The 144,179-nt window shown below is 43.4% G+C and overlaps 3 protein-coding genes across 8 annotated transcripts in view; 2 read left to right on the top strand and 1 right to left on the bottom strand.

Annotated features, from left to right (window-relative positions):
• The window catches only part of LOC144605441 (uncharacterized), a 21,245-nt gene extending 3,926 nt beyond the window's left edge, over positions 1 to 17,319 (top strand). Inside the window, exons 3-9 of one of the 2 annotated variants that reach the window (XM_078420706.1) lie at positions 4,884 to 4,959; positions 5,775 to 5,851; positions 6,632 to 6,711; positions 9,190 to 9,335; positions 10,703 to 10,804; positions 11,767 to 11,869; positions 15,455 to 17,319. In XM_078420706.1, the coding sequence (XP_078276832.1) occupies positions 4,884 to 4,959; positions 5,775 to 5,851; positions 6,632 to 6,711; positions 9,190 to 9,335; positions 10,703 to 10,804; positions 11,767 to 11,869; positions 15,455 to 15,602 (732 nt within the window). In that variant the 3' untranslated portion in view covers positions 15,603 to 17,319. Of the gene's footprint in view, positions 1 to 4,883; positions 4,960 to 5,774; positions 5,852 to 6,631; positions 6,712 to 9,189; positions 9,336 to 10,702; positions 10,805 to 11,653; positions 11,870 to 15,454 lie in introns of those variants that run through there. The other variant, XM_078420707.1, reaches the window with a different exon arrangement.
• Positions 17,320 to 39,005: 21,686 nt separating this feature from the next.
• LOC144605439 (uncharacterized) lies at positions 39,006 to 93,162 on the top strand. 2 transcript variants are annotated; one of them, XM_078420701.1, is made up of 6 exons: positions 39,006 to 39,514; positions 39,697 to 39,808; positions 44,222 to 44,305; positions 52,829 to 52,882; positions 61,268 to 61,318; positions 92,739 to 93,162. In XM_078420701.1, the coding sequence occupies exons 2-6, from the start codon at positions 39,707 to 39,709 to the stop codon at positions 92,784 to 92,786; spliced, it is 339 nt and encodes a 112-aa protein (XP_078276827.1). In that variant the 5' UTR covers positions 39,006 to 39,514; positions 39,697 to 39,706; the 3' UTR covers positions 92,787 to 93,162. The 2 variants fall into 2 exon arrangements, with proteins under 2 accessions (XP_078276827.1, XP_078276826.1); XM_078420700.1 differs by lacking the exon at positions 92,739 to 93,162 and adding an exon at positions 76,772 to 82,871 and having other exon boundaries at positions 39,007 to 39,514.
• Positions 93,038 to 120,762, bottom strand: smim29 (small integral membrane protein 29). Of its 4 annotated transcripts, none has more exons than XM_078420705.1 (5): positions 120,664 to 120,762; positions 105,888 to 106,187; positions 103,508 to 103,533; positions 95,178 to 95,283; positions 93,038 to 94,008 (listed from the first exon to the last, which is right to left on the bottom strand). In XM_078420705.1, the coding sequence occupies exons 2-5, from the start codon at positions 105,996 to 105,998 to the stop codon at positions 93,940 to 93,942; spliced, it is 312 nt and encodes a 103-aa protein (XP_078276831.1). In that variant the 5' UTR covers positions 105,999 to 106,187; positions 120,664 to 120,762; the 3' UTR covers positions 93,038 to 93,939. The 4 variants fall into 4 exon arrangements, with proteins under 4 accessions (XP_078276831.1, XP_078276828.1, XP_078276830.1 ...); XM_078420702.1 differs by lacking the exon at positions 120,664 to 120,762 and adding an exon at positions 110,320 to 110,416; XM_078420704.1 differs by lacking the exon at positions 120,664 to 120,762 and adding an exon at positions 107,033 to 107,101.
• Positions 120,763 to 144,179: the final 23,417 nt, after the last annotated feature.

Raw genomic sequence — 144,179 nt, 5'->3', positions numbered from 1 at the left:
CCTCCACTGCCTTCTGAGGCAGAGAATTCCACACCTTCACCACCCTCTGACTGAAAAAGTTCTTCCTCATCTCCGTTCTAAATGGCCTACCCCTTATTCTCAAACTGTGGCCCCTTGTTCTGGACTCCCCCAACATTGGGAACATGTTCTCTGCCTCTAATGTGTCCAATCCCCTAATTATCTTATATGTTTCAATAAGATCCCCCCTCATCCTTCTAAATTCCAGTGTATACAAGCCCAATCGCTCCAGCCTTTCAACATACGACAGTCCCGCCATTCCGGGAATTAACCTAGTGAACCTACGCTGCACGCCCTCCATAGCAAGAATATCCTTCCTCAAATTTGGAGACCAAAACTGCACACAGTACTCCAGGTGCGGTCTCACCAGGGCCCGGTACAACTGTAGAAGGACCTCTTTGCTCCTATACTCAACTCCTCTTGTTACGAAGGCCAACATTCCATTGGCTTTCTTCACTGCCTGCTGAACCTGCATGCTTCCTTTCATTGACTGATGCACTAGGACACCCAGATCTCGTTGAACTCCCCCTCCTCCTAACTTGACACCATTCAGATAATAATCTGCCTTTCTATTCTTACTTCCAAAGTGAATAACCTCACACTTATCTACATTAAACTGCATCTGCCATGTATCCGCCCACTCACACAACCTGTCCAAGTCACCCTGCAGCCTTATTGCATCTTCCTCACAATTCACACTACCCCCCAACTTAGTATCATCTGCAAATTTGCTAATGGTACTTTTAATCCCTTCGTCTAAGTCATTAATGTATATCGTGAATAGCTGGGGTCCCAGCACCGAACCTTGCGGTACCCCACTGGTCACTGCCTGCCATTCCGAAAGGGACCCATTTATCCCCACTCTTTGCTTTCTGTCTGTCAACCAATTTTCTATCCATGTCAGTACCCTACCCCCAATACCATGTGCCCTAATTTTGCCCACTAATCTCCTATGTGGGACCTTGTCGAAGGCTTTCTGAAAGTCGAGGTACACCACATCCACTGACTCTCCCTTGTCAATTTTCCTAGTTACATCCTCAAAAAATTCCAGTAGATTTGTCAAGCATGATTTCCCCTTCGTAAATCCATGCTGACTCGGAATGATCCCGTTACTGCTATCCAAATGCTCAGCAATTTCGTCTTTTATAATTGACTCCAGCATCTTCCCCACCACTGATGTCAGACTAACTGGTCTATAATTACCCGTTTTCTCTCTCCCTCCTTTCTTAAAAAGTGGGATAACATTTGCTATCCTCCAATCCACAGGAACTGATCCTGAATCTATAGAACATTGAAAAATGATCTCCAATGCTTCCACTATTTCTAGAGCCACCTCCTTAAGTACTCTGGGATGCAGACCATCAGGCCCTGGGGATTTATCAGCCTTCAGTCCCATCAGTCTACCCAACACCATTTCCTGCCTAATGTGGATTTCCTTCAGTTCCTCCATCACCCTAGGTTCTCCGGCCCCTAGAACATTTGGGAGATTGTGTGTATCTTCCTCAGTGAAGACAGATCCAAAGTAACGGTTTAACTCGTCTGCCATTTCTTTGTTCCCCATAATAAATTCCCCTGCTTCTGTCTTCAAGGGACCCACATTTGCCTTGACTATTTTTTTCCTCTTCACGTACCTAAAAAAACTTTTGCTATCCTCCTTTATATTATTGGCTAGTTTACCCTCGTACCTCATCTTTTCTCCCCGTATTGCCTTTTTAGTTAACTTTTGTTGCTCTTTAAAAGAGTCCCAATCCTCTGTCTTCCCACTCTTCTTTGCTATGTTATACTTCCTCTCCTTAATTTTTATGCTGTTCCCTGACTTCCCTTGTCAGCCACAGGTGTCTCTTACTCCCCTTAGAGTCTTTCCACCTCTTTGGAATAAATTGATCCTGCAACCTCTGCATTATTCCCAGGAATACCTGCCATTGCTGTTCTACCGTCTTCCCTGCTAGGGCCTCATTCCAATCAATTTTGGCCAGCTCCTGCCTCATGCCTCTGTAATCCCCTTTGCTATACTGTAATACCGACACTTCCGATTTTCCCTTCTGCCTTTCCATTTGCAGAGTAAAACTTATCATGTTGTGATCACTGCCTCCTAATGGTTCTTTTACCTCTAGTCCCCTTATCAGATCAGGATCATTACACAACACTAAATCCAGAATTGCCTTCTCCCTGGTAGGCTCCAGTACAAGCTGTTCTAAGAATCCATCTCGAAGGCACTCTACAAACTCTCTTTCCTGGGGTCCATTTCCAACCTGATTTTCCCAGTCTACCTGCATGTTGAAATCTCCCATAACCACTGTAGCATTACATTTTTGACACGCCAATTTTATCTCCTGATTCAACTTGCACCCTATGTCGAGGCTACTGTTTGGGGGCCTATAGATAACTCCCATTAGGGTCTTTTTACCCTTACAATTTCTCATTTCTATCCATACTGATTCAACATCTCCTGATTCTATGTCACCCCTTGCAAGGGAATGAATATCATTCCTTACCATCAGAGCAACCCCCCCCCCCTCTGCCCACCTGTCTGTCTTTTCTATACGTTGTATACCCCTGAATATTCAGTTCCCAGCCCTGGTCCTCTTGTAGCCATGTCTCAGTGATCCCTACAACATCATACTTGCCCATGACTAACTGAGCCTCAAGCTCATCCACTTTATTTTTTATACTACGCGCATTTAAGTACAACACTTTAACTTCTGTATTTACCTCGCCTCTCACATCGTTCACAATTGGCCCTGCCCTTAATTTCTTTTCCCCTCTAGAACTTCTGTTCCCATTCTTCCGAGAGTCTTTTGCAATATCTCCTGTATTCCCTTTTACCTCATCTTCATATTCACAATTTGTTAACCCCTCCCCCCCACTCCTTAGTTTAAAGCCACAGGTGTCACACTAGCAAACCTGCCTGCCAGAATGTTTGTCCCCCTGCTGTTAAGATGCAACCCGTCCCTTTTGTACAAGTCACCCCTAGCCCAGAAGAGATCCCAGTGGTCCAGAAATCTAAATCCCTGCTCTCTGCACCAGCCCCTCAGCCATAAATTCATACCCTCTATCTCTCTGTTCCTGGCCTCACCAGCACGAGGTACCGGTAGCAGTCCAGAGATAACTACCTTCGACGTCCTACTTCTCAGTGCTTTCCCCAACTCTCTAAACTCCCGCTGTAGCACCTCCTTCCTCTTCCGCCCGACGTCATTCGTGCCCACGTGCACAACGACTTCAGGTTGATCGCCTTCCCTCACTAGGATTTTCTGAAGCCGGTCTGTGATGTGTTGAACCCTGGCACCAGGGAGGCAACAGACCATCCTCAAGTCCCTCCTGCTGCCACAGAATCTTCTGTCCGTCCCTCGGACTATGGAGTCACCGACCACTACGGCTCTTCCAGACTTCGGTCTCCCTTGTCGAGTATCCTTGCCAACAGGTCCGCCACTCGGACTGGAAACGTCTTCTGCCCCGACAGTTCCCAAGAGGGTATACCTATTTGCAATAGGCACAGCCACTGGGGTCTCCTGTAGTCCACGTCCACGTCCACTCCCCCCTGAAACAGTCTCCCACCTTCGCTCGACCTGGACCCTTGGCGTGACAGCCTCACAATAGGTCCTGTCGAGGAAACTCTCGCATTCTCGGATGGCCCTGAGGTCATCCAACTGCCTCTCCAACTCCACCACACGTCCCTTCAGGAGCTGCACCTGGACACAGTTCTTGCAGGTGTAGCTCCCAGAAGCTCCAGCGACGTCCCTGTCTTCCCACATCCTGCAGGAAACACACCGCACCAACTTTTCCGCCATCACCTTGTGCCTATAACCAGCTCTGGCTTAAAACAATCGTATCCTCCTCACCTCAGCCTCCTCGCCGAAGACTCGCAGCCAAAGACTCGCACTTTTCTCACTGGTCACTCGCAGCCAAAGACTCGCACTTTTCTCACTGGTCACTCGCAGCCAAAGACTCGCACTTCCCTCACTGGTCACTTCCCTCACTGGTCACTTCCCTCACTGGTCACTTCCCTCACTGGTCACTTCCCTCACTGGTCACTTCCCTCACTGGTCACTTCCCTCACTGGTCACTTCCCTCACTGGTCACTTCCCTCACTGGTCACTTCCCTCACTGGTCACTTCCCTCACTGGGCTGCACCTGAACAGGGCTGCACCCTTTTGCAAGTATTACTTATATCACCAATTAAATTGCCTGATTGTCCAATTTACCTGACTTCTCACTTAAACTAGCACTTACTTTACTGCTCAGCCAACGGGCGTCCTTGCTCTGCTCCCGGACTTTTCAAATGACGAATGTATTTTATCTTTTTGAATAAGGAGACCAATCGCTGAAGCAAAGAAGTCTTGCAGAATTTTGCTATCTCGTGTAATTTTTGTAATTTTCTCAGAATTGATTTCATGAAGCAAATAGTAGTTTTACTACATTACGTTAGAATTCTGATTTCACTAAGGTTGGAAATTTACAATATTTCATGTTCATTCATATCATCAATCTAATTCTAAGATTAATCATGTTACTTGTGTCTTTTGGACCTGTGATACTGCATTGTTTAACATTGATGTGTACATATTTGTACTTTATGTTCATTGTTCAAAAGTTTAGAATCTCCAAACAAATGCTGGCTGTGCATGAATGGCCCACTAGAGGTCGCTGTTCTATACTAGATGAGCACGTATTTAAAGTGAAGAATAACAAAATTAGTGAGCACTTTATTACTTACTGAATAAAGGATGCATTACATGACTTATTGGATCTATTTATACATGTTTAAACCCAAACATTATGCAGTACTCTTTCATCTGTAGATCCATGTTAAATTTCATGCAATGAATTTTTTTATTTTTTTATTTATTGCGTTTATCTTTTTCTAGTTCTGCAGAGCTGAAGAGCACAAAATGTTAATGAAGATATTGACTGAAATATATGAGTATTTGGCAGAAGTAGCAGGTAAATTTCCGAAGCTTCCAGCACTGTCTGGCAGTTTCCAGGCTTCAAAGATGAGTTTCTTGACCATAAAGTGTTTGTTTTTCCTTTTTTTGGGGAATATTTGTGTTCATTATTTAAAAAAATTGGCGATGGGGTAGTTATATTGTATATTACTAACCTGAAAAATATTTTTGTCTTCAACTGATTTTAAAATAGTTGAGGTTTGCATCAGAATGTGCTATAGATTCAGATATTCTCAATAGAATTGCCCATAAATATCCCATCTAGGATGGGCAATCTAGCTTCAGTCTCCTATACATTTGAAATATTTCACCCTGGGAATGTGGCTGTTTAATAACCTATGCACCCATTCCTTTCCCTGGACAGCCTTCCCAATGAGTGATGCTCAAAAAACAGGGTGACACAGTAGCACAGCAGTAGGGTGGCTGTTTTACAGTGCTTGAGACCCAGGTTCGATCCTGACTACGGGTGCTGTCCGTATGGAATTTGTATGTTCTCCCTGTGACTGCATGGGTTTTCTCTGGGTGCCCCAGTTTCCTCCCCCATTCCAAAAACATTCAGGTTTGTAGTTAATTGGCCTGGGTAAAAAAAAATTAAATTGTCGGTTGTGAGTAGGATAATGCTGGTTGCTGGTCGGTACGGACTCAGGAGGACAAAAGGGCCTATTTCCACGCTGAATCTCTAATGTCCATAGTAAATAATTTGGTGACATTTGGCCTTTTGTTGAAGCTAAGGATCTCTCAATCCAATCTTCAGTTCAATTGTAGAATGTATAATAATTGTATTTAGGGAGAATTGTATTTCTATCCTTGCAGGTAATTTCGAATGTGACTCTAAATCAACTCTGACAAGTAAATGTGTGCCTCTGATTGATGTAAAGGCACACTTAACAGTAAGTAATTCATTTTAAGTTAAAACTTTTTTTCAAATAATGAAAAACGCTTGAAGTTTATTTGCAGCCTTTAGAGTTGGAAGGATCATGGTGAAGAACAAACCATTAAAAATCAAAGTTATGGATAAAATATAGTTGTGCAATGTTACCATTTAAATATTCAAAGAATTATATGGAATTACTTAATTCTCAACAGAAATGTATCACAGTAATGAATTTTCTTTTGAACAGGCCACCTTGGAATTAATGGATCTCGCGTTATTGTCCTTGCATTATAATTCAACAAATCTTCTGTTCTGAATTGATAAATTAATTTTTGCAAGTTTATTTGGTCACATTACGCTAAGCTAGTGCTTAATAGTTATTTAATAGAAATATAATAAAAATTGTCATAGATCATTGTCGGATATGTAATCGAAATCATCATAGTTACTCTTTAACATAATTGCCGTAAAGATTTAAAAGAAAACATTTGCCTCCCGCACCAGTCATATAGCTAAATTGCGAGATATAGTCCCTATCTGCAGCAGAGATTTAAAGCTTTGTTGATAAATAAGCAGACAAGCCGCACAATCAGGTCATGTAATTGGATTAATACTATTGGTCCAAAATGTCTGCGCGAGCTGAAGACTTTGACTTGTAAATGCTGCCTGAAATACCCTCAAAGTGATGGATTTTTCTTATTAAAAAAATAGATTTTTGCAGAAACATTCATAAGAGCTTAAGTTTAAAAAAAAACTATTCATTATTTGTTATTTACATATTGTATTGTTTTCCCAGCTTTTAAAAGTTCCTAATGTAAAAAAAATTAATGAGGCGCTTAAGTGGATTATGCTGAGTTCACGGGACCTTGGAATTAGGTGAGTTAAGTTTTTTTTCTCCGGTTACAGCAGCTTATCAACACTATTTAAATTACTAAGAGTTTTGAAATCCATAACAAATACTATGTACCTATGCCATATGTTTACATAATGGTTGTCACCAACTTTTTCAATATTTAGGTTATGTAGTACATCCAAAGTAAAGAATGGGAAAAGACACAGATTACATTTGAAATCATTTTTACCCTGAATTGATGACTTACTTACTATCTAAATGGAGAAGGACTGTGGATGAACAAAGTAGAAAGGGGTAGAGGTTTACAAAAAAGGACACAAAGTGCTGGCGTAACTCAGCAGAATAGGCAGCACCTTGAAGGATAAAGATGGGTGACGCTTCAGGTGCCTTGACCTAAAACATCACCTATCCATGTTCTCCAGAGATGCTGCTTTATCTGCCAAGTTAATCCAGCATTTTGTGTCCTTTAGTGTTTTAACCAGTATCTGGACTACTTTGTTTCTACAAGGAGTGTTGATATTCTTGTACACATTCTAAAAAAAATAGCAGACAGTTCCAGTAAATGGTTAGGAAAGGGAATGCCACATTGGCCTTTATTGCCAGAGCTTTGGAGTTTAAAAACAGCGAAGATATTGTTTTAAGGGTTCTAATAAGGCCGAACCTAGAGTACTGTGTAGAATTTTGGTCCCCATATTTAAGAGGGGATTAACTGTCTTTGACAGCAGTCTAAAAGATTACAAGGCTAACCCCTGGAATGAGGGTTATACCACCACAAGTTGTGGAAGGAATTGGATCTATATTCCTTGGAGTATAGAAGAATGAGGGATGCTTTTGCTAACAAGGGGTGCAAGGTTAGAAGAATGGAGGCCGGTCATGTAAAACAGGCATGGAAAGGAACTCCTACTCATCGAGGTTTGTGAATCTCTGGAATTCGATACCACATAATTGTGTGGGTAATTAAAGAGGAAAACCGATAAATATTTGATTGTTCAGAAATTGAGGGCGGTGGGGAACGGGGCAGAAAAGATGATCGTATTGAATGGCGGGGGAGACTAAAGGGGTTGAGTGACTTTTTCCTATTTCATTTCATGAAAGAATTAGATTGACAATCACTTCTTTCATATACAATCCTTGCCAGAGAAATGTTACCTTAACACAGTCAGCAAAATAGAAAAGCTAGTTTTTATTACTATATTTAGAAAACATTATTTTTCATCATTAGTGCAGACAAATAAAACAAAATTAAAAGATTTTTGTGAATCTATTTTGGCAGTTTAGTAATTTAGTTCATAATTTGATTAGTACTTGATTATCCCACATCTTCAAATAGTTTTGTAAACATGATAAAATGTATCATCACCTTTGGTAACATTTACTAAAGATAATTGAATTTATCATCTTTATTAAAATAATTAAGTGAGAAGCATTAATATTAATGTTATGTTTCCACATGAACATAATGGATCACTGGTTGGACCCGTCTCGATTCCTTATTTTGTTAAGCCTTTCAAACGTCTTAATTGCGAATATCAATCAATGGAGTTGAACTTTATATTTTATGGTCTTGCTCCTAAAGTTTCCAGGCATGTGAATTTTCCGCGGATTTCCGCATTTTTAAAATCCATTTCCCGCGCTTTTTGCATGATTTCCGCATTTTGCACTTTGCCAAATAAACGGAGAAATCGGATCGAAAAAAAGAAAGCAAAAAAAAGATGTATAGACGTAATGAACACTAGGTTCCGTTAGAGGTCGCTAGGGGTTCCGCGAGAAATCCCCCCGCGCGTCCTGGAAGTCTCCCCGGAAATGTGGCACCTAGGCTGGGCAAGGCAGTCAATCTCACCCTCATCGGGACTTCCATGGCCGATCGGTGGGTTGAATTTGCAACCTGAGTCCGGGGCTCTGGAACTCCAGCCAGCTGGAGCCAGCAAATCTATCCCCATAGCCGACTTCCTTGGCCTGCTGGATAAACCAGCAAAGGTCTGGAACCAAGAGTGCCAGAAAATCAGTGGTGGAACTGTAATGAGTAAATATTCAATTTAAGTGCAAGATTATATAAATAAGACAGGGTTAAAATATAAAATGCAACAGAAAAGTCAATTACCACCTTTTTGGGCTGATTATCAATTAATGTGCGAATGTACTTAAATGTTATTAGTGTACAATGACATATTCATATTATTTTGTAATGTCTGTTTTTACTTTGAAATGCACTAAAAGAGGCTTGAAACTGGTAATTTTGTGTGTAAAATTTGTGTAAATTTTCCAAATAAAATTGACCCCCGTTTGCAAGCCCTCGGCTCTTTTCCTTTTTTTTTTGACCTCACTCACATGCCTGGTTTCTTTTGTGGAAAAAGAATGGAAAATATTATTTAAACATTTTACTAGTAACTTTATCTATCACTTTTCCTCGTCATTTTTAAAGCAAATATTAACATTTACAGATGTGCCCTTGAAGAAAGCACTTTTTTAAAAAAAAATGCATATTTTTAATCTGTACACAGATTAGTTGGTGAAGACTCTGAGGAAGAAATAACTTCAGTAGGTCAGGTGGTTTGTCTTGAGTCTACTCGTCCACAGATGAATTGGTATTGTCGCCTGCAGCGTGCATTTTTTATCATTCTTAGCAGAATGCTGACTTTTATTTTGGGTAAGTCTTAGGAATTATTATTTAGATGTCATTTTTGGATTTTAAAATAAAGTCCTGCAGTAATTGAAGGTTTCAGTGGAGTTTAAATAATTCTTGGATTGGTGATTACTAAATTAAAGGTTACTGGATCGATATTTTCAGAAGATTCATTTATGTTCAATACTACACTGCTCTCTTTATCCTGAGAATAAAAACAGATATTATAGACAATAGGTGCAGGAGTAGGCCATTCGGCCGTTCGAGCCAGCACCGCCATTCAATGTGATCATGGCTGATCATTGTCAATCAGTACCCAGTTCCTGCCTTCTCCCCATACCCCCTGACTCCGCTATCCTTAAGAGCTCTATCTAGCTCTCTCTTGAATGCATTCAGAGAATTGGCCTCCACTGCCTTCTGAGGCAGAGAATTCCACAGATTCACAACTCTCTGACTGAAAAAGTTTTTCCTCATCTCCGTTCTAAATGGCCTACCCCTTATTCTTAAACTGTGGCCCCTTGTTCTGGACTCCCGCATATTCTGACATAATTGGTTGAATGTTTAGTTTAACGTCATCTTGTGTTTATCATATGAATATTTTGTCAAAATAGTCCATTCAAAATTGTGGAATTTGCAGTATGTTTTTGAATTTAACAGAGATGGTCCTGGGTGCCCTAAATAAAACTAAAATCAAAATGCAAGCAACACATTCTCTTTGTAAAAGAGTGAAGTGTTGAAGAAAGGAAATCTTGCTACGACTACATAATACTGTATGTAGAGATGCATATGGCCTTGTTCCTTGTTATGGAGGGATATACCTGCCAGAAGAGCAATTTGGAGAAAGATTATTACTGGGAATGAAGGAACTGTCTCATGAGGAGGGGTGAAGAAATTGGGCCCAGAACTCATTGGATTTTAGAATGAGAGGTGATCGTATTGAAATGTTATGAAGTTCTGAGGAGGAAAAACAGGAAAGATGATTACTGTTTTTTCTCATAGGTGAAAGCTTGAATTAGTTGGTATAGCTTTAGAAAAATAGGCTGGTCATTTAAGGAGAAATTTTCTCTGACGGTCATGAATCTTTGGAATTCTCTACCCCAGAGTGACACTGTGTTGAATTATTTTTGTGGTTGAGATGGGCAAGTGCAAATTCATAGTGGGGGTCAAGTGTTAGGTGGAGAATAAGCAAGAAAATGAAGCTGAGTCTAAATCGGTCCAACGTGATCTTATTGTGTAATGGGAGCAGCCCTGAAGGTTCACTTGGCCTATTATGAAAAGCTGGAATCGGAGCTTCTAAATTCATTCTTGTACTGTATATGAAGTTTAACTAATGTATTGCCACAAAGCATGAAACAAAAAAGTAAACCAATTTTTTTCTGCATTTTATATAGTTTTGAGTCTTTTATGGATTGCATTGCTACTATTGAAATACTATTCTAGGAGAATGGAAGAACAACGACAAGCTACGTATGAAATGGTGAATAAGATAATAGGTAGTGTATAATTCCTATGTTCCATCTAATTATTTGTGTGTGTGTGTGTATTATCTATGAGATATTGCTAAACTTGACCATGTTTGCCAACAAGGGTTATTGGTTCTACGTGCATGTGTTTAAATAATGCTGTGCAATATTCGGGCAGTTTAATTTATCACAGACACTATTTGCCTACTCCTTATGCTCTGTCTGCTTCTCTCTGCCTATTTCTCCAGCCCAACAAAACAATTCCAGCAGTAACATTCCCCCTTATTTCCCTAAAGCCTTGCAGTTTATTCTCTCTCATGCCGATCAACTCCATTCATTTTTCCTTTAGTAACAAATTAAACTATCAGCATCTTTTTGGGATGTGATAAAAAAAACAATCACCAGTCAGGGGACTCCCCATTAAACTGCAAACCGCATCTCAAAAGACTCTAATCCTTGACTGACAACCACTGCGGATTACTGGGCCATTATTGATGGCAAGTGCAATTAGCCTTATTTGTGCTAAGTTGACATCTCTGGGAACCTGTAAGCCTTGGCCCCTTCGCCCCACCCTCGCAGACTGAAATAACTTTAGAAGCACTGACCCACCTAGCTGCCATGTGTGAAACATACAAGTCAAGTTCAATGCTCTTAAATGTAAGTGCACCACAATAGCAATCTCATTAAGCAAGTGTGTCGTAATTTCATGCTTTGTTTTTAATGAGCCTTTGTTTGGTGTTCTATATGGTGCATTGATTTGACACAAGCAATATGGGTCTTTGATTTAATTAGCCTTTGATTCTGTATTCTGTATGTATACATTGATTTGACACACACAATAAATCTAAAGTCTAATTTCTAGCCAATTGTGTTTTTCAGCTAATAAAGCAGGGTGGAATGTAGAGAGCTCTTTAATATAAGTACATATAAATCTCAGCCTGAGGTTGCCGGATTAAGATCACAAAGATCACTATTCGTTTTTGTTAAAACAGCTGTCATTCGTGCTCACAATCAAGACTGGGAAAAGGATTTGGAACTTGTCCCTTATGTACCTATCCCCCATGTCCGAGACACACTAATTCAACCCAAAGACAGGTACGTTGTCAATGTTTGCCAAAAATAATACTGTATGATTGACAATGTATTGTTTTGAAGGCCTGCACACAAAACAGCTATGCATATTTCTGTAGTTCCAACTTGTTCTATTACACATAGAAACTTGTTAACCTTGTTAAAATAACACGATTGTTATGTGTATGTTTCACTGCTTCTAGTTGTTACCGTCAGCAGCATAGAAACATTGAAAATAGTTGTAGGGGGAGGCCATTTGGCCCTTCGAGCCAGCACCGCCATTCATTGTGATCATGGCTGATCATCCACAATGAGTAACCCGTGCCTGCCTTCTCCCCATATCCCTTGATTCCGCTAGCCCCTAGAGCTCTATCTAACTCTTTTAAATTCATCCAGTGAATTGGCCTCTACTGCCTTCTGTGGCAGAGAATTCCACAAATTCACAACTCTCTGGGTGAAAAAGTTTTTTCTCGTCCCAGTTTTAAATGGCCTCCCCTTTATTCTTAGACTGTTGCCCCTAGGTCTGGACTTCCTCAACATTGGGAACTAGTCCTTTTACAATTTTATACGTTTCTATAAAATCCCCTCCTATCCTTCTAAATTCCAGTGAATACAAACCCAGTCTTTCCAATCTTTCCTCGCCATCCCGGGGATTAACCTTATGAACCTATGCTGCACTGCCTCAATAGACGCGGCGGTGCCAAAATGGCAGCGCTGCCCTAGCAGCTGTGGCTTACCTGCGGTCCGTTTGTCTTTGTATTTTTGTTGTTTTTCTGGTCTTAATTGTAGATGTGATGTTGTGTTTTTATGGTTGTGTACTATGTGTGTGTGTGGGGGGAGGGGGAACTGTAAAATTGTAGATTTGTCCCTTCCGAACGGAGACCCGACCTTTGTTTTCTGGGTCGGGTTTCCGTTCCTGCTGCGGCCTACCATCGGCCCAATTCCTGGAGCTGGCAGCCTCCAGGGCTCTGGTTTGCAGAGCCCGCGGACCGGACTCACTATCAGTGGAGCCGGCCGTCCTCGAAGGCTGCGGGAGAGGCTGCGACTCGCCTTAGGCTCGGGCCGCGTGGATGCCGACATCGGAGCTGCGGCAGTGTGTTCGCCCGCCCCGGATCGCGGGGCTTGGGTCGGCCCGCCGCGGACATTTCACTGTCCGGCGGGGCCTGAAATAGGCCGCGGGGTTTTTCTCTGCTCGGCGGGGGCTTCAATGTCGGGAGCCATGACCGCCCCGACGTGCAGCAGCAGTGGCAGCGTGTTCACCCACCCCGGATCGCGGGGCTTGGGTCGGCCCGCCGCGGACTTTTCACCATCCGGCGCGGCCTGGAACGTGGCAACGACACCAGCCTGACCGCGGGAGAAGACGGCAGGGGAAGAGAAAAGACATTCTGGCCCTCCATCACAGTGAGGAGGGGACTGGAGGAGACTCACTGTGATGGATGTTTCTTTTTTTGTGTTGGTTGGGGTTGTGTAATTTGCTTATTTTACTGCTTTTATTGTTGGACTGTGGGTGACTAAATTTCGTCCAAAAAACTTGTTTTTTGGATGACAAATAAAGATATCCTGAATAGCAAGAATGTCCTTCCTCAAATTGTGAGATCAAAACTCCACATAATGCTCCAGATGTGGTCTCACCAGGGCCCTGTACAACTGCAGAAGGACCTCTTTACTCCTATACTCAAATCCTCTCGTTATGAAGACCAACATGCCATTAGCTTTCTTCACTGTCTGCTGTACCTGCATGTTTACCTTCAGTGACTGGTGCAAGGACACCCAGGTCTCATTGCATTTTCCTTTTTCCTAATCTGACACCATTGAGATAATAATCTCTCTCCTTGTTCTTGCCGCCAAAGTGGATAACCTCACATTCCTCTACATTATACTGCATCTGCCCACTTACGCAACCTGTCCAAGTCACCCTGCAACCTCCTAGCATCCTCTTCGCATTTCACACTGCCACCCAGCTTTGTGTAATCTGCAAATTTGCTAGTGCTACTTTTAATTCCATCATCTAAATCATTAATATATATTGTAAATAGCTGCGGCCCCAGCACCGAGCCTTGCGGCACTCCACTCGCCACTGCCTGCCATTCTGACAGGGACCCGTTTATTCCTACTCTTTGTTTCCTGTCTGCCAACCAATTCTCTATCCATGTCCAGACCCTACCCCCAACACCATGTGCTCTAATTTTGCCCACTAATCTCCTGTGTGGGACCTAATCAAAGGCTTTCTGAATGTCTAGATGCACTACATCCACTGGCTCTCCTTCATCTATTTTACTTGTCACATCCTCAAAAAAAACAGGAGATTAGTCAAGCAGGATTTTCCCTTCATCAATCCATGCTAACTTGGACCAATCCTTTTGCTATCCAAATGCGTTGTTATTACCTATTTAATAATTGACTCCAGCGTCTTCCCCACTACTGATGTCAGGCTAACTGGGTCTATAAATCCCCATTTTTCCTCTCCCTCCTTTTTTTGAAAAGTGGGATAACATTAGCTACCCTCCAATTCACAGGAACTGATCCTGAATCTGTAGAACATTGGAAAATGATCACCAATGCATCCACAATTTCTAGAGCCACCTCCTTGAGTACCCTGGGATGCCGATCATCCCAGGATTTATTTTAGGGATTTATCTTGGGGATTTACCAGCCTTCAATCTACCCAATACAATTTCTTGCCTAATGCAAATTTCTTTCAGTTCCTCTGTCTCCCTAGATCCTCTGTCCTCTAGTACATCTGGGAGATTGTTTGTGTCTTCCTTAGTGAAGACAGAACCTGTACCTGTACCAGTACCTGTTCAACTCTTCTGCCATTTCCTTGTTACCCATAATACTTTCACCTGTTTCTGCCTTCAAGGGACCCACATTTGTCTTTACTAATCTTTTTCTCTTAACATACCTAAAGAAGCTTTTACTATCCTTCTTTATATTCTTGGTCAGCTTACCTTCGCACTTCATCTTTTCACCCCGTATTGCCCTTTTTGTTACCTTCTGTTGTCCTTTGAAAGTTTCCCAATCCTCTGGCTTCCTGCTACTCTTTGCTATGTTATACACCTTTTCTTTTAGTTTTATTCCATCCCTAACTTCCTTTGTCAGTCACGGTTGCCTCTTACTCCTTAGAATCTTTCTTCCTCTTTGGAATGAAATGATTCTGCATCTTCTGGATTTTGCAGTCGACCTTGGCTAGCTCCCCTCTCACGCCTTCATAGGTCGCTTTGTTCATCTGCAACACTGACACTTCTGATTTAACATTCTCCCTCTCAAATTGCAAATTAAAACTTATCATATTATGATCACTACCTCCTAGCGGTTTCCTTTACCTCAAGTTCTTTTTTATTAAATCTGGTTCATTAGACAACACTAAATCCGGAATTGCCTTCTCTCTGGTGGGCTCCAATACAAGCTGCTCTAAGAATCCATCTCGGAGGCACTCTACAAGAGAAAAAATAAATCATCTTTGAAATGGTTCATTGAAATCGCTATCTAAGAGTGGAGAATATGTTCATTTTGCTGCACGATAATCGTTTTATTCTAGATGAGTTAATTTGAAGCAAAGCACATTTTATTATAGGGTGTTTAAAACTTTTTTATATGCTTTTGTATCAGGAAGAAGATGATGAAGATCTGGTTGAAAGCCGTGCAGTTTCTTGAAGCAAGTGAGTCCCGGATTCGCACGGAGAAATGCAGAATAAATGGACAGGATTTCTTGGTTTGGAGATGGACGCAGCCTTCATCCCTCTGTGACTCATTGTGATAAATATCTAGAAAACATGCAAAGCTAAAGGCAAGTTAGCAGTTAATAACAATCCCTCAAGCACAATTTGGAGATGTCTGCACTATATGTTGCATTAATAAATGCTTGTCTGTTGTTCTCCTTGCAGCAGCATGAGTAAATGCAGCTGTAACTGGTCAGTATGAGCTCCAGTGAAAAGCACTGCCTCATAAAAAGCAAGAAAAAAATTAGTGTATATGCCAGGGGAACCATATAATGCCACTTTACAGATGTTAAATTATTATTATTTATTGATGTGATTTGGAAAGTTCTAACAAGACGAACAATTTTTACGCATCCGTACTAAAACTGTGTGTAATAAAACAATGTTAGGCCAAGCTTTTCTTGCCTAATCATGAATGTCAACCCAATAATACTTCAATTAAAACTAAATTGGGAATGGACGTATCTAGTGATCTAATGATTAGATGTTTTCGAAAGATAGAAGCACAAAACCTGCCTCTTCGCGATCAGAATATTTTTAGAATTGAGAATTTCATGAATAGCTGAAAGAGCTAGGGGATGAATATTTGAAATCTAACATTAATTAAAAATAGCACTACTTCAACTTGTTTTTCAAGTTAAATGTTTTTTAAATACCACTGCCAAATTTTTAAAACACCTTTTCCACACTAAGTGTCATATTGAATTGTTGCTTTATTTTATAACTGACATTTTATCAAATATCTGGTCAGCAGCTTTGCTTTTTGTATATTTGCTTATGGGAATACACATTTGGGGTAAAGTAACTTATATGTCATGTAACAAAGCTTTTTGTAATCAGATTCATAATTTCAATATACCAAAGAGAATCGTTTCCACGTTATTTTTTACAATGTTTGAGTTCCATTGAAATTGCTGAAATGCTGTTGCTTCTCATCTGGCCCAGGCATATGTTGAGTTCTATAAATCTCCTTGTCAAGCTTTCCCATTGTGACAATCTGCTTTTGAGTTATCGGCTGAATTATATAAAGTATATGTGTTAATGAACTAGACTAGAATACTTGCAAACGTATTTCCTTCCACAACACTGCATTTGTTTGGCTTAATATAAAATGCAGTTCATTCTTTCTTGTAATTTTTTGTTTTGACGAATACTTACTAACCATTTAACTTGTGTAACTTTAATGTATTACGTTAAGGGTTATTTGGAAGCAGTTTTAAGAAAACAAGCAGGGAGTGAAAATTGCAATGGCCATCAGGTTTCAGAGCATCGTAATGTCATTCCTGCTTTGAACATTTGGTTAATTTTTATAAAACTATATTTTGCAGTGGAAAACAGTATTCACTGTACACTTCATGAAATGAGAGTGCATAAAGAAAAAGGATTCATTGAAGAAAAATATTTTGTGACATTTTCATTGCATTGGTAAACAAATATTTTTATTTTAAATTCTGTGCACATTATGTTCAAAATTATACACTGATGCTATGACAGGAAAATTACCACTAACGATTGAAAATGGTAAAGTGAATCTATAAATTTAAGGTATACGTGTTTTTTACAGGCCAATTTACCACTACTGGCATTGTCAATACCAGTTGGAAAACATTGGAAGAACTAGCCATTCTAATTGCTTCCAAATATTAATATTTTAAATAGGAAATAACTTTGATAAATACTCAATGTTTTCTTTATCAGTATAAGCACTTGATGTTTGATATCTTCAAAAAAAAGTTTAATAAACTATTAAAATTATTCTTGTGGGTTTATTGATAATATGAATGTGATTCACAATGTTAAATGAATAATAATAGAAAGTCGTTAGACACATGGTTTACAGTCAGAATGCAAATGATATGCATATCTACAATTCAGTGTTGGGCATTGATTTTTAACATCCACCAAATAATTTTATTTGATAACAAAAACTTTCATCTTTAATTTCAAGTCCTTTTATAATTTTAACCCACCCTCATACTCTATAACTTTTTATTTGACCTCTTGATTGTCCTCAAATTTAATTATTCCATTGTTATCTTCAATGCCTTAAGCTTTCTAAATCTTGCATCTGGAATTCCCTTCCTATGTTTCTCAGACTATCCAATTCTCCTGCCTTTAAGGAGATAGGACTGCTTCCTTGATCATCATTACTTTTTTGAATATTTCATTCATTTGTTCTATATCACTGTCTATATCTCTCGTTTCCCTTTCCCCTGACACTCAGTCTGAAGAAGAGTCTCAACCCGAAACATCACCTGTTCCTTTTCTCCAGAGATTCTGCCTGACCCGCTGAGTTACTCCAGCTTTTTGTGTATCGTCAGTTTAAACCAGCATCTGCAGTTCCTTCCTACACTCTTCTGCCTTTAGGTTGCTCTTTAAAATCCAATCTTATGACAATGCTTTTAGTTGGCTGCTTTAATATCACCTTAATTGGAGTGGATTTTTATTTTGATAATGCTAATGTGAGGCATTTTGGAATGTGCAAAGTAGGAGCAAGGATAGGGACAAGCATCTGCAGTTCCTTGTTTCCACTCTCTAAATCTTGACAAGTTCCCCTGATATCCTGCTGGTGGCAGTAAGGAGTCAGAGGTACTTTGCTGAAGTGCTGCAGTGACTCAGCGGGTCAGGCAGCATATCTGAAGAACATGGATAGGTGACGTTTTGAGTCGAGATCCTTCAGACTGATTATAGAGAAGAAAGCTGGAAAAATGGAGAGGCATGACAAAGTGTGGCAGGTAATAGGTCGTTATAGCCGGGACTGAGGGGGGGGGGGGGGGTGGAGGGGGTGGAGGGGTTTGATAGTCAGATGATTGGAACAAACACCAGAGATAAGGAAGGAAGGTGTGAGGCAGGTTTGAAGAGTTGTGGATTGTAAAGGCAGAAGGAGGAAATTGGCTGGGATGAGGGGAGAAATAGATGAGAGTCTGGGAGGCAAGGAAGGGGAGGGGGGTGAGAGATTTCCTAAAATTGGTGTTTGTGAGGTTACCTAAAATTGGAGAGTTCAATGTTCATACCATTGGTTTGTAAGCAAACTGTGGAATATGTGCACTATGGTCCACGATTTGGAGCAAGAAATCTGCTGCTGCAAAAATAATGCATGATATCCAAGGATGTCACCAAAAGGGGCGTGGGTGGAAACAAATCAATTCACTGCTGGAAGCACCATACCAGATCAAAAAGATTCATGTTTTTAACACACTGCTGATAGTTACATGCCTCATCCTTCCTGCACAGTGGCACCAGCAGTAGAGTCACTGCCTCACAGCTCCAGAGGGTTAAATCCTAACTGCAGGTGCTGTCTGGGTGGAATTTGTATGTTCTCCTTGTGATCACATGGATTTCCTCCTACGTTCCAATGACGTACAGGGTTGGCCTCTGTAAATTGTCCTGGTGTGTAGGATGGAACTAGTGTACGGGTGATCGCTAGTCAACATGGACTCGGTGGGCCGAAGGGCCTGATTTCAAGCTTCATCTCCTAAAAGCTAAAACTTCCCAGTGAAGTTCAAAGGTTTCAAAGGTCTTATTGTCACATGTACCAATTAAGGTACAGTGATATGTAAATTACCATACAGCCATACGAAAAAAAAGCAACGAGGCACACTTACATAAAAGTTAACGTAACCATCCACCACAGTGGATTCCCCACATTCCTCACTGTGATGGAAAGCAAACAAGTCCAATCTTCGTCCTCTTTATTCTCCCGCGGTCAGGGCAGTCGAACCATCTGTCGGGGCGAATGAAGCTCCCATTACTAGTGGTCGAAGCCCCCACGTCCAAAGCCCCCATGTTGGGGCGGTCGAAGCCCCCGTGACGGGGCGGTTGAAACTCCCACGGCTTGGAGATCCCAAAGTCTCTGACCAGAGACCACGGGCTCTGTGATGTTAAGTCAGTAATCATCCACGGTTGGCGCTCCGTCGACCCCTGGCAAAGGGATCGCAAGCTCTGCGATGGTAAGTCCCCCACCCCCCACATAAAACAAGCTAAAGAACACTAAAAACATAATTAAAACACAAAGAAGGAAAGGACGGAAAGGCTCATGGAGAGGCAGCCATTGCTGGCGCCACCCGGTAGTCTGGCATCATGCAACTTCTCGCTCTTTGGCATCATGCAACTTGCAATCATGCACTCCAGTTGCTGTCAGCATTCTCATCTATTTGCCACTTTCCACCTCCTGTGATTTCCTGTCTTTTCGATAGTCACTGTCACTTAATCGCATCAGTGAGTGAACAAAATGCTGGAGTAACTCAGCGGGTCAGGCAGCATCTCGATGGAAAAGGGAATAGGTGATGTTTTGGGTCACAACCCTGAAACTAGGTTTCAGGAGTCGGAAGAAGGTTTTCGACCCAAAAATGTCACCAATTCCTCCAGAAATGCTGCTTCATGATTGTATCATGTATGATTTCATTTCAAAGGCCTACCTCACTTTAAGATATTGAATAGTGGATTTATTCAATTCTGGCATCAGCCACTAATTCATTTCTTGTTTGGAAAATAGGAAATGTGTAATGTTGTTGTAGAAGTCTCATGCTCAGCTAAAAAATACTGTCCTATCCTGTTCAGAAAGGAAGTGGTACGTATGGAGAAATGTCATGATCTTTTTGACGGATCGATTTAATGAAATAACAAAACTATTGACTGTTTTTATTAGAATTTGATCCAGATGAATCCCGAAAAACAAAGGGAATTTGGTGTTAAATTTGCTTTTAATTTAATCTCAGGCTGTATTTTTAGTTTCAGAGATATAGTGTGTGTAAACAGGCCCTTCAGCCCACCAAATGTATGCCGACCATCAATCACCCGTTCACATTACTTCTGTATTATCACATTTTCTCATCCGCTCCTACACATTGGGGACCAATTTTACAGAAGCCAATTAACGTACAAACGTGCACGTCTTTGGAATGTGGGAGGAAGCCGGAGCACCCAGAGTAAAACCCATGCGGTCACAGGGAGAACGTACAAAGTCCATACAGACAGCACCGGTACTGGGGCTTGAACCTGGGTCTCTGGTGTTGTAAGGCAGCAACTCTATTGCTGCGCCACTGTACTGTGTATTTTTACACTGAAGAGAGGTCCCCGCCGAGTTACTCCAGCGCTGTCTTTTTAAGTAAAGCAGCATCTGCAATTCCTTGTTTCTACATTTTACTGTTCCACTGCAAAATATTCTCAAGATACGTTTACTTTGGAAAAAGTTCTCAGTCTAAAGAAGGGTCCCATCCCAGAACATTACCTATCTATGTTTTCTCCAGAGGTGCTGCCTGACCTGCTGAGTTACTCCAGCACTTTGTGTTTTTTTCCTTCGGTAGTAAAATAAAATATTAGCTTTTTTGTTAGCAACATACCTCTATCATTAACACATAAATAAATCATCATGTTGTACAATGTTTTCCATTGTTTGGATTGTCGCTAAGGAAGAAAAAAAAGATATTTAAAATCTACAGTTTAAAAATCTGGAACTTCAATTAGAAAATGTTTGATAATCATACTATTATGAAAATTCCGTAGCTCTGGACAATGTTTGCCCTGTATTTGTTTATATTTTGGTAGGCCATAAATTTCCCTTTAGGTGGTTGAATGAGTCACGTGTTAATCATGACTTGTGAATCAGTGGAGGCAGCTGCTTTTTTCATTCCGGGCTCCCTAAAGTTTCCTGTCAGAGGATGTGGACTACAAGAAGCTAATCATAACTTGACAGTCAGATATGCAGGAGGGATTACTGAGTCAGACCTTGGAAGACATAACAAGAATGGTATGCTCAGTACAAGATCTTTTCTTTCAGCCTTTTGAACTGGATCATTGCCAGAAAATATGAAGGCGTCTCCATATAAGTAATAAAATGGTAGCATTCCAGCCTTCAATCATAAAGTGTGAAAGCAATTGTGTTAGAATTACCTCAAGGAAATTTATCTACATTGATTTTCTCAACTGAGTAAAGAAGAGCTACTTTTAAGTAAAAATGATGAGGATTTACGCTATTTCAATATCGAGTACATGGTCAAAACGCCCGAGTATATCAGTGAGATCAAACGTAGACTCGGTGACCATTTTGCAGTACTCTTACTGTTGGTCCACCAAGACCTACTGGATCTCCCAGTTGCGAACCATTTTAACTCCCTTTTCCAATCCCATACTGACCTTTCTGTCCTGTCACCCTTCCATGTTCTCCATAGATACTGACCCACAGACTTCGGCATTTTGAACCCTTAAGTGACAATTGCTGTATTATTTATAATGTAATTTGATTCTAGGTGTTTAATTTGTCTCTTTGAATAACGGTCATCATCTCCTGATTCATTTTGCTCACAGTTCGTTTTGTGGAAGTCTCTGATTACGAACTATCTTGTTGCAAATAATATGTTTCCTTAAGTAAAGGAAACATATTATTTGCAACAAGATAGTGTTCCTAGTTAACAAAGACTGTTGAATACATGGCAAGTGAGTCGGGGCATCATTTGGTTAAATTGTTTAAATAGCTAAACAGATAATACAAGTAAAGTATTTACATCCCTTGTACATGTATCTGCAGGTTCTGTTTTAAGTGGTAACTTGGAGATTTAGTTTAAAATACCATAGTTGAAACCGCGTTGGAATGAGGTCAGATTCCTGCACAAGCTAGCCCACATTTTCCATGCAATAGTCACAGAAGAACATGTGGCAATGCTTCCAGTCTAATACTTGGAAAGAGCATTGAAAAATAAAGCACCCACACTGTTCTGGATTAACATACATTAGGACAATCCAAGAATAATATGCAGAGTACAAAATGGAATTCATCGTAAGGTTTGGATCAATATGACTGAAGTAGTTTCTTTTCTGTGATGAACATATGTCAAAAAGGGACTGGGAGGGAAGGGCAGGGTGCAATTGAGCAGGCAATAATTATTTTAGTTTAGTTTAGTTTAGAGATACAGCGCGGAAACAGTCCTTTCGGCCCACCAAGTCCACGCCGACCAACGATTCTCGCACACTAACACTATCGTACACACACCAGGGACAATTTACAATTTTACCATGCCAATTAGCCGACAAACCCGTACATCCTTGGAGTGTGGGAGGAAACTGGAGCTCCCAGAGAAAACCCACGCAGGTCGCCAGGAGAACGTACAAACTCCTCACAGAGAATCATCCGTGGTCAGGATCAAACCCGGGTCTCAATAGACAATGGACAATAGATGCAGGAGGAGGCCATTCGGCCCTTCGAGCCAGCACCGCCATTCAATGTGATCATGGCTGATCATTCTCAATCAGTCTCTGTCGCTGAAAGGCAGCAACTCTACCATTGTACCACCATGCCGCCCTTAATTGTTGAAGCATTTAGTGAAACCTTGTCTTCGCAACCATCTTTGCTCCTCCGATACAAAAACAATAGTTTGAAAATGTGTGTTTAGTAGAAAAAAAAGTTATTTATCACATAATTTGATTCTATATGTATAATTTGTTCTTTAAATAGCCATCATCATCTTCTGATTCATTTTGCTCACGGTTTACTTTGTGGAAGTCTCTCATTAGGAACAATCTTGTCACAAATCAAGTGTTCCTAGTTACCAAAGACTGTTGAATGCATAGGAAGTGAGTCAGTGCCTGAGTAAATGTTTCCATTAGCAGGGAACCCAATAACTAGTACATACTCTATCATGGAGTATCACAACAACAAATGGAGGTGATGAAAAATTAAACCGTGGACTGTGAAGTGATGCCATTAATGGTTTTTAGATCACAAAGATGGTAAGATTATTTCAGAGACTTGGGATCAGGGAAATACTTTTCATGATGGAGTTGGTGGAAGGTGAGGGGGAACTTTGTCAGCTGTGAACCGCCCGCGAACTCACTGAATGCCCACCTTACAGTGTCCCATTTGGGACAATATCAGCTCTGTCTATTTTACAGACAGTTTGATATATAGTTTGGCAGCTTTTGTAGTCTATCTAGATAGCATCTTGGAATGCTGAGGACAGCAGGACCACAAGGTGAATCTAGAATCAGGGCCATAGTTTAGAGATGCAGCGTGGAAACAGGCCCTTCAGCCCAACTTGCTCCCACCGACCAACATGTCTCATCGACACTAGTCCCACCTGCCGGCATTTGGCCCCCTATCCCTCTAAACCTATCCTATCCATGTATCTGTCTAAATGCTTCTTGAATGTTGCGATAGTAGCCACAATGTTTAAGCATCCTGTTAGAACCACCAAAATTAGTTGCTTCTTGATACCTTCCACTTTGAACAAATCATTGGTCTAATATCTCTGAAGAAGAGTCTCGACCTGAGATGTCACCCATTCCCTCTCTCCTAGATGCTGCCTGACCTGCTGAGTTACTCCAGCATTTTGTGATGCCCTAATACCTCTATGCATGTCTGGGTGGCAACATATTATTTGACAAAACAGCCTGGAAACAAGCCCTTCGGCCCACCAATTCCACGCCGACCAACGATCACACGTTCACACTAGTTCTGTGTTATGCCACTTTTTCATCCACTTCGTTCACACACGAGGCCAATTAACCTATTACCCCGCATGTATTTGGAATGTGGGAGGAAACTGGAGCAACCTGAGAAAACCCAGATGGGCACATGGAGAACGTGCAAACTCCACACAAACAGCTCCCAAGATCAGAATTGAACATGGGACCCTGTGGCTCTACCGCTGTGCCACAGTGTGCCGACCCAAAGTTGGGTCCAAGGAAAAGGATTGTTGCCGAGGCCAATGACAACATCATCAACCTTTGCTCATTGAGTCCAATATGTCAGGTAAGTGGCCTGAATTTTTAAATTAAATCATTGGAGAGGTCAGGTGAGATGCTGGTGAGTTAAAGTTGGGTGTGGTCAGCTTACACGAGAAGCTAACACCATGGTTTGGAAGATGTTGGTGAGGGACAGTGTGTGGATGGGGAACCGATGCAGTTCAAGGGCAGATCGCCGATGATTCACCCAGCGGAAAAGGTCAGAATATTAGTATCATAGTCATACAGTGTGGAAACAGGCCCTTTGGCCCAACTTGCCCACACCGACCAGCATGTCCCATTTACACTAGTCCCACCTGCCTGCGTTTGACCCATATCCCTCCAAACCTGTCCTATCTATGTACCTGTCTAATTGTTTCTTAAATGTTGCAATAGTCCCTGCCTCAACTACCTCCCCTGGCAGTTCGTTCCACCATCCTTTGTGTGAAAAAGTTGCTCTTCAGATTCCTATTAAATCTTTTCCCCTTCACCTTAAGCCTATGTCCTCTGGTCCCCGATCCCTCTGCTCTGGGTAAGAGACTCTGTGCATCTACCCGATCTATTCCAATCATGATTTTATACACCTCTATAAGATCACCCCTCATCCTCCTGTGCTCCAAGGAAAAGAGTCCCAACCTGCTCAACCTCTCCCAATAGCTCAGACTCTCAAGTCTTGGCAACATCCTCCTAAATCTTGCACAAGCCAACCATTTTGCACATCTACACTAGTCCCACCTGCCAACATTTGGCCCATATCCCTCTAAGTCTGTCCTATCCATGTACCTGTCCAAATCTTTTAATCACCAAACATTAATAATCTTAAATGAATAAAAAAACTCGAAATATACATGGTTCAAATATATGGTCAGAAGGGACCACACCCGGAACCTTGCCTATCCATATTGAGTCTGAAAAAGGGTCCTGACGTGAAACGTAGCTTATCCTTGGCATCCAGAGATCCTTGCTGACCCATGGGCGACACAGTAGCGCAGTGGTGGAAGTGCTGCCTGACAGTGCGGGAGACCTGGGTTCAATCCTAATCATGGGTGCTGTGTTTTTTTTACCGTGTTTGCACATTCTCCCAGTGGCTGGATGTTTTTTCTCTGGGTGCTCCGGTTTCCTCCCACACGTCAAAGATGTATAGGTTTGTAGGTTAATTGGCTTTGGAAAAAAAAATTGTACATTGTTCTCAGTGTGTAGGATGGTACTAGTGTACAGGCTGAATGCTGGTTAGCACGGAGTTGGTGGGCCGAAGAATCTTTTTTTTGATTTTTTTTTTAGATTTAGAGATACAGCGCAGAAACAGGCCCTTCGGCCCACCGGGTTCGCGCCGCCCAGCGATCCCCGCACACTAACACTATCCTACACCCACTAGGAACATTTTAAAAAAAAACATTTGCTCAGCCAAATAACCTACATACCTGTACGTCTTTGGAGTGTGGGAGGAAACCAAAGATCTTGGAGAAAACCCACGCAGGTCATGGGGAGAACGTACAGACGACGCCCGTAGTCAGGATCGAACCTGAGTCTCCGGCGCTGCATTCGCTGTAAGGCAGTAACTCTACCGCTGCGCCACCGTGCCGTATTTTTCTGCGCTGTATCTCTGAAGTCTAAATTCAATGAGTTACTCCAGCACTTTGTGTTCTTCACAAGATTCCAGCATCTGCGGTTCCTTGAGTCTGCATAGTTCCAACATCCATTGATGTTCCAGACAGCATGAGGTGTACCAATACTCATCAAAACTAGGGCAAGTTGTCTATCTGAATGCAGAGGTTATAGGGTATCGGGTAAAATTTCCAAGCCAGTTGTCTGAGGAATACTTAGTAGAAACAATGGATTACAGATGCTGGTTAATACACAAAAGGACGTTTTGGACTTTAGAGGTACAGTGTGGACGCGTCTCTTTGGCCCACCGAGTCCATGACGATCAGCGATCACCCCATACACTAACACTATACTACACACCCGGGACAATTTTACAACTTACCAAAGCCAATTAACAAACCTGCACGTCTTTGGAGTATGGGAGGAAACTGGAGCACCCGGAGAAAACCCACGCGGTCGCAGGGAGAATGTACAAACTCCGTACACACAGCACCCGTAGTCAGGATCGAACCCAGGGCTCTGGCACTGTAAGGCAGCAACTTTACCGCTGAGCCACTGTGCTGACATAAAGTGCTGGAGTAACTCTGGAAAACATGGATAACATCGAGTGTGGAACTTTCTTGATCCGAACCGCTGAGTTACTGCAGCATTTTGTAATTTTTTTTTTAACCTTTGATCTCACTAGGAATAATTCCTGAAAGATGTACAGCGAAATGCGCTCATATAATGGAATGTTTGAGGTTATAATTTTGAAATGAAAGGGAGAACCAGGGCCACAGACCTCCAATAAAGAACCACATAAACGGATGCCTATTGAAAATTACATTCAGTGTGAAATTAGACCAATAACATTAGCTCATTAGAGTTTGCAGGAATAGCTGTGAAGCATTTTATTTTCATTTGTTAAGTTTTCAGATCAAGTATTACCAGCATCTTATCCAAAATGTGCATTTTAAAGTATCTACAATCTGAATTCATACTTAAAGGTTAAAATGGCTCTGCAGTGTATTTATTTTAAGAGGCTTGTTGATTTTACGTTAGTCATTGTAAATAAGTTTGACCAGCTTTTGATTCAATCTGTCCATTGATGGAAGATAATGCAAACTTTGAAATATTTTCTTCAAATCTCTTAGTGAGGCGGCACAATGACACAGCGGGAGAGTTGCTGCTTTTACAGTGCCAGAGATTTGGGTTCAGTCCTGACTATGGATGCTGTCTGTACATAGTTTGTACATTCTCCCCGTTACCGCGTAAGGTTTCTCCCAGTTCTCCGGGTTCCTCCCACACTCTAAGACATGCAGGTTTGTGTGTAATTGGCTTCTGCAAATTGTCCCTAGTGTGTAGCATAGAACTAGGGAATGGGTGATCGCTGGTCTGCATGGACCATTGGTGGGCCGAAAGACCTGTTTCCACTCGGTATCTCTAAACAAAACTAAACTAACTTTTAAGAAAAAAAGGGAAAAACTGGAATAGACTTCTAAATGAGAAGAACAGCATAAAAACAGATCCACATTTTCCACTTGGGTAGTTTAAAACATTGAATTCTCTAACTTTCGGTAATCTCTACAAACACAACACCATCCCACTTCCTTTTCTCCTCCATAAACCGTCCCTCCCCACCCTCTGAGCCCTGGCCGACCTTGCACCTATCTCTCTCTTCCCTTCCCTTCCCCTCCACCTACATTCCTTAACAATTCGCATCTCATCAATCCTCTAGCATCACAATTCGCACCTCACTAATCATTTTGTTTCACACCTTGTGTGTGTTCAAGTCTGGCCTTTGTCCAACCATCTGCTTATCAACCCCCACCCTCCTCACCTGTGTTGACCTGCGACGTGCCATGCTTTGTCCTGCCCGTCTACTCTTCCAGCTTTCTTTCCTCTCACCCCACCCCCACCTCAGCAATCTGTCTGAAGAAGGGTCCTGACCTAAAATGTCACCCCTTCATGTTCTCCAGGGATGCTGCCCGACCCGCTGAGTTACTCCAGCACTTTGTGTTTAACATAGAAACAGATCTTTTTTTCCTATGAGGGGTCAGTAAAACTTGAAAGTATATTTATTTATGCTGGCTTACCAAGGGTCAATTGTAAATACAATAACTTTTGCCCAGAGTAGGGGAATCGAGAACCACAGGACGTAGGTTTAAGGTGAGGGGGGGGGGAATTTAATAGGAACCTGAGCGGTAACTTTTTACACAAAGGGTGGTGGATGGATGGAACGAGCTGCCGGAGGAGGAAGTTGTGGCAGGTAAGATCGCAACGTTTAAGAAACACTTAGACAGGCACAGGGTAATTCGTCATGTACGTGGATAGGGCAGGTTTAGAGGGATTATGGGCCAAATGCAGGCAGGTGGGACAAGTGTAGATGAGGCCTGTTTCATTGTTTTATCTGGGACATATGACAATAAAACAGTCTTGACTCTTGATGTTGGCTGCTGTGGGTAAGTCAGGTCGAAGGTCTGTTTCCACACTGTATGACTATGACTCTAAAATCTTGGCCCAGTTATCAGGACTCTTTCCTCTAAGTTTGAGGTCCCACCTATCAATAGGCATAACGTTATCATTGAGACAGACACCGATTCCATCTACATAGTAAAGAATTCTGCAACATCTAGTAGCCGAATGATGTGATGGAGAGTGTAGAGAAAACAGAACATAAAGATCACTCTGAAGAAGCGTCCTGACCCCAAACGTCACCTATCCATGTTCTCCAGAGATTCTGCCGAACCTGCTGAGTTACTCCAGCACTTGGTGCTTTTTAATGGTAAACCAGCATCTGCAGTTCCTTTTTAGTTTTAGTTTAGTCTATTACTGTCACCTGCACTGAGATACATAGAAACATAGAAAATATGTGCAGGAGTAGGCCATTCGGCCCTTCGAGCCAGCACCGCCATTCAATATGATCAAGGCTGACCATCTAAAATCAGTACCCCGTTCCTGCTTTTTCCCCATATCCCCTGATTCCTTTAGCCCTAAGAGCTAAATCTAACTCTTGAAACTCTTGAAAACATCCAGTGAATTGGCCTCCACTGCCTTCTGTGGCAGAGAATTCCACAGATTCACAACTCTCTGGGTGAAAAAAGTTCTTCCTCATCTCACCTCTAAATGGCCTACTGTGGCGGATCGGGCCACTCCTTGGGTCAGCCCCCTCGTTACGTGACGGACAGGGAGAGGGGTTAAAAGCCAGACCAAGGGAAGGCGTAGCTATTCCCTAGGAGAACTACGCTGTGGGCAGGAGCTCACAGCCTAATAAAGAATCTCACAAAACACTGCCTGGCGTCTTGCCTTTCTCTGGCCTCCGCCAGGCCACTACATTGCCAGGCCACTACACTACCCTTTATTCTTAAAAACTGTGACGTCTGGTTCTGGACTCCCCCAACATCGGGAACATTTTTCCTGCATCTAGCCTTTCCAATCCTTTAAGAATTTTATGTTTCAATAAGATCCCTCCGATCCTTCTAAATTCCAGTGAAAAGCTTTTTTGTTGCGCGCTATCCAGTCAGCGAACAGACTATACACGATTACAATCAAGCCGTCCACAGTGTGTAGATACAGCTCACAACATAAAGCTTTTCACTGTACCACACGACAATAATAAACTGAACTAAACAGCGTAGAAACAAAAAACTGCAGATGCTGATTTATACCAAAGATATACACAAAGTGCTGCAGTAACTCAGCTAGTCAGGCAGCATTTCTGGAGAAAAAGTTCATAAGTTCTAGGAGCAGAATTAAGCCATTCAGCCCATCAGGTCTACTCTGCCATTCAATCATGGCTGATCTATCTTTCCCTCTCAATCCTGTTCTCCTGCCTTCTCCCCGTAACCCCCGACACCCTTACTGAGCAGGAATCTGTCAATCCCCGCCTCAAAAATATGCGTAATGTGTAAGAAGGAACTGCAGATGCTGGTTTAAACCGAAGATAGACACAAAAAGCTGGAGTTACTCAGCGGGACAGGCAGCATCTCTGGAGAGAAGGAATGGATGACGTTTCGGGTCGAGACCCTTCTTCAGACTTGTTAAGGATAAGGGAAACGAGAGATATAGACAATGATGTGGAGAGATAGAGGACAATGAATGAAAGATATGCATAAAGGGTAACGATGATAAAGGAAACAGGCCATTGTAGGCTGTTTGTAGGGTGAAAATGAGAAGCTAGTGCGACTTGGGTGGGGGAGGGATAGAGAGAGAGGGAATGTCGGGGCTACCTGAAGTGAGAGACATCAATATTCGTACCACTGGGCTGTAAGCTGCCCAAGCAAAATATGAGATGCTGTTTCTCCAATTTACGTTTAGCGTCACTCTGACAATGGAGGAGATCGAGGACAGAAAGGTCTGTGTAGGAATGGGAAGGAGAATTAAAGTGTCCAGCAACCGGGAGATCAGGTTGGTTCACGTGGGCTCAGCGAAGGTGTTCCGCGAAACGATCGCCCGGTCTGCGTTTGGTCTCGCCGATGTATAACAGTCCACATCTTGAACAACAGATACAGTAGATGAGGTTGGAGGAGGTGCAAGTGAACCTCTGCCTAACCTGAAAGGATGGTCGGGTCCCTGGACAGAGTCGAGGGAAGAGGTATAGCGACAGGTGTTCCATCTTCTGCGGTTGCTGGGGAAGGTACCTGGGGAGGGGGTGGTTTCGGTGAGAAGGGATGAGTTAACCAGGGAGTTGCAGAGGGAACGGTCTCTGCAGAAGGCAGAATGGGGTGGAGATGGGAATCCTTGGGACAGGAGCAGGCAGAAACAATGGGTCTGCCAGGGCAGTTGTGTTTGTGGATTTTGGGGAGAAGGTAAAAACGGGCTGTGCGGGGCTGGAAAACGATAAGGTTGGAGGCTGTGGAAAGCAGACAGCCAGAAGTGATGAAATTAGTAATGGTGTTTGAGGTTAAGGCCTGGTGCTCATCTGTGGGATCATGGTCCAAGGATAAGTAGGAGGAGGTGTCTGAGAGTTGTCGCCTGGCCTCAGCCCGGTAGAGGTCAGCGCGGCAGACTACTATGAGACCTCACTGGTCAGCAGGTTTGATTATAGTGTCAGGGTTGCTGCAGAGTGAGCAGAGAGGGCTGTACGGTGAGGTTGGAGTAGGTAAGGAAGTGGAAAAATTGAGACGGTTGATGTCACACCGGCAGTTAGAAATAAAGAGGTCTAGAGAGGGTAGAAGGCCGTTCTGGGGAGTGCAAGAGGAGGGGGACCAGTGGAGACGGGAGAAGGGGTCATCACTGGGTGGTGAGGACTCCTTCCCATAGTAAAGGGCGCGGAGGCGACGGAAGAAAAGCTCTATGTCGTGCGGACCCGGAACTCGTTGAAGTAGGGACGGAGGGGGGTGAAAGTGAGGCCTACTACATCTTCAGACTTCTTCAGCATATATGGCATCTTGGTTAGTATGGATGAGTTGGGCCAAAAGGCGTTTCCATGCTGTATGGCTCTACGACTCTAAGAGGGACTAGTGACTTGGTGAAAGACGTGCTGGTTGGTAAATGTGTACAGATCCACTGAAAAAAAACCTGAGGCTTTAAAATAAAGCAGTAAAATCAAACGGTGGAAGCTTCCAACAGCACAAAACATGTATCAACTTTGATAAACGTAATTTACCCTTTATGTCCGACACCTTTATTATGGACAGGATCATTCATGTTTTTTTAAATGAGATTTTCATTGACTTGCCCAATTCTTGTATGGAATGTTATATTTGATTGTGATATCTCGTCCCTGTAGGCTGTCGAATCCATTGATTTTTCAGACAGTAAGATCAAATAAATGTCTCTAAATTATGTTCCAGTGTGAAAATTTTCCATTTCCCTCTTATTTTAATCAAATGCTTTCTTTATAATGATTTGATCCATTCTAACCCATCTGATTTTCATCTAAAGATCAATTTTAAATGAAAACCTCTTCCCTGGGACATTCCATTCCATTTCCAGTGTAGTTACAATTATATTGCTGGAAATTATAACACTGAATTTATACATAAGGGCACAGAGGATTAAGGAGTAAAATGATTAAATACCAATAGTATAATAGTATATGGGATGATTTTTTAAACCAATATGTAGGAGAACCAACTCGAGGACAGGCCATCCTAGACTGGGTATTGTGTAATGAGGAAGGATTAGTTAGCGATCTTGTTGTGCAAAGCCTCTTGGGCAACAGTGACCATAATATGGTGGAATTCTGCATTAGGATGGAAAGTGACATGGTTAATTCAGAGACTAGGGTCCTGAACTTAAAGAAAGGAGACTTTGAAGGTATGAGATGGAAATTGGCCAGGATAGATTGGCAAATTATACTTAAAGGGTTGACGGTGGAGATGCAATGGCAAAGATTTAAAGATCGCATGGATGAACTCCAAAAATTGTTCATCCCCATCTGGCGAAAAAATAAAACGGGATAGGCGGCTCAACCGTGGCTAACGAGGGAAATTAAGGATTGTGTTAAATTCATGGAAAAAGCATATAAATTGGCCAGAGGAAGCAGCAAACTGGAGGACTTTAGAACTCAACGGGAGAAATTCAACAGAGGAGGACAAAGGGGTTAATTAAGAGGGGGGGGGAAAAGAGCATGGAAGAAAGCTTGCGGGAAATATAAAAACTGACTCAAAAAGCTTTTTTAAATATGTAAAAAGGAAAAGATTAGTGAAGACAAATGTGGGTCCCTTACAATCAGACACACGTAAGTTTATAATGGGAAACAAAGAGATGGCAGAACAGTTAAACGAGTACTTTGGTTCTGTCTTCACTTAGGAAGACACAAACAATCTCCCAGAAATACTAGGGGACCAAGGTTCTAGTGGGAGGGAGGAACTGAAGGGAATCCACATTATTCAGGAAATGATGTTAGGTAAACTGTTGGGACTGAAGGCAGATAAATCCCCATGGCCTGATGGTCTGCATCCCAGCGTACTCAAGGAGGTGGCCCTAGAAATCGTGGATGCATTGGTGACCATTTTCCAATGTTCTATAGACTATGGACCAGTTCCTGTGGACTGGATGGTAGCCAATGTAACCCCTCTTTTTAAGAGAGAAGGGAGAGAGAAAAAGGGGAATTATAGACCAGTTCGCCTTACATCGGTAGTGGGGAAGATGCTGGAGTAGATTGTTAAAGATGTTATAGCAGCGCATTTGGAAAGCAGTGACAGGATCGGTCAAAGTCAGCATGGATTTATGAAGGGGAAATCATGCTTGGCTAATCTTCCCATTCATCCATCCATTGAACCAGGGTCGGGATTGAACCAGGGTCTCTAGTGCTGTGAGGCAGCAGCTCTACCAAATATAACATACCGCAGTATAAAAAGCATATGATTTCCCCCAGGCTGAATACAAAGACTGATAACGACTTCTGCATTACGACTCCTTTAGTTTTAATTCCTTACAAATGTTCAGCTGTCTGCTGTGGTTTGAATGCCTTTTGCATAGTTACATTTACAGAACCATTTAATGCTGTGAAGTAGTTTCCTGTTCTCTCTACATGCCTGTAACATGGTACTCAATGTTCTTGCCAATTCCCCTCCGTCGCCAAATATTTTACATTATTTGAAAATAAAGACATTTGGCAGAACAGTTTTGTGACAGGACATGCTAGATTGTCCTTAATTAACTTTTTAAAAAATCATATCAGAATTTTAAATTCTTATGCTTTTAATTTAGTATAGGGACATTACCAGTAGAGGTATGACCCAATTGCCTAACCACCTTTCCTGTATAAACAAGACAGCAGATTAGGAAGTAGAGTCTAAACAGAAAAGTACAGAACAGTTTGCATGAAGTGTGTTGTATAATAGTTGTTGTTTTATTTGAAAGGATGGCACGGTGGTGCATAGGTAGAGTTGCTGCCGTACAGCACCAGAGACCCAGGTTTGATCCTGACTATGGGTGTTGTCTGCACTGAGTTTGCACGTTCTTGCCGTGACCTGCGTGGGTTTTCTCCAGGTGTTCTGGTTTCCTCCCACTCTTCAAAGACGTAGAGGCTTGTTGGTCAATTGGTTTGATAAAAATTGTAAATTGGCCCCAGTACGTGTAGGATAGTGCTAGTGTACATGAATTGCTGGTCGAAGCTGGCTAGGTGGGCTGAGGAGCCTGTTTCCACAGTGTATCTCAAAGCTAAACTAAGCTAAGCAAAGAAAGAATTGAGTGGTTTGTTTAGCTACAGCAATACTCCACAGAAATCATTCACAGCTGAACTCGACTGGCTGGAACACTGCCAGTCAGCATGCATTCTCAGAGGAAGATAACTTTTACTTGTCTCTTTTCGTCTTGAGTGTTTAAAATAGGTGGCATTAATACCACCATGGACAGCAGCTTTCTGCAATAGTAAACTTCTCTGAAACCTTTTAACTATTTCATGCTAAGAACAGTTTAATCCGGAGTCTATCTTAACAAGGGGATTCTAGCACGGAGAAAAAAAAATAAAAAAAAAAATATATATATATAATATATATAATAATATAATACTTTGGACTGTGTTTTTCCCCTTATAAACGGCACCAAAATATGGCGAATGTGCATTTGTGGTTGTGCAAAAGAATTACACTATGCTGTGCATACATGACAATAAAGAACCATTGAACTATTTAAGACTGCCTGAATTTGAGGTGTGTTTTTGGGCTGATATGGAAGAAAGTTGAGTATATTAGATGCTGTTTGTATTGAACTGTTCTGCCTTCAGTTTCATGAAAATGGCGCAGTTGTAGAGCTGCTACCTCACTGCGCCAGAGACCCGGATTTGATCCTGACCTCGTCTGCTGTCAGTGTGGAGTTTGCTCTTTCTCCCTGTGACCACATGGGTTTCCTCGAGGTGCTTGGGTTTCTTCCCACATCCCAAAGATTTGCAGGTTTGCGGGTTAATTGGCCTTTGTAAATTGCCCCTAGTGTGTAGGGAGTGGATGAGAAAGTGGATAACATAGAACCAGTGTACGTGTGATCGCTGGTCAGCGTGGACCGAAAGGCCTATTTCCATGCTGTATCTCTAAACTAAACTAAACTAAACTGGTATTTTGCTACCTACCTAACCAGTAAGAACTATTAAATTATGTGAAAGCTGTAGAAGGCTAAACAGGTCTGAAGAAGGGTCCCAGCCCAAAACGTCACCCCCCCCCCCCCCCCAGATGCTACCAGCTCTGCTGAGTTCCTCCAACACTTTGTCTATTTTTCTTCCAACACTTTGTTTTTTTGCTCATGTTTCTAGGATCTGCAGTTTCCTGTGTCGCCTTGTCATTACAAGTCCTAGTTACCCTTTTCACATCTATTAACTGATGGTTATTTCAATTGTTAGTGCAACTGCTTAATGGAAGGAGTCTCATCCTCCAGGTATTGATTGGCATTGGTCATTTTAAAAATGTTGAAGTTATTTTTGCCTTTTCTTTCTATCATTTTTCTCGCCTTGGATGGACACAAAGTGCTGGGGGTAACTCAGAGGGTCAGGCAGCATCTCTGGAGATAAGGAATAGGTGATGTTTTGGGTCGGAACTTTTCTTCAGACTGGAAGAAGGAAGGCGATGGCTGGAGGCCCTGCAGCAGCCTAGGGCTCGCCTGGAACGGGCACCGCTCATAACAACTAGAGTGCGGACTGGACTTTGAAAATGGCACCAAAATTGGCTCCTCTTGCATGCGGGCTCAGTAGATTATTTCTGTACAATTGCTAATCGGGGATGTGCTTGGATATGGCAATACAGTATTGGACTGTTTGTAAGAAAATAATTTCACTGTGCATTTGCTCGGAATAGTTCCATTGTGTGTCTTGCCTGTGATGCCAAGAACCTCTGAACTGTAAAAGAAACTACTACAAACTATTACAGTTAAAAGACGTTTGGGCAGATATATGGATAGGAAGGGTTATCATATCATATACAGCCGGAAACAGGCCTTTTCGGCCCTCCAAGTCCGTGCCGCCCAGTGATCCCCGCACGTTAACACTATCCTACACCCACTAGGGACAATTTTTACATTTACCCAGCCAATTAACCTACATACCTGTACGTCTTGAGCCAAATGCAGGCAAATGAGGCTAGCCCAAGATGCCAACTTGTTTTTTTGTGGTTCTGATGGTACCTGTAGGAACCTAAATGTCTGAGGAATAACTAAAAGTCTGAGGAAGCGTCCCAATCCAAAACATCACCTATTCATGTTCTCCACAGATGCTACCTACAATACAATACAATACAATATATCTTTATTGTCATTGTACCCAGGGGTACAACGAGATTGGGAATGCGCCTCCCATACGATGCAATAATTTAATTAATTTAACCAACAACAACCCAACGAAACAATTGTAACAGTTTTAAGACAGAATAAAGTGCAAGTAGATCTGTGCCGGATCACTGTGCGTTGTGACCATCCGGCTCAGCAGGACCGGTTCATAGCAGCTATGGCCCTGGGGATGAAGCTGTTCCTGAGTCTGGAGGTGCGGGCGTAGAAGGCCCTGTATCGTCTGCCCGATGGAAGGAGTTCGAACAGACTGTTGCAGGGGTGTGAAGAGTCTTTGTGGATGCTGGTGGCTTTTCTGAGGCATCGTGTGTTGTAGATGCCCTCCAAGTCTGGTAGCTGTGTTCCGATGGTCCTCTGAGCTCTATGGACTCTATGGACCTGAAAGGGGATGAGGATGAATTTCTTCAGTCAGAGAGTGGTGAATCTGTGGAAATCATTGCCACAGAAGGCTGTGGAGCCCAAGTCAATAGATATTTTTTTAAGGCGGAGATTGATAGATTCTTGATCAGTATGAGGGTCAGGGATTATGGAGAGAAGGCAGGAGAATGGTGTTGAGAGGGAAAGAGAGATCAGCCATGATGGAACGGCAGAGTAGACTTGATGGGCCGAATGGTCGAATTCTGCTCCTATATCTCATGAACTTAAGCCTGATTACTCCAGCACTGCGTCTATCTGTGGCTCTAAAGGGCCTGTTTGCATGCTATCCAGTTCTTAGACTCTGGAATATCTAGTTTGCAAGGCAAGAATAGTCAATATATTGTTTAAAACCATGACTTTCAACATAATATTTTCAATAACAACATCTTAAATAATTCAAGACTGCAGATGCTGTTATCTTGTGCAACACACAAAGTGCTGGAGTAACTCTATGGGTCAGGCAGCATCAATGGTGGGAATGGACAGGTGACGTTTCGGGTCAGGATCCTTCTTCAGACTGACCGTTCCCTCCACAGATGCTGCCTGACCCGCTGAGTTCCTCCAGCACTTTGTGCTTTGTTAAACAATTCAAGCCTTATTTACTGCATCTGCTTGAAGATCCTTGGAAGATCATGTCTTGAGTTTCTCAAAATTAGCCATTTTTATAGCAGAAATCAGTCTGAAGAAGGGTTCTGACCCAAAGCATCACCGATCCATGTTCTCCTGAGATGCTGCCTGACCCGCTGAGTTACTCCAGCACTTTGTATAATTTTTTCTTAGCATTTTTATAAATGCCTTGTGGAATTAATAGTCAGTATCAACAATGTGTAGGCAGGAACTGCAGTTGCTTGTTTAAACCGAAGATAGACACAAAAAGCTGGAGTAACTCAGCTTTCGGGGCAAGATCCTGAAGAAGGGTCTCGACCCAAAACGTCACCCATTCCTTCTCTCCAGGGATGCTGCCTGTCCCGCTGAGTTACTCCAGCTTTCTGTGTCTATCGTCACCATCAACAATATCTGGACTTCAAGAATGGGACATTTCAAATAAAAAGCTTTACATACTAGTTCCAGTAATTTCACGCAAAGTGAAGTCACAATCTTGGCAAGGTGGCACTCATTTAATCAGTGATTGGTCTTCAGTGTAAGTGTAGAAATCAAGAGTAAAGAGAGATAGCGCCCCAAAACGTCACCCATTCCTTCTCTCCAGTTACTCCAGTATTTCCTGTCTATCTTCAGTGTAAACCAGCGTCTGCAGTTCCTTCCTATGAGTTTGTCATATATACTGACAATGGAACAATTATTTTTTTACTTGCAGCAGCATAACTTGCAGCAAATTACACATCGACAATATACAATAAACAAAAAAATCAATACATTAGTAACCCCAATATGAGAGCAAAATCCCTGAAGTCCTTAGTGTAACCAAAGATAGTCCACAGTGCATCAGTTAGTGTTGTGTCGTGTTCAAAAGCCAAATGGTTATTGGGAAGAAGCTATTCTTGAACCTGGATGTCATGGATTTCAGACTCCTGTACCTTCTTCCCGATGGCAGGAGTGAAATGAGAGTGTGGCCAGGGTGGTGTAAGAAGAGGGTGGTGTGGCCAGGGTGGTGTGGCTCCTTGAAGATGCTGATTTTTGAGGCAGCGACTCCAGTAGATCCCTTCAATGGGGGATATTAGAACTCTTTGAACTCTGGATTCTCTGTGAGGGAGGGCGGGGTGCAGTGAGGAAGAGGGGGGAGGAGAGGAGCGGAGCGAGAAAGAGCAGAGAGTGAGGGAGAGCGGAGAGGAGTGAGGGAGAGCGAGGAGCAGTGGGGGAGAGCGGGAGGCAGTGAGGAACAGGGGAGCAGTGAGGAGGAGCAGGGAGCAGTGGGGAAGAGCTGTGAGGAGCGGGGAAGAGCGGGAAGCAGTGAGGAAGAGTGGTGAGGAGTGGGGAAGAGCGGGGAATGGGGAAGAGCGGGGAGGAATGGGGAAGAGCGGGAAGCAGTGAGGAAGAGCGAGTGCAGAGAGGAGTGGGGAAGAGCAGGAAGAGCGGGGAGCAGTGGGGAAGAGCGGGGAGCAGAGAGGAGTGGGGAAGAGTGGGAAGGAGTGGGGAAGAGCGGGGAGCAGTGGGGAAGAGCGGGGAGCAGAGAGGAGTGGGGAAGACGGGGAGGAGTGGGGAAGACGGGGAGGAGTGGGGAAGATGGGGAGGAGTGTGGAAGAGTGGAGAGGAGTGGGGAAGAGCGGGGAGCAGTGGGGAAGAGCGGGGAGCAGTGGGGAAGACGGGGAGGAGTGGGGACGAGCGGGGAGGGAGCGCAGGAAGCAGCCGGGGTGTGCAGGGAAGGAAAGCAGGGAGCAGTAAGGGAGCGCAGAGAGTAGCGAGGGAGCACGAGGAGGATGCAACCAGAGAGGTAGAGCAGGGAGAACAGTGAGGGTTCGACTGTGATGAGAAGCTGGGCGGTCGCGGGGAGGTTGCAGAACCACCAGTCTAGTCCCTCGCCATGTGTGCGGGTGCAAACCTCTGAGCGTCGGCGCGGCTCAGGGACCGCTGCAGGATGTTTGTACATATTGATAATTCGTGCAAAAACAAAAGATCCCCCAATTGCAACCAAGAATATTTGAGCGGGTAGATCATGCCGTAGGAGGATTCTGTTTATTAACCTGCTGGGTCAGACCCAATCAGGACTTGCTTTGCTGCTACGCAACTCAATCCAAGCTGTGCAAACTGCTTTGATATTGCAATAGGTTCTATTTAAATTATTATTTTTTTAACATAAAAATACTATCACTGTGCAAAGCATTGCCCGCTTTTGGATCTGAGCCAAGAGTGTGTGTGTTTTTTTTTCATTTTCATTTTCATTCTGTTTCCTTTCACTCGCCGTATTAGACGAGCGTGATCATCATTCAGGGAACGAACAGAGACCGAGAACAGGCCTACTGTGTGTTATATGTGGGCTCTGTATCTGTACCAGCTTTGCTTTATTTTGATCAAGGAGGAGCAGAGATTACCATTGCACGTTGAACGTTGCATACCCGTGAGTGTTTTCTTATTGCAATCTGCCTTTTTTTTTAAAAGCACAGCAATGCAAGCCTTAATTTGCAACGGTTGTACCGAAATGTTTATTGTGGGAAGTTTCAATTTCTCTTTGCTGCATCGAAGCAGTTTTTGATTTGGCTCTGGTCATTTTGTTTTTAAACGTGTTACTTTTTTTTTCAGGAAAATAACTATGAGTGACACAGGTGCAAAATCCAGCCAGCCTTTAGCAGTAAAACAAGAGAAGGATGTAACGCCAAAGAGGGGACGCGGTAGACCAAGGAAACAACCACAAGTATGAAATGTATATTCTTCAAATTCGTTTTACATAGAACAGAATTTTGCGTATTCTCTTTACATTTTGGCCGGGCGAGTAAACACAAGTGTAAATGCATTTTAGGTGAACATTTTTCATATTTGCATTATTCTTACTTTTATTTCTTACCGGCCATAGAACGCTTTTTGCTTCCAAAATAGAATTTCAATGCAAGTTATTTTTGAAAATTATTTTTTTGTTGCAATATTGCAAATAGTATCTCCGGATTGCTTGCACACCCGTTGCAGTTTTAAATCTCTTTTCAGTGCAAAATGCAGCAGCCGGTTTTTGGAGTAATGCAAATCGATTTGAAAAACTAGTGCGAATTACGCAGCTGTAAACAAGCTGTTGTGCTTTTCCCCTCTGGTGGATTTTATTCGCACGACCTTCGAGGTATATTTGAGGGAATGCAAGGGAATTGCGGTGGATTTATTATTTTGCAGCAGGTTGCGTTGGCCGTGAGCTGGCTTTCTACCTCGGGGTTTTGCTTGCTGCAACGCTGCTTTCAGCACCGGCGCTGACTGCAGCCCTTTAAACCAGCCTGGAGCTGCGGCCACGCCCCCTTCCACATGTCCCGCCCCTTTCCCCGTACGCTGACGTAGGTCACCGGCCCGCTAGTGGCTGGCTGCGTTGCCAATCATCCAGGCCGCCTGCAATGGCTCGCTGGCGTTGCGATGACGTCGAGTTGCTCATGGCTACCGGCCAAACAGGGACTTGACTTGGTGGATGTTGGCAGCCAACGGGCCAAGAGGGCCTCTGCTTCAATGGAGATCGCTTTTACCCCCTCCCTAATGTTCATTGACTACTTTTCGAACATAGAACACGCCTGTGCTGAACGTAGAGTCGCAGGCCCTTCGGCCCATCTTATCCATTCCGGCGAAGATGCAATTGATGAGTACGGGTGTCAGGGGTTATGGGGGAAAGGCAGGAGATTGAGGAGGGTTGAGAGGAAAAGATGGATCGGCCATAATTGAATGACGGACTTGATGGGCCGAATGGCCTAATTCTGCTCCTATCACTGATGAACTTAACTTATGCCCCATCTACACTAGTCCCACCTGCCCATGTTTGGCCCATATGCCTCAAAACCTTTCCTATCCATGCACCTGCCCAAATGTAGTTTAAATGTGGGGCGGAGCTATAGCGCAGCAGTAGAGTTGCCGCCTTACAGCGCCAGAGACTCGGGTTCGATCCTGACTATGGGCGCAGTCTGTGTGGAGTTTTTACATTTTCCCTGTAACTGCGTGGGTTTTCTCCGGGTCATCTGGTTTCCTCCCACACTTCAATGACGAAGAGGTTTGTAGCTTCAGTAAAATTGTAAATTGCTCCTTGTAGTAGGATAGTGTAGTAGGATAGTGTAGTAGGATATGGGGTGATCGCTGGTCGGCACGGACTCAGTGGCCTGTTTTCACACTGCATCTCTAAAGTCTAAATGTTGGATCAAGGGACCGGTAATTCAGCATGTCAGGCAGCATCTCTGGAGAACGTGGATAGGTGACGTTTCGGGTTGGGTCCAATCTTCCAGGCATGTGAATTTTCCGCGTTTTCTAAATCAATTTTCCGCGCTTTTTGCATGATTTCCACGTTTTCACTTTGCTAAAATCGCTTTTACCAACGGAAAATCGGATCGAAAAAGAAAGAAAATAAACGATGTATAGCAGCGTTTCTCAACCGGGGTTCCCGGAACACCAGGGTTCCGCTGGAGATCGCTAAGGGTTCCGCAAGAAATAGCCGCTAATCATTGAAATCCAGACAAAATTACGAGAGCCCACTTGAAATCCCCCCTCCCTGAAAGTCTCCCTGAAAATGTGGCACCTACGCTGGGCAAGGCAGCCAATCTTGACCTCATCGGGACTTTCCACGGCGGATCGGTGGGTTGAATTTGCAACCTGCCGCCGGGGCTCTGGAACTCCAGCCCAGCTGGAGCCAGCACATCTATCCCCATAGATGTCCCGTTGGCTGGCTGGATAAATCAGCGAAGCTCTGGGACCAACAGTGCCAGAAAATCAGTGGTGGAACTGTAATGAGTAAATATTAAATTTAAGTGCAAGATTATATAACTAAATTAATTAAAATAATAAAAATGTTATTAGTATACAGTGACATATTCACATTATTTTGTAATGTCTGTTTTTACTTTGAAATGCACTAAAAGAGGCTTGAAACTGCTCATTTTGGGTGTAAATGTTCAAAAATGTACCAATGTTTTGACCCCCGCTGTGCGCCTTGCGCAAACGCTCGGCTCTTTTCCTCTTTTTTTACCTCCCTCACATGCCTGATCTTCAGACTGAATGTGTCGTGGTGAGAGCTGATAGAAGTTGGGTTTATATTGGTGGTTGGAGCTTACAAGGGTTCATGATCCGGTGAGATTATTTTATAAAATTAAATGCATTGATTGTCGTATGACAGCCACAGCAAAGTCAGGCTGATACAGGGTCGTGGAGGTGTTGCCCAGTTCTAGATAACTGTTCCCAGTTATTTTCTGTAATGCAAATCCTATTTTAGGTTTAGGTTCATTATTGTCATGTGTGCCAAGGCATGGTGAAAAGCTTTGTTTTGCATGCTATCCAATCAGATAACACTATACATAAATCCAATCAAGTTGAACTCAAGTACAATAGGCTGGCACGGTGCAGCACAGTGCCGGAGACCCGGGTTCGATCCTGACTAAGGGTGTGGCCTGTACAGAGTTTGGATGTTCTCCCTGTGACCATGTACGTTTTTCCCTGTTGCTCCAGTTTCCTCCCACACTCCAAAGCCATACAGATTTGTAGGTTAATTGGCTTTGGTAAAAATTGTAAATTGTCGCTAGTGTGTAGTATTGGGCTAGTGTACAGGGATCATTGGTCGGCGCAGACTCGGTGGGCCGAAGGGCCTGTTTCTGTGCTGTATCCCTAGTCTTAAAAAAAGGTAGAAGAAAGGGGAAGATACAGGGAAAGGGAGCAGAATATAGTTCTCAGCATTGTAGTGCGCCAGTACCAGAAACAAAGTCCAATGTCCACAATGGAGTAGAAGTGAATTAGACAGTACCCTACCAATGGAAGGACCATTCAGAAGCCTGCTGACAGAGGGGAAGAAGCTGTTCCTGTCTAGTGGTGTGCGCTTTCAAGCTTCTGTGCATGGAATGATGGAATGACCAGGGTGGAACAAGTCCCCATTGAGTCTCAAGTTGTAAGTGGAGATGCAGTCCCACAGGAAGTTTTTCTCTCTACAGGTTTGTCCCTGTGGGGGAATTCTGATTGTGTTGGCGGCATAAGAGATATTGTTGACACGAGGAACTGCAGATGCTGGAATCTTCAGCAAAACAGAAAGCTGTGGAGAAACCCAGCTGGTCAGGCAGCATTTGTGGAGGGAATGGACAGGTGACATTTTGGGTCAGGACCCTTCTTCAGCTGAATGTAGTAGGGGGAGGGAAGCTGAAACAAAGAGGTGAGAGCATGATAAAGCCTGGAAGATGAAAGGTGGATGCAGGTGAAGGACGTTTGATTGGTAGCTGGGTGGAGTAAATGGCAAAGGCAAGAGATGAAACGGAGACAAAGGGGTATCAGATAAGGGATGAGAGGAGCAAAATGTAAAGCCAGAGGGAAGCAGAGAGAAAACATTGCTATTTTAATGAACTAGAAATGGATGTTACATGGTTTGATAACATATCAACCTTCTATCACAGTGAGGAATGTGGAGGAGTCACTGTGGTGGATGTTCATGTTAAAATGTATTTTGTGTGTCCTGTTGCTTTTTACTGTTATGACTGTGTGGCAAATGAAGTTCCTCGTATGTTGCATAACATACTTGGCTAATAAAGTTTTATTGTGATTGTGATAGAAGATATTGCCTTGTCAGTTTCCAAAGCAAATCCCTTAAGTAGCCCCCTTGTGTGAACTGGCATATTTAATGTTCTTTCGCATACATTCCGTAGCAGTGCATTTTTATTCTCTATCTCAACTTTTTTGGCTGTGATTTGTGAAATTGGCGAAGGTGTATTTTTGTTTGTTTCCATGCCACAAACTGCCATAACGCAGGGGTATGCTGTTCTGGGAAATACCAAAAGTGTGGATGAGCCAAGGATAACTTCTTTTACTTTGCTCAGGATGCAAATGGCAAATAAATTACAGGTACCAACATGAAGCAAATTGTTTGATTTACCTTGATTGTGCCAGTGATTCTTATGACAGTCCTTCGGACTATCCCTGATTGGACTTTGCTGACTTTACCTTGCACTAAACATTTATTCCTGTATCATGTATCTATTGACTAAATGGCTCGATTGCAATCATGTATTGTCTTTCCGCTGACTGTATAGCACACAACAAAAGCTTTTCACTGTACCTCGGTACACGTGAGAATAAACTGAACTAAGGACTAAGTAATTAAAATCCTTTCTTCTTCCTAAAGGAGCCAACAGGTGAGCCTATTCCAAAGCGACCTCGAGGTAGACCAAAAGGAAGTAAAAATAAGGTTTCTTCTAAGTCTGGCAGAGTAAGTACATGTATTTGTAAAGCTATCATGGTCTCATTAAAATGTTCATATTTGCAATTTGATGGCATTTGTAAATCTTTTCTCCTTAGATTTGAGGGGAATTTGGCAGGTTAAACCAATTTTCAATCACTAAGCTTTCATAACAGTCAAATATGCTATAATTTGATCTTTCAGAGATGTTTGAAGGATGTGCACATGTTCCTAATTATTAGGCAGCAGCTCTAGAGGAAAAGGATGGGTAAAGTTTCGGGTCAGGACCCTTCTTCAGATTGAAGAGGGGTGCTGACCTGAAACATCACCCGCCCTTTTTCTCCAGAGATGCTGCCTGACCCATTGACATACTCTAGCACTTTGTGTCTATCTGTAGTATAAACCAGCAGTTCTTTGTTTCTCCATTCTACTCAATTATTATTATTTCGGTTTGGGTTTAGATTTATCATTGTTAAGTGTACTAAAGTACAGTAAACAGCATTGTTTAGTTTATTTTAGTTTCGAGATACAGGGTGGAAACAGGCCCTTTGGCCCACCGAGCCCACGCCAACCATTGCACCTGTACACTAGTTCTATCCTACACATTTGGGGCAATTTACAGAAGCCAGCCAATTAAACTATAGACCTGCATGTCTTTGGAATGTGGGGGAAACCCACCCAGTGAAAACACATGCGGTCACAGGAAGAACGTACTAACTCCGCACAGACAGCACCCGTAGTCAGGATCGAACCCTGGTCTCTGGCGCTGTGAGGCAGCAGCTCTACCAGCTGCACCACTGTGCCACCACACTGATGTTCTGCATGCTTTCCAATCAGATAATACTATGCATAAATACATTTTATAGATATTTTACAATATTATTTATACATAAATGCATTCTGTACGTGTGTATGGTGTATTAATTTCCAGCGGATAACATTGCTGATATTATAAAGATGTACGTGTTCACGTCTTGTTAAGGCGTTTATTGATGCCAAGAGTTAACATGAAGATTTTTATTTGACACTTTGATTAATATCTGAAACAGTTGGTTGTACAGCAGAAGGTCGGGCAGATTGTCTGAACTATTACTTGTTTTTCATTTTGCTGCACTGCCAATCCTCCACTCCCTCGCGGTTGAGTAGAAATTGAACATTTTTGTTGGATTTGTGTGGAAGAGGTGTTCCCTTAAGACCAGAGACAGTGTTATCTAATGCTATGGCCAGTATGCTTCAGTAAACATTTAATACTGTTATTTTGTTTCTGTTATGAAATGCTTTTAATTCATGGAACTTTATGACCTTCCTATAATTACATATTCTTCAGTATTGTTTAAGTCATATTATCCACAGGAGTTACCAGTGTGGAAAAGTGGTGCCTATTACTGTGTTGCAAGCCTAGTTAAAACACAAAGTTCTGGAGGAACTCAGCAAGTTAGGCACCATCTTTAGACTTTAGAGATACCGCATGGTAACAGGCCCTTTGGCCCACCGAGTCTGTACTAACCAGCTATCACCCCGTACACTAGCACTGTGCTACACACTAGTGATAATTTTCAATTTTTATGCAAGCCAATTAACCTACAAACCTGTCCATGTTTGGAGAGTGGGAGGAAACCGGAGCACCCGGAGAAAACCCACGCGGTCACAGGGAGAACATACAAACCACATAGAGACAGCACCCATAGTCAGGATCGAATCCTAGTCTTTGGCGCTGTAAGGCAGCAGTTCTACCCCTGTGCCACTGTGCTGGCCCAATGGATAGGTGACGTTTTGGGTTAGGATCTTCTTCAAAGTCAGAAGAAGGGTCCTGACCCAAAACATCGTCTGCCCATTCCCTCCCCAGATGTCACCTGATCTGCTGAGTTCTTCCGCCATTTTAGTTTTGTTCAAGATTACAGCATCTGCAGATCTATGTGTCTCCATTTTGCAAGCAGAATTGTTTCTTCTGGTCAAGTTGCATCATAGTTATTTATTTTACATTTCTACTTACTGAAGTCTTCGTGACCATGCTTGATGTTCTGATTAAATAAAAAATATATAAATAGAATTTCCTGGCAGTCTTAGACATGTGCTGGATTGAATGTGATAAAGTGGATCATGTGGCAGTCATTGGAAAAATGGATAATTACTGGAAGAAACAAACCTTTAGGGCATTGGAGCAAGAGCTGACTAATGGGGTTATCATAAAATCTAATTTTGCCTGGTACGCCTTTAGTCCCCCCCCGCCCCCCCCCCTCGAGGGCCTGAGGTACAGGTATAAAGATATACAAAATCATGAGAGGAGTAGATTGGGTAAACGCATAGTCTTTTGCCCAGAGTAGGGGAATCCATAACCAGAGAACATAGTTTTAAGCTGAAGGGAAAAAGATTTAAAAGCAACCTGAAGGATAACTATTTCACACAGAGGGTGGTGGGTGTATGGAACTAGATAAGGTAGATAAGGAGGTAGATAAGGTAGGTACTATCGCAACGTTTAAGAAACATTTAGACAGGTGCATAGATAGGATAGGTTTAGGATATGGGGTAAATGCAGGCAGGTGGGATTAGTGTCTATGGGGCATGTTGGTCGGTGAGGGCAAGTTAGGCCGAAAGGCCTGTTTCCTCGCTCTATGACTCTATGATTTGCTTGCAGATGCATCACAGGCACATAGACTTGGACAACATACAAAAACATTGAGTTGGCATTGCATGTCTCTGTACAAATTATAGTAACTGGAATAGAAACCTTCTTAAATATGATTAAACAATGGTTTTTAAACCTATTTGTTTTGACTGTTCATGTTCATGTTCATGTTCAAATTAGTTGTAAGATATTTTGTGCTACTAACACTGAAATATTATGATTATATTAATTATTTGCATCTTGCAATCTAATTTTTTTTCCCATGACTTGAAAGCTTCAAAGGAAAATTAGTTCTCTACCTCCTGTGTAGGAAAAATAGATCGATTTGCCTATTGTCCGATATTACCGAATAAACCAGCTACTCCGGTTTCCTCCCTCATCCCAAAAACATGTGGGCTTGTAGATTTATTGGCATCTAAATTGCAGCTGGTGCAGAGAGTGAATGCAAAAGTGGGATGTCAGAGATCGATGATGATTGATCGATGGGTGATCGATGGTCAGCGTGGACCCGATGGGCCTGTTTCTGTACTGTATCTCTAAACTAAACTAAACTAAAATTAGTTTTAAAAAAATCACCAGAAATTAAACTGGTAAATCCAGTCTCTTTATTTTATATGGAAATCACATTTCCATACAAATGTGAAATTATACATTTCACATTTCAAATGTGACTTCAAATATACTTTTACCTTTAACAATCTTTTTACCTTTAACAATCTTTCCAATCTAATTGTAAGCCAACAGTCATTTCATTTGACATGATGGTCAACATTAGTTGGAATACATGTACCTGCCTGTTTGGTTTTTCCGTTCCCGATGTCTATTTGCAGAATAGTGTATGTATATAATGATTCAAAGGAAGATCTCACTAGAGTGGCTTTAAAGGAGAAATGCCTCTGAGGAAGTAACCATTATTTCGCAGTACCTTGTGTAATGTAAACCACAAAGTGCTGGAGGAACTCAGTTGGTCAGGTAGCACCGGTAGAGGGATAGACATGCGACGTTTCAGGTTTGAAGAAGGGTCCTGACCTGAAACATCGCCTATCTGAAACGAGGAACTGCAGATGCTAATTAATACACAAAAGGACACAAAGTGCTGGCGTAACTCAGCAGGTCAAGTAGCATTTCTGGAGAATTATGGATAGGTGATGTTTCGGGTTGAGACCCTTTCCAGATGTGTAAATGTTTGTTAATTGAGAATCCGCAAATGGTATCTGCAACAACAGCTCTATTCAAGAATAATCACGTTGGTCTTTGATACATTGGGTCAATTTTCTTTCTTCTAGTAGATGACCCCAAGAAATTGGAGTCTTTTACCTTGAAGTGACTGGAGAGCACACTGAACCACTGTATCGACTCATGTTGTACACTCCATACAAATCCCTTTAATATGGACGTACAAGGGAACTGCAGATGCTGGAATCTTGAGCAAAACACCAATTGCTGGAGCAACTCAGCGGGTGAGGCAGCATCTGAGGAAGGAAAGGCAGATGTTTTGGTGGGCATTCTTCATTAGATTTGATAGCCAGCAGGGCAGTGTTAATGATGTCGTTCATTGCCACTTTGTTACCTCCCCAATTGCCTTATAACGTCCTCTGGAGCACTTGAAGACTGAGTCTAAAGAAAGGTCCTAATCCGAAACGTAGCCTGTCCATTACTTCCACAGATGCTGAGTTCCTCCAGCACTTTGTGTTTTACATAATATACCAGTATGTGCAGTCCATTGTGTCTCTACATCATTCATGTTTCCATTCAGAACCTGCAAACATCTCGAACAATACCGATAATCGTGTACACTTTTCCTTGTCTTTTCTCTTACCCCGAAGCCATACATTCATTGGAGCTCAGCACTTGTGCCGAGTCCATGTTGTTCTAGAGTACACTAAACTCTTGCAATACACGTCTATGGCGGGGGAATGATGCCCGTTTTTGCCGATAGTCCGCTATAACCGAGTGAGGGATTCATTCCAACCACCGATCCGTCACTCCGTGAGATAACGAGTGATTGGGGCAGCACAGTGGCGCAGCGGTAGAGTTGCTGCCTTACAGCGCTAGAGACCTGGCTTTGATCCTGACCACGGGCACTGTCCGTACAGAGTTTGTACGTTCTCCCTGTGACCGCGTGGGATTTCTCCGGATGCTCTGGTTTCCTCCCACACTCCAAAGACATGCAGGCTTGTAGGTTAATTGGCTACAGTAAAATTGTAAATTGTCCCTAGTGTGTGGGATAGTGTTCGTGTACGGGGTGAATGCTGATCAGCACGGACCTGGTGGGTCGAAAGACCTGTTTCTGTGCTGTATCTCTAAAGTCTAATATGAGTTGGAATACGTGCACCTGGAATTGTGTCCTGGAATGATTTCTTTTTTGCCCTCTTAACATAATTCGCAAGTTCCTTTACTTGCCTTGTTGCTTTTCCTATAGGGAAGAAGGGTCCTAACCTGAACTGCCACCGATCCATGTCCTCCAGAGATGCTGCCTTACACCGCCGTCATGTTATTCCAGCTCTGTATTTTTTATATTGGAAAAGTTAACTCTTGGTTTTCAGTTCTTCTGCTTATTTGTCACCATCTCTCTTTACCAGCCACTCCTTCGAGGTTAAACAGACTGTTTACAACTGATATTGAATGATGGCACCCACTAGAAGTGCTTGCTGACACCACCCGATATGAACAGAATTGGCTATTGCCCATTCTTTATACAAAGCTGCTTAGGCTATCATTTTCCTTCCTCAGTTTAGTGTATAAACCCCAAATTTAATGTTTTTCATATTATATTTACTATTTCACAGTTCAGAAGCCATTTGTCCTTATTTTAAAATATCTGAACTAGTTTGCCTTGCAGGCAGCATCTCTGTAGAACATGAATAGGTGACGTTTCGGGTCAGGACCACATTCGGGAAGGGTCCCAACCTGAAATGTCACCTATCCATCTTCTCCAGAGAACCTGCCTGACCCGCTGTGTTACTCCAGCACTTTGTGTCTTCTTCGTCTGTAATTAACTGCCTCTCTACTTTTTGTATTAGTAATTAAATTGCTTTTCTGGCCAGTATGATGATATTCTGAGTAGAAACCAAATGGCTGTTCATGCCAAATGTAGTCCCTAAAAAGAGTGGACCAATTAGAGTCATAGAATCATGCAGCATGGAAATATAGATGCCCCATCTATGCTAGTCCCACTTCCACGTGCTTGGTCCATATCCCTCTAAATCTTTCCTGTCCATTTACCTGTCACTATGTGTTTTAAATGTGTTACAGTACCTGCCTCAACTACCTCCTCTGTCAGCTCATTCCATATACTCACCACTCTCCATGTGAAAAAGTTGTCCCTCTGGTTCCTGTTAAATCTTTCCCCTCTCACCTTAAACCTATGCTCTCTGGTTCTTCATTCCCATACTCTTGGTAGGAGACTCTGTGTGATCACTTTGTAAAATTCCCCTCGTGACTTTGTGCACCTCTATACGATCATCCCTCAGCCTTTGGCGCTCCAAGGATTAAAGTCCTAGCTTGCTTGCCCTGTTTTGTTCTGGTCTTTTCTCACCTCAGGTTTATTTCCCCCCCCGCCACCAACCTCTCCTTTCAGTCTGAAGAAGGGTCCTGACCCAAAACGTCACCTACTCCTTTTCTCCAGAGATGCTCCTTGACCTGCTGCTGAGTTACTCCAGAATTTTTGTCTCTACCCTTTAGCTCAGACTCTCGAGTCTTGGCAACATCCTCGTAAATGTCCAAATCATGATTTTCTTTTTTGAGGAACCGCATTTGTGAATGGAGGTTACTAAATATGAACTATTTATTTTGGAAGCTTGCATATATATATATTTTTTTAAATGCTCAGTTTGTTTTTGTTTTGTTAAAGTAAGGGCCAACTGATGCATACCTTTGGAATGTGGTGGCTGCCTGCCCACCCCCTCCAGTTTGATGCCTGGCGGAGTGTGACATTCCAAATCTCTGACCAATAAGTGTGTTTAAGTTCTTTGTTCATTCCTACATCGGGCCAGCACTTCCCCATCCACCACCCCTTACTCTGTTTGCTCACACACGAACCACAGGCCACAGTGGAATCTGTGACCTTGGTGACTAATGCACCGACCGGTTTGGAAAATAAGTTAATTTGGATTTATTTTGTTCCAAGTATGTGAAAGAGTCTGAAAAGCAAAATTGCGAATTGCTAAACTTCTTGCTGACAAAGTTGATTTTTATTTTGAGTAAAACCCTTTATATTAGCACAGCTTAAAAATTGATTGTTTAAATAAATTGCTTAAATTCTTCGTCAGTCAGAGTACTGAGTGTGTCTATCTTCAGTGTAAACCAGCACCTGCAGTTCTTTCCTACACATATTGGACGTAGAAGTTGGGAGGTGTCTGTTATATAAGATGTTGGTGAAGCCTCATTTAGAGTGTTGTGTTCAGTTCTGGGCACCATGTTAGAGGAAAGATGGTGTCAAGCTGGAAAGGGCGCAGAGAAGATTTACGAGGGTGTTGCCAGGACTTGAGGGCCTGAGCTATAGGGAGAGATTGACCAGGCTAGGACTCTATTTATTGGAATGCAGGAGGATGAGGGGTGATCTTACAAAATCATGTACAAAATCATGAGTGGAATAGATTGGATAGACGCACAAAGTCTCTTTCCCAGAATAGGGGAATGAAGAACCAGAGGACATAGGTTTAAGGTGAGGGGGGAAAGATTTAATAGGAACTTGAGGGGCAACATTTTCACACAGAGGGTGTTGGGTGTCTGGAACAAGCTGCCGGAGGAGGTAGTTGAGGTAGCAGGTACTATCGCAACGTTTAAGAGACATTTGGATATATACATGGATAGGACAGGTTTAGAAGAATGTGGGCCAAACACAGGCAGGTGGGGCTAGTATAGACGAGACATGATGGTCAGTGCGATCAGGTTGGGGTGAAGGGCCTGTTTCCATGCTGTATGACTATGACTGTTGGTGAATAGATGAATTAGAGTAAGAAAATAACTGCAGATGCTGGTACAAATCGAAGGTATTTATTCACAAAATGCTGGAGTAACTCAGCAGGTCAGGCAACATCTCAGGAGAGAAGGAATGGGTGATGTTTCGGGTCGAGACCCTTCTTCAGACTGATGAATGAATTAGAGTAGACTGTTGGCGTACATTGACTTGCCAATGTCAATTTGATGTGGAGCTGGTACCATTTACGGCTTTTGGCAATACTTTCCATTAGCCCCAATGCTGCTAATAATTTACTTTGTTGACTCGATAAGACTTCCAAGGTTGTGGACAATTCTAACACTAAAATAGACTCTGAACATAGAGGATTTATACATAGTTAATTTGATTTTTGCATATGATAGGAATGACGAAGATTGCAAAAAGTGGAGAACATTGCCCATTCCATCATGCGTACTGACCTCCCCTCCATCAAAGGGATTTACAGTAGTCACTGCCTCAAAAAGGCAGCCAGCATTATCAGAGGCCCCTACCACCCAGGCCACACTCTCATTTCACTCTTGCCATTGGGAAGAAAGTGTAGGCACCTGAACCCTGTAACGTCCAGGTCCAGGCTCAGGAGCACCACCTCCCTTACAGCCATTAAGGTATTAAACACTACAACCCACAAATAGGCTTCGAACTACATTGACTCGGGCCATTATTTTTGACTTTGCACTATTATTGTTTGTTCTCCTTCTTCTTCTTTCATGTCCATCATCCATGTTTCAAATGTTTATATCTACAGGTCAACAGCCAATTTTCCAGCATCCTTGGTTCCAGAGCCTTCCTGGATTATCCGCTTTGCCAGATCAACAGAGTCCAACGGCACTGGAACTGTCCACCAGGGGGCCGAGATACCGGGCCGCAAAGTCGGCCTCGGAAGTCGGCTATGGGAGCAGAATTTAATTGTTCTTTTTCAGGACATATGACATTAGAACACTCTTGACTCTTGATTCTTTTCCAGAAATCGGGTGGTGCTGCAGGAGGAACGAAGCCCAGAGGTAGACCTAAAAAACAGGTAGGCCAAAGCTTTGAATATTGTACATAGAGCTAGGTTATACCATGACCATGTGTTGGAAGTTGTGCCTTGAGGAGATGGGCAAGGCATCAAGAGATAGATTCCTCTTGAGGAAAAACTACATTGGCATTAATTGTTTCATAACGCATTACATTATTTATTTTTCACTAGAATTATAAATCCATATGTTGTGACATTGAGACTCAAATTTTGAAGGACACAAAGTAACTCAAGAGGTCAGGCAGCAGGTTACGTTTCAGGTTGGGACCCTTCTTCAGACCAATTGTAGGTGGGAAAAGAAAGCTGGAAGAGAGGAGAGGCAGGACGAAGCATGGTAGACACAAGCTAGGAGGAGAGGGAGGGAGGCAAATGGTCAGAACAAAAGGGGCAGAATTTAAAACAGAAGCTGTGAGATAAAAGGATTGAAGAGGTGCAAATTGTGAAGCCAGAAGAAGGACTATAGGTAGAGAGGGAGGAAGACTCATATTTTATTTGGCAAAGAATATAAGTGCAGTTAACTCAACTTGTCTGGCGATTTTTCTTTTCCTTTAATGTATAATAAATTTCAGTGAGATGAACTAGAGGTGATATTTGGAAAAACTAATTGACCTTTTTTTTATTTAGACAAATAAACATTTGCAATTCGTTGAAAATTCTGCGGGAATATTAGATATTTGGGGAATAGTGTAAGCCAAGAACGTGTGTTAAACGTTTACACTCCAGAATCGCCCACATATCTAGAGAAATTCCTGTTTTCCTAAACTAATAGTTATCTTATTTTCAGCCGCAAGGATTCTAATACTGGGAATAGCACCCCAAATTAAAAGTACTGAAGTTCTGTAACATCACAAGCAATTTTTATTATTGTACTTTCAATTGAATGACCTAACACAAATTATTTTTAACACTACTTTCACTTAATCTGGTGTCTTATTCTCTTCTTTAAGTCCTAACTTTTCATTTAAAATGTTATTTCCTTCAAACCTAACCTCTTATACTTTTTTTGTTCAAGAAAGTGCGTTAATTCTTTTAGTTTCTTTCCCCCCACTTCTCCCTCTGCACTTTGTATTTTGTTTCTATTAGCCATTTAAAAAATGGGAGGAAACATTAAGACGTTTCTTTTGCAAATTAAAAAAAAAAAGAAAATGGTTTTCAGTTGATTAAAAATATGAGGAGAGACTGTTTCATTGTATGCAAAACTAGATCTGTCATTCTATTTTTGTATTTAAAAACCTGTCTTTAACCTGTCTTTTTTTTTAATAACGCCTCTGTCTTTAAGGTGTTGACTGTTTGTTGGAAAATGGTACTATGAGCAGTGGTCTTCATTTTTTCAAAATTTTAAAATGTCTTTATTCATGAGAGTGCAGGAAGTAACTGCAGGTGTTGGTGTAAACCGAAGATAGACAAATAAAGATGGAGTAACTCAGCGGGTCAGGCAGCATCTCTGGAGAAAAAGAATAGTGGAAACGTCACCTATTCCTTTTCTCCGGAGGTGTTGCTTGAGCCACCGAGTTGCTCCAGATTTTTGTGTCTTTATTCATGAGAGGTTTGACCGTGACACTTTGTGGATGGACGGGGTGGAGGGTGGGAGTTGGAATTGAACCTTCTTGTTCAGGTGCGCTCATCTACATCAGTCACAAAATAATGACCAAGAGCAGTAATTCTTGTCTCAGAGGCCAGTTGTCTCAGATCTGTCATAACCTGGCTGGAAGTGATCTACGTAAATAATAAAAATCAGACTTTTATGATTTTAGGACTTGGAGAATTCACCGAGCCCCTGCATTAGCCTCTGTGACTCCGACACTTATTTTCAATACAGAGTGTAGGGATGTTGGACAAACATATTTGTGGCGGATTTTGCATGTGGAGATTTACCTGCATTACTAGAAGAATTCAATTTACTTTTAGCGGCTCCGATAGAGATTGTGTCTACAAGGGCAGCACAGTGGAGCAACGGTAGAGTTGCTGCCTTACAGCGCCAGAGACGTGGGTTCGATCATGACTACGGATGCTGTCTGTGTGGTTTGGACGTGTTCCCTGTGAACATGTGGGTTTTCTCCGGGTGCTCCGGTTTCCTCCCACATCCCAAAGATGTACAGGTTTGCGGGTTAATTGGCTTCTGTAAATTGTCCCTTGGTGGGCCAAAGGGCCTGTTTCCATGCTGTAAACTAAACTAAACTAAAACAACGGACATTGTTCTTGGGGAAACAATGTACTGCAGATACCAGTCTACTAAAAAAGGCACAAAGTGCTAGAATGAACTTAGTGGGTCAAGCAGTATCTCTGGGTAACACAGATAGGTCCCGATTTAAAACGTCACCTTTCTTCAGACGTCCCGACCCAAAAGGCACCTACCCAAGTTCTCCAGAGACGCTGCCTGACCCTCTGAGTTACTCCAGCATATTGTGTCTTTGTGTGGTTCTTGGGAATCTCTTGCATCTGAATAGTTTCCATCAATATGCGGTCTTTGAAGAGAATAAAATAAAATTCAAAGAAAGATTTGAATTTATAAAGTGCTTTTCATTGTACATTATAGCAAGGTGCAGTTAAAGTGCATTTAGTGAATAGGCAGGAAATATAACAGCTTTAGTTTAGGTTTATTACTTAATTTACTCACTGCAGCCTTTTACAAACGGAATCGTTGTAATGGCCAGAAAATTTGTTTTTAGTGTTGCTGGAGGGGCCATTATGTTGGCCAGGATTCTGGGATACCTCCAGTGGATGTGTTGCATCAACTCGAGAACAGATTATATCGTGGCCTCACATCTCACTTGGAGAAATCAGAAATCCAAAAGTTCAGTTCCCCTATGGTTTTGTACCCTGAACTCTACAGGGGATTTGGCTTGGAGAGACAAATGTCATCCATTGAAGCCCACATTGAGCAACAGCTTATAGTCACAGATTCATACAGCATGGAAACAGGCCCTTCGGTCCAACTGTCCGCCTTGGTCCATGCTGACCAAGATGCCCCATCTAAGGGTCCCATTTCCCCGAACTTGCAGTAACAAAAATGAACTAAAAACCTATTAAAAAGACCTTTAATTTCTGAAAATTCTGTTGGGGGGGGGGGGGGGGGGGGGTTTGTTACTGTGAGTCTGACACTATAGATCCTTAACCCCCTTTCCCCCATTGACACAATTGTTTTTATTGCACAGTTTTCTGTAATAGGAACACAACTATTGATTTATAACAGAACTAAATTGTAAATTGTCCCGAGTGTGTAGGATTGTGTTGGTGTACAGGGTGATCGCTGGTTGGCACAGACTTGGTGGGCCGAAGGGCCTGTTTCCACATTATTTCTCTAAAGTCTAAAGTCTAAACCAGCCTTTGAGAAGGGAAGCTAGCCATTGAGGATGTGTGACTGGGATAACCAGGAAGAAGAGTTTTTTTTTTTAACCGCTCTCTATTTTTCCATCTGATAGATTCTATGCAGAATGATCGAGTAAACAAAATACCAAAAATCAACTTGCTGAACTAGAAGAATGTTGTTCATGCCCTGTGGACTGGAGTCTTCAAATAGGAGATACACAAAACAAAATAATGTAAAGATTAACACAAAATGCTGGAGCAATTCAGCGGGTCAGGCAGCATCTCTGGAGAAAATAGATAAAGAGCTCAACCCAAAACATCATCTATCAGTGTTGTCCAGAGATGCTGCCTGACCCACTGAGTCAATCCAGCATTTTGTGTCAACCTTTGGAATAAACAAAGGTTACATCACATTTTAAAACAAAATAATGTTTTGCATTGCTTGAGCAGCAAGACCTTAACAAATCCCCTTACCCCATCCCAGGAATTACAATGTCTCGTGGTTTCAGGTTATTACTCAAATCCTTGTTCTGTTATTTGCACAGGTAGCAGGTTGTTTCATTGCATAGGCATGTTTGGTAATTGAGAATCTTAAAATGGTGTCTGCAATATCACAGCTCTACTCAAGAATAACCATAGATGGATACAAAATGCTGGAGTAACTCAGCGGGTCAGGCAGCATCTTTGGAGAAAATGGATAGGTGACATTTAAGGGGGGGGGGGGGGGGGTGAGGGGAAGAGACTGGAAGCAAGAAAAAAACAAGACAAATCAGGGCCAGTGACAGATTACGTCAGGTAGGAAGGTTCCCTAATAGACCAATCTTTCGGGCTGGGATGGTGTTATCCTACGAGGGATATATTGTTGCAAGTTGTGGAGCTGGTTAACAGCTTTTTGGTGGAGAAACGGGTTGGGGGTAGAGAGGGGATGGGGAGGGGAGTGTGTATAGAGGTCCCAACCCAAAACATTCTGTCCATTCCCTCCACATATGTTGCCTGACGTGCAGAGCTCCTCCAGCACTTGTGTCCTCTACAAAGGATATTAGCAGGAAATGCTTCTTCTGAAGATATCCTTAATGAATTCCAAGAGAGGGGCAATGTTCCACCTGTACCTGGCATTCAAAGGATTGAGAGGTACCTTCAAGAGGTCTGGGGGGAAGTCATGAGGGAATTGGAGAGGATACAATGCACCATTTAAGCTCGAGAGGACACTATTAGCATGCCCTACTGGATATCCACCAAGTCTAAAAACCTTGAATAAGATACTGGGAAAGATTGGGAGACATCTTTGAATGCAGGGTAAATGGACCTAGGTCCTTCTGAGAGAGAGAGACACACAACGAACTGTAGCTGCTAGAATCTTGCGTAGAAGTGCTGGAGTAACTCAACGAGTCAAGCAGTATCTCTGGAGAGCATGGATAGGCAATTTTCCGGGTCTGAAAGAGTCCTGACATGAAACATCGCTTATCCATGTTCTCCAGAGATGTTGCCTGATCCGCTGAGTTACACCAGCACTTTGCGTCTTTTTTTTGTAAACCAGTCCCTTGCATCTCTCTTTTGAAAGGGACTGTTTTAATAAAAAGAACAGGAGAGGCACCTTTTAAAAGGCCAGAGATTTTTTTCGTTCGCCCTGTGTGGTGGTGTAATTTAGTAAGGTGCAATTCTTCTCTCGTTTCCCAGAAGCATTCAGCTCTGCCCTTTGCCGATATGAACGGAAAATATTTAGTCTTTTAAAAGAAAGGGTGTGAATATTTTATAAGGTTGTCAGTCGGAAAAGGCACAGCTAGGCTGCGGTCAGTCACAATAAAGATCACATTTCCCACAGCTCCAGTTGATAATGTAGTCATTGACACCTTCACCCTATCAAGCTGACTACGCTGCATCTTTTCCTAAAAATAATCTATGCTTTTCTTGGAGGTGTTCTTTATATCTGGTCTGAAAAATTAAATGAACGTTGAATTTTCTAATTTTAAGTAACTTCTACAAACACTCCTCTCCCCTCCCCCCTTGACCCCCCTTCCTCCACCCAAGTCGTTTAACCAGTCCCACTGTTCACCACATTGTATTGCTTTTGCGATCACACCTTCCCTAGCCAACCATGGGCCCACCAGGCACCACTCTGCCTGAGGTCACCTCTTGCCTGCCCCATTGGTCCTGGTCTTTTCTCACCTCCAGTTCTTCACCCCCCCTCGGGTCTCAGGTGCTGTGAGGCAGCATCTCTACCACTGCGCCACTGTGCTGCCCCATGCTGGTTATGAAATCTATCTAAACTAAACTAAATTAAACTAAAGTAACAACAACAGCAGTGACAAACATATATACTTTAATTTCTGGTATGCATTAGTCTAAGGCAGGCTGCTTTTTAGAAACATAGAGAATAGGTGCAGGAGTAGGCCATTCGCCATTCAATATGATCATGGCTGATCATCCAACTCAGTATCCCGTACCTGCCTTATCTCCATACCCCCTGATCCCTTTAGCCACAAGGGCCACATCTAACTCCCTCTTAAATACAGCCAATGAACTGGCCTCAACTACCTTCTGTGGCAGAGAATTCCACAGATTCACCACTCTCTGTGTGAAAAAAAACGCTCTCATCTCGGTCATAAAAGACTTCCCCCTTATTCTTAAACTATGACCCCTTGTTCTGGACTTCCCCAACATCGGGAACAATCTTCCTGCATCTAGCCTGTCCAACCCCTTAAGAATTTTGTAAGTTTCTATAAGATCCCCCCTCAATCTTCTAAATTCCAGCGAGTACAAGCCGAGTCTATCCACTCTTTCTTCATATGAAAGTCCTGCCATCCCAGGGTCCCCCTTGGTGTGTATACCGAAATGGAGACCTGCAGTGATTCCTTCAAGAGATAAAGGTGCTGCATTTTCCTACTTTCACGATCCATGGGGCTCATTTTGTACTTTGTTCTCTCTCCCACCCTCGTCCTTGCCCAGTTTCTTCTTAAATTTCCTCGGTCAGGAAGAAGCAGCACCCATCACACTTTGAGTACTGTCTGTGTGGAGTTTGCATGTCCTCCCTGGGACTGTGGGTTTCCTCCAGGTGCTTCAGTTTCCTCCACACCCCAAAGATGTGAAGGGTTACAGAGGGCCAATTAACCTACAAACCCACGCAGTCACGGGGAGAATGTGCAAACTCCACATAGACAACACTGCTGGTCAGGATTGAACCCGGGTCTCTGGCAAATGTGTAAAGAGTGGATGCGAAAGTGGGATAACATAGTAACTAGTGCAAATGGGTGATTATTGATGGTCAGCGTGAACTCGATGAGCCGAAGGGCCAATTTCCGTGCTGCAGCTCTAAATTTAACTAAACATCACCGCAGACCACTACTAATTGTCTAATTTAAAGCGTTTAGAAATGTTGGATACTTTGCTACGTCGGAATGTTAAATGTATATCGTTTGAAATTGAGGGTGAGCATTAATGCTACTCATTGGATTTTAAATTATCCATATAATGATTATAATTGAATAGGATAAGGTCTAATAACAGCCACCCCTAACTTCAAAGACGATGAACGCTATTAAATTATAAGTAATTAACTTTTAAGAGATCCACATTGATTGCAAGATAGACTTTATGATCGAGATGTCTGATAATTTTGTTTTTATGCTGGGATATATTGTAGTAATGGCAAATTTGTTATCTTAATCTTACTAGTGACCCAGTTTGATAACCCACAGAAAGCTGCAATATGCTTTGGTTTTCCTGCTTGTGGTTTGCAGTGGGACAAATTTTGTTAATTAGCTTTGATTTTTGTACCACACACATTTAGAATTAAAAGAAGACTTGATCAATGAGGACAAATACAATGTTTGCATTTAAAATTGGTTTGAAATAGTTGTAATTTTTATTGAAATTGGAACTGAGCAACATGGGGGACACAAGGAACTGCAGATGCTGGTTTACAAAAGGACCACAATGTGCTGGAGTAACTCCCAAGTGGCTACCAAGTTTAATTTAGTTTAGCTTGTTGGCATGTGTAGGTACAGTGAAAAGGTTTTGTTGCATGCTAACCAGTGAGCAAAGGGAAAGACAATACAGCCATCCATGGTGTACAGATACATGAAGAAACAACGGTGCGACACAGTGGCGCAGCGGTAGAGTTGCTGCCGTACAGTGCCAGAGACCCGGGTTCGATCCTGACTACTGATGTTGTCTGTACGGAGATTGGATGTTCACCCTGTGGGTTTTCTCTGGTTTCCTCCCACATCCCAAAGATGTGCTGGTTTGTAGGTTAATCGACTTTTGTATTTAGTTTTTAGTTTTGGCGATACAGCACGGAAACATGGCCTTTGGCCCACCGAGTCCGCACCTACAGCGATCCCCGCACATTAACACTATCCGACACACACTAGGGACAATTTACACGTATACCAAGCCAATTAACCTAGAAACCTGTACGTCTTTGGAGTGTGGGAGGAAACCGAAGATCTCCCGAGAAAACCCACGCAGGTCACGGGGAGAACGTGCAAACTCCGTACAGACAGCATCCGTAGTCAGGATCGAACCTGGGTTGCCGGCGCTGCAAGTGCTGTAAGGCAGCAACTCTACTGCTGCATCACCGTGCCGCCTTTTAAACTTCTCTAAATAGTCCCTAGTGTGTAGGATAGTGCTAGCGCATGTTGTGAATGCTGGTCGGTGCGGACTCGGTGGGCCGAAGGGCCTATTTCCACGCTGTATCTCTAAAGTTCAAAGTGAATTCAGTGGATCAGGCAGCATCTCTAGTGGACATGGCCAAGTGATGTTTTGGGTCGCGACCCTTCAGATATATATTCTGAATATATTCAGCACATTTTATGAAGTTAAAGCATTTGGCTACCAGGTAGAGGCATAGGATTCACCATTTGTCAAGACCTTGGCTGAACGGCAGTCTCAACGGAATTTCTCTGCACCATCTCCATATCTACTCGGATTCCCTGAATATCTTGAAATCAATTCATCTCTAGTTTGTAAGTTAGAGCTACCTCAGTCACGGCTTTGTGAAGAATGAATACATTGACAAACATAAGTTACACCTTTATGAGTTTGCATGTTAACTATTTTTTTCCATGGAAATTCCAGAAAGCAGAAACCACAGGAGCAAAAAGGCCTAGAGGGAGACCAAGAAAAAGGGTAAGGAACTCTTCTTTTATACGTAGGTACATTTCCACACTAACAGCATTTTGTTGTGTTTAAAATGTAATTTTAACTCCATTTGGGTATTGTTGGTTTCTCAAAACCATGTAAAATTAATGCTAAACTTCCAAAACTAATTTTCTATTGCATGTAGAATATTGATATACGATATGATACGATACGATAGATGTTTATTTATCCCAGGAGGGAAATTAATTTGCCAACAGTCATAAAAAACATAAAAAACAGAAACATAAATAAAGTGATGAGTGGTAAGGCTTTAGGGATGTGCAAAGATTGAGGAGATGTGGGGGGAGTGGTCAGTCTCAGTCTACCCCACGACAGAAGGGGGAGGAGTTGTAAAGTTTGATAGCCACAGGGAAGAAGGATCTCCTGTAGAGTTCTGTCCTGTATCTTGGTGGAACCAGTCTGTTGCTGAAGGTACTCCTCAGTTTGACCAGTGTGTCATGGAGGGGGGAGCTGTATGGGCCAGGATGCTCCGCAGTCCCCTCCAAGTTGCTGCTTTACAGCGAATGCAGCGCCTGAGACTCAGGTTCGATCCTGACTACGGGTGCTGCACTGTAAGGAGTTTGTACGTTCTCCCCGTGACCTGCGTGGGTTTTCTCCGAGATCTTCGGTTTCCTCCCACACTCCAAAGACGTACAGGTATGTAGGTTAATTGGCTGGGTAAATGTAAAAATTGTCCCTAGTGGGTGTAGGATAGTGTTAATGTACGGGGATCACTGGGCGGCACGGACATGGAGGGCCGAAAAGGCCTGTTTCCGGCTGTATATATATGATATGATATGATATGATATGATATGATAAGACCACCTCCAAAGAATCCAACTCCGCCCCCAGGACGGAGCGAACCTTCCTGACGAGTTGGTTGATCCCCTTGGCATCCACAGCCTTCGCCCTGCTGCCCCAGCACAAGGCAGCGAAGAAGATGGCACTGCTACCACCGATTGGTAGAACATCTGCAGCATCTCTGCAGACGTTGAAGGAGCGGAGCCTTCTCAAAATTTACAAGTGGCTCTGTCCCTTCTGGTACAGCATTCCTGGACCAGTCCAGTTTACTGTCCAGGTACACTCCCAGATATTTGTACTCCCTGATAAACTGCACATTCACACTGTTGATGGAGGCAGGGGACAGAGGTGTTCCTCTCCTCCTAAAGTCTGCCGCCAACTCCTTAGTCTAGTCGGTGTTGAGCTGCAGGTGATTCAGCCCACACCACTCAACAAAGTCGTTAACTATACCTCTGTATTCACCTTCCCTCCCCTCACTGATGCAGCCCACAATTGCAGTCATCTGAAAACTTCTGCAGGTGGCAGGAGGCAGAGTTAGACCGAGGAGTAGATGGTAAACAGGAAAGGAGAGAGGACCGTTCCCTGCGGGGCCCTGTGTTGCTCACCACCATGTCCAAGACACAGTTCTGTAGCCTGACATATTGTGGTCGTCCAGTCAGGTAGTTGGTGATCGAGGACACCATTGGAGCATCCACCCGCATCTTCGTCACTTTGCTCCTTAGCAGTGCAGGCCAGATCGTGTTAAAAGCACTGAAGAAGTCAATAAACATGACTCTCACAATGCTTCTTGGCTTATCCAGGTGAGCATAGGAACGATGGAGCAGGTAGATGATGGCGTCCTCAACCCCTATCTTTGCTTGGCAAGCGAACTGCAGGGGGTCCAGGTGATATTGTATGTAAGCAAAATCTCAATACAATGCCACCTGTTATGCATATGCATTTGATTAGGTTATTTATTACATGTTTAAATCTTAAGGACTCTTCCTTGGAGCGCAGGAGGATGAGGGGTGATCTTATAGAGGTGTATAAAATCATGAGAGGAATAGATCGGATAGATGCACAGAGTCTCTTGTCCATAGTAGGGGAATCGAGGACCAGAGGACATAGGTTTAAAGTGAAGGGGAAAAGTTTTAATAGGAATCTGAGGGCTAACTTTCCCAATGAATAAGAAAACAGTTAGACATGGATACATGGATAGGACAGGTTTGGAAGGATATGGACCAAATGCAGGCAGGTGAGACTAGTGTCATGTTGGCCGGTGTGGACAAGTTGGGCCGAAGGGCCTGTTTCCACGCTGTATCACTCTATGACTATGTTGTGATCTGTCTGCCTGGCTTATCACACATCTGCCATTTACGGAAAATGTAAAAGCTGCTGTAAGATTAATGGAATGGTTAGCTTGATTTAAACAAATGTCACCTCTAGCTGACAATTAATTGAGGTCGACTGATTTAAGTTTGCTTAATTCAATGCTTCTGGATCATTCTGCTTTAAATATGCCTACTAATTAACTTGAATTTTCATTATCTTAAACGAATCCCTGGCTCTGAATATGTTGATTGATTTTTGCACAAAGGAATTGTTAGCTGCAACATTTGGTTCCATTGTAAGTATGATGAGCATCATTTTGGTTCAAAACAGCACCTGATGCACACATACAAAGATGGACAGGATTGTGGTCAGGGACTGGTAAAAGCTACATCCTGCATCTGCAACGTGGAAATCGGAAGAAAAATATGGGGTAAGGGTTAAGTGGGATGGGGAGACAATGGGGATGGAACTGCAGATGCTGGTTTAAACCGAAGATAGACACAAAATGCTGGAGAAACTGCGGGATGGGCAGCATCTCTGGAGAAAAGGAATAGGCCATGTTTGGGGTCGAGACCCTTCTTTAGACTGAGAGTCAGTCAAAAGGGAAAGGGTTATTCACAAAATGCTGGAGTAACTCAGCAGGTCAGGCAGCATCTCAGGAGAGAAGGAATGGGTGACGTTTCGGGTCGAGACCCTTCTTCAGACTGATGTCAGGGGGGCGGGACAAAGGAAGGATGTAGGTGGAGACAGGAAGATAGAGATCTGGGAAGGAGGAGGGGACGGGAGGGACAGAGGAACTATCTAAAGTTGGAGAAGTCGATATTCATACCACTGGGCTGTTAACTGCCCAGGTGAAATATGAGGTGCTGTTCCTCCAATTTCCGGTGGGCCTCACTATGGCACTGGAGGAGGCCCATGACAGAAAGGTCAGACTGGGAATGGGAGGGGGAGTTGGAGTGCTCGGCCACCGGGTGATCAGTTTGGTTAATGCGGACCGAGCGCAGGTGTTGAGCGAAGCGATTGCCGAGCCTGCGCTTGGTTTCGCCGATGTAAATAAGTTGACATCTAGAGCAGCGGATGCAATAGATGAGGTTGGAGGAGGTGCAGGTGAACCTTTGTCTCACCTGGAAAGACTGTTTGGGTCCTTGGATGGAGTTGAGGGGGGAGGTAAAGGGGCAGGTGTTGCATCTCGTGCGGTTGCAGGGGAAAGTGCCCGGGGTTGGGGTGGTTTGGGTAGGAAGGGACGAGTGGACCAGGGAGTTACGGAGGGAACGGTCTCTGCGGAACACAGAGAGGGGAGGGGATGGGAAGATATGGCCAGTGGTGGGGTCCCGTTGTAGGTGACGGAAATGTTGGTGGATGATTTGTTGGATCTGCTGGCTGGTGGGGTGGAAGGTGAGAACGAGGGGGATTCTGTCCTTGTTGCGAGTGGGGGGAGGGGGAGCAAGAGCGGAGCTGCGGGATGTAGAAGGGACCCTAGTGAGAGCCTCATCTATAATGGAGGAGGGGAAGCCCCGTTTCCTAAAAGGGAATTGGAATCTCTCATTTAATAAAGTAAACGGTTAAAGTGATATCATCCAACATCATTGTTAGTGTCAGCTGCATGGTGAAATCATGTAACTGAGGTGGGCACCACAAGTTTGGCTTACCGCCTGCAATGGAACCAAATTACTAAGAACTACGATTCCCTTGCCAATTCATGAATCAATTTTGCCCCCAAACTCATAGATGTGGCATATGTAGGACAATGTTCAAAGTAACAGTTGCAAAAAAATGTTTGTGATCCTCTGCATAATGCATAGTATTATTCTTAACTGTCCTTTACAGCTAGCATTCTTTGTAAATAAAGCAGCTTCAAATTCCTGTTCTGCTACTGTGCTGCTAACTCAAAACACAATGATCTTACTCTCCACTAGCAAGCTAATCAGCAACCACAAAATGGTGAGGAATGTTTTTTAGGAAGTAACTGAATTATAGCCCTCTGGCAAATCGTAGCCTGTGATGATCGTGCTGCACTGTCGGGCAGTCCTCAGAGTTTCAGGATGAGTACATCTGCAGAATAGATTGATTTGATTAGTTTGCTTGTTTGGAGATACAGCACGGAAACAGGCCCTTCGGCCTACCAAGTGCACGCCAACCAATCGATTACCCGTTCACACTAGTTCTATGTTATCCCATTCTCTCATCCACTCCCTACACACTAGGGATAATTTACAGAGGCCAATTTACCTGCATACCCACATGTCTTTGGGTTGTGGGAGGAAACCGGAGAAAACCCACGTGGTCACAGGGAGAATGTGCAAACTCCACAAGACAACACCCAACGTCAGAATCTAACCCGGGTCTCTGGCACTCAGAGGCAGCAGCTCTCCCAGCTGCACCACTGTGCCGTTGAGCCGTAGTTCACAAAACACACTTGGACTCTGAAGTTACCAGGTGTTCCCTGAAGACAAAGGGAAATATTAGCCTGACTCAGCGGCACAGTGGTGCAGCGATAGAGTTGCTGCCTTTCAGCGCCAGAGACACTGGTTCGATCCTGACTACGGGTGCTGTCTGTATGGAGTTTGTACGTTCTCCCTGTGAACACGTGGGTTTTCTCCGGGTGCTCCGGTTTCCTCCCACATTCCAAAGACGTGTGGGTTTGTAGGTTATTTGGCTTCTGTAAATTGCCCCTAGTGTGTAGGATAGAGTTAATGTATGGGTGATCGCTGGTCTATGTGGACTCAAAGGGCCTGTTTCCGCACTGTAACTGTCCAACAGATATATACAGGCTTCTTCTGAGCAATTGTTTAACGTTGCAATTGCATTGAGTAATTTTAATCTCCCACTATTGCTGCAAAAACTAATATACTGTAGTTCAATGAAGAATCATGGAATTTAAAGAATTTTGTAGCACAGAAGACTTGTTCATTATTGCTCTGCTGGTTCACTGACAAAGCAAAGTGTTTGTTCCCATTCCTCTCTCCTTTCTTCAGCTGTTTCTTCCCAGCTGTTATCAGGCAGCTGAACTGTCCTCTCACCAGCTAGAGTGTGGTCCTGACCTTCCATCTACCTCATTGGAGACCTTTGAACTATCTTTAATCGGACTTTATTGTACTTTATTTTCCACAAAATGTTATCCTGTATCAGTAAGCATGTATGGTCTTTTCTTTGACTGCATAGCACGCAATAAAAAGCTTTTCACTGTACCTCAATACACGTGACAATAATAAACTCAACTAAAACTAAACTTTGCGATTAACTTTCCTTTCCCTATTTATCCCTATTCTTAAATTTAAAAGCTCTTTTAAATTCTGCTTCCATGACTGTTCTCTTAACTTGCTCTTCTTGGCTTTGCCGGCGATCTTAGAATTTGTCTTCTGAATACCCTACCAAATATATATTTTTGATTTCCTCTCGTACATACCCTACCAGGTGCATTTTCTCTATTTCCTCATCATTCTGAACATCTCCAGCAGGCTTCCTGACTGAATCTACTCTGATGAAACGAGTTGTGGAGATGAGCTTCGTTACCACTTCCAATGACAGTCTACTTCCATTTACCTATGGTTCATGAAGCATAAATTGAGAGCACATCCAGCTCAGACACTATCAGTGCAAAATTACAGGTCATTTTTGTGTTAATCAATTAAATAAACTAATAATAGATGTGGGGAGGATGTTTCCACAAGTGGGCGGGTCTAGGACCAGCGACTGTAGCCTCAAAATAAAAGGAGATGTGGAAGAATTTATTTAGTCAGATGGTGGTGAACCTGTGGAATTCAGTGCCACAGACGGCTGTGGAGGCCGTCATTGGGTATTTTTAAGGTGCAGATTGACAGATTCTTGAGAGTAAGGGTGTCAGGGGGATATGGCGCGAAGGCAGGAGAATGAGGTTGAAGGGAAAGATAGATCAGCTGTGATTGAATGGTGGAGTGGTGATGGGCCAAATGGCCTAATTCTGCTCCTATAACATAATAACATATAACACAATTCATCAGTCTGAAGAAGGGTCTCGACCCGAAACGTCACAATACAATACAATACAATATATCTTTATTGTCATTGTACAGGGGTACAACGAGATTGTTAATGCGACTTCCATACGATGCAATAAATTAATTAGGTAATCAACAGAAATTTAGACAACCCAGAGAAACAAAATTAGAAACAGTTAAAACAGAATAAAGTGCAAATAGGTCTGTGCTGGGTCGGTGTGCAACGTGAAAATCCGACTCACCCATTCCTTCTCTCCTGAGATGCTGCCTGACCCGCTGTTACTCCAGCATTTTGTGTTTACCTTCAACATAATAAGAATGTTTTTTTTAAAATTAAAAATCAATGCATTTTCATAAAATATATCTGCTAAAGCTTCCATTATGCTGCAGTACAGCAAGGATAGTTTATTTAAAATTTGTTGGTTTAAGACTTGCTCCTTATTCTTTCTCATGGGGGTTGTTGGATTTTTGAGCTGGTGGTCAACATTGTGGTGTGAATCTGATCCCAATCAGAATTTCTTCCTGTTTCCTGTGCGAGTCACCCATTAGTCATAAGGGTTCCCATTTCCTCAAACTCACCACAAAATAAATTGGGTGTCTTACTCACTCTGAACTGTGGGCAGTCATCCAAAAGCACTTTGCTTGCTCTTTATTAGTATTTCCACTTCTTACATTTGGCACAGAATATCTCTCCTTTTTCTACATTGGTTTTGATCAAACTAAAATATTCCTACATGAGACAAAAATGAAATAGCACAAATCATAATTTTTTCTCCTCTTTTGTGTATTTATATGCAGACGGGAAGGATTATGTGAAATAAAAAGTAACAGCTTTTATTATTTGGAAAAAAAAGTTGGAAGGAACTGTCTCTTGCTTTTGTGCCAACCCAGAAAACTCTCAAACTCTGAGTGTTGTGGGACATGAACTCTCTATAACCAAAGCCACATGTGTATCCTATATGGCACCATTTGTATTTTAGATACGGCGTACAAAAGCAAATTTTGCAAAGACTAAACTGAACATTAGCACAGAACATGGTAAGAGAAACCTGGGACATACTGTGGCACTAAATTAACTGAAAACTCTCAAACATTTTATTTAAAGGACCTCGGATTATATAGTAAATGTTTTCAGTAATGGCACTTTGTTTAGTTTAGAGATACAGCACTGAAACAGGCCCTTCAGCCCACCGAGTCCGCACCGACCAGCGATCCCCGCACATTTACACTATCCACACACATTAGGGACAATTTACATATATACCAAGCCAATTAACCTACAATCCTGTACATCTTTGGAGTGTGGGAGGAAACCAAAGATCTCGGAGAAGCTTTCATCAAGTACTCTGATGTTGCATGTTTTGAGACAGGAGACTGTCTGTGCACATGGGAGGAAAATCTGCTTGCATCATGTTTAATTACGACTCTTTTTTAAATAAAATGGGTGCATTGATCCTAGCTTTGGGTTTTACATAACATTGTGGTAAGAAAATATAAATTCACAACAGGTTCGACCAGTGAATAGAATCACACCTTTTACTTTAGTTTTAGAGATACAACATGGAAACAGGCCCTTCGACCCACCAAGTCCGCACCGACCAGCGATCTCCTGTTCACATTGGTTCTATCCTACACACTAGTCACAATTTACATAAGCAAGCGAACCTACAAACCTGCACGTCTTTGGAATGTGGGAGGAAACGCAGAGAAAACACACTCGGTCACGTGGAGAATATGCAAACTCTGTACAGACAGCACACGTTAGAGGCAGGAAACATGTTCCCAATGTTGGGGGAGTCCAGAACAAGGGGCCACAGTTTAAGAATAAGGGGTAGGCCATTTAGAACGGAGATGAGGAAAAACTTTTTCAGTCAGAGAGTTGTGAATCTGTGGAATTCTCTGCCTCAGAAGGCAGTGGAGGCCAATTCTCTGAATGCATTCAAGAGAGAGAGCTAGATAGAGCTCTTAAGGATAGCGGAGTCAGGGGGTATGGGGAGAAGGCAGGAACGGGGTACTGATTGAGAATGATCAGCTATGATCTCATTGAATGGCGGTGCTGGCTCGAAGGGCCGAATGGCCTCCTCCTGCACCTATTGTTTATTGTTGTCAGGATGGAACCCGGGTCTTTGGCGCTGTGCCGCCCTACTAGTGACAGTAAATTGTAGAGAGTAGATTTCCAGGATCGTACATAACCTCCCAGGGAGTCAACAGGGAGTGTCACTTCTATAAAATTATCCTTTTATTAGATGATAAGTCTTTGTTAAACAATGGTGACGGGTTTCTAAATAAAACAAAGGGTATGTATTAAGCAGTAGGATTTTAATTTTACGTTAGTTTCGATATAATTGAATCCCCTGCCAATTATTTTAAATGTGCATCCAATAATTAAGCGTGTGTAACCTGTTCAGAAAAATAGGTAGGTATAAGGCACTCCAAATCCGAGGTACTTTGTCCTTTTGGAACAGCAGAAATATGTAAATACTCAAGTAAATGGCTAATTTTCATATTTCATAAAAAGACAATAGCCACTGTATACATTTTAAAAATTCTATTTACTATAAATTTAAAATTCTATTTACTAATTTGTAAGTATTTGGAGTTCAGTGTTTCAGTTTTGTTGTGATATTTCCTTTGTTGTCAGCATAATACTCTGAAGAAGGATCCCGATCTGAAATACCACCTATCCTTTCCTGCTGCCTGACTCATTACTCCATCGCTTTGTGTCTATCTTTAGACACGTGTTTTACAGTCATGAGATTTTTAAATGATAGGAACATTATATACTTTAGACTTTGCTTTAGACTTTAGAGATACAGTGCGGAAAAAAAGGGCCTTTGGCCCACCGATTCCACGCCGACCAGCGATCACCCTGTACACCAGCACTATCTTACTCAAGGGACAATTTACAATTTGCCAAAGCCATCCACTCCTTACACACCAGGGGCAATGTACACACCAGGGGGCCAATTAACCTACAAACCTACACATCTTTGGGATGTGGGGGAGGAAACAGGAGCACCCAGAGGAAACCCATACGGTCACAGTGAGAACAAGCAAACTCCACACAGACAGCACCTGAGGTCAGGATTCAACTTGGGTCACGAGCAGCGCTACCAGCTGCACCACTGTGCCATCCAGTGCAAACTAAGAAAAGTGTCATTTTTTGGCATTAACACAGTTTAACAGCTGTAGCTCTGCTTTTAAGTCCTGGGTACTTCACTGAGCACTTGACCATTGACCTTACTGTATGTCCTGTTTTCATTCAGTAAACTCTCTGCATCCAATTTCCTGTCACTGTTCCAAGCAGGAAGTGGCAGTGCTGACTCAGAGTCACATTCGACGTTGACTCATCTGTTTTCCACAAAGGTTTACTTTGAATCTGGCACTGCCGTTAAGCATTTCAATGTTTTACTCTAGGAATCTTCTTAATAAATCTTTCTGGCAAAAGAAATGCTGGTTAGAGCCAATGATCACATATTCGTTTCCCTTCAGTGTCAATGTCGTGAACAGAAATCAGGAATTTCTGAAGTGCCTGGATTTTACCATGAGTATAATTTTTTCTTCACCATACTGTTATTGCGAAGAGAGTTTAAATACTGACACACACACTGCGAATCTCAATGGGAACTGCCTGCATTTGTAAACCTGGGCTGTGGTGTGTTTCTTTATCATCAGTTGTTCAATGTGGGTGGGAGATCCCTGCACATGAGTAATGCCGCTCACGATTATATCCTGTCCTGCTGAAAGCTCAAATTAATTATTAAGAGGACTTGAGGGAATGTTGAAAATAGGCTGTCGGCTGATGCTGGATCATACAGCAAAGTAAAACAGCCTCAGTTCACATTGACGGCTTTAGCTTCAGTGATCTGTTTGTGAGGTGCCAATTTGTTTAACTTACCACTTGGGTTGGGGACATGTCAATAGATTAAGGGCGCTGAGTTGTTGTATCTTTAGCTGTTGCAGTCTTTAACATGTGTAGGAAGGAACTGCAGATGCTGGTTTATACCGACGATAGACACAAAGTGCTGGAGTAACTCAACAGGTCAGGCAGCATCTCTGGAGAAAAGGAATAGGTGACGTTTCGGGTCTGTACCCTTCTTCAGACTTCACTCTTTAGAATGTATAGGAAGAAGCTGCAGATGCTGGTTGATACCGATGGTTGACACAAAGTACTGGAGTAACTCAGTGGGTCAGGCAGCATCTCTGGAGAAAAGGAGTAGGTGACGTTTGGTTCGGTATCCTTCTTCAGACTTCAGTCTTTAGCATGTACTGTATAGGAAGGAACTGTACATGCTGGTTTATACCGAAGATAGAGACAAAATGCTGGAGTAATTCAGCGGGTCAGGCTGCATCTCTGGAGAAAAAGGATGGGTGACATTTCTGGTCAGAACCCTTTTTAACTGAAGAAGGGTACCAACCCAAAACGCCACCCATCCTTTTTCTCCCGAGATGCTGCCTGACCTGTTGAGTTACTCCAGCACTTTGTGTCAATCTTCAGTCTTTAACATATTTGTTATTCAAAGTGCAACCCTATTGGCTCGATGCCTGCCCTCCGAGTACAGGGACAGCTTCTTCCCCATTGTGATCGGACTACTGAACGGTCCTCCAATAAGCTAGGCAGTCCACACTGACCATCGATCACCCCTTGACACTGATTCTATGTTATCCCATTTTTGCATCCATTACCCTACACAATAAGGACAGTTTACAGAGGCCAATTAACCTACAAACCCAAACGTTTTTGGCATGTGGGGGAAAACCAGGGCACCTGATCTTCCAACCAAGCTCATTGCAGATATTGCTCTTTATCTCTGCAACTGCAATGCTGTAAAACTATATTCTGCACTCTGGTAATTTTCTCTTTGCACCACTTGTGTATGTGTTGATTGCGTTCATGAATAGTATCTTCTTCTTATCGTGCCCACACATGCTAGATATTGTGTTTCAGCCAAAACTGAATACAACTCTTAGCAATATCATTGTTCTCTGCAAGGCCCTCAGCTTTGCATTTGTGCTCCAATAGAGGACGTCTCAATAGGTGCTCCATAGTTTGTGGTTCAGTGCCACATATGCAGATGGCGTCAACAGTGTCTATATAACCCCACTTCTTGAGAGTCGCTTTACAACGACCAGTACCAGCTCTCAGTCTGTTGAGGCATTTCAATTCAGCCCAGCTTGATGCGGCCCCAGGAGGAAGTTCTTCTTTGGCACCTATGGACATGGATGTCGTTGATGGGACATTGGCTAGTCTCTCTTCCCATAATGCAACGCTAGTACCTTCAGCTTCAGCATTTGGTTCAACTTCGTTGAGGAAGCTTTTCCTGAACAGTATGATCTGATTTAATTAAATAATTTTTCATTGTATCTTCGTACACATGGCAATAATAAGCCAATACCAAGCAATAAATCTGGAGCCCAGGTCTTTTGCTTGGTATGCTCTCTAAGGTGCCATAGGCTTTGCTGTATCCAGTGCTCTCAGTTGTTATGGAGTGAATTAAATTGGCTAAAGACAGTGGTTTCTCTACTTGTGGGGACCTTGGGAGGAGGCTGAGATGGATCATATGAGGGTGGCTCAGTGCGCAGTGGTAGAATTGCTGCCTTACAGCGCCAGAGACCCGGGTTTGACCCCGACCTCGAGTGCTGTCTGTGTGGAGTTTGCACGTTCTCCCTATGACCGCTTGGGTTTCCACCGGGTGCTCCAGTTCTCTCCCACGTCCCAAAAACGTGCAGGTTTGTAGGTTAATTGGCCCCTAGTTTGTCGGGAGAGAAAGTGGGATAACATAGACCTAGTGTGAACAGGTGATCGATGGTTGGCATGGACTCTGTGGGTCGAAAGGTCTGTTTCCATGTTGTATATCTAAACTAAAAAATAAGTTGTAAGAAAGTTAATCTGGAATATATTCTTTATCAAAATAACGCCAGTGATTGTAGATGATCTGGACAAGAGAAGTTTTGTTACTTTGTCACTGCTGGTGAGATTCTAACGACTTATACATTTGGCCCAAGGTTGGAAGGCTGCTTTCAAAGTGTTGAAGAGGAACGTGCGGTTTAAAATGGGGAAGATGCTTTCAATCTTTCCCCTTGCACCTTAAATCTGTTCCCTCTAGAATTAGACTCCCCTACCCAAGAAAAAATACAGTGCCATCCACCTTATCCACCCCCTCGTGATTTTATACATCTCTAAGTGCAGCCGCCACACTCCTCCGCTCCAGTCCCTCCAACTCTGCTTATAACTCAAGACCACCAACCAAGCATCCTGGTTAACCTTTTCTAAACCTTTTCCAGCTTAATGGCATCTTTCCTCTAGCAGGGCGACTAGAACTGCACAAGTGTGCGGTCTCCAAGTGTGGCCTCACCAATGTTTTACACTGTTAGTGTGGTCTCACCAATAATTAGTACAGTTACCGTGGTCTCACCAAGGGCTACTGCAGTTACTGTGGTCTCACCAATGTCATGTACTGTTAGCGTGATCTTACCAATATCTTGGTAGTTAGTGTGGTCTTACAAAATAATCATGATAGTTTTATAATCAAAAGCACTACTTTTAACTTCACTTATGCAGTCAGCAATCAATGGCTTAAGAATTGATCATTTTATCCCTACATATGGTGAAACTGTGAACTTCTCTGCATAACCGTTATTGATTGAAACCGAGTCCTTAAGTAATGTTGAAAGTTATTTGCTTGAAAGAGTGTGATATTAAGAGCTATTGAGAATGAGTAATAGTGAGATTAGATTACACTGTCCTGTAAACTACCCATGAAGTGCAGTTTCTCCAGTTTGCGTGTGGCTTCACTCTGGCAATGAAGGAGACCCAGGACAGAAAGGTCAGTATGGGATTGGGAAGGGGAGTTAACATTGGTCCTCTGAATGTATTTCTGAAATGGTATTCTGCAATATTAGAATTTGTATTAAAAATGCCACAAAGTGTTGGAGTAACTCAGCGGGTCAGGCAGCATTTCTGGAGAACATTTTTGAATGTTTCAGGTCGGGACCCTTCTTCAGACTGATTGTAGTGCGGGAGGGGTAAGAAAGCTGGAAGAGGATTGGGGCAGGACAAAGCCTGGCAAGTGATAGGTGGATACAGGTGGGGCCGCAGAGGAGGGGGGGGGGGATTGATAGGCAGATGGTTGGATTAAGGCCAGAGATGAAAAGGAAAAGTGAGAGAAGAGGATAGAAGAGCTCTGAAAGGTTTATTTATTCATGTCATCACACAACTGTATGCCAATCGCGAGCAAATTTTAGTGCCACCTCATTGGCCTCTGCAAGATCTTTAAAAGTCCTGTCCCACATAGGCGATTTTAAGGTGACTGCTGGCGACTAGACTGTCGCCGACAGTTTGCCGGGGTGTCGCGGGCATGATCGTGAGGAGTCTTCCAAAAATCGTAGTGGATCTCGGCGTGTCGCTGAGAAATCATCCGGTTTGAAATTTCTCGGCGACAACTGGCTTGTCGCCAGGTATCGTTGCTTATTGCTGTCGCTGTCGCATGCTGTCCCCAAGTTTGATAGGTTCTCTTAGATGCATTTAGAAGCACATAATATTAAAATAAGTAAAGTGATTTCAAAATACCATAAAATGCTTGTGTTTAACCAATTTATTTACCGTCAGGCCATTTGACAGGTAGATTGGAGGCGACAGTTTGACGGTCAGGTAAGCGTGGGAATTTTTGCGATGTTTATGGCTATCAGCCATTACATTTAAAGTGGGCTCCCAACCCAGATATGCAACCCAGAAACCAGATATGCATCTCCCGTACATTTTCAAACAATGCCCACACACTTTTCACAAAAATCCACTTAATCACTCAAAAAATGTTTTTTTTTAATACAGCTATTAGTAAGCTGGAAGTAAATCCAGTTTATGCCTTGTTACAGTGAAACTTGGTTTTCAACTAACCTGGGCAAGATGTTATAGTTCAAAATTCTCAAGTACTTACCGACTTGTCAGTGATTTCAGCGGAAATTAGGACGCCGGAGAAGCATTGACAGCGTGGGAATTTTGCGATGTTTCCGAAGACGGTGTAATCTCGACCTGACTCGGCATTGCCGTGGTCATTGTCGTCGGGTAAAAGAAAATTTCGGCGATCTGCTACGACTTTGACAGTCGCCAAAAAAATCGCCTAAGTGGGACAGGCCCTTTACAGTGCATGCAGCATGTCACAGCTCAGGAGATGTTCCATAGTCTGGAGGTCCCATCCGCACTCGCAGTCTGCCGCAGCTTTAGTATATCCCCACTTCAGCACGTTCGATTTGCTCCTCCCTATGCCTGTCCGCAGTCTGTTGAGACTGCGCCAGGTTATCCATGGTTGGTCGGAACCTGGTGGGAGTTTCTCAGAGGGATCGATTGAAAGATGAAGCCAGAGGAAGGAATATTAATGGTAGGGGTCAGGGGGGAGGGAAAGGGGAAGGATAGAAATGGGTATGAATCCAGGTGGGGCACAGAGAAGATGGATGGATGGATGGATGGATGGAAAATTCAATACTGTTAGGTTGTAAGCTACCGAAGTGGAATCTCAGATGCTGATTTTCCAGTTTGCATGTGGCCTCACTCTAGCAATGGAGGAGGCCCAGAAGAAAAACATCAGCAGGGGAATGGGAGGAGGCGTCAAAATGGTTAGCAGTCAGGAGAATCTGTATCCCTATATTACCATTCTAACTGACATCAGCATACAGCTCAAACGTTGACCAGAAAAAGATAAACATTTTTATTTTAACATGCCTTGCCTGCAGAAGATGGAAAAAAACTTTTGTAATTTTGAAACAGTAAAATATTTAAAAAGGGAATCTTTTCAAAATTTAAAATGGGAGAACATAATCGTAAAATTAGACCTGGTACATTCGGGAATGTAATCATCTATAGGGTAAAGGAAATCCCTCGTCTGTTCGGCATGGACATTGTGGGCCAAAGTTCCTGTAGTGTTCTAAAAGGCTAGATGTTGAAGCAGTGGTAATTTTAACATTTAAGAGATTGCTGTCTGTTTTGAGTTTGCGGGTTCTGCACGTGACCACATGTGTTTCTCCGCATGTGTTTTCTCCGCATGCTCCGGTTTCCTCCCACATCCCAGAAGCGTGTGGGTTTGTAAGTTAATTGGCTTCTGTAAAATTGCCCCTCGTGTGCATGAGTGGATGAGAAAGTGGGATAACAAGACTAGTGATCAGCTGATCGATGGGCCGATGGGCCTATTTCCATGCTGCATCTTTCAATCAATAATTCAATGAATTGCTCGCATTCTACAATGCAAAAGACAAATCTGAAGCAAAATACACTCTGAAAGTCCAAATGAATTAGACGTAAGGAAAATGGTACTTGCTTCTTCCAGTTCTTATTGTAATTCTCTTTTTTCTTTGGTAGGAAAAGGTAGAACAGGAAGAAGAAGTGAAAGCTTCTCAAGAATCTTCAGAAGAACAGTAAATCTGCAAGGTTCTCACTACCTCATCCAACAGAAGGCTCCTGTCAATACCTGGACTACAAATCCTATCACACTGATTTCATTCTAGTCTTTAACAGGAAACTTCCAACTGCACTGGAACACAACAGTACTTTTTTGTAAAATACAGGTCAAGGTATTTCAAAGAGATCAACATTTAACCAAGGGCAAAGTCTAAACAATTGAGCTCGTATTTCATAGTTTGTCAATGTGGTAAACTGCTGAGCATTGGCCGTCAAGTTAAACCATTGAATAGGACAATCCTGTTGAGCATTTTAGTGGTAAGAAATATGAAACAGTCTGTTCTTGCTGTGGCCGATTCACGTAGAGGACGTATATCGCATGTTGGAGGTGGTGGACCCATGGTCAACATGAAGATGACTACAGTGGATGTTACAGTGGACTGCCAGAGCAGCTCTACAAATCTACATCTGTCAACCCAAGATTGCATTGCAATTCCATAGTGGATTGTGCACTAACACATTACAGCTGCTTATCCATCCATTTGCAAAATTCCTCTCGAGTCATTTTACTTTTGTGTTTGGCATGGCTTACAATTGTGTAGACCAACCTATGTTAGCCTGTGAAATAGATTACGATCTCCTACTTTGTAGACATCCTTCCAAATGGAAGAGAACTAGACATTTCTTTAGGCTCTATATTATAGTTAACTGTTTGCCTGGAGCTAATAATTTTTATTGCATATTATTAATTTTCCGTTATGTAAAACATACTTCATGTGACATGCAAATGCATTTCAAGTAGTAGGTGAAGTGTAAAGAGTGATGTTATATTATTACCCTGTTACTCTTTCCATATTCTTGACGCATACGTTGTTCTCCATAGAAAATGGTGCAGCCAAAGCAATTTTATTCAAAGAAAGGCATTTGGCTCTTTGATCTCTGAACACCAAACTGCCAGACTACAGTTTGGTTTGTTAGTAAATCTGAAAATGGGAAGCTATTGACAGTGAAGGAGCATTTTGTAACTAGGCATAGAATATTTTTCTCCCTTTTGTCGAGATCTTAAATCCAGAAGCAATTGGTAGATCAAATGAGGCAAAATGTCAGGAAGTGAATTGATTCATTTAAATGCTACGATATGAAGGGCGGTACAGTGGCGCAGCGGTAGAGTTGCTGCCTTACTGCACCAGAGACCCAGGGTTGATCCTGACTTTGGGTGCTGTCTATATGGAGTTTGTATGTTCTCCCCGTGACCACATGGGTTTTCCCCAGGTGCTCCGGTTTCCACCCACACTCCAAAGACATACAGGTTTTTAGGTTAATTGGCTTGGTAAAGATTGTAAATTATCCCGAGTGTGTAGGATAGAGCTAGTGTAACAGGAGGTCACTGGTCGGCGCGGACTAGGTGGGCCGAAGGGCTTGTTTCCACACTGTATCTCTAAACTAAACTAAACTAAACTAAACTAAAACAGTGCAAACCCACGTAATAGAAACTTCTGATTTGGAAAACAATCAATTAAACAAGAACTCTCCTTCTGAACGTTTACCTTAAAATTCTACAATGAAAGTATTGTTATTTTTATACTGAAATTATAGAGAAAATAATTTTTTCTCTCCTTAGAACAATATGCCATTAGTTATACTTGTTGCCAACTCTTAATTTAACTGACGAGTCGGCCATTGACGAGTATAAGTTTAAATACATAAAGTTCAAGTGGCAATCATTGGCCCGGTTAAATGAAAGACCACCATTACTGATTTTATTTTAACCCATTCAGTTGGTTAAGGTGATATAGAGTGGTTATGGTGATATATGCTGACAGTGCAGATTAATTGTTTTTGATTATTATTCAAATAAGTGAAAGTACCCCTTTTGCTGGACTCCGCAGGCTTATAGTTAGCAAATTACACATATATACACGCAAATAAAATTATTTAAAATTTATTGGATACTCAAGGAGAGAGGCTGAGTAAGATGCCAACACTTAAGACACGTTGAAACTCAAAGGGATACCAGTTTACTAAAAGTTACAAATTATAAACTTTTTAACTTTTCTTGTATATTAACTTCCTAGTTTATGACATGCTGCAGTTTGAAACTGAGCTCTGTAAAGACTGATGGTGAAGTGACATTAATAACAGCATTTAGAATATAATACTTGAGGTATTAATTTCAAATATAATGCTTCATATATGGTGTTTAAAACTTAGATTGTAATACCTCTCACCAACTGCAAACCGTTTAATTATTCTTGCTTTACTATAACCGATACCAAATGCTAGAGTTAAGCTATAAGTTTACTTTTAATTTTGAATTGCAGAAGAATTTTGCTATTTAATCAATTTATTCAGATGATGCATATGCATTTCCTACATTTAAATGTACGAAAGACTATGTTAATTTAGTATTTGTTATTTTATTTTCTGGATGTCACGGAGAAGGGTCTCGACCAGATATGTCACCTATTTCTTTTTGCAGAGATGCTGCATATCCCGCTGAGTTACTGCAGCACCTTGTGTCTATCTTCCTGTAAAACTCTGACCATAGTTCACATAGTTTGAAATACTTTGGCGGATGGGAGAAATTATAGATTTACAAAGGAGCGGCTTTGCATTTGCACCGCATTGCAAGCATTGGTGGTGATTCTGCCGCAGAGTTAGCTCAGTTGAGAGAACGAGCAACTCTCGAGTCAAATGGCTCTTGTCCCTCGAGATCCTGAAGCATAATAATTTTGAAGGCTCCATTGCAAAACTACGCTGATACTCAACAGACCATTAAACTGAAGCCTAGTCAGCGCTCTTGAATAGACATTCAAATAAATCCCATGCTGCTATTTTGAAGTAGAATAGAAGTTTGTCCCTCAGTTGCTATCAAAACAGTCAAAACTCCCTCCTCTAGCATCAGTGAGGCGTACAAGCTGCCATTATGGGATCTGACTCTATACAATTGACAGCTGTGTTCCCCTGTGTTATCAAACGTAACAGCTTGTCAACTTCATTTACGCTGTTGGAACATACTGAAAGGGATTATAGAGATGCAATTTTCAATTTAGAATAGTGCACAAGTTTATTATGCAGATAAATTCAGTAGTCTTGCAGTTCCATTAACAGGTAATTTGATATCCCACGATTTAACGTTAATTTGCATCTAAATATTGTAGATGTTACTGAAATTTAGATTCCAATTGCAGGCCAAAATAGACAAGAAGCATAGGTATCAGAATCATGAATCTACAAAATCCTCTGTAACAAAGGTGGCTCAAGGTGAATTTTATGTTGTTTTAACAGTGAACAAATACCAAGATCTTCTTTGCATTGAACAAAAATGGCCGCCAAGTTACAGTAACCCTCTTATAAATTGCTAAGCTTTTCTTGATATTTAGCAGAAAACTGACTTGAAGCAAATTATAATTAGGGAAAGGAAAAATATGTTTAAAGTTAATAAGAATTCAGTCCAAGGATAAGCAAATGGGATTTTTCTTCTTAAGTGACAATAGATATAACGAGGCAACTCCCAGTGATGCTAACTTGTTAGTCCATGTGACTGAATATTTCAGTTGAATTGCTGATGAAGTACAACTTTCTTCACTACCTAAGAATGAAATCTGTGATTTTTCAGCAGGAATCCGTTCATTATTCTGTTTTCACATTGTTTTGCAATATTAGTACTGGCCGAACAGATGCAACTTCTTGGGTTTCTGTGTCCACAACTACCTCTTTTTAGTTTCACATTCTCTCAGCTGCTGCTGTACACAATATACAATTCATTTGTTCCATCTTCTCAATTGCAGAGAATAACTGTGGTTAAATAATGTTGCGTCTGAACTTTGTCTGCAAGTTTCCACATTAAGAGGAAAAAAAAGTTTTGAATTTCGTGTTTACCATATTACAATTAAAAAAACAGTAAGTTGGTAAAAGGGAGAGAAAATTTACAAAGTGAATGCGTTTATGTAAAACAAAAAGCTCGAGATATGCATTTGCAATCTACTTGAAGATCATTGGAACCACGGTACAGATTGGCACAAAACGTGCTGAGAGATTTAATACTTGAATTTCATAGATGGAGATTCAAATTAGTAGATTATAAAATGGTGTCTGTTACTAAAAACCTGCTATAAATGCTGGACAACTTACCTAGTTTTTGTACCCATCTTCTGCAGTTGGGAGATTTCGGGGCCACTGTAGTTGGTAATTTGATGACCGCATCAGTAGTACATTTAGAAAAATATTTATTTTTAAAATACAAATTATAAACGTAACTAATTGCTTCTTGGTTTCTTTCTGTCCATAATATGTTACCATTACTTTACTTTATGGCCACCTTGATACTGTCTGGTACCTCAATGGATATGCTCCCTTTTTAAGACACGTCTGATTATTCTGGTCTCATGTTCAAAAAGGTCATAGTTTCACCAATATGCCCCATCTACGCTAGTCCTACCTGCCTGCATTTGGCCCAAATTCCTTTAGACGAGAGAGATGCAGCATGGAAACAGGCCCTTCGCCCACTGAGTCCATGTCGACCAGTGATTACCCTGTACACTAGCACTATGCTACACACTAGGGACAATTTACAATTTACTGAAGCCAATTAACCTATAAACCTGGAGATATTTGGAGTGTGAGACAAATCCGGAGCACCCGGATAAAACCAACACGGTCACAGGGAGAACACACACTCTGTACAAAGAGCCCCCATGATCAGGGTCGACCCCAGGTCACCGACACCATTAGGCAGCAACTCTACCACTGCGACACTGTACCACCCTATAATTCCTCTAAACCTTCCCTATCCATGTATCTGTCCAGTGACCCGAAACGTCACCCTTTCCTTCGCTCTAGATGCTGCCTGTCCCGCTGAGTTACTCCAGCATTTTGTGTCTACCTTCAATTTAAACCAGCATCTGCAGTTTTTCCCTACAGTTTTAAATGTTGTTATAGTACTTGCTTCCACAACCTCCTCTGGCAGCGTATTCCATATACCCACCACCCTCTCTGTGAAAAAGTTCCTATTAAATCTTTCCCCTCTCACCTTAAAACTAGTCCCCTGGTTCTTGATTCCCCTACTCAGAGGTGATTTTTCATCAAAAATTGATGGATTGTGAACAACATCCATTGTTTTGTATCCATGCCCTTTGCTGTGGTACAAAATACATGCCATGCATATCATTAAACCTCTTGCCTCGGCAGAAGATATTTTTAGCAATCGATGGAATAAAATGGCAAACATGTTTTTACTGGCTTATCATTTTGTTGCACCAAACATTATGCAAACATTTCCCCTTCCTTTCAACACTACCGAAACCAGCAAAGTTCTCCATCAACATATAGAGTGTCTCTTTGGTGTGCACTTGGGTTGTTTACTTGGGTGTCAAGTGGTCGTAAAGGCACGCAGTGGCACAGGGAACTGGAGTAACAGACAGCAGATACATTTTATAATTTTACCAACTCACTGTTTAAATGTGATCTTTCTTACAACTATCAAATTTGAATGACGTGCAGATTGCAACGTTGAAATTAAGCAAAGATGTTGATCAGGCTTTTAACACAAGAATCACTTGTTCTGCAAAGGAGATAAGACAGAGATTTGAATTGTACCTTGGTCAAACAAAAACCTGTTAATGTTCAAGGCAAATCACGCATTTAAAAATGCCTACCTCAGCACAAATGTTGGTCATCCTGCTGACTTAATGCATGCATAGTTTAGAAAGTTTTACTGAAAACTCATTTTTACTAAATGATGCAAGGATGTCACAGAACATTTTATATTCATAACAGAAACTTGAAGCATTGATTGCGAAAAATGGAGGTTCTAGATAAATGTGTGCAATTAAGGGCGTGACAATTATACAATATTATAATTTAAGTTGTTTCCATCAGAAATATTTAGCATTCCAGCCATTTTTAAAAATCTCAGTTGGGAGTTTGGTACTTCAACATGATTATTGACCAATGTAATGTGGCAGATAGTTTGTACATGAATGCCCTAATTGTGGTTGATGGCTTAAATCGCACATTAAGATTTTATTTTTCGTCAGATGGTGTTTGGTGCAACAATAAAGATGATGATTATTCAAACTGGTGTCAAGTTGTGCAATTTTAATGGGGGACACAGAGGCTCAACATTAGAGTTGTAGCCTTGCTGTGTCAGAGACCTGGTTCCATCCTGCTGTTTGTACGGAGTTTGTACCTTCTCCCCGTGACCACGTGGGTTTTCCCCAGGTGCTCCGGATTCCTCCCACACTCCAAAGACTTGTACGTTGACACAAAATGCTGGAGTAACTCAGCGGGTCAAGCAGCATCTCTGGAGAAAAGGAATAGGTGATGTTTCAGGTCGAGACCCATCATGTCACCTATTCCTTTTCTCCAGTGATGCTGCTTGACCCGCTGAGTTACTCCAGCAGTGTGTGTCTATCTTTGGTGTAAACCAACATCTGCGGTTCCTCCCCGACACGTTTGTAGGTTAATTGGCTTCAGTAACAATTTTTTAATTGTCACAAATGTGTAGGATAGTGTTAGTGTACAGGGATCGCTGGTCGACATGGAATCAGTGGACCGAAGGGCCTGTTTCCACGCTGTATCTAAACTAAACTAAACTAAATAGTATCTTAGGAGCATCACCTGCTGGGCTAACTGTTACATATGATGCGATACGATAAACTTTATTCTTCCCAGGAGGGAAATTGGTCTGCCAACAGTCACAACGCACAACAAGGTACACAAAAACTTGAAATTAAAAGTGAAAAAAAAAGAAAAGGACAAGCGTCTGTTGGCTGGCTGCTGTGTGCACAGCGCCTAAACCGGAATGAACAAACAAACAAACAAACAAACAAACGAACGAACGCAGACTTATCCCCTGGGCAGAAGATTCTAAAACGACGGTGCCCCCTCCCCCACACCTGGTTTGCTGGTGCATGCTGGTTTAGTTTAGTTTATTGTCACGTGTACTTAGGTACAGTGAAAAGCTTGTTTGTTGCGTGCTATCCAGTCAGCGGAAAGACTGTACATGATTACAATCGAGCCATCCACAGTGTACAGATACAGGATAAAGGGAATAATGTTTAGTACAAGATAAAGTCCGGGACTCCAATGAAGTAGATGGTAGGTCAGAACCACTGTCTAGTTGGTGATAGAATGGTTCAGTTGCCTGATAACAGCTGGGAAGAAACTGTCCCTGAATCTGGAGGTGTGTGATTTCACACTTCTGTACCTCTTGCTTGATGGGAGAGGGGAGAAGAGGGAGTGACCGTGGAGAGACTTTTCCTTGTTGATGCTGGTGGCCTTGCCGAGGCAGCGTGAAGTGTGGATGGATGCCAATTGTAGATGCTATTGCCAAAAAACAGTCTTGAAAACTTCATTTAAAAAAATCATTAATCATGCGTAATGTTGCAGAACTAAGTTGCCAGGAATTTTATTAGTGAAGAAATAAAAGCATTTTGAATAATTATTTTACCAGGTCTCTTTTCATTGACATTTTTGATCAATGAAATTATTTCACGGTGATACTTCATGCATAAAGCTTCAATAATCCAGCACGTTTGGGACTTTGATGATGCCTGAATTGCATATTTTCTGAAGAACTGAATTTTATAACTAGTCCAAGTGGACACGTTGGGCCCAAACCTCTCCTGCATTGGTGCAGCACCCTGTCCTCCACCACTCTCCCCTCAACCCCCTCCTCCCCTCTCCCTTCTGCCCCACTCCCCCGTTCCCCCTCCCTTCCTCCTCCCCTCCCCTCCTTTTAAACTTTAAAATGTGAATAACTTAAAAAATATAAGACCGATTTCAATAAAACTACTTGCATTATCACTAAAGTGACAATGGTGAGTAAGGTGGGCCTAAATTTGTCACACTATAGCGTGCCGTTTTGGCTGAAGTTCAGTCACAAACAAGATAACAAACGAGAGTTTTAGTATATAGATATTCCAACATATTTTTTTAACTTGCTCTTTTTAGATGTTAAATTGTGTTAAAATAAAGACTTTAGAAAATCAGAACTGAGGCCATGGTGTGATGATTGATTGACTGAAAGATACAGCATGGAAACAGACCTTTCAGCCCACTGAGTCCACGCCGACCATCGATCACACAAGTTCTATGTTATCCCACTTTCACATACACTCCCTATACACTAGGGGCAATTTTACTAAGGCAATTGACCTCCAAACCCGCACGTTTCTGAGATGTGGGAGGAAACAAGTACCTGGAGGAAACTCACGTGGTCACAGGGAGAACGTGCAAACACCACACAGACAGCACCCGAGGTCGGGATGGAACCCGGGTGTCTGGCGCTGTGAGTTAAAACGGAGCCTGGGAGACAGGTCCCTCATGAGTTGAAAGGTGGTGTGCAAGCTGGGACCCAGTGAGTTAAAAGAGAGAGGGCAAACCGGGCCTTGGGGAGAGGGCGAGAGGACAGTTTTTTCCCCAAAAATAAACTTTATTTAAAAAAAAAACAAGAACAGTACAAAAACTCTTGCAACATTCTCAGCATCTGTACATGCATTGGTGTTACATTCAGTAGTGTTCACAACTATTGTTATACCAAGCCTTGCCACTCTTGTGGCTGCCTGGGGTGATATCTCTTCCCTTGTTTGAGGGGTGTCCTCCAGCGGACTGAGCCCCCGATGTCCAACAGCGGAAACACCCTAGACTGTGGTCCTCCCCCACAGAGCCTTGGCGTTGGCTGCACTGAGCTTCAGTGCGTCCCTCAGCACGTACTCCTGCAGTCTGGAGCGGGCCAGTCGGCAACATTCCCTGACGGACATCTCACTCCGCTGGGAGACCAACAAGTTTCGGGCAGACCAAAGAACATCTTTTACCGAGTTGATGACCTTCCAGCAGCACTTGACGTCCGTATCCCAATGGATTCCTGGGAACGGTCCATAAATCCGAGAGTCCTTGTTACGGAGCTGTTCGTGATGAACAGGACCTTTGCATCCTTCTCCAGACTCTCTTCACAAATCAACACTCGGAGAAGAGGTGGGCAACAATCTCCTCTCCGTAGCAGCAGTCCTGAGGGCAGCGTGCACCGGCTGTAAGACTCCGGAGGTGCAGGAAGGGATCTGGCCGGGTGGGCCCCTCTCACATCAGTCAGGCCAGGCCAGGTCTTTGTGCTCGTTGGTGAGTTCTGGCGATGAGGCATTTTGCCATCTCCAGTGAGTGGGGAGGGGGAGAGGGAACTGGGACCCCAGTGAGTTGAGAATTGGTGCAGCAAACATCCACTGGTGAGCCTGATGCTGCCTCATCAGGATTTTGAAGCTGTCCGATACTGCATGTGAGATTTTCTATGGCATTTAAAATCCTCACAGAACTTTATGACTTCAATTACATTCAGAGGTGCAGAGAAAAATGGTGGTAATTATATTCAAAATGCATCGCTATAAAACTTGCTTGTTCATTTGCACTGTCGGTAGCAAACAGCTGAACCACTCACAAAGATATATTAAAATGCCTTTAAAAATTTAAAGCATTATTAAATTTTAAGATGGTTGCCTCCGAGAAGCAATCTAATATTAATTTGAAGCAATGATTATAAACTATGCAAATTAAATTGACAGTGTTATTTTGTGCCCAGATCTACTGAGTTGTGATGTTTGTTTGCAGTTGGATTGCTGCAGATCTTTGTGAAGTATAGGTCTTTAATGATTTAGCAGTGCTGTTGTTGAGATCTATAACTTTTGCTATGTCCAGTGCACTCTGCTGTTTCCTGATTGCATTTGATGAGGTGAATTGAATTAAAGAATGAAAGAATGGTGTTAATGATGGTGATGACCTTAAAGGTAAGACCGTCGGGCAGGAGCAGAATTCGGTCATTCGGCCCATCAAGTCCACTCCGCCATTCAATCATGGCTGATCTATTTTTCTCTCTCAACCCCATTCTCCTGTCTTCTCCCCGTAACCTCTGACACTCTTACTAAGATCAAGAATCTATCAATTTCCATTTTAAAAACCAACTAGAGAGCAATCCTGACCTACCATCTGCCTCATTAGAGACCTTTGGACTACTCTTTGATCGGACTTTCCTGGACTTTATCTTGCAGTAAACATTATTCCCTTTATCCTCTGTCTGTACACTGTTGACAGCAGTGGAAGTACATGGATAGCAAAGGTTTAGAAGGAAACATGCCAAATGCAGGCATATAGGACTAGCTTAGATGGGGCATTTTGGTCGGCATGGACGAATTGGGTCAGTTTAGATGTAGATGGCGATCTTGGTCTGCAAGGTCAAGTTGGACTGAAGGGCCTGTTTTCCTGCTGTATGACTCTCTGGCTCTAAAAGACACTTGGACAGGTACATGGATAGGAAAGGTTTAGAGGTATGAGGGCCAAATGCGGGCAGGTGGGACGAGCATAGATGGGACATCTAGACACAAAGTCCTTTTTAGAAAGTCTAAATTAAATCTCCAACAAAGTTGGCAGTCGGATTTCACAAAGTTCTAGAATTCATGCTCATAATTTGAATTATTTGATTATTATTGTGAAGTCGTGGATTCTTGTTTGATATGTGAATAATAGGTGCGGTCAGTCTAAGTTAACTGCCCCACTGCTATGATGGTGTTGCCATGATAACTTCAAAGAATACATGCAACATACCTGTTTAGATTCACACACAGGCTGATTTCTCTCAGATGTCTTTGACATCCTTCAAGTGAAAAAAGGAACATCTAAGAAGCGCAATTTAGTTCAGTTTAGTTTATTATCGTCACGTGAAAAGATTTTTTGTTGCATGCTAGTGAACAAAAAGACCACACATGATTACAATCAAGTGTACAGCTACAGGATAAAGGGAATAACGTTCAGTGCAAGATAAAGTCCAGTAAAGTCCGATGAAAGATAGTTTGAGGGTTTCCATTGAGGTAAATGGTAGGTCAGGACCATTCTCTAGTTGGTGATAGGATAGTTAATCCAGCTGGTTCCTTGCCTAAAACACCTTTGCCTTGAACTTACGTTTATCTTTATAAAAGAAAGAACCTCATAGGCTATACAAATATATCCACTGTGCTGTCTTTGAATAATGTTTTTGAGATGCTTGATTATGTTGTAGTGAGTCCAGACGAGTGGTTTTATTGGAATCCTTTATTAGTATCAAAACCCGTAACAAACGCGACTGACTTCTTCCTGGACAAACACTACTTTACTTAATAATCTAATCTCTAATCTGGTTTGGCGCCAAGCATTTAAATACCCCGCGCTTCCTTAACCCATGACCGTAATCCAATCCGAGGGTTCTATTACCTGGCCAATCCCTATGTCCCTACAATGTGCCATTAATGGAAGGTTATCAATAAATGTCTCTTTCCACTGTTGCTTGTAATGTTGGTTTTATTTTTCAAATATTCTGTCTACTTTTCAGCCTCCAAGGTTCCTTAATACAATCTAACTTAAGCAAAGAGATCTTTTAAGGTCTGATGCGATGTGCATTTCTTTACTCAAGGTTTTGAAGGCAATTCTTTGGAATGGGACATTTTCCACTTTGGAATAATTCAATAATTGATTGAAGTGATTGAAAGATACAGCATAGATCTCAGAATAAAAGGAGGTACCTTTAGAAAGGCAATGAGGAGGGATTTCTTTGTCAGAGGGTGTGAATTGCACGTGGTGACAGGGAGAACATGCAAACTCCACACAGATAGCACCCGGGGTCAGGATCGACCCTGGGATGTCAGAGATGTGAAACAGCAGCGCTAACAGCTATGGCACAGTGCTGCCCTCTAGTGACTGTTCGCAAAGCAGCTGAAAATCCCCATGTGGAATTCCTTCAGGGTGGGATTTTAATGTGGCACATCAAGTATGAATGATTAATACCAACATCGTATACTGGTCAGTTGTTTCCAACAATTAAAAGTCTAAAGATGGGTCCTGACCCAAAACATAACCTATCCATGTCTTCTAGAGATGCTGCCTGTCCCACTGAGTCACTCCAGCATATAATGTTTTTGCCCCCGAGAATTAAAAGGTATTCTAAGTAAAATTTCAAGCTACATTTATTGTAAAAAATACATTCCAGTTGAATATAATCTCACTCACAGCATATAGTAGAGTTGCTGCCTTACAGTGCCAAAGACCCGGGTTCGATCCTATCTGTGTGGAGTTTCCTCCCACACTACAAAGTCATACAGGTTTGTAGGCTAATTGGCTTGGTAAAATTGTCAATTGTCCCTGGTGTGTAGGATAGTGTGTGTGCAGGGATCGCTAGTCAGCGCGGACTCGGTGGGCCGAAGGGCCTGTATCTCGAAACTTTAAACTTGAAATCAATCCAGTAGCCAATGAACTGTTGAAACTTAAATGTGCAACTTAGATGTTTCTATAAATTATATTAAATTACATTAATACCCGGTGACCAACGTCAGTCATAATTGGGGTTTCTGCAGCAGCAGGCGATTTATAGTTACAAATGTTTTTGTAATAAAGGTTTTCACTGGGTAGAATAGGAATTAGGTTGCCTAAGAGTAAAAAAGGCATTTGGTGCTGTATCATTGTATGATAACAAAGTAAGGGAACTGTACTTATAAGATAATTTAAGATTAAAAAGGACCCAAGTGAAAAGGACTTACATTTCTAAGGGATCAGTCAATGAAATTCTCCTAAACCAGAATTATAATTTAACTTTTCAATAATTACATGACCCTGAGAATAAGAGAAATGTTTAACAATTGCCGGTTCTTTATGAATTTGATTAAGCCTTGACCTACTTTAGTAGCATTATACATTTGAATCACTCTACTTAAAGGAGATGTGCGGGGCAGGTTTTTTTAACAGAGGGAGGCGAGTGCCAAAGGTGGTGGAGGCAGATACGATAGTGGCGTTTACGAGGCGTTTAGATAGGCATGTGGACATGCAAGGAATGGAGAGATAAGGATTAGGTGTGGGCAGAGGAGGTTAGTTTAAATTGGCATCAAGTTAAAAGATGGAAAGAGCGCAGAGAAGATTTACGAGGACGTTTCAGGTCGAGATCTCTCTTCAGACTTATCTTGGCAACATGTTCGGCACAGACATTGTGGGCCGAAGGGCCTGTTCCTATGCTGTACTGTTTGTTCTATGTTCTAATCTAGCAAAGTTCAGTTGTGATTCCTGTCTCCTAGTTATTTGTTACTGACTATTTAATGTGGATTTATTAATTCTGCAAAATGGGTAGTACATTTTAAATATAGAAGTTGGGGCATTATATTACAGTTGCACAAGACATTGTTGAGGCTGCACCTGGAGTATTGTGTTTAATTTTGGTCACCCTGCTATAGGATAGATGCAGTGAACCTCAAAATAGTACAGAGAGGGTTTATGACGATGTCAGGACTCGAGGGGCTGAGCTGTGTGTGTGTGTGTGTGTGTGTGTTGTGTGTTAGTGTGTGTATGTGCGTTAGTGTGTGTTTGTGCGTTAGTGTGTGTGTGTGCGCGCGTATGTGCATGTGCGTTAGTGTGTGTTTGTGTGTGTGTGCTTTATATTCAAAGCAATAATAATGTGCTGACAATCACCAGGTGCTGGGTGGTTAATTGGCAATGAGAGATTGCCTGGGGTGAACGTGGCTCTCTGGACTGGGGAAGTTCAAGAGTTCAAGATTTTTTCATTGTCATATGTACTGAAAGCGGAACAATGAATTTCTTACTTGCAGCAGCAAAACAGGACTGTAAACATGGTACACACAGAAAACATAATAAACAACAAAAACAGTAAATTAAAAACCCCGATATTAACACATAAAGCCAGAAGTGCTTAGTGCAACCGAGACAGTCCACAGTTCATAGTTTAGTTAGTATTTGTGTTAGTCAAGAACCTGATGGTTATTGAGAAGAAGCTGTTGCTGAACCTGGTTTTCAGACTCCTGTACCTTCTTCCCGATTGCAGGAAGTGAAAAGAGTGTGTAGCCAGGGTGTTGTGGGTCTCTGATGATGCTGGCTGCCTTTTTGAGGCAGTGCCTATTGAAGATCCCTTCGATGGTGGGGAGGTCAGTACCCCTGATGGACTGGGCTGTTGTGTTCACTACTATTTGTAATCTCCTTCGTTGCTGGGTGCTGAACCAGGCTGAAATGCAATGTGCAGAAAATAGATAACAGGCACCTTACCGTTTACGCGTGCTTGACTTACCATGTTCAAATTTCCATCTGCTTAAATGTTTAAAGTTATATGTTTAATTTACAAGTTTTTAAATTACGTGCTGCTTTTCAGGAACGTGAAGCCTGCGTAAAACACAAAATCACCTGTACAGTGAAATAAGCAGGGAGTGGGATTGATAGGATTGTTCTGAGAACTGGCATGGACTTGATGGGCCAAATGTCCTCCCATATCATACAGAAATGTAAGGTAGACACAAAAAGCTGGAGTAACTTCAGCAGGACAGGCAGCTTCTCTGGAGAGAAGGAATGGGTGACGTTTCGGGTCGAGACCCTTCTTCAGTCTGAAGAAGGGTCTCGACCTGAAACGTCATCCATTCCTTCACTCCAGAGATGCTGCTTAATCCCGCTGAATTACTCCAGCTTTTTGTGTCTATCTTCGGTTTAAACCAGCATCTGTAGTTCCCTCTTACTCATACAGCAATGGGGCAGGTGTAATTTGTCTTGTATTGCATCCGTTTCACAATGTTGGAGGGTTGGCATGTTTCCCTTTGAGCTCTGGATGTATAATTGAAGGGATAAACTGGGGCCATATGTTCCATCCCACAGAGGTCCCCCATGAGCTTCAGTTATCAACCGAGACAGGACTGGAAGCTGGAAGCAGCTGCCTCTTGGTTCTGCCTGTGTGATGATTTGTGTTCTCTCTGCAGTGATTATTTAAGAAGTATTGCAGTGTCTTTGGGACCTTCGGAAAGGACTGTCTCTGGGGTACGTGTGATATAAGCTTTGGGCATCACAGTGGCACCGCAGTAGAGTTGCTGCCTTACAGCTCCAGAGACCTGGGTTCGATCCTGACTACGGGTGCTGTCTGTACAGAGTTTGTCCGTTCTCCGTGACTGTGTGGGTTTTCTCCGGGTGCTCCAGTTTTTTTCCCCACACGTACGGATTCATAGGCCAATTGGCTTTTGTAAATTGTAAATGATCTCCACTGACGTGTCGGATAGAACTAGTGTGTGGGCTGATCATTGGTTGGCGCGAGTTGTTTCTGCTGTTTCCATGATGTATCTCTAAAGTTTAGAGTCTAAAGTAAAGCTTCCAAATCCATGTGTAGAAATACAAAAATGTAAAATTAACGTTGCTAGCCAAATATCTTTTGTACAAACAGATGGAGTGCTGGGATGATGTTTGATTAAATGTTTATGTATAAAGATACAACATGGAAATGGGCCCTTTGGGTCACTGAGTCCATGCCAACCCGCGATCATCCGTTCACATTAGTTCTGTGTTATCCTACTTCCTCATCCACTCCCTGCATATCAAGGGCAATTTTACAGAGGGTAAAAAATCTACAAAGTCTAAGGGATGTGGGAGGAAACCGATACACCCAGAGGAAACCCAAGCAGTCACAGAGAGAACGTGCAAACTCCACGCGGACAGCATCCAAAGTCAGGATTGAAGCAGGGTGTCTGGCGCTGAGAGGCAGCAGTTCTACCAGCTGCACCATTGTGCTGCCCCAAATGTATTCCAATCTCTGTCCGAGGAAGGGTACCATCCCAACAGGTGCTGCCTGAATGGAGTTTGTACCTTTTCCCTGTGACCGCGTGGGTTTTCTCCAGGTGCTCCGGTTTCCTCCCACATTCCAAAGACATACAGGTTTGTAGGTTAATTGGCTTCAGCAAAATTGTCCCTTGTGTGTGGGATAGTGCTTGTGTGTGGGATGAGCGCAGGTTGGTGAGGACTCTGTGGGCAAAAGGGCCTGTTTTGACAAAAAGTGGTTGTAAAAAAAACAGAAAATATTACGACTGCAGCATTTGTGGATAGCAACATATTTTGTTTTCCTAACAAATGAATTGTCCACTCTGTTTTCCTCTCTCCACAGATGTTGCCCGCCCTGCTGAGGATTTCTAAAATACTCGTTTTACGTTAGGTGAAGAGACATAGAATCAGTGGGAGGAAACGAGAATGCTTTGTTGGAAAGATGAATATCGGTGACTTATGTTCCTGAAAAGCAACATGTAGTTCAAAAATGCGTAAATTAACCATGTACATTTAAATAGCCGTAAGTATGAGTGCTTATTTTAAAAATACAGCACGCAAAATAAGCTTTGGTATAAATTAAACAAGAAATGCTACATCAAAAAAGCACAAATCAAACATGCGTAAAATGTGAGGTGCCTGTACTCTTTTTATTTTACATTTATTATATCTACAGTATTTTGTTTTTCCATTTAACTGTTTTCCTGCCTCCACTAAGAAAGTTGGGTTGAGGATTTTTTTTCAAAATCTCAGTAAGTTATTAATCACTCCGAGAATTAGGTGGTTTATTATGTAAAATAATATTGTTATAAATCTCAGAAACTTTGGCTTTAAAGTCTGTTCATTTTTGAGCCCAGAAATGGGGACTCTAAAGTTTAAGCTTTACACAACACATATTTCCTTATGCTAGCCCCCAAATCATCCACACATCCTGTGCAGATTGCATTGTTCTGTAAATCCCTACAAATTTCCAATGGGAATTTACAAAACAAAATCAGAAATAAAACCAGCTCACTGATACATTAATTGTTCCAACCCTCTCAGTGAATCCATACAATCTATGGTGTAGGAAGGAACTGCAGATGCTGCTTTACGCAGAAGACAGACACAAAATGCTGGAGTAACTCAGCGGGTCAGGCAGCATCTCTGGAGAAAAGGAGTGGGTGACGTTTGGGGTTAGGACCCTTTTTTCACCTGCCCATGTTCTCCAGGGATGCTGCCTGTCCCACTTGAGTTACTCCAGCATTTTATGTCTTCCAGACGATCTATGGTTTGTTATCGTCACAAGATCGTTGCCCAGTTGTGGCTCCAAGCCAAAAAAATATACAGTAATGTAGGGGGGCCTACATTGGGATCAATGATGCCAACCAAGTGGAGATTTAATTTTTTGTACAAGAATTAATCCAGTGATGTGTAGGTTTTGTTGCTCTACACTTCTGGCACGTTGCTTTTCGGAAACGTTGTAAGAGTCCTGTTGTCAAAGCCCGTCGTTCACCTGTCTCCCCGCCTCTTTTGTTTCTCTGCACCGAACTGTGACGGGTAGATCAAGACTTTGAGCGTTTCGTGTGAAATGGTCCTTTAGACCGTTGTGATGCACCCCAACTTTGCAGCATCTGTCAAAAACACAAATACATGCATTCAGGAGTTACACTTTTAATGCTGGAAATTAACTCACTTGGGATTTATAATCCGTGATGGAAGGGAAACGTGCACTTTTATTGCATTTAGTAGTTCCCCCGATTCTTATTACTGTAAGCCCTCACAATAACGGACCTCTTCAATTTAGTTTATCGTCACGTGTACCAAGGTACAGTGACAAGCTTTTTTGTTGCGTGCTAACCAGTCAGCGGAAAGACTACATGATTACAATCAAGCCGTCCACAGTGTACTGATACAGGATAAATGGAATAACGTTTAGTGCAAGACAAAGTCCGGAGTAGACTCGATGGGCCGAATAACCGAATAGAATTGGTCCGAGGGTCTCCAATGAGGGAGACGGTAGGTTCAGGACTGCTCTCTAGTTGGTGAGAGGATGGTTCAGTTGCCTGATAAAAGGTGGGAAGAGACTGTCCCTGAATCTGGAGGTGTGCGTTTTCACACTTCTGCACCTCTATATAACGGATTTTGGTTACAGCAGACCGATGCTCCCATTGCATTGTTCTCCCGCGTCCGCCAGGTACCTAACGAGCTGGCGCCATGTGGCGGGAGCTTCAGGTTGCGGGAGTGGAGAGAGCGAGCAGCATGAAGGCGGCGTGAGTACCGGGCCCGTCCCTGGCGCATGGCATGTGGGGCCGTGGGCTCTGTGGTTCCCCGGCTGCGAATTCCCACGTCTAACCTCACCCGCAATGACGCGTTTCATCCGTCCCGGCCTCGGGTTAAACTTTACCCCCCTCACTTGGATATAACAGACGATCGTCAATAATGGATCCTCCAACCCCCGTGGTCCGTTAGAGCCAGGGTTTACTGTAAAGGCTTTTATCAATATCGTTTGGAAACACAGAACTCATCCCTCAATGCAGCCAGTAAGGGCTAGAGTAAACTCGGCCATCTCTGCGTGGACCAGTCATTCTGCCACAGGCAGCGACGTTTAATTTGTTCATTTAGTTCCAGCAGTGAGGGTGGTACAGTGGATCAGGCAGCATCCCTGCTCCATATACAGATGGGTGACGTTAGGGAGTCTGGAGAAGGGTCCAGATCCAAAGCGTCGCCGACCCATGCTCTCATGGGATGCTGCCAAAGCCGCCGGGTTACTCCAGCGCTCTGTGTCTCTCTGAGTGCTGACCTTGGGCTCACTGTCGTCCAGGAGCAGCTCCTCCTCTGCTTCATTCAGCTCCTCGGTGGCGTCGTAGGCATACACCGGGAGCAGCTGGTGTCTCAGCGCATCCAACCTTGGCAAAGGACAGGAGAAAGAGACACCAAAAGATAGAGTCAAGTCCAGCAGTTGTTGTGGTTACATAAGCAAAGTCCAGGTCAAATACTACAAAGCTGATTTCATTTCTGAAGATGATATTAGGTTTAATTCTTTTGGTGTCATACCGAAGTACAGCACAAAGCCTTGTTTTCACAAGCTGACATGTTCACGTTATAGGAGTAGAATTAGGCCATTCGGCGCATCGAGTCTACTCCGTCATTCAACCATGGCTGATCTCTCTGCCTCCTAATGCCATTTTCCTGCCTTCTCCCCATAACCCTTGACATCCGTTTTGCATGCTATTCAAACAGATTAGATGATACTACATACAAGTCAGACTTAAGTGCAATAGGTAGAGCAAAGGGGAAGATAGAGTGCAGAATGTAGTTCTCAGCATTGTAGCGCACCAGTTCCATTGACAAACTCCATTGTCCACAGTGCGTCAGGGGTGAATCATTGCCCGAATCAGAATTAACACTGCAGGTAGATTACCGCTTTCATCCTGAAGAGGTGCAGTTTGTTGGTTAATTGGCCTCTGTAAATTGCGCCTATTGTGTCCGGAGATCGATGCACAAGTGGGATAACATACAACTAGTGTGAACGAGTGTTCAATGGTCAACATGGACTCAGTGAGCTGAAGAACCTGTTTCCAAACTGTGCCTTTCAATTAATCACTGAAGAGGAGGGGAAAAAACAAAGACTTCCCTTTGTATCTACTGCACAGCGGTTGCTTCAAGGGGAGTACTGCTGCAAGAGGGTTGATGATCAAACGATATCTCCCGAAGGTATCACAAAATGCTGGAGTAACTCAGCGGGTCAGGCAGCATCTCAGGAGAGAGGTCTGACTGAGTCTGAAGAAGGGTCTCGACCCGAAATGTCACCCATTCCTTCCCTCCTGAGATGCTGCCTGACCCGCTGAGTTACTCCAGCATTTTGTGATACCTTCGATTTGAACCAGCATCTGCAGTTATTTTCCTACAAACGGTTTCTCCCAGTGTTATAGGCTGTAGGTCTTTAACACTATCCCACAGAAAGTTGTAAAACCTGCTAAACATTCACCGCTCCCCAAATTGTTCCATTTCACTATGCTTCTGAACAGTCCTTCCAGGATACTGTCTGATTCACATCAACCCATTGCGGACATTGGACTTAGTCTCTGGAACTGGTGCACTACAATGCTGACAACTATATTCTGCACTCTGTATCTTTCCCTTTACTCTACCTATAGTTTTTGAGTTTGACCCATGTATGTATAGTAGTATTATTATCTAATTAAAAAGGAACTGCAGATGCTGGTTTACACCAAAGATGGACACAAAGTGCTGGAGGAACTCCATGGATCAGGTAGCAGCCATGGACTTATCGCGTCAGAACCTTTTCTCCAGAGTCTGAAGAAGAGTCCCGACCCGAAACGTCACCTAATCATTTTCTCCAGAGATGTTGCCTGATCCGCTGAGTTACTCCAGCATTTTCTGTCTTTCTATAGTATTACTTGATCTGTTTGGATAGCAAGCAAAACAAAGCTTTTCAAAGTCCCTTGATTCAGGGGACAATAATAAACCTAAAATCGACTCTCAATTTTTTTGTTTATTTTAGGTTTTTTCTTAATAGACAATAGACAATAGGTGCAGGAGTAGACCATTCAGCCCTTCGAGCCAGCACCGCCATTCAATGCGATCATGGCTGATCACTCTCAATCAGTACCCCGTTCCTGCCTTCTCCCCATACCCCCTCACTCCGCTATCCTTAAGAGCTCTATCCAGCTCTCTCTTGAAAGCATCCAACGAACTGGCCTCCACTGCCTTCTGAGGCAGAGAATTCCACACCTTCACCACTCTCTGACTGAAAAAGTTCTTCCTCATCTCCATTCTAAATGGCCTACCCCTTATTTTTAAACTGTGGCCCCTTGTTCTGGACTCCCCCAACATTGGGAACATGTGTCCTGCCTCTAATGTGTCCAATCCCCTAATTATCTTATATGTTTCAATAAGATCCCCCCTCATCCTTCTAAATTCCAGTGTATACAAGCCTAATTGCTCCAGCCCTTCAACATACGACAGTCCCGCCATTCCGGGAATTAACCTAGTGAACCTACGCTGCACGCCGTCAATAGCAAGAAGTTTAGAGATACAGCGAGAAAACAGGCCCTTTGGCCCGCTGAGTCCGTGCCGACCAGCAATCACCCTGTACACTAATTTCTATGCCCTACGGACAATTTACAGTTTTAGAAAAGCCAATTAACCTGCAAACTTGCACCTCTGGAGTGTGAGAGGAAACCGGGGCACAGGGAGAAAACCCACATGGTCACCGGGAGAACGTACAAACTCCATACAGGCAACACCCAGAGTTAGGATCGAACCCGGGTCTCTGGTGCTGTGGCAGCAACTAAACTGCTGTGCCATCCTCCAGCAGATATTCCAACACATTGTTGTCGCACTCAACCCATTCCTGCTTAAGCATCTACAAAGCCACTCGGATGAGATATCAAAGGTTGGTCAGAACTTGCTCTTGTCCAGATGCCATCACGACAGGCAGAGCAAAGACATTTGGGAAAAGCAAATTTTAAACACTAGCGGAAAACAAAACACCACAGTGGTGGGGCATCCAATTAGAATATCTAATCTTTGTTCCCTTCCCTCTCCCCACTGCATTTGTGGCACAGTGACGCAGCGGTAGAGTTGCTGCCTTACAGCGCAAGAAACCCAGGTTCGATCCTGACTACGGGTGCTGTCTGTACGGAGTTTGCATGTTCTCCCTGTGACCACGTGGGTTTTCTCCGGGTGCTCCGGTTTCCTCCCACATTCCAAAGTAGTACAGGTTTGTAGGTTAATTGGCCTCTGTAAATAGCCCCTAATGTGTGGGGTAGAACGAGCAAACGGGTGATCGATTGTCAGGGTGGACTTGGTCGGCCGAACGGCCTATTTCCACGCTGTATCTCTAAAACTAAAACAGGGTACATCATAAGCAATAACATCAGTGAAATTATTCATTCGATTCTGACAGGAAACATCGATCCATAAGGCAGCATCGTGTTTATATAATGTTGTGGGCACACGCATGCTATTTTCCTCTTCGTACTTTTTCAAAACTCCTCTGGCAAGATTTTTTTTTTTAGTAAGTCTCATGTGAGTTAGATATAAACAGCTACTTTATTTGATTTTCCCTTAGAACACTAAACACCAGGCCGTTTGTATACAAAGTTCACAGTTCCCCTGTTGGGGAGAGGAAGTGAAAGACAGACATGCTTGGCTGTAAATTAATCACAGGGTATTTACGTTCAATTAGTTGAAAAGCTCTGATCTGCAACATCCCAACTGGTGTTCCCTTGATAAGGAAAAATCTATTTCCAGCAGTTGAGAAGTCTAGGACCAGGGACATTGCATAAAACTTTGTTTTTAGTTTTTAGAGTTACGGCAAAGAAATAGGCCCTTCGGCCAACAGAGTCCACGTCGACCATCGATCACCTGTTCACACACTAGTGACACTAGTCTGTTATCCCACTTTTCCATCCACTCCCCACACATGGAGGGACAATTTTACAGGGGACCAATTAATCTACAAATCTGCACGTCTTTGGGATGTAGGAGGAGACCCAGGCAGTCGCAGGGAGAATGTACAAACTCCACACAGGCAGGATTCGAGGTCAGGATCGAACCTGGGTCTCTGAGGCCGTGAGGCAACGGCTCTACCAGCTGCACCACTGTGCCGCCCCTCAGCTTTCAACAGTGCAATTGCAGAGATGGTTAGACACCTGCGAACCTCAAAGGTGTTAAGGAGAGTTCCGACCCGAAACATCACCTATCCATGTGCTCCAAAGATGCTGCCTGACCTGCTGAGTTACTCCAGCATTTTGTGTCCTTTTTTGTAAACCATCCTTGTTTCAAGCAAAGGTTTAAATTTAGGTTAGTATTACATTAGGTTACTGATTTCACTGGAAGGCAGGACTGACATAAGAATCTGAAGTACCCTATTCCTATCTTGACGTGTAAATCTTAAGTTCTGGGTATCGTTGTAGATCTTCCTGGTGTGGGGGTAGAAGGCAGAATTGAAAGGCCAAGTGGGTTAGTTTGTGAGCAGTAGGAGTTTACTTCATTGTACGTGTTTTTTTCAAATGCTGACAAGACCACAATGCTGTCAGACAGGATCAGCAGGGTTAACGAGCAAAGCTGTTCATAAATTGAACCTTACAGCTATTTCCTGAAGTCATTCTGGTTTTCTTCATGGGAGTTGTTTCTGTTTAGTTTCATTTAGACATACAGCATGGAAAAAGGCCCTTCGGCCCATCGAGTCCACGCCTCCCATCGATCGCCCATTCACACTGGTTCTACGTTATCCTACTTTCTCATCGACTAGGGGCGGCACAGTGGCGCTGTGGTAGAGTTGCTGCCTTACAGCGCCAGAGGCCTGGGTTCTATCCAGTCTATGGGTGCTGTTTGTCTGGAATTTGAACGCTCTCTCTGTGACAGCATGGGTTTTATCTGGGTTCTCCGGTTTCCTCCCATACCCAAAAGACGTACGGGTTTGTAAGTTAATTGGCTTCGGTAAAAAATGTAAAGTGTCCCTAGTGTGTAGGATTGTGCTAGTGTACAGGGATTGCTGGTCGGCGCGGACTTGATAGGTCAAAGGGTCTGTTTCCTCGCTGTATCTCTAAACTAAATTAAACACTCCCTACATACCAGAGGTAATTTACAGAGGCCAATTAACTTACAAACCTGTACATCTTTGGGATGTAGAAGAACAAGGAAATGGCAGACGAGTTGAACCGGTACTTTGGATCTGTCTTCACTAAGGAAGATACAAGCAATCTCCCAGATGTTCTAGTGGCCAGAGATCCTAGGGTGACGGAGGAACTGAAGGAAATCCACATTAGGCAGGAAATGGTGTTGGGTAGACTGATGGGACTGAAGGCTGATAAATCCCCAGGGCCTGATGGTCTGCATCCTAGAGTACTTAAGGAGGTGGCGCTAGAAATTGTGGACGCATTGGTGATCATTTTCCAATGTTCTATAGATTCAGGATCAGTTCCTGTGGATTGGAGGGTAGCTAATGTTGTCCCACTTTTTAAGAAAGGAGGGAGAGAGAAAACGGGAAATTATAGACCAGTTAGTCTGACATCAGTGGTGGGGAAGATGCTGGAGTCAATTATAAAAGACGAAATTGCGGAGCATTTGGATAGCAGTAACAGGATTGTTCCGAGTCAGCATGGATTTACGAAGGGGAAATCATGCTTGACTAATCTTCTGGAATTCTTTGAGGATGTAACCAGGAAAATTGACATGGGAGAGCCGGTGGATGTGGTGTACCTTGACTTTCAGAAAGCATTTGACAAGGTTCCACATAGGAGATTAGTGGGCAAAATTAGAGCACATGGTATTGGAGGTAGGGTACTGACATGGATAGAAAATTGGTTGACAGACAGAAAACAAAGAGTGGGGATAAATGGGTCCCTTTCAGAATGGCAGGCAGTAACTAGTGGGGTACCGCTGGGACCGCAGCTATTTACAATATACATTAATGACTTGGATGAAGGGATTAAAAGTACCATTAGCAAATTTGCAGATGATACAAAGCTGGGTGATAGTGTGAACTGTGAGGAAGATGCTATGAGGTTGCAGGGTGACTTGGACAGGTTGTGTGAGTGGGCAGATGCATGGCAGATGCAGTTTAATGTGGATAAGTGTGAGGTTATCCACTTTGGTGGTAAGAATAGGAAGGCAGAGTATTATCTGAATGGTGTCAAGTTAGGAACAGGGGATGTACAACGAGATCTGGGTGTCCTAGTGCATCAGTCACTGAAAGGAAGCATGCAGGTACAGCAGGCAGTGAAGAAAGCCAATGGAATGTTGGACTTCATAACAAGAGGAGTTGAGTATAGGAGCAAAGAGGTCCTTCTGCAGTTGTACAGGGCCCTAGTGAGATCGCACCTGGAGTACTGTGTGCAGTTTTGGTCTCCAAATTTGAGGAAGGATATTCTTGCTATTAAGGGCGTGCAGCTTAGGTTGACTAGGTTAATTCCCGGAATGGCGGGACTATCATATGTTGAAAGACTGGAGCGACTAGGCTTGTATACACTGGAATTTAGAAGGATGAGAGGAGATCTTATCAAAACGTATAAGATTATTAAGGGGTTGGACACGTTAGAGGCAGGAAACATGTTCCCAATGTTGGGGGAGTTCAGAACAAGGGGCCACAGTTTAAGAATAAGGGGTAGGCCATTTAGAACTGAGATGAGGAAAAACCTTTTCAGTCAGAGAGTTGTGAATCTGTGGAATTCTCTGCCTCAGAAGGCAGTGGAGGCCAATTCTCTGAATGCATCCAAGAGAGAGCTAGATAGAGCTCTTAAGGATAGCGGAGTCAGGGGGTATGGGGAGAAGGCAGGAACGGGGTACTGATTGAGAATGATCAGCCATGTTCACATTGAATGGCTCGAAGGGCCGAATGGCCTCCTCCTGCACCTATTGTTTATTGTCTAAAACTGGGGCACTCGGAGGAAATCAATGTGGTCGCAGGGAAATGTAGAAAAATAGGAAAAAGATCGACACAAAATGCCGGAGTGACTCAGTGGGACAGGCAGCATCTCTGGAGAGAAAGAATGGGTGATGTTTCGGGTCGAGACCCTTCTTCAGACGACTGAAAAAAAAGAGGTGTAGCACTTTGAGACTTTCCTTGTATTCTGCGTCAGAAACGTCACCTATCCATAATCTCAGGAAATACTGCCTGACCTGCTGAGTTAATCCAGCACTTTATGTCTTTTTTAGGTCACAGGGAGAAGGTGCAAACTCCATATAGGCAGCGCCCAAGGTTAGCATCGAACCTAGGTCTCTGCCGCAGTGAGGTAGCACTTCTACCAGCTGTGCCGTTGTGCCACACTTTCTTTTGTCGTAGAGTCACAGAATGATACAGTGTGGAAACGGACCCTTCGGCCCAATATGCCCACGCCGGCCAACAATGTCCCAGCTACACCTGTCCCACCTGCCTGTGTTTGGTCCATATTCCTCCAAACCTGTCCTACCCATGTAACTGTCTAACTGGTCCTTAAACATTGGGATAGTCCCAGCCTCAACTATCTCCTCTGACAGCTTGTTCCAAATACCCACCACCCTTTGTGTGAAAAAATTACCCCTTTGATTCCTATTAAATCTTTTCCCCTTCACCTTGAACCTATGTCCTCTGGTCCTCGATTACCCTACTCTGAGCAAGAGATTCTGTGCATCTACCCGATCTGTTCCTCCCATGATTTTATACAAGTAAACAGGGAGAAACTTCTTGTAGGATATACATCAACTTTCTGAGTCACACAGCATGGAGCCAGGGTCCTTAGCCCAATATGTCTGTCCTGCCCTCTGATGGTTCTTCTGATCTACAATGCTCTACTGGATCAGGCAGCTACTGTTCTCTGGAGAACATGGATGAGCCTCGGTTCGGGTTGCACCATCCAAATCTCTTTCAAATCTTTCTATCTTTAGAAGGATGAGCGGGGGACCTCATTGAAACTTACCGAATACTGAAAGGCCTGGATAGAAGGGATGCGGGGAAGATGTTTCCATTAGTGGGAGATTCTAGAACCATAAGCCTTAGCCTCAGAATAAAAGGACGTACCTTTAGAAAGGAAATGAGGAGGAAGTTCTTTAGAGAGGGTGGTGAATCTGTGGAATTCATTACCACAGAAGGTCGTGGAGGCCAAGTCAATGGATAAGCTTAAGGTGGAGGTTGATAGGTTCTTGATTAATATGGGTGTCAGGGGTTATGGGGAGAAGGCAGGAGAATGGGATTGAGAGGGAAAGATAGACCAGCCATGATTGAATAGCGCTGTGGACTTGATGGGCCGAATGGCCTAATTCTGTTCCAATGACTAGTTATGAAAATGTTATGGATTGTGTGCACAATTACTACACATAGTGCATTTATTTACTGCCCTATGGAAATTGGTTAGGAAACCAGATAGCAACTTTGGAGGAACATACAGGCGAAGATATTAATGTACCACTGGATAAACCGTAATGATGGTGGATTTTAAAGTTTTATATTTTCTCATTCAGTCTTTACCTGCCGAATCTCTTCAAACTATTGAAATAAGAGCCAATTTAAACACATTTTCCAGGCATGATATTGATAAAATTAATAAGCAAAAAAATTAATAAGCAGGTGCAAAACTTCAATAAAGTTGTTGGATTTAGTCACCAAAGACAAAGATCGATTACCTGCGTCTCTTCTGTATATACATCACCTGATTTAAAAGAAAAGGAAAAGGTTCAGAAAAGTAAAACTACAATTTAAAACATGATTCTCTAAGTCACTATCCCTGTAAAAACTGCTCAGGGCATTTCATGGGTTTCATGTGGGGAAATAGGCACTTTGGCCCACCGAGTCTGCACCAACCAGCAATCCCCACACACTAGTTCTATCCCCCACACTGGGGAAATTGACATTTCGTTAAACTAATCCACAAAAGATAATTTAGCCTATTCCTAGCTTTGTGGCCTTGGAATTCCCATTGAAATCGTTGGATCCTGAAGGCTAGTTAAACCCAAAGGAGGATTTGAGAGGTAATTCACTAGAATAAACACTGGAGAATCTCAGGAAGATAGAGCTGAACTCTATTTGTGAACAGTTTTTTTTCCTTCTGAAGATGCAGCACAATGGTAGAGTTACTGCTTTACAGTGCCAAAGTCCCAGGTTCGATCCCGACTATGGGTGTGGTCTATATGGAGTTTGCACGCTCCTCCTGTGACCGTGTGGGTCATAAAATCATAGTGGTACAGTGTGGAAACAGGCCCTCCGGCCAACTTGTCGACATCGGCCAACATGTCCCAGCTACACTTGTCCCACCTGCCCGCATTTGGACCATATCCCTCCAAGCCTATCCTATCCATGTATCTGACTAACTGTTTCTTAAACGTTGGGATAGTTCCTGCCTCAACTACCTCCTCTGGCAGCTTGTTCCATACAACCACCTCCCTTTGTTTTCTCCGGTTTCTTCCCCCATTCTAATGGTGTGCAGGTTTGTAAGTTAATTCGCTTCTGTAAATTGTCCCTAGTGTGCAGGATCGAACTGGGGTACAGGTGATCACTGGTTGGCGCAGACCCGGTGGGCCGAAGGGCCTGTTTCCATGCTGTATCTCTCAACTAAATGAAATTAAACGTCAGCAAGTTTTGGATAAAGCATGCAGCGAATCCCAGTTTGACTTCTATTGAAACTGACAAGATTCTTGCCCCTGGCATCCACTATTCTTAATTCTGAGACAACAATTTTGTCAGAATGACCTCAGTAATTGCCGTGCGGCCGAACGGTGGACCGGCGGGCCGTGGCCTGTAGAGGGCGTCGGCGAGCCCGGCCCCTGATCATCCCCATAGGACTGGAGAAGAGGATGGTGACAGTGGACACAAGAGCAAATGGGCTGTAACAGGAACTGGGGGTCTTATCCTCTGTGCCCCCCAACGTCAGCTGCCGAGATGCCCCCCAGGGCACAAGGGCTGAAGGTGGCCGGGCGAGGAGAGGGATGGTGGTTCACTGGCTGGAGGTCTTGCAGCAGCCTGGGGCTCGCCCGGATCAGGCACCGCTCCTGAAGACCAAGCGCAAAAGATTGGACTGGACTTTGAAAACTGTGCCAAAATTTGGCGCGTTTTATATGCTGTCTCAATGGGCTATTTCTGTACGCTTTGCACTATCGGGGATTGTGCATAGGTACGGCAATACCTTGCTGAACTGAATGCAACAAAAAAAAAATTCACTGTAGATCTGTACATGTGATAAGAAAGAACCATTGAATCTGCCGAGTTTGTGAAAATGTTGCAGCTGTGAAAGTAGTTCATGCTTTAAGTCAACAAAGTGAACAAGAGTGTAAGAATTCATGCAATCATTTAATGTGCATTAATATTATTTTGTTCGGGTGTTAAAAAAACATTTAGACTTTTAGAGATACACCGTGGAAACAGGCCTTTCAGACTACCGATCCGTGGTGATCAGCGATCCCCACACACTAGTTCCATCATATACACCAAGGACAATTGTTAAAGAAGCCATTTACCCTACCAACCTGCACATCTTTGGAGTATGGGAGGAACACCCAGAGAAAGCCACGCAGTCATAGAGAGAAGCACAAACTCCTCACAGACAGCACCCGTGGTCAGGATTGTACGCGGGTCTCTGGTGCTGTAAGGCAGCAGCAACTCTATTGTGGAGCCACTGTGCTGCCCATAATATTGATCCAAATATTGTTGGATCGGATATGTTATCCGGACCCTTTTATTTTAAGGTAACCATGCAACGTAATTACAGATACCAAATGTCACCCTACCGTACTACAAAGTCAAATCTAAAGTGATTGACTGAATAATGAAGTATAAGAAAATAACTGCAGATGCTGGTACAAATCGAAGGTATTTATTCACAAAATGCTGGAGTAACTCAGCAGGTCAGGCAGCATCTCAGGAGAGAAGGAATGGGTGACGTTTCGGGTCGAGATCAGTCTGAAGAAGGGTCTCGACCCGAAATGTCACCCATTCCTTCTCTCCTGAGATGCTGCCTGACCTGCTGAGTTACTCCAGCATTTTGTGACTGAATAATGAAAATGACTTTACCATAGCAATAGCAAATCCAATTAACGCCAGAACAAAGAAGGGCACAAGAACGAACCCCACAACAGCATTACTCTCGTCAATGGGAGGCAGAGTCGTTGAAGAATTACTCATCGCCAAATGTGGTTTCCACTGGAATATTCTGCATCTGCGTTCAGACCCTTCGTCTTCATGCGCCACGGAGAACTTTGCGTCTCTGGGGCACCTGGTTCAGGTGAAGAATCACAGCGCACTCTTAGTCATCTGTTTCGTTCTTCAGTTCTTCGTTTGTGGCAATGCTTGACACTTCTTCAATCAGTATATCTGAAAGGAGACACTAAAACATTGTATGGCAGGACTAGCAAGATTTGATACCGCCCCTCTTCCCCATTCCTCCCCCTATCCATATCCACCCATATCCCTCCCTCTGGGTTCACCTTTCACTCCTTTTCTCTCCTTATCTCTTACTCTTTTATCTTATTTTTCTTCTCTAGCCTTTGTCCACCCATCTGCTGATTAAAACCACCGTCACCTGTATCCACCTATCACTTGCCAGGCTTTGTCCTGCCCCCACCTCTCTTTACCAGCTTTCTCCCTACAATCAGTCTGAAGAAGGGATCGACCTTAAATGTCGCCAGCTTGTTCCCTCCACAGATGCTGCCTGACTCTTTGAGTTACACCAGTAGTTTAGTGATACAGCATGAAAACAGGACTTTAGTCACACGCCAACCAGCGACCTCTGTACACCAGCACAATCCCTTACACGAAGGACAATTTTTACAGAGGCCAATTAACAAAATTGACTTATTTTGTACTGGATCACACACTGTGAAATACTATTGCACACTATTCAAAGTTAGTTAAAACCAAATCATTCTGCTTGGAATGACTACAATGAGTACATCACACATCACACATCACACTGAGCACTGAGCACATCTCAGATGGCATCATCACCTTCGGAGAATTTACTGGAACATGCTACATTGTTCACAAAGATTTCCGAAGAAATGGACTTCCTTGAAATCTCTCACACACATAGACAACGACGGAGGTAGAAGGTGTTTTATACGAACCCCAAAGGCACTCTATCATTCACTGACATCTTCCCTGCAGGACAAATGGCTTGCAACCAAGTCTGGCAGGGTGTAACTAGCAGGGTCACTCACTGATAGATCTCTCAGCCTCTGCAGAAGAGGTGACGCTGCACATCACTGGAATTGCTGTTGTACACGTCACACATGGACACGTCTTCCCCCTTCCCCACACATTTCTCCCCCCCTGTTCCCTTCCACCTACATTCCTTCCTCTGGCTTCACGTTTCGCACCAGGGCAGCACGGTGGCGCAGCGGTAGCGTTGCTGTCTTACAGTGTTGGGGACCCGGGTTTGATCCTGACTACAGGTGTTCTCTGAATGGAGTTTGCACGTTAACCCTGTGATCGCGTGGGTTTCCTCCGGGTGCTCTGGTTTCCTCCCACATTCCAAAGACTTGGAATCTTTAAGCTAAACTTAAACTAACACACTAAAATAGACACAAAATTGCTGAAGTAACTCAGCAGGTCAGGCAAGGGATACAAACAATGAAACCAGCACAACAACTAGGGCGGCAAGACATACCAGGGGTAATTTACAGTGGAAAATTAACCTACCAAACAAACTTGTTTTGGGGGATACGGGTGGAAAAGGAACCAGAAGATACCACCAAGGGCAATAAACAGGAGTAATTTGTTGTCGAATGTTTGGCAATAGGCACTGATAAACCTGTCTTTTGTGAAATATTTCTTTCAGCGGCTTTATACGTTCAATTGGTAAAGTACCGTAACAATTAGCAAATGAGGAAAGTAATATGAAGAAGTAACTTGGAAAAGTGGGATTGTGTAATCACCGGGGAAATGTAGACACAAGGAACTGCAGATGCCAGTTTACCAAAGTAAAAAGACACATAATGCTGGAGTAACTCAAAAGGGCTGGCAGCATCTCTGGAGAACATGGATGGGCAACATTTCAGGTTTTGTTCCCCCCCCCCCCCCCCAAAAAATAGTTTTTTGGGTTAACTGGCCTCTGTAAATTGCCCCAAGTGTGTGGGGAATGGGTGCGAAAGTGGGAGAACATAGAACTAGTGTGAGCGGGTGATTGATGGTCGGTGTGGACTCGGTGGGCTGTGAGGCCTGTTTCCACCCTGTATATCTAAACAAATAATTAAGCAGCTCAGGCCCTTTGATCCACTGAGTCCACGCCGACCATTGATCACCGGTACAGTGAATCTACCCTACACTGGGGACAATTTACAATGAATCTACAAACCTACATGTCTTTGGAATGTGGGAGGAAACCGGAGCACCCGAAATAAAACCACATGGACACAGGGAAAACGTACAATCTCCGTACAGACAGCACCCGTAGTCAGGATCAAACCTGGGTCTCTGGCGCTGTAAGGCAGCAACTATCGCTGGGCTACTGTGCTGCCCTGTGTTCCTTAGTTCCTGCTCTACACAATCTCTCTTCATGTAACAACACACTCTTTCCACAAGTTAATCATGTACTTTAGATAGTAAATATTGCAAATCCATGGATTCTCCAGGAATATTCTGCATCAAATATTGGCTGTGTTGGTATTTCCCAAAGAAGTCCAACAGCACACTCAAGAGTTACCATACACAGAGGTCATTTCAAACTGTTCTGCAGAACTTGTACAAGACATTGGTGAGGCAGCACTTAAGAGTATTGTGTTCAGTTTTGGTCACCTTGCCATAGGAATGATGTTGTTAAGCTGGAAGGAGTGCCAAGAAGATTTGCGAGGATGTTGCCAGTACTCGAGGGTCTGAGCTATAGGGAGAGATTGGACAGGCTAGGACTTGATTCCTTGAAGCGTAGGAGGCTGAGGGGTGATCTTCCAGAGATCCACAAGATCATTGGGGCAATAGAAAGGGTGAATGGACAGAGTCTTTTACCCAGTGTAGGGGAATCGAGAAGCAGAGGACATAGGTTTAAGGTGAGAGGGGAAAGATTTAATAGCAACCTAAGGGGCAATTTTTATGTGGAATGAGCTGCCAGAGGAGGTAGTTGAGGCAGGCAATATAGCAATATTTAAAAGATATTTGGACAGGAATGGCTGAGAGGAATATGGGCCAAATGCAGGCAGATGGGACTGGTGTAGATGGGGAATCATGGTCGGCGTAGTTTATATTTACGTTCTCGAAACTTAATCTTAAACTGTGCAACACTGTCGAGGCAAGTCAAAAACCAAGAAGATGAGCGGCCATTCCAACTCTTTCTAGGATGTTCCTGCAGTTAACAATCTTTGCCTTTTTGCCTTACTAACAGCGTTACTGAAGAAATAACTCGTCAAGAAAATACAGCAAAACGCACATTCTTTCCAGGTACAACTTCAATACTCCACTATTGGAGACGGCTAGTGTGTGTGTGTGTGTGTGTGTGTGTGTGGGTGTGTGGGTGTATGTGTGTGTGTGTGTGTGTGTGTGTGTGTGTGGGTGTATGTGAGTGTGTGTGGAGGTGTGTGTGTGTGTGTGTGTGTGTGTGTGTACGTGAGTGGGTGGGTGTGTGTGTGTGTATGGAGGGGTGTGTGTGTGGGTATGTGTGTGTGGGTATGTGTGTGTGTGTATATGAGTGTGTGTATGTGTGTGTATATGAGTGTGTGTGTGTATGAGTGTGTGTATGTGTGTGTGTATGTGTGTGTGTGTGTGTGTATGTGAGCGTGTGTGTGTGTGTGTGTGTATGTGAGCGTGTGTGTGTGTGGGTGTGGGTGTATGTGAGCGTGTGTGTGTGTGTGTGTGTGTGTGTGAGCGTGTGTGTGTGTGTGTGTGTGTGAGCGTGTGTGTGTGGGTGTGGGTGTATGTGAGCGTGTGTGTGTGTGTGTGTGTGTGTATGTGAGCGTGTGTGAGCGTGTGTGTGTGTGTGTGTGTGTGTGTATGTGAGCGTGTGTGTGTGTGGGTGTATGTGAGCGTGTGTGTGTGTGTGTGTGTGTGTGTGTGAGCGTGTGTGTGTGTGTGTGTGTGAGACACTGCAAGACTGGAGACATAACAACTCTTGCAGATGCTAGTATATTACTTTCCATCCCAATTTCGATGAATTGAGGCTTTTTAGTATTTAAAAAATAAAATCCTGCTTTATGGCTGCTCTGTCTGGTGATAAAAGAAAGGAGTGTGGATAAATGAAATACGAATGGGAGGAGAGTTTTAAACCGGCTGGGATCACATCTCTGGAGTCCCCGGGGTCCAATTAAGCAGAGACTGGGGTACCCGACGCAGCCATCGGGTTAACGCTGTGGCCAAGAGTGAGGCATTAACACACCAGGAAGTGTCGGCGCATCTTCAGGGGATGAAGCATGCACACCAACACACTGAGCCTTGCTGAACATTTGCAGCTCACACCACCCCTGTTTATTTTAGCAGCACACATAAATACACCCAGCCACCACCACCAAGACTCTCTTACCTCGGCTCTGCCTTCCCCCAGGTTCACAGCGGAACAATCAACACCCCCACACTGTCCCCAACCCTTTCCCTTGATGGGCAGTGAGTTGGGCCACTGAGACAAGGAGGGGTCAGACTCGGGGACCGAGCCATAGACCAATAATAAAATATCAAGGGCGGGACTCCTGAGAAACCAGGAAGAGTTGCACCGTCGGTGGCGGACAAGAGAGGGAGACAGGTCGAGAGGCAGATGTGTTTCAATTTCATTTACAGAAAAAATGAAACAGAAAATGAAATCCAGAAAATGAAAATTAAATTTACAGAAAATGAAATCCAGTCTGAAGATGGGTCCCAACTTGAAACGTCACCTGTCCATGTTCTCCAGAGATGCTGGCTGACCCGCTGAGTTACTCCAGCGCGTTGTGTCCATTTGTGCACTAACCAGTTCCTTGTCTCTACATTGAAATTCTCACTTGCAGCAGCAAATGGTAGATCTGCAGCCTTCCAGTGACAGAGACACTGCTTTGACCCTGATCCTGGGAGCTATCTGTATGGAGTTTGTACCCTTCTCCCTGTAACCGCATGGGTTTCCTCCGTGTTTCGTCCAAGTTTCTCTAGACTTTAGAGATACAGCGTGGAAACAGGCCCTTTGGCCCACCGAGTCCATGCTGACCCGCGGTCACTCCATACACTAGCACTATCCTACACACTACGGACAATTTGTACAATTTCACCCTTAGCCAATTAGCTTACAGACCTCATACATTGTATACACTGGAATTTAGAAGGATGAGAGGAGATCTTATCGAAACGTATAAGATTATTAAGGGGTTGAACCCGTTAGAGGCAGGAAACATGTTCTCAATGTTGGGGGAGTCCAGAACAAGGGGCCACAGTTTAAGAATAAGGGGTAGGCCATGTAGAACTGAGATGAGGAAAAACGTTTTCAGTCAGAGAGTTGTGAATCTGTGGAATTCTCTGCCTCAGAAGGCAGTGGAGGCCAATTCTCTGAATGCATTCAAGAGAGAGCTAGATAGAGCTCTTAAGGATAGCGGATCCTGGTCAGGGGGTATGGGGAGAAGGCAGGAACAGGGTACTGATTGAGAATGATCAGCCATGATCACATTGAATGGCGGTGCTGGCTCGAAGGGCCGAATGGCCTCCTCCTCCACCTATTGTCTATTGTCTATCCCAAATATGTGCCCGTGCGGGTTTGTAGGTTAATTGGCCCTCTGTAAATTGCCCTCTGGTGTGTAGGGAGTGGATGCGAAAGTGGGACAACGTAGAACTAGTGTGAATGTGTGATCGATGGTTGGCGTGTTGATGGGCTGAAGGGCCTGTTTTCATGCTGTATCTCTAAACATAAACAACCCTACCTCAGTACCAAACCTCCGTGGACTTTGCACTCCTAAGATGTCATATCCTTTGGCCTACACTCTCATGGTCTGGTTTACCTAGAGTAACTGATAATTTAATGGAAATTTATTTGTTGTGTTTAGTATGTAAAGTTGCAGCAAGTCAAAATGTCTTTGTTCTGGGCCCAAAGCAAATGACAATTGAACACACATGACCCTTGATTTATTCACAAAATGCTGGAGTAACTCAGCAGGTCGGGCAGCATCTCGGGAGAGAAGGAATGGGTGACGTTTCAGGTCGAGACTCTTCTTCAGACTGATGTCAGGGGGGCGGGACAAAGGAAGGATATAGGTGGAGACAGGAAGATAGAGGGAGATCTGGGAAGGAGGAGGGGAAGGGAGGGACAGAGGAGCTATCTAAAGTTGGAGAAGTCGATGTTCATACCACTGGGCTGCAAACTGCCCAGGCGAAATATGAGGTGCTGTTCCTCCAATTTCCGGTGGGCCTCACTATGGCACTGGAGGAGGCCCATGACAGAAAGGTCAGACTGGGAATGGGAGGGGGAGTTAAAGTGCTCGGCCACCGGGAGATCAGCTTTGTTAATGTGGACCGAGCGCAGGTGTTCAGCGAAGCGATCGCCGAGCCTGCGCTTGGTTTCGCCGATGTAAATAAATTGACATCTAGAGCAGCGGATGCAATAGATGAGGTTGGAGGAGGTGCAGGTGAAACTTTGTCTCACCTGGAAAGACTGTTTGGGTCCTTGGATGGAGTTGAGGGGGGAGGTAAAGGGACAGGTGTTGCATCTCGTGCGGTTGCAGGGGAAAGTGCATGACCCTTGACACATGACACATGACACATGACCCTTGCCTTGACTCCTTTGTCTTGCAGATGTTAAGTCCATCCTCTTATTTGACCCCAATGAAAGTCTTGATGGTCCATACATTTCACAAGTCATAGGAGCAGAATTGGGCCATTCAGCCCATCAAGTCTATTCCGCCATTCAATGATGGCTGATCTTGCTTTCCCTCTCCACCACTTTCTCCTGCCTTTTCACCATAACTATTGACACCCTTACTAATCAGGAATCTGTCAATCTCCTCTTTAAAAATACCCATTGACTTGGCCTCCACAGCTGTCTGTGGCAATGAATTCCATAGGTTCACCACCCTCTGACTTTCCTCCGCATCTCCTTTCTAAAGGCAGGTCCCTTTATTCTGAGGCTGTGCTCTCTGGTCCTAGACTCTCCCACTAGCGGAAACAGCGTCTCCACATCCACTGCATCCACTAATCAAGGACGAATCTCACTCCCTCTTCTCCCCTCTCCCATCAGGCAAGAGGTACAGAAGTGTGAAAACGCACACCTCCAGATTCAGGGACAGTTTCTTCCAAGCTGTCATCAGGCAACTGAATCATCTTATCACCAACTAAAGAGTGGTCCTGACCTCCCATCGACCTCATTGGAGATCCTCAGACTATCTGTAATCAGATATTATTGGACTTTATCTTGCACTAAACGTTATTCCTTTTATCCTATATTTGTACACTATGGATAGCTTGATTGTAATCATGTATAGTCTTTCAGCTGACTGTATAGCATGCAACAAAAAGCTTTTCCCTGTACCTCGGTACATGTGACACTAACTAAAGTGAACTAAAGAGGTCCATTATTGCAAGGGTTTACTGTTGGGAAGAATTGGAGAACTACTAAATGCAATAAACTGCATTTCCCTTCCTAACTAACTAAACTAAAAGAAAAAAAACTAAACGAACATATCCAAAAATGCTGGGGTAATTCAGCAGGTCAGGCAGCATCTCTGAAGGAAAGGAATCGGTGATGTTTCAGGCCGAGACCTTTCTTCAGACAAGAGTCTTCTGACCCGCTGAGTTACTCCAGCATTTTGTGTTTGTCTTCGGTGTAAACCAGCATCTGCAGGTTCTTCCTGCACATAAATTCTCGCCAAGCCTTTCACTATTCGGTAAGTTTCAATGAGCTTCCACCCTCATCCTTCTAAACTCCAGTGAGTACAAGGTTCAGTGCTATCGAACAGTCATCTCCAAGATCATTCTCGTAAACAGGTCGGTCTCTGAAAAGCCCCAAAGGCAACAACACCCTGCAGTTTAAGCAATGAGTTTTGGATTAAATACGACACGATATGATACGATAGAACTTTATTTATTCCAGGTGGGAAATTGATCTGCCGCAGGTCGTAAAACACAAAATACATGAAACAATAAATGTGATTCTGGATATTTATTCACAAAATGCTGGAGAAACTCAGCAGGTCAGGCAGCATCTCAGGAGAGAAGGAATGGGTGACGTTTCGGGTCGAGACCCTTCTTCAGACTGATCGAGAGGAGGAGAACCTTCAAAGTAGACATACCTTGAGGAGAAATCGCAGTGGAGCAACAGGTCGTGTAAGAAAATAACTGCAGATGCTGGTACAAATTGAAGGTATTTAAGTGTGAGAATGTGATGCTGGATGTGATTCTGGATGTAGTTACAGAAAGCTGATCAGCTTCCTATTGTTTCTGAAGATTAGATCCACTGAAGATTAAATTAGATGAAGATTAGATTAACTAGGGCAGACAGTCAGAGCCTTTTCTCCTAGGATAGAAATCATCACCAGCGGTCACTTGAAACGAGTATGACTGCCCACTCATGGAGGACGCCTGTGCATGACTTTGTTTAACGTGGGGAGACTGTTGCACAGACGGCCACCACACAGTCCTTGACAGATCTGGGTCTGGCATGGAATCCAAGATGACCAGAGACCCTTTTCTGCTGCAGCCTTCATCCGCCTTCCCAGCCGTTGTGATGCTCCACTAAAGTCAGCCATCATCCTCTGCCTGTTCCACCGTTGAGATCTTGGTTGGGTTGCTCTTTGATAGGGACCTCCCCCTCGACCTTACCACCACGGGTGACCCTACCAGGAGCGTAGCTCCAGACGGCATCGCTCTCAGGATCTCCACCAAGCTTCTCCACCACGACAAGGTGGCAATCCACGGAGAAGGATGGAAATATCAAATTCTAGAGTGCACAGCTTTAAGGTGAGAGGGCTGAAGTTTAAAGGAGGTGTGCAGGGCAAGTTGTTTGCACACAGGGGGTTGGGTGCGTGCGTGGAATATAATGATACTTTATTGTCACATATTCCTTGGTACAGTGAAATGATTTGTCTTTGTATACAATGCACAAAGTACACAAAGAGTCACCACAATTCTGCCGTTGACAAAGTTACAAAAGTACTCATTATAGTACTTTTATATTCTTTCCTGATGCAATTATAAAGAAAGCACATCAACGCCTCTACTTCCTGAGAGGATTATGGAGATATGGTATGTCAGAGAGGATTCTCTTGAACTTCTACAGGTGTCAGTTGAGAGCATATTGACCAGTTGCATCACGGCCTGGTTCGGCAACTTGAATGCAAAAAGTGGTGGACACTGCCCAGTCCATCACCGACTCAGTTGGGGGAGGGTTGCCGGGAGGAGAGGCTTGCACCAAACGGGGGTTGCCGCGCCTGCAGGAGAGGTTTGCATGGAGGGTTGCCGCAGGAGAGATTTAAACATCACTTTTTTAACTTTAATACTTACGTAAGATGGCCGCCGATCACTTTTTAACCTTTAATACTTACATAAGATGGCCGCCGCATCCGCGCGTGCGCGGTTGGGGGAGGGTTGCCGCTCGGAGGGGGGTGGGACCCGTATGAGTGACGAGAGTGGCGGCCAATGAGGGGGGGGGGTTGCGGAGAGCTCTCCTGCTGCTGGCCGCAGGAGAGGTTTGCACGGAGGGTTGCCGGGCCCACAGGAGAGATTTGGACCCAACGGGTCCATGCCTGTTGGGTCCACGCCCATTATATATATATATCGTATATATGATCTATATATATATGTGTATTTGTGAGTATGTATATATACACACACTGAACTTTTTTTTCTCTCTCGTTTATATTGTTTACAGTGCACTATGTTTACATATTTTGTCGTGCTGCTGCAAGTAAGAATTTCATTGTTCTATCGGGGACATATGACAGTAAAACACTGGACTCGATAGTCATGTTGGTCCTTCTTTGTTCTCAGCGGCCCTCTTTTCGGGTCCTTCTTTGTTCTCCACGGCCCGTCTTCAGCCCGACCTCCTCCCCACGGTCTGTTTTCGCTGCAAAAATCCAGTGGCTCCCTCCTGGGGCACTGTCCCCCAAGTCTTCATGACCTCTGGGCGATTCCCGGTTCCGCGATCGGCCGAGCCTTCGGGTCTTCCAGGCAGGCACCGCGGCACCTGGCGAAGCCTTTGTCGTGGTGTCAGGGGTGGTGGTGGTGGAGGCAGATACAATGGTGACATTTAAGAGACTTTTGGAAAGGCACATGGAATTACAGTGGGGGGGGGGGGGGGGGAGATTTAAGAGGAACTTGAGGTAACTTTTTCGTGCAAAGGGTGGTAAGTACTGTATATGGAACAAGCTACTACAGTCACTCTAGCACTTCGTGACCTCCAGTATCACACAACTCATGTCCAAAGCAGAATGGTAAAATATAATAATAATATAATAATAATAATATTCATTTATTGTCATTGCAACGAGTACAACGAAATTAAAAAAATAGCCAATCCTGACGGTGCGTACAAACATATATGCAATAAATGCAAAAACAAATAAATACATAAATACAATTAAATACAATTATATTAAGTACAAGATTTTTTAACGGTGTTGCCTGGTGCAAAGGTAGTGTTCAGTTCTCGTATGGCCCTGGGGTAAAAACTGTTCTTGAGTCTGTTTGTTCGGGATTTGATCGACCTGAAACGTCGACCAGAGGGCAGATGAACAAACAGACGGTGGCCGGGGTGGGATGGATCTTTTATTATTTTGCCTGCTCTACTGAGGCAGCGTAGGCTGAACAGGTGCTCCAGGGAGGGCAGTGAGCAGCCGATGATCTTCTGGGCCGTCGTGATGACCCTCTGAAGGGCCTTCCTGTCCTTTTCTGAGCAGCTGGCATACCATGTGGTTATACAGTATGCCAGCACACTCTCAATGGAGCAGCGATAGAAGGACAACATGAGCTTCTCCTGCAGGTTGGTTTTCCTGAGGATCCTCAGGAAGTGGAGTCTCTGCTGTGCCTTCTTTACTGTGGTGATGGTGTTGGTAGACCAGGTAAGATCCTCTGCGATGTGCGTACCCAGGAACCTGAAAGCTGGTACCCTTTCCACACAGACCCCATTGATGTAGAGTGGGTCGTAATCTCCACTGGTTTTTCTAAAGTCAATTATAAGTTCCTTTGTTTTGGAGGAGTTCAGGACCAGATTGTTCACTGAACACCATGCTGCCAGCCTTTGGATTTCATCCCTATAGGCTGTCTCATCTCCTTCTGAGATGAGTCCAACCACAGTCGTGTCATCCGCGAACTTGATGATGGTGTTGGTGGGATGGGTGGGGGCGCAGTCGTGAGTGTAGAGGGAGTAAAGGATGGGGCTCAACACACAGCCCTGTGGTGAGCCGGTGCTCAGTGTAATGGTGGAGGAGAGGTGAGGGCCTATTTTGACGGTCTGGGGGCGGTTGGTCAGGAAGTCCTTGATCCATTGGCAGATGGTTTGGGAAAATCCAAGGTCGGAAAGTTTGGTGACCAGTCTGCTCGGGATGACCGTGTTAAAGGCAGAGCTGAAGTCGAGGAAGAGCATCCTCACATAGCTCCCCTGGTGTTCAAGGTGGGTCAGTGCAGTGTGAAGAGCAGTGTCGATGGCATCCCCTGTAGACCTATTTGCTCTGTAGGTAAACTGGTGTGGGTCGAAGGTGGGTGGGAGGCTGGCTTTGATGTGCTGCAGGACCAGTCTCTCGAAGCACTTTGTGATGACCGGTGTGAGTGCTACCGGACGGTAGTCGTTAAGACCGCTGATGACAGACTTTTTCGGCAGTGGGATGATTATGGCGGACTTCAGGCAGGGAGGGATGGTGGATTTTAAAAGGGACAGGTTGAAGATTTTTGTGAAGACCTCAGATAATTGGTCTGCACATTCCCTTAGCACTCTGCCCGTCACACCATCGGGGCCTGCAGCTTTCCTGGGATTCACTGCTCTGAGCACGCGCTTAACATCATACTGGAGTGATTTGGATTGCAATTACATACTAATTGTTCTGACCAAAAATAAATTAATTTAATTGAAATTCTGGTTTGGAAATTGGCTGCAATAGTTAAAAACAACTCTTGACTTTAGAATGACCATACTAATGCTAAACCAGCAGGTGGTGACATTGTCCATTGATCAAGCAGTCTTCAAATGGTGGCAGCTGTCTAGGCAAGAAAATGAAACCGCTAATTAGATGAATTATACAGTGACCCGAGACTGTGGATCATCGACAGAAGTCTCGCTTATGTACACAAGGAGTCACTAGTTGTGCCGTAAGGTACTTTTCTTATGACATAAATCCAAGATTACAAATGTACTTATTCCAAGAATCAGGAGTTTTTAATTGTCATATCTAACGAAACGAGAAAATGAAATTCTTACTTGCGACCTCCCACACGCTAAAGACACACATGTTTGTGGCTTCAGTAAAATTATAAAATTGGCCCTGGTGTGTGGGATAGTGCTAGTGTACTGAGTGATCGCTGATTGGCGCGGACTTGGTGGGATGAAAGGCCTGTTTCCGCGCTGTTTCTCTAAAGTCTAAAGCAGCATAACAGGCCTGTAAACACAGTGCTCGCACATTGCCTCACAGCGCCGTAGACCCGGGTTGATCCTGACCTTGGGTGCTGTCTGTGAGGAGTTTGCAGGTTCTCCCTGTGACTGGGTGGGTTTCCTTCGGTGCTCCGGTTTCTTCCCATTTACATGGGTTACATGCCACCCACCTTTTGTTTCTTTGCAAACTATATCAGTAACCAAGTTGTGCAATTAATATCTGAAGCTCTAACACAGACCCTCTAAGTCACTTCCCATCAATTTAATCACCTCTTAAGTGTCAATACACTTTGTCTCTTTCCTTTCAGCTTATTTCCTAATTAAGTCAATAACTAGTCCTTAATTTGAAGAACATCAGTTTCAATTCTCATAAGAAGGTTTATTGGATCTGAACTCAGCTGACATTGTGGCACCAATGGTGAAGAAAATAGCACAGGTAGGAGGAGCATTGCAGGTGCCTCCCCCATGAACTTTACTTCAGACTTTAGAGATACAGCACGGAAACAGGCCCTTCGGCCCATCGAGTCCGTGGCGACCAGCGAACAGCCCAAACCCTAACTCACACACACTCAGGAAAATTTTACAACTTACCGAAGCCAATTAACCTTCAAACCCGCATGTCTTCGGTGTTTGGGAGGAAACCAGAGCACCTGGAGAAAACACAAACTCCATAGGGAGAATGCAAACAGGGAGAATGCACAAACTCCATACAGACAGCACCCGTGGTCAGGATCGAACCTGGGTCTCTGGCGCTGTAAGGTGGCAACTCTACCATTGTGGCACTGTGCCGCCCTAACCATACAACCTTCACAGGAGAGGTGCCTAGAAAGAATAGAATTCAGGAGTAGGCCTGTTCCTACTGCACTCTGTAGCTAGATGGCAGCAGTTTTCATTTCCATGGTAGCAAACAATTACAAGACCCAAACAACAAGTGCCGGAGGAACCCAATAGATCAGGCAGCATCTGTGGATGGAATGGACAGGCGACGTTTCAAGTCGGGACCCTTCTTCAAACACCATTATGCCCACCCCCCTACCCTGCCTCTTTGCTCTACATTTTGTCCTTGAATTTGACCTGATTGCATTGATATGTAATATTATCTGATCTAATTGGATACACTGCAAAGCAAAGCCTTTCACTGTACCTCGATACACATGACAATAATAATGCTAAACCTGAACTTCATCCTCCTCTGTGATTCTTGCTGCTTTCTTACTCTTTAGTTTACTTTAATTTAGTTTCTTTCTTCAGTTTAGTTTCTCTTTACTCTTTAGTTTATTGATTCTTGACTAGTACAGGTGTCAGAGGTTACCGGGAGAAGGCAGGAGGATGGGGTTAGGAGGGATAGATAGATCAGCCATGATTGAATGGCGGAGTAGACTTGATGGGCCGAATGGCCTAATTCTACTCCTATCACTTATATGACATTATCTTGGAGATACAGCATGGAAACAGGTCCTTCGGCCCATGGTCCTTCCCCACCGATCATCGATCACCCACCCACACTAGTTCTATGTTATCCCACTTTCTCATCCACTTCCTACACACTAGGGGGCAACTTACTAAGGCCGATTAACCTACACGACTTTGAAAATCTGCACGACTTTGGGATGTGGAAGGAAACTGGAGGAAACGCACGCGGTCACATGGAGAACGTGCAAACTCCGTACTGACAGCACCCGAGGTCAGGATTAAACCGGAGTCTCTGGCGCTGTGAGGCAGCAGTTCTACCAGATGCGACACCGTGCCACAATCGTCCGTCTATATTCATTTAATTGTTCCAGCAACTGCAATATTTAGTCTGAAGCTCTTCTCTGGCTTGTTCATGTAATCACATCCAGATCGTGCGCATGACCACACATATGAGCACAGAACGTGGCCTCACCCTTCCTTGGACTCCAAATTCTTCCTCAAAGTGTTTGCCAATTTCCCAAAGCAAGTGAATGAAATCACTTATTAAAAAATAATTCGGACCCTTAGGTTAAATTTAGAGTCATACAGCACGGAAACTGGACCCTAACTCAACTCACCTATGCCGACGAAATTGCCCCATTTAAACTAGTCCCATTTGCCCGTGTTTGGCCCATATCCCTCTAAACCTATCCTATCTAAAAGACACTTGGGTACTGTATATGTCCAAATGTTTCCTTCATGCTGCTGTAGTATCTGCCTCAACTACTTTTTAGTTTAGTTTGGATAGATACAGCGTGGAAACAGGCCCTTCGGTCCACCGAGCCCGTGCCGACAATCGATTATCCCTACAACCCTATGTTATCCCAGTTCCCCTATTTACTCCCTGCACTCTAGGGACAATTCACATAGGTCAATTAACCTACAAACCTGCACATCTTTGGAGTGTGGGAAGAAACCAGAGCACTTGGAGAAAACCCATGCGGTCACAGGGTACAAAAACCATACATACAGCACCCGAGGTCGGGATCGAACTTGGGTGTCTGGCGCTGTAAGGCAGCAACTACCGCGGCCCCACTATTTCTGCCAGCTCGTTACATGTAGCCACCACCCTCTGAGTGAAAATCATTTCCCTTGCATTAAAAACCTTGAGGAAAAAAAAAGTGTTACACTGGTTTGTCATTATATCATCTGCAAAGCATCTTACAATGCTAAATGTAGCCATGGCAATCGAAAGCTTTAGGAATGACAAAGCTTTCAATGTTATGGCTATTATTAATGCACACTGGAATAGAATGTTACAAATGAACTCAGATGAGGCGTCATGGAAAGGCAAATAATGTAGAAATTACAAAAGAAATGAAATAAAATTGTAAGTGTTGGTGAAATGAATGCTAGAGAGCTTCATCTAGTTGTCTTTACTTAGTGTTTATTTATGCAAACTGACTTCCAGCTGGTGAAAAATGGGTCTGCTGACTGCTCTTCAGATCCTTGTTTGCTGGAAGGAGTAAATAATTCAATGCACATTAAAATTCAACATTGGAGAGGTTTAGATGAAATGAACAGCCTGAATAAATTCTCAGAGGAACTCTGCAGCTTTCTAGGAAAACCAGCTTTGATATTTGCACTAAACTATAGCCCTGGCAATTAAAGTCTCCCAGTGAACAGATGGTCTGTTGACGGGGCACTTCTAAGAAAATGTTATTATAACAGTAGCAGGAAAATTGGTTACAAGCCCTGTCTCTCTCTCCTCGTGTATTAAATTGTATTGAGAAATTTAATTTGCAGCGGCATTTTGGGCTGAGGAAATATACTTCATCTCTTGTCAGTGGTAAACATTTTTTTTACAAAATAAACACAATATACTTCATTTCTTGTCGGCAGTAAACATTTTTACAAAATAAACACACATCATGGAAAAGCACATGACATAGAAATGACAAAGGATGCGGAGTGAGATTGTAATATATTATCGCTAGAAATGGAAATTTATTTCTCACTGAACAAAAGGATTGTGAAGTTGCCATATATCTTCTTAATGTTGAGCTCACAAATGGAATCACACACACTAAAGAAACATATTTCTAAGACAAGGTTCTTATACTCCCTTTACCGGCTCATGAATTACAGGAAATAATAGATATACTTACAATTTTCAGTGAAATAATTTCATCCCCTTTACTGTTGTAAATGAGATTCTTTCCTTTCAAACAGATTTTATGTCCCCTGAAACCGTGGTGCATGACACTGTTAAACATTCATCATTAGCCTCACGTGTAATATTTTGTTACAGAACATAGAACGCAGAACAGTGCAGCACAGGAACAGGCCCTTCGGCCCACAATGTCTGTGCTGAACATGATGCCACAGTAAACTAATCACATCTGCCTGCACATGATCCATATCCTTCCGTTCCCTGCATATCCTTGTTCCTGTCTAAAAGTCTCACTATCATATTCCCCTCCTCCACCACCACCCCTGGCAGTGTGTTCCAGGCACCCACGACCCTCATATGTAAAAAGATTGCCCTACATATCTCCATTAAGCTTTGCACCTCGTTGTAAAGCTATTCCCTGTAATCTTTGACATTTCCAACCGTGGGGAAAAAGGTTCTGACTGTCTACCCCATCTATGTCTCTCATAATTTAATATATCTCTATCAAGTCTCCCCACAACCTCTGGCGCTGCAGAGAAAGCAATTGAAGTCTGTCCAACCTCTCCATGTAGTTATTAGCCCCTAATCCAGGCAGTATCATGGTAAAGATGGCCTGTAGGCGGCTGGGGATAGAAGGGTTGTGACCAGAAACATCACCTATCCTTGTTCTCCGGAAAGGAAGAAGGGACCTAACCCTAAATATAATCTATCCTTGTTCTCCAGAGATGCTGCCTGACCTGCTGAGTTACTCCAGCATTTCGTGTCTATCTTTGTCATCTATTCTCATGTTCTCATGTTACTCCAGCACTTGTGTCTCTTTCTTCAGCATTCTGGAAAACCTTTTCTGCACCCGCTCCTAAGCGGCAACAACCATAATTGCAACATCATGGAGATCTAATTGAAAGTGGCCCAAAGCATGGGATGAAACATGCCCAGAAACTTCATTGAACTGTGCTGGCTTCTTTCAGCAGTAGATGGTTGAATGTGGGTTAACCTGGAGTAAATTGTATTTGGGACAATTTCTGGATCAAATCCTAGGAATCAGGAAATCCAACTGTTGTGAATCCCCTATCACGCCCACTTTGAATTCCAAATCTTTGGTGCATTGGATGGCACTATTCCTCCTATAAGCCTTTTTTTAAAAAGGTCTTTAGGTACCAACATCTCCCATTCCTTCTCTCCTGAGATGCTGACTGACCTGCTGAGTTACTCCAGCATTTTGTGAATAAATACCTTCGATTTGTACCAGCATCTGCAGTTATTTTCTTACACTAACAGGCCCTTTGACCTCACTTGCCTAAGCCGACCAACACTGGTCCCACCTGCCTGCGTTTGGGCCATATCCCTCTAGTCTTGTTCTATCCATGTACTGGTCCAAATGTTTTTTAAACATTGCAATAGTCCCTGCCTCAACTACCTCCTCCAGCAGCTCACTCCATACACCCATCACCCTTTGTGGGAAAAAGTTACTCCTTAGATTCCTATTAAATCTTTTCTCACTCACCTTAAACCTATGTCCTCTGGTTCTAGATTTCCACTATTCTGGGCAAGACACCTGATCTATTCCTCTCATGATTTTGTGCACCTCTCTAAGATCACCCCTCATCCTCCTGCGCTCCAAGGAATAGAGTCCTAACCTGCTCAACCTCTCTCTGTAGCTCAGACCCTCGAGTCCTGGCAACATTCTCGTAAATCTTCTTTACATCCTTTCCAGCTTGGCAACTTCTTTCCTATAACATGATGCCTAGAACTAAACACATTACTATAAATTATTTGACTTTGTTGTAGAGCTAAACAGCTAAAGAGTTTTTCCAATAGTACAGTACATATTTACCCCCTTATTTAGTTATAGCGGACAATCAGCAATAACGGACATCATCCCACCCCCCCCTCTGTGGTGCGTAATAGCGAAGGTTTACTGTATTTCAAAATTGCAGAATTCATTAGTTCATCAGTCCATAAATGATAGGAGCAGAATTAGACCATTCGGCCCATCATGTCTATCCTGCCATTCGATCATGGCTAAATCTAACTCTCCACCTTCTCCCCATAACCCCTGACATCCATAACAATCAAGAATCTATATATCTCTGCCTTAATAATATCAATTGACTTGGCCTCTACAGCCTTGCGTGTCAAAGAGTGAAGCAGGAAAAGCATTCTCAGGCATGCATCACCCTCTGGAAGTGGCCAGTGAGACTCAATTATTACTGTGAGACTGAGATTGGAAACTTTTAAAAACTCATTGAAAATGGATCGGCATGATATAGACGTGCTCCAGACAGTCCGAACATTTTTTACAGGATGGAAATGGCAAAAATGAGGGAGATGGGGGGGGGGGGGGGGGGGGGAGGACTCATTGAAACTTACCAAATAATGAAAGGCCTGGAGAGAGTGGATGTGGAGAGGATGTTTCCACTAGTGGGAGAGTCTAGGGCCAGAGGCCATAGCCTCAGAATAAAAGAATGTATCTTTAGAGAGAAAATGAGGAGCAATTCTTTTAGCCAGAGGATGGTGAATATGTGGAATTCCTTGCCAGAGACAGCTGTGGAGGCCAAGTCAATGGATATTTTTAAGCGGAGGTTGACAAATTCTTGATTAGTAAGGGTGTCAGGGTTATGGGGAGAAGGTAGGACAATGGGGTTGAGAGGGAAAGAGAGATCAGCCGCGATTGAATGGATGAGCAGACTCGATGGGCTTAGTGGTCCAAATTTGCTCCTATGACTTTTGAACTTAAAAATCATTCACACAAATCAATTTAGTTTAGTTTAGAGATACAGCATGGAAACAGGCCCATCGGCTCAGCGAGTCCACGGCCACCATCGATCACCTGTACACTAGTTCTATCCTACACACCAGGGACAATTTACAGAGGCCAATTAACCTTTGGAATGTGGGAGGAAACCAGAGCAAGCGAAGAAAACCCACGTGGTCACAGGGAGAATGTGCAAATTCCGTACAGACAGTACTTGTAGTCAGGATCGAACCCGGGTCTCTGGCGCTGTAAGGCAGCAACTCTACCGCTGCTCCCTTGTACCACCAATGTTTCTTGGGTCAAACTGAAGCCCAATAATTGGATCGATCTCTCTCCCACAGGGCCAGATCAATGAACGTCCAAACACTCTCCACAGTTGTACAAAGCAAGGCCGGAGATGAGGTTAAAATATTCGACCAATGTAGAGAGGACTAATCATTGCTGTTTAACCGGGCTCTGCTCTGTGTGATGGGTCCAGCATGCTCTCTGTTACTTCGCATCAGTTCCAGTAAAAGCGGGTGAATTAGTAATTTGTTTACATTGCAAAGATTTGTGCAGCGTTAAGAATCTAAGACTGACAGGAACACTGTGTCTCTTTGCAGGATAAAGGTACCTTTAGTACTTTCCTTTGGGCACAATTCCACCACAAACCCCAGCAGGAAACAAAAATATGGCAGACAACTTAAAATGACATTCAAATAAGATATTAGAGTCACACTGCTACACAGCATGGAAACAGGCCCTTTGGGCCAACTTGCCCAAGCAACCATGTTGCCTTACAGCACCGGAGATCCCAGTTCAACCCTGACCTCTGGTGCTGTGTGAGTGGAGTTTGTACGTTCTGCTTGTGACCACCTGGGTTTCCTTCGGGTGCTCCGCTTTCCTCCCACATTTCAAAGACGTGCGGGTTTGTAGGTTAATTGCCGTTTGTAAATTACCCCTAGTGCATAGGGAGTGGATGGAAAAGTGGGATAACACGGTTCTACTGTGAACGGGTGATCGATGGTCAGTGTGGACGGTGGGTCTAGGACCCTGTTTCCACTTGGGGTGTATCTCCAAACTAACCAAGCTGGTTATACTTACCTGCACCTTGCCTATATCCCTCTAAACCTTTCCTATCCGTGTACCTGTCCAAGTGTCTTTTAAATGTTGTTATGGTAGCTGCTTCCAGTACCTCCTCTGGCAGCCCGTTCCACATACCCAGCACATCTGCGTGAAAAGTTGCTTTATTGGCTCCAATTAAACCTTTCACCTTAAAACTGTGCCCTCTATTTTTAGATTCCCTATCCTAGACAAATAATGTGACTCTTCACCTTATCTATGTCCTCTATGATTTTATATTGCTGTGTAAGATTGGGTTAACGCAAGATGAGCATTTGATGGCACTGGACCTGTACTCGCTGGAGTTTGGAAGGATGAGGAGGGGACCTAATTGAAACTTACCGAATAGTGTAAGGCCTGGAAAGAGTGGATGTGGAGAGGATCTTTCCCTTAGTGGGAGAGTCTAGGACCAGAGGTCATAGCCTCCGAATGAAAGGATGTTAATTTAGGAAGGAGATGAGGAGGAATCTCTTTAGTAAGAGGGTGGTGAATCTATGGAATTCATTGCCACAGACAGCTGTGGAGGCCAAGTCAATGGATATTTTTAAGGTGGAGATTGACAGGCTCTTGATTAGTAAGGGTGTCAGGAGTTATGGAGAGAAGGCAGGAGAATGTGGTTGAGAGGGAGAGATAGATCAGCCATGATTGAATGGCAGAGTAGAGTCAATGGGCTGAATGGCCTAATTCTGCTCCTCTGACTTTTGAACTTATGAAGAGCATCCCTCCAACATTTCCCCAGTCCCAAGGAGAAATGACTCAGCCTATACAGCCACTCCTTGTAAATCAAACTTCCGGATGCGGTAAACGCCTCATAAATCTTTTATGGACCCTTTCTCTATTAGGCCAAGGGGCCATTAAAATTGAAAAGCAATCACTTCTATTGAGATTTGAGCACCAATGCTGCATTAAACAATGTAGCATACATACATAGCATACATACATACATACATACATACATACATACATACATACATACATACATACATACATACATACATACATACATACATACATACATACATACATACATACATACATACATAGCTTTCAGCAACAAAAATAAACGTATTGCTCATGAAAAGTCCTTTATTTTTCTTGTCTCCATCTTGTTGGAGAAACAGCTTTGTCATTGCGAGTCTGAAATGCTATCACCCCTAACCCTCTCCCCTCATTGAAACAGTTGTCTTTACAACATGATTTTCTATGACACAAAGTTTCTTAGGAGCACAACTCTGGTGTGATAGAAGATCTACCTTTCCAAGTGTACCTTTGGTAGTTCTCCTTCTGGTTTAACACCCAGACAATCAGGCAGGTTGTTCTGAATTCCATTAACCATTCAGTTATCTGTGGAATCACTAGAAAATAGAACGTAGAATTTAGCATAGTGTAGCACAGGAACAGGCCCTTCGGCCCACAATGTCTGTGCCCAACATGTGTGCATGTGTATGTGTGTGTGCATGTGCGTGCGTAACTATGTGTGTGTGTGGCATGTGTGTGTGTGTGAACCCGTGTATGTGTGTGTGTGAACCTGTGTGAGCCCGTGTGTGTGTGTGTGTGCGTGAACCTGTGTGTGAGCCCGTGTGTGTGTGCGTGAACCTGGGTGAGCTTCTGCATGAGCCCGTATGTGTGTGTGTATGTGTATGTGTATGTGCACGTTTGGGTATGTATATGTGTGTGTGAGCCCGGATGTGTGAGCCGTGTGTGTGTACCTGCGTGTGAGCTCATGTGTGAGCCCGTATGTGTGTGTATGTGTGTGTGTGTATGTGTATGTGCATGTTTGTGTATGTATATGTGTGTATGTATATGTATGTGTGAGCCCATGCGTGTGTGTGTGTGTGGGATATTCTGGTGCCTCATTCTCTTTACTTGTTATAAGGACACAAAATGTTTGCATCAGATTTTTGAGGGCAACATGATCAAGAGAAAAATAAGGCTGGCATAGTGACCCAGCTGGTAGAGCTGCTGCCTCACAGCGCCAGAGACCCAGGTTCGATCCTGATCCCAGGTACTGTCAGTGTTGAGTTTGTACGTTCTCCCTGTGACCACATGGGTTTCCTCCAGGTGCTCCAGTTTCCACCCACATCCCAAAGACGTGCAGGTTTGTAGGTTAATTGTCCTCCATAAAAACAATGCCCCTAGTGTGCAAGGAGAGGAATGAGAAACAGAATAAAATAGAGCTAGTGTGAACAGGTGATTAAAGGTCATCATGGATTCGGTGGGCCGAAGGACTTGTTTCCATGCTGTATCTCCAAACTAAAACTAAGTGCTTGAAAGTAAAGTGACTTTATAACATTATGGTTGTCCCATTTATAATCTGATATATTGTGTTTGATTTGTTAACCCAATCAATTGTAAACATGTACTTAAGTCTTGTGGCCACATCCTGTCTAAGCAACATACATAAATAAACAGAGTGTATTCAAATTCAGCTGCAAACCATAATTGCTTCAGTACGTCTATTTTAGTAACAAATGCCCATCTTGGGAGAGGCAGAGGTCTATAGCTACAGTATGATTTAAAATTGATTACATCTTTAGACTTTAGACTTTAGACTTTAGAGATACAGCACGGAAACAGGTTCCATGGCCCACCGAGTCCGCGCTGACCAGCGCCCACCCATACACTAGCACCATCCTTCACGGGACAATCCTTGAGGGATAATTTTACCAAAGCCAATTAACCTACAAACGTCCATGACTTTGGAATGTGGGAGGAAACCAGAGCACCCGGACAAAACCCACACGGTTCACAGGGAGAATGTACAAACTGCATACAGACAGCACCTGTAGTCAGGATCAAATCCGGGTCTCTGGCGCTGTCAGGCTGCAACTCTACCGCTGCACCACTGTGTCACGAATTATTCTCTCCAGTTAATTAGTGATTGACTGGGAAAGTTTACTTTGCTAATCTTTTTTATTTGCTGGAAAAGTTCCGGGAGTGGGAATACATTGTAAAATGTGCTCCAAATGTTTTCTGTTTCCAAATTATTATTTTTTGGTGATTGATTCTTCCTGCATGATTGAATGGCGGAGTAGAGTTGATGGGCCGAATGGCCTAATGCTGCTCCTATAACTTATGAACTTATGAACACCATTCTCCTGCCTTTCTCCCCATAACCTCCACAGGCAGCATCTGTGGAGATCATGGATAGGTGACGTTTTGGGTCGCGTCTGGGGAAGGGTCCTGACCCTGAAACGTTACCTATTCACGTTCTCCACATATGCTGCCTGACGCGTTGAGTTACTCCAGCGGTTTATGAAATATATATATAGGCGCATTCTGTATGGCTGACTTTCGCACTGAATTTATTGGCAAGGACATTTTCATTCCTTGAATATCATGATGCCGTGCCTGTTTTTTTAATACGAGGTATCAATGAAGACTGTGTGACTAAGTCCAAAGTCTACTGTCTAACCGTAATCTATGCTTCCATCCAGTGCAGTCAATTGAAAGCTATATTTTTTTAATCTACACCAAATTTCATATTGCTGCGGCACAGAGATGAAAAGAAATTGGAAACTAATTCAAGTGAGATCAAGTTTGAAGAAAGACTCTAAAAAGAGAGGCAATTCAGGCAAAATAGTATTCAGCTCCAATGTTGAGGTTAGAGAACTTGAAATATTTTTTAAAAAACCACAGTGGTTTGTACCAGGATCGCAAGAACACGCATTGGTCTATAGTGCAGGCTGAGAAGAAAACAAGGAAAATAGTTAGAAAAAGCAAAACACTGTGGATACCAGGAATCAGAGTTTGAAATAGAAAATGCTGGAAATATCCCTTGAGTTGGAAAAGCCAAGATACATTAACTCTCTACTGATGCTACCTGATGCATGTATTAATTTTCTACTGATGCTACCTTATGGATGCTACCAAAGACTTATAAAGCTGGATCATGGCTTCATAACTCTTATACTCACTGCCCCGACCTATGAAAGCAAGCATACAATAGGCCTTCTTTATGTTTGACATTGTCGGGCCATCAGTCTGAAGAAGGGTCTCGACCCGAAATGTTAGCTATCCACTTTCTCCAGGGATGATGCCTGACCCGCTGAGTAAGTCCAGCACTTTACGTCTTATTTTCTAAACCAGCATCTAAAGTTCCACATGTCTGCATTTTTGCTGCTCCACTGCAAAATCTCCTCATACTTTAAAGAAGCTCTCCTTGGGTCTAAAGAAGGGTGCAGCCCCAAACCGTCACCTATTCATGTTCTCCAGCGATGTTGCCTGACCTGCTGAGTTGCTCCAGCACTTTGTGTCCATCTTTGACGTAAACCAGCATCTGCAGTTCTATGTCTCGACATATCTGCAGTTCCTTCAATCTTTCAGACTGATCTGTTTTGCCAATTTCTTTCCATAGCCTATTATTGCATGAGTTTCCTTACTACCAACCACTCTCTTGGTTGTACATTTACATCTGTACTTGCAAATTAGTCCAAGCCTTTACATCTGTACGTCCAAATTAGTCCAATTCCAAAGCATTTTATTATCTTACCATATATAATTGTAAATTCATAGGTTCATAAGTCATAGGAGCAGAATTAGGCTATTTGGCCCATCTAGTCTACTCCACCATTCATTCATGGCTGATCCATCTTTCCCTCTCAACCCCATTCTCCTGCCTTCTCCCCATAACCCCTGACTAATCAATAATCTGCCAATCTCCACCTTAAAAATATCCATTGACTTGCCCTCCATAGCCGTCTGTGGCAATGAATTCTACAGGTTCACCAGCCTCTGCCTAAAGAAATTCCTCCTCATCCCCTTTCTAAAGGTACTTCCTTTCTTCTGGTCCTAGACTCTCCCACTAGTGGAAACATCCTCTTCACATTCACTCTATCCAGGCCTTTCACTATTTGGTAAGTTTCAATGAGATTCCCCCCCTCATCCTTTTAAAGACAGAAAGATTATCCAGCGAGTACAGGCCCAGTGATATCAAATGCTTATCATATGTTAACCCAATCTTTCCTGGGATCATTCTCGTGAGAGTTTATTTCACTCTATAGTATCCGGTAGTATTGTAACAGTTCAGAGACCAACTTCTCCCAAGAGATAAATAAAACACACAATAATGTGCACCAACAGAAAGCAGGAAGAGTGGTGGAGGCCGGACAGAGAGATAGGGTGGCACGGTGCAGCGGTGGACTTACTGCCTGACCACACCAGAGACCCGGGTTCGATCCTGACCACGGGTGCTGTCTGTACAGAGTTTGTACATTCTCCCCTTGACTGTGTGGGTTTTCTCCAGGTACTCCGGTTTCTTCCTACATTCCAAAGAAGTGCAGGTTTGTAGGTTAATTGACTTCAGAAAAGATTGTAAATTGTCACTGGTGTACGGGGAATGCTAGTCGGCATGGACTCAGTGGACCAAAGGGCTTGTGTGCTATTCTGCCTGGACACCCAAGGAACTGCAGATGCTGCAATCTTGAGCAAAACACAGAGTGTTGGAGGAACTCAGCGAGTCAGGCAGCATCTGTTGAGGGAATGGACACGACGTTTCAGGTCGGGACCCTTTTTCAGACTGATCTTATTCTACTTCTTTATAAAGCTATTCTGCTTTGTCGAATTATAAACTCTTTGTATCTGCCAAATGCTTTTTATTTCTGCAGTGTGCCTTTTACATTGGTCTCCTGCTATTTAAACATTTCCTATTCCCCACATAAACATTTATAGACTATGTTGTTTAATTTCCAGTTTGTGTGCGCGTGTGTGTCTGTGTGTGTGTGTGTATATATGTGTGTGGGTGTGTATGTGTGTGTATGTGTGTGTGTATTATTAGTGTGTATGAATATGCATGTGTATTATATGTCTGCGTGTGTGTTTTATATGTGTGTATGTATGAATATGTGTGTGTGTGTGTGCGTGTGTGTTTTTGTGTGTGTGAGTTTGTCTGTGTGTGTGTCTGTCTGGGTGTGTGTATATGTGTGTGTGTACGTATATGTGTTTGTGTGTTTATGTGCGGGTATGTTTATGTGTGATTCTGTCTGTGTGTGTATCTGTGTGTATGTGTGTGTATTATATGTGTGTGTGTATGTGTTTGAGTGTGTGTATTATATATATTATGTGTGTGTGTGTGTATGAATATGTGTATGTGTGTGTGTATGTGTGTGTATGTGTGTGTGTGCTGTGTGTGTGTGTGTGTGTGTGTTTGTATGGGTGTGTATGTGTGTGTATATGTGTGTGTATGTGTGTGTATGTGTGTGTGTGTTTATGTGTGTGTATATGTGTGTGTATGTGTGTGTGTGTGTGGTGTGTGTGTGTGTGTGTGGTGTGTGTGGTGTGTGTGTGTGGTGTGTGTGGGTGTGGTGTGTGTGGTGTGTGTGTGTGGTGTGTGTGCATGTTTTATTTTTTCATTCTTTCTCTTTACTTGATTCTTTCTAAAAATGCTATTCATCTGCGATATAATCATGAGGAAAAGCTTAACGTAAAATGTTAACTTTTTATTAATCTTCAGTGTCCTTTCACTTTTATTTGCTTTGTCGTAACGTTGTTCTTTCTCGCAAAAGGCCTAAGGGTAAAACAAATTCCTGGCAGCTCGTAATCTCTATTTTACCAATCAACAAGTGCTTAAATAAATGGACAATTTCTTCCATATTCCAATTTTAAACAAGACTGACGACTTAAACAATTTGTTAGCCATGTGGCAAATTATTATAATAAACAGCGGAAACATTGCCATTTATTGCGCAGAGCGTGAAGAGAAAAGCAAAAATATATATACAACATGGTTAAACGACAGTGTTTGTGAAAGAAAAGATAGCCAGTAGAATTCAACAATTGCGACTTTTAGCCTTTCTTCGGCAAGTCTTTAACACAAACATTTGCGAGTGGGAGCGGCCTGGAATGCACTGGGCAGTGGTGGTGGTGGAGGCAGATACACTAGTGGCGTTTAAGAAAGTCTTTTAGATAAGCACATAGAAGTGCAAGGAATGGAGGGATATGGACCATGTACAGGTAGATGAGATCAGTTCAAATTGGCATCATGTTCAGCACAAACATCGTGGGCTGAAGGGCCTGTTCCTGTGTTGTACTGTTCTCTGTTCTATTTCACCTTAACATTATATATCTTCCATTATGTATTAAAAATGGTCTCTGTCTTTCTTCCCCTTAACCCACGAGTGACCTTCCTTGTTTATTCTTCACCCTTTCATATTTTATCCTTCATTATTAATTGGTGAATATATATTTATGCATTTGGCATTAATGGGTCTGTAAAGCTGCAGCAAGTAAGAATTTAATTGTACTGTTGCCGGTCCGTATGACAATTAAACTTTCTCGACTCTCGACTAGATTCTTGTGTCTTGTTTTACCATTACACCACTGAGGTTGTCTCTTTATCATGTTATCTCTCTGTGTGTGTCTCTTCTTGTTTCTGTATCCCTTCTCCCATCCCTCTCGTCAATGAACTTTGATTTCTGTTTCTTCTGTGGATTACATTTGCTGGTCTGTATAGTCTCGTTATACTTATATGGGGCGCCTTGGTCGGCGTGGATGAGTTGTGCCAGTGCCCGCAATGAGGTAGGTCGGAAGATTGGGACTATCCCCAAACTTATGTTCAGTACTCTTAAGGGCCTGTCCCACTTTGGCAATTTTAAGGCAACTGCCGGCGACTAGGCTGTCGCCGACAGTTCGCAGGGGTGTCGCGGGCATGATCGTGAGGAGTCTTCCAAGAATCGTAGTGGATCTCAGCGTGTAGCTGAGAAATCATCCGGAGTGAAATTTCTCGGCAACAGCTGGCTTGTCGCCAGGTATCGTTGCTTATTGCGGGCACTGTCGCATGCTGTCCCCAGGTTTGCTATTTTCTCTTAAGATGCATTTAGAAGCACATAATATTAAAATAAGTAAAGTCATTTCAAGATACCATAAAATACTTGTGTTTAACCAATTTATTTACCGTCAGGACATTGGAGGCCACAGTTTGATGGTCAGGTAAGCGTGGGAATTTTCGCGATGTTTATGGCCATCAGCGATCACATTTAAAGTAGGCTCCCAACCCAGATATGCAACCCAGAAACCAGATATGCATCTCCCGTACATTTTCAAAGAATGCCCACACACTATTCACAAAAATCCATTTAACCACTTTTAACTTGTCAGTGATTTCAGCGAAAATTAGGACGCTGGAGAAGCATTGACGGAGTGGGAATTTCGCGATGTTTCCGAAGACGGTGTAATCTCGACCTGACTCAACATTGCCGTGGTCATTGTCGTCAGGTAAAAGAAAATTTTGGCGATCTGCTACGACTTTGACAGTCGCCGGCAGTCGCCTAAAAAATCGCCTAAGTGGGACAGGCCCTTTAGTTTAGCTTTTAGTTTTGGCAATACAGCATGGAAACAGGCCCTTCGGCCCACCGACTCCACACCGACCAGCAATTACCCGTTCAGTAGTTCCATCTGACACACTAGGGACAATTTTAGCGAAGCCAATTAACTTACATACTTGCACGTCTTTGGAATGTGGGAGGAAACAGGCCCTTCATCTCACCAAGTCTGCGCCGTCCAGCGATCCCCACACACTAACACTATCATACACACACTCGGGACAATTTACAATTTTACCGAGGCCAATTAGCCTACATACCCGTACATCTTTGGGACATGGGAAGGAACCGGAGCTCCCGGAGAAAACCCACGCAGGTCACAGGGAGAACGTATAAACTGCACCCGCAGTCAGGATCGAACCCTGGTCTCTGACGCTGCAAGGCAGCAACCCTACCACTGCGCCACCGTGTCACCCAGAAAATTGCATGCTTTCTTCAGTTCAGTTCAGTTTAGTTTATTGTCACGAGGTCTGAGGTACAGTGAAAAGCTTTTGTTGACTGCTATCCAGTCAGTGGAAAGACTACACAATTACAATCAAGTCATCCACAGTGTTCAGATATACGATAAAGGTAATAACATTTAATACAAGATAAAGTCCAGTAAAGATAGAACGAAGGTCTCCAGTGAGGTAGATGGTAGGTCAAAACCGTCCTTTAGTTGTCGATAAGATGATGGTTCAGTTGCCTGATAAAAGCTGGGAAGAAATAGTACCTGAATCTGGAGGCGTGCATTCTCACACTTCCCTACCACTTGCCTGATGGGAGAGGGGAGAAGACGGAGCGACCGGGGTGAGACTGGTCCTTGATTATGCTGCTGGCCTTGCCGAGGCAGCGTGAAGTGTAGATGGAGTCAATGGAAGGGAGGTTGGTTTGCGTGATGGTCTGGGCTGCGTCCACAACTCTCTGGAATTTCTTGCGGTCTTGGATGGAGCTGTTCCCAAACCGTGCTGTGATGCATCTCGATGTGGTATAATAGAGACAGTGGGAGCATTCTCTGCAAAGTATGTAGATACATGGATTCATATCGCTGTGTTCTGCAAAGTGCATCTAATCTGGTATCCAGTTCCATCACAAGTTACCAACATTTCTGAAAAAGACCACAGCAAAAAGAAATCTTAGCACATCTACGATAAAATGTCAATATAATTAATATATTAATCCAATCATATTCTGATTAGTTTTTAAACAGCTATTTCCTGTAATTCAAACCTTATTGAAGCAAAAATATGTGAAGGGATTCTTAGGTCACTTTCAATTCCTTGAAAGTCTCAACCTACAATTATTTAAATTGCAAAAACCAGTTTTTATGCAGCTTGTTCATCTGCCACTCCTGTGCATGTTTATTTATAGATTGGTGCTATAAGAAATTGTAAGCGTAATAGTGAAACGTGCACATTCTAGCTATGAAATCTGAACAACAATTCATGATATGAAAGACTTTATAATATACTAGACCAAGTGGACCCGATGGGCCCAAAACTCTCCTGCATTGGTGCAGCACCCTCTCCTCCCCCACTCCCCCTCCCCTCCCCATCCCCTCCCCCTCCCCCTTCCCTCTCTCCTCCCCCTCCCTTCCTCCTCCCCCCTCCCTCCCTCCTCCCCTCCCCCTCCCCCTCCCTCCCTCCTCCCCTCCCACCCCTTTGCCCCCTCCCTCCCTCCACTCAACCCCCCTCCCCTTCCCCTCCCCCCTCCCCCCCCACTCCACCCCCCTCCTTATCCCTCCTCCCCCCTCCTTCCCCTTCCCCCCACTCCATCCCCCTCAATCCCCCTCCCCCCTCCCCCCCCACTCCATCCCCCTCAATCCCTCAAAATGTGAATAACTTCTTCCATTCGCACCAAAGGGTCGACGGTGAGTAAGGTGGGCCTAAAATTGTCGCGCTATCGTGTGGCTGTAGTTCAGGAACAAACAAACAAACAAACGAGAGTTTAAGTATATGGATTAGATCTCAGTCCAGGACCCTTCTTCAGATTGATCGTGGTGAGGGGAGGAGAAAGCTGCAAGAGAAGTGGGGGACAAGACTACACCTGCCAACGGTTTAAGGTGAGGTGGGAAAGATTAAATAGGAACCTGAGGGGCACCTTTTTCTTAAGAAAAGGTGGTGGGTATATGGAACGTGCTGCCAGAAGAAGTAGTTGAGGCATGTACTATTACGTTTAAGAAACATTTGTATACGTACATGGATAGGATAGGTTTGGAGCGATACAGGCCAAACACAGGCAAGTGGGACTAATGTGGAAGGGACATGTTGGTTGGGGTGGGCAAGTTGGGCCAAAGGGCCTGTTTCCACGCTGTAAGACTCCATGAAGTGATAGGTGGATACAGGAGAGGGGGATTATTTTTGGAAGATGGTTGGACAAAGACCAGAGATGAAAAGAGTGAGATAAAGATAGAAGAAGTGCGAATTGTGAAGTCGGAGGAAGGAATATAGGTGGAAAGGGCACTGGGGGAGGGGGAAAAATGGGTGTAAATCCATGTGGGGCACAGGGAAGAGAGGGGGTTAAAAGGGGAGGGGGACGAGTAGGGGGAAACCGGGAACAGTGGGTCCATATCGCTCTAAAACTTACCTATCCATGTATTTATTTTATGCACTTCTAAACATTGTAGTTATGCGGCCTCTAGTTCCCTCTGGCCTCTCATTCCACATAGCCTGATGTTAATTTGTGAAATACTGCGCAACTTCTAATTATGGATGTCTTGCTGTGCAACTGAATGTCTCGAGCGTTGTATTTACATGCCAGTTATGGCTCATTCAGTTGTATTCTCACCTCTAGGTCAGAAGGCTGTGGTTAATATCCCAGCGTTGACAGCAGCACATAAAACAGTACTCGAGTGTCAAGGTACAGCTGTCCCATTAAAGTGCTGCCTCAATGATATAACGTTAAATCATCATCTGGTCAGTCCTTGAGCTACAAGGGACTGCTGATGCTGGAATCTTGAGCAAAGCACAAAATGGTGGAGGAACTCAGTGAGTCAGGCGACAACTTTACTTTAGAGATACAGCGTGGAAACAGGCCCTTCGGCCCACCGAGTCCGCGCTGACCAGCAATCCCTGTACACTAGCACTATCCTACACGCTAGGGACAATTATTAACGAAGCCAATTAACCGACAGACCTGTATGTCTTTGGTGTGTGGGAGGAAACCAGAGCACCCGGATAAAAACCCATGCAGGTCACAGAGAGAACATACGAACTCAATACAGATAGCACCCATAGTCAGGATCGAACCGGGGTCTCTAGCGCTGTAAGGCAGTAACTTTACCACTGTGCCACCATAGTTGGTTGGCACAAAACATTTCACATCCGATGAAATAAAAGTGCAGGCAACAATATTTTATGGGTAATTACAGCATCCACCTTATACATGGGAAAACCGTAGGGGCAACGTTTTCTAGCAGAGTGGAGGGTTCTAGGTGGCATATCAGGAGAATGGTGTTGTGGGGTAATTTTACCTTCATGTAATAATGCAGCATTTTCTCAGCAATGCATTGGTGCGTGCACGGTGGCGCTGCGTTAGAGCAGCTGCTTTACTGCACCAGAGACCCGAGTTCGATCCTTACTTCGGGTGCTGTTTGTACGAAGTTTGCACGTTCTCCCTGTGACCATGTTGGTTTTCCCTGGGTGCTCTGGTTTCCTCCCACATTCCAAAGACATGCAGGTTTGTAGGTGAATTGGCTTTTGTAAATTGTCCCTCGTGTACAGATAGAACTAGTGTACAGGTGATTGTTGGTCGGTATGGACTTGGTGGACCGAAGGGTCTGTTTCCACACTGCATCTCTAAATTAAAAACTGAACTAAACTAGTTCTATGCTATCCCACTTTCTCATCCACTCTGCACACACATGGGGCAATTTACATGTGACCATGTGTGTGGGTTTCCTCCGGGTGCTCTGGTTTCCTCCCACATCACAAAGACATGCAGGTTTGTATGTTTTAGAAACAAGGAGCTGCAGATGTTGGTTTTCGGGGGAAAAAGGCACAAAGTGCTGGAGTTAAGGGCCTGTCCCGCTTAGGCGATTTTAAGGCGACTGCCGGCGACTAGGCTGTCGCCGACAGTTTGCCGGGGTGTCGCGGGCATGATCGTGAGGAGTCTTCCAAAGATCGTAGTGGATCTCGGCGTGTCGCTGAGAAATCAAATGGTTTGAAATTTCTCGGCGACAGCTGGCTTGTCGCCAGGTATCGGTGCTTATTGTGGGCGCTGTCGCATGCTGTCCCCAGGTTTGATAGGTTCTCTTAAGATGCATTGAGAAGCACATAATATTAAAATAAGTAAAGTCATTTCAAAATACCATAAAATGCTTGTGTTTAACCAATCTATTTACCGTCAGGACATTTGACAGGTAGATTGGAGGCGACAGTTTGACGGTCAGGTAAGTGTGGGAATAAACGCAATGTTTTTGGCCATCAGCCATTACATTTAAAGTGAGCTCCCAACGCAGATATGCAACCCAGAAACCAGATATGCATCTCCCTTACATTTTCAAAGAATGCCCACACACTTTTCATAAAAATCTACTGAACCACTTTTAATTTTTTTTTTTTTTTAATACAGCTATTAGTAAACTGGTAGTAAATCCAGTTTATTCCTTGTTACAGTGAAGCTTGGTTTTTAAGTAACCCATACAAGGTGTTATAGTTCAAAACTCTCAAGTACTTACCGACTTGTCAGTGATTTCAGCGAAAACCAGGACGCCGGAGAAGCATTGACAGCGTGGGAATCTTCGCGATGTTTCAGAAGACGGTGTAATCTCGACCTGACTCGGCATTGTCGTGGTCATTGTCGTCGGGTAAAAGAAAAGTTCGGCGATCTGCTACGACTTTGACAGTCGCCGGCAGTCGCCAAAAGAATCGCCTAAGTGGGACATGCCCTTTACTCAGCGGTTCGGGCAGCATTCCTGGAGAACAAGGAGAAGTGACGTTTTGGGTTGGGAGGTTAATTGGTCTCTAAAACTGTTCCTTGTGTGTAGGGAGTGGATGAGTAATTGGGAAAACACATAACATTATTTAGTTTAGTTTACTTTTGTTATGTGTACCAAGGTACAGTCAAAAGCTTTTTGTTGTGTGCTATACAGTCAGCGAAAAGACTATATATGATTACAATCAAACCATCCACAGGGTTCACATGCATGATAAAGGTTGTAATGTTTAGTGCAAGATAAAGTCCAATACAAAAGTCTCCAATGAGGTAGATGGGAAGTCAGGACCACACTCTAGCTGTTGAGGGGATGGTTCAGTTGCCTGATAACAGCTGTCCCTGAATCTAGAGGTATGCGGTTTCAAACGTCTGTACCTCTTGCTATGAGTATTGTGTTTACAAGCCTGTTATGGAGGAAAGAAGCTAATAGGTTACTGCCTTCCATCACAGTGCGCTGTGGTGGAAGTTTATGTTGATTTTTATGTAGTCGTGTGCCTTGTTGCATTTTTGGTATGACTGTATGGCAAATCAAATTCTTTGTATGTTTTTACATATTTGGCTAATAAATTAATTGCAATTACAATGAGATTATCATTGTTCTATTTTCGGTACATATGGCTCTTGACTATTTTACTGTTACATACAAAGGAGCAAGAAAACCCCGATTAAGGAATCCACCCTGTGCTGTATTTTATTATTGTGGATGTTCTGGTCTTTTGTTCGGTACAATTTCTCCCAGATGCAACCAACAAGTTAATCTAGGATATCACAAAATGGTGGAGTAACTCAGCGGGTCAGTCAGCATCTCAGGAGAGAAGGAATGGGTGACGTTTCGGGTCGAGACCCTTCTTCATGACTCGAAACATCACCCATTCCTTCTCTCCTGAGATGCTGCCTGACCCGCTGAGTTACTCCAGCATTTTGTGATACCTTCGATTTGTACCAGCATCTGCAGTTATTTTCCTAGTCAATCTAGGAAGTAACTAGGCTTTACATGAGCCATGTAGGAAAATGCTGAGTTACTCCAGCATGTTGTGATACTTTACATGAGCCTGTAATCATACTGTGTCCGTGAAGAGGTTTCGGTAAAGACGAGTGTGGACAGTTTCTTCAGCGGAGAATGCCACTGGGAAACACACCCTCTTTATTTTCGCAATGAAGGCAAAACTAATATTGGCTGTCATCTGTAGTCACATTTCACTCCATTTTGACGATAAAAATGACGTTAAAACTTCTGCTAAAAGGATCATTTACAGCGCCATGAAAATGGAGTGGCTTTGCAATCCAATCTGTTTGCCATCAATCCTATCCTTGGAAATTACCTTTGCAACATTAACATGATCGTAGCTGTAATTTAAACCAGTTTTTATAGTGTAACAGAATCTATTCTGGCAGATGCAGTTGGGGATTTAGAAATAAAATGCTATTTTGGCCAATATATAGTCATACTGGAGTTATTACCCTTGCTAGAAGGTTAGAACTGAGAATCAGTGAAGTGATGTTAAACTTACTATGCTATTGATCTGACTGACAGGGCAGCATGGTAGTGCAGCAATAGAGTTGCTGCCTCACAGCGCCAGAGATCCGAGTTCGATCCTGACTATGGGTGCTGTCTGTACAGAGTTTCTACGTTCTCTCTGTGGTCGTGTGGGTTTTCTCCAGGTGCTCCGGTTTCCTCCCACATTCCAAAGACGTGCAGGTTTGCAGGTTAATTGGCTTCTGTAACTTGTCCCTAGTGGGTAGGATAGAGCAGGTGTATGGGTGCAGACGGTAGACAGTAAGGCTTATTTGACTGGCATCCCATGCAGCCCTGTGAAACCTATACCCTAGACTTTAGGCGTTCGAGATACAGTATGGAACCAGGCCCTTCAGCCCACCGAGTTCATGCCGACCAGTGATCCTCACACACTCACACTATCCCACACACTAGGGACAAATGGGGTATTTTTAAAGAGGAGATTGATAGGCTCTTGATTAGCCAGGGTGTCAGAGGTAACGGGGAGATGGCTGGAGAATGGGGTTGAGAAGGAACCCCATTTTTACTGAAGCCTGTTAAGCTACAAACCTATACATCATTTGAGTGTGGGAGGTAACCGGGACACCCAGTCCTTGCCATGCACATCACTTTTGGACTTTGCCCTTTTGCCTTAAAGCTCTGCCCTCTAGTCTTTAACATTTCCACCTTGGGAAAAAAAAATTCTGATTGTCTCCGCTATCTATTTCTCCCATAATTTTATATATTTCTATACTGTCTCCCTTTGGCCTTCAAGAAAAAAAATCCAAGTTTGTCCAACCTCTCCTTATTGCTAATACCCTCTAATCCATGCATCATACTGGTACACCTCCTCAGCACAGTTTCCAAAGCCTCCACATCGTTCTTGTAATGGGGCAACCAGAATGGCATCTAATACTACAAATGCGGCCTAACCAAAGTCCTTTACAGCTGCATCATGACTTCCTAAAAGTCCTCTCTGAATATTTATTTCCTAATGTTTTCTTAACCAAATCAAGTGACCTATAATCAATTATGTAAATTCACCGATCCCGGCCTTCTGCTTTCATTCATTTAATTGTCATTAATTAGCATCAACACTCCCTTTTAGAAAGTCATCAATTACATGGAAAGTCTTAAAGAGGCGACCAGAACTGCACCAGAAATGTGACTTAACCAAAGTCATAAGACTAGAAGATGTAGGAGCAGAATTTGGCCATTCAGCCCTTCGAGTCTACTCGGCTATTCGATCATGGCTGGTCTATATTTCCTTCTCAACCCCATTCTCCAGCCATCTCCCCGTTAACCTCTGACACCCTGGCTAATCAAGAGCCTATCAATCTCCTCTTTAAAAATACCCCAATGACTTGGCCTCCAGGGCCACCTGCGGTAATGAATTTCACAGATTCACCACCCTCTGGCTTAAGAGATTCCTCCTCAGCTCTATTCCCAAGTCTGATAGAGCTGCATCATGACTTCCTGGCTCTTATGCTCGTGTACAGAGACAATGTCTCTATTAAAATCAACAAACTATTTTGACTAAGTTCGCATCACTCAATGACTGGCGCAATGACTCCAAAGTGGCGCAGTGGTAGAGTTGCTGCCTTACAGCTCCAGAGACCAAGGTCCGATCCTGACCACAGATGCTGTCTGTTTGGAGTTTGCATGTTCCCCCTCTGACTGTGTGGGTTTTCTCTGGGTGATACGGTTTCCTCTCACGCTCCAAAGACATACAGGTTTATAGGTTAATTAGCTTCTGTAAAATTGTTCCTAGAGTATAGGGGATAACTAGTGTACAGGTGACCGCTGGTCGGTGCGGACTTGGTGGGCCTGTTTCCTCACTGTATCTCTAAACTAAGCTAAACTAAACTAAACTAAACCAAACTAAACTAAACTGGTAAGGCCGCATATGGAATATTGTGAGCAATTTTGGGCCCCATATTTGAGGAAGGATGTGGTGGCTCTGGAGAGGGTCCAGGGGAGGTTTACAAGAATGAGAGAAGGGATGGGGGGAGTGGTGAAGGGGATGGGGGAGGGGATCGGGGGGGAGAGGGGAGGGGAGGGATGGGGGAGAGGGGAGGGATGGGGGAGAGGGGAGGGAGAGAATGTGCAGGTTAACCTATGATGAGCGTTTGTCGACACTTGGCCTGTACTTGCTGGAGTTTAGAAGAATGAGGGGGGACCTCATTGAAACATACAGAATAGTGAAAGGTTTGGATAGAGTGGATGTGGAGAGGATTTTTCCACCAGTGGGAGAGTCTAGGACTGGAGGTCATAGCCTCAGAATTAAAGGACGTTCTTTTAGGAAGGAGATGAGGAGAAATTTATTTTGTCAGAGGGTGGTGAATCTGTAGAATTCTTTGCCACAGAAGGCTATGGAGGACTCCAGTGGATATTCTTAAGGCCGAGATAGATAGATTCTTGATTAGTACAGGTGTCAGAGGTTATGAAGGCAGGAGAATGGGGTTAGGAGGGAGAGATTGATCAGCCATGATTGAATGGCGGAGTAGACTTGATGGGTCAAATGGCCTAATTCTACTCCTATCGCTTATGACCTTAAACTAAACTAAACTAAATCTCTCTGAGTCAAAATCCAGCAATGCCATTTCGACCACTGAAACAGTATGTTTGCTACAAAGATGGGATCAGTTCAAAAACAATTTCACTCTGTCAAGGGCATCTCGGGATACAAGCCGGCCTTGCCAGAGACGTCTCACGCGCTGAATGAAAACAACATTGCGTACACATGCCTTTCAATGGAGCAACGAATGCAGGAGCATATATACACACTGGTCGAGAAACTTGCTCTTTCAAAGCACATTCATAAAACCAGCCTCTGTAGTGCACCGCTGAATCCTAATGGTCACAGATAATGAGCTTTGCAATTGTGGTTCACTGATGGCAGGGCCAGGAGATATATTGTGCGCAGTTGGAATCTGATTAACACAGCTATTTTCTCCATAGTGATTTATTTTTTGCTCTGGGCGTCTGTTAGACTCCGTTTTTTTTATAGAAGACCTATAAAAGTATTCATCCTGCAATCTGTACCTTGGTCCATTGAGTCACTTGTACTGCAACACGAAGAGCTGTAAAAAAACATACCCAGCCCGTAAAGCATGTCATGTTCCTGGATTAGTTGCAGGGTTGTTCATTTAAAGTGTCAGGTTTGGCTCTGTGTACCAAATAACCCGTTTGCAAAGACATATTTACTTGTAATTTTGGTGTACATTGTGGAGTAATTATTCCAGGTGCGTGCAGTAATTCACTGCAGGCGGTGCCTCCTTCCACATTTCCGTTGCTGGAGAGCGCTTGAAACAAACAATAAAAACGAACAAACTCGTTAAAGTGTTCAGAATCCACCAGAGACATTTCACAAAACTTACAAACGGCAGTAAAATGCAATCCGCAATGTAACAGTCAAACTGCTTCATGGCCACACATGAAACAATATAAGCTATTGTAAAACAAATCCTTTCTGCATATCATTGAACGTAAAACAGCAGAGAGGGAAACCACACATTTGTTTAAATGGAAGTTAGTTTATAGAGCACTGTGCAAGGTGAATTAATAATGGTCTGTTATTTTGATTGAATTGATTAAAAGATACAACGTGGAAACAGGCCCTTTGGCCCACTGAGTCCGCGCCGACCAGCGATCACCCTGTGCACTAACACTATCCTACACTCGAGGGACAATTAACAATGAACACTA

The sequence above is a fragment of the Rhinoraja longicauda genome, chromosome 24 (genome assembly GCF_053455715.1).
Source record: "Rhinoraja longicauda isolate Sanriku21f chromosome 24, sRhiLon1.1, whole genome shotgun sequence".
Taxonomy (NCBI): Eukaryota; Metazoa; Chordata; class Chondrichthyes; order Rajiformes; family Arhynchobatidae; genus Rhinoraja; species Rhinoraja longicauda.
The sequence above is the reverse complement of the archived record's forward strand: the minus strand, read 5'-3'. Positions and strand labels throughout refer to the sequence as shown.

Coding starts and splice junctions, on each gene's coding strand:
- LOC144605439 (XM_078420700.1), top strand. CDS start 39,707: ATGAGTGACACAGGTGCAAAATCCAGCCAGCCTTTAGCAGTAAAACAA. Junction 39,809..44,221: donor GACCAAGGAAACAACCACAA/GTATGAAATGTA, acceptor TTCTTCCTAAAG/GAGCCAACAGGTGAGCCTAT. Junction 61,319..76,771: donor GAGGGAGACCAAGAAAAAGG/GTAAGGAACTCT, acceptor TTTCTTTGGTAG/GAAAAGGTAGAACAGGAAGA.
- smim29 (XM_078420705.1), bottom strand. CDS start 105,998: ATGAGTAATTCTTCAACGACTCTGCCTCCCATTGACGAGAGTAATGCT. Junction 103,534..105,887: donor TTGGATTTGCTATTGCTATG/GTAAAGTCATTT, acceptor CTTTTAAATCAG/GTGATGTATATACAGAAGAG. Junction 95,284..103,507: donor TATATACAGAAGAGACGCAG/GTAATCGATCTT, acceptor TCCTTTGCCAAG/GTTGGATGCGCTGAGACACC.